The sequence below is a fragment of the Vipera berus genome (genome assembly GCF_964194415.1).
Source record: "Vipera berus genome assembly, chromosome: W".
Lineage (NCBI taxonomy): Eukaryota > Metazoa > Chordata > Lepidosauria > Squamata > Viperidae > Vipera > Vipera berus.
In genome coordinates this window covers 21,878,383-22,022,561 of record NC_138210.1, presented here as the reverse complement: position 1 = coordinate 22,022,561, position 144,179 = coordinate 21,878,383, and the positions used below count along the sequence as shown (strand labels likewise).

Sequence of the window (144,179 nt, the reverse complement as noted above, 5' to 3'; positions counted from 1 at the left end):
AGAATGAAGCATCGGCACTCATGGATTGATGCCAGAATCTGAATTCTCCTCCCCTTTACACATCATATCATACAGAAATTCCCTCCCTTAATCACATGTCATGAATCACATTCACCAATTATTTTAACACACAAAGTTTCACTTCCCTTCTGAAGCGCACTATCACTTATCTTCTCAAAAACATCCGGGTTGAATTCCTCCCACGCTTTAGTGATTCAAAGCCAAACAGTTAAAACAAAAGGCTGCCTCTTATATTGTCAGTGTAAAAACATGTCAATGTTTGCAGCATTGACATCCGGCCCCCCTTACAAAAAGAACAGATCCTGTAATGTCGACAAAACACAACTTAGGAGCTGGCTTTTGGTTTGTTGGGGTGTTTCTCATAAAACTTTTTAATAAGTCTGTCAGCTTTCACATCGCTAGATTTCACCCAAATGGCTTCCGACAATGGGTATCCCTTCCATTGTACTAGGTACTGCAATTTTCCCTTAAAAATTCTAGAGTCAAGAATACGTTTTACTTCATAATGGGTCTGACCCACTACTATGAGGGGTTCAGGTACATTCCTAGGGGGAGGTCTTAAAGTGGAGGCTCGAAAAGGTTTCAGTAAGCTACAATGAAAAACCGGGTGAATTTTCCCCAAAAGTCTGGGGAGTTTCAATTCCACTGTCACCGGGTTGATGATTCTCACAGTGGGGAAAGGGCCCAAGAATTTCAGTCCTAATTTCTTGCTGGGTAATTTGAGGCGTAAATATTTAGTTGAGAGATAAACCTTTTCCCCAACTTGGAATGTTCTTTGGGGAGCCCTCTTTTTATCAGCCTGTTTTTTATAAGTCTCAGAAGTCTTTCTTAATGATGTTTTCATGTTTCTCCAAACCTCTTCCCACCCCCTCACCCATTGATCAAGTGTCTGGGAAGCAGAGGGCACCTCAGGGTAGTCAGGCATTGGGCTGAACTCTTTTCCTGTGGCTATTCTGAAAGGTGTATAGCCAGTGCTGCTGTGAACAGAATTATTGCAGGCCACCTCAGCGAAAGGGATGAGGTCAGTCCAGTTTGTCTGTTGGTAGGAAACATAGCATCTGAGATATTGCTCCACCATTTTGTTAGCGGATTCTGCAGCCCCATTGGTAGCTGGATGAAAAGCAGATGATAAGCCTTGAGATGATCCAATTAATTTAAGGAAATTCCTCCAAAATTTCGCTGTGAACTGCACTCCTATCTGAAATTATTCGCTTAGGGGCGCCATGCAGTCAGTAGATATGTTTCAGGAACAATTTAGTCAGTCGTTGTGCAGATGGGAGTCCTTTACAGGCGATAAAATGAGCCTGCTTCAAAAACAGATCTATCACAGTCCAGATGACAGTATTTCCTCTACTGTTGGGTAGGTCTATAATAAAGTCCATAGCTATTTCTTCCCATGGTTGAGAAGGGTCTGCCACTGACTGCAGTAGCCCAGGGGTTTTCCCTGGAATTCTTTTCATGGTGGCACATACGGTACAACTCCTGACATAGCTTTCTACATCTCGTTTTAGTCTCGGCCACCAAAATTGCCGGTGGATGAGGTGTAGAGTCCAGCCGGTTTTACATCATGGCTGTGTTTGAGAGCATTGAGATGGAGGGCTTCAGGTATATACAATTTCCCCCCCTTGTATGCCAAACCATCCCTGCATGTTCAGGAGGTTTGATTATCTTTGAACCATTGATCGTTGAGGAGCTCTCGTTTTATCTTCTTTGCTCCCAGGTCATCACGATTAGGGGTTCTGCGAGGTGTGAGTTGTGCCGCAGGTTGTGAACTGGGGATAATTGCCTCGTAGACCTCTTCACGTTCACTTTTGTACTGGGGCAATCGGGATAGCGCATCAGCTAGGAAGTTTTTTCTTCCTGGTATGTACTTTAGAGTAAAATTAAAATGGTTAAAGTACTGTGCCCATCACACTTGCTTTGGGGACAATTTGTGGGGAGTTTTTAGTGCCTCTAAATTTTTGTGATCTGTCCATACTTCAAAAGGCACCTTGCTCCCTTCTAAATAGTGTTGCCAGTTTAATAGCCCCCACCTAATTGCGAAGGCCTCCTTCTCCCAGACTGTCCATCTCCTCTCGCTTTCAGTGAATTTCTTAGAGGTGTAGGCACACAACCCCACTTTTATTCTTTTGCAGTAACACAGCTCCGACTGCCATGTCGCTGGCGTCTGCTTGAATGATGAAGGGCTCCCCTGGGCAGGGGTGCTTTAGAACCAGTTTGACCGCAAATATTCTTTTTAAATTCTCAAAAGCTTTCTGACAACTCATAGTCCATTCTAGTGGTTGGCCAGGTCGTGGTTTTCCCCCTCCCTTGCCCGTTTTGAGTAATTCTGTAAGGGGTAGAGCAATCTCGGCAAAAGAGGGAATGAATTGAGAGTAGAATTTGGCAAACCCTAGGAAGCTCTGGAGCTGTTTGTGAGTCTTTGGGGGCTGCCATTCAATTATAGTTTTCACTTTGGCTGGGTCCATTTCGATGCCCTCATCGGAAATTCTATAGCCAAGATAATCTAATTGAGTTTGGTGAAATTCACATTTCGACAATTTGACATAAAGTTTGGCATTCAGTAGTTTCTTTAACATTTCTCTGACCAGTCTTATGTGGTCAGTCATATTCATACTGTATATCAGGATATCATCAAGATACACCAGAAGCCCTTTGTATAAATGATCATGAAGGACCTCGTTAATCAACTGTATAAATACGGCTGGGGCCCCCTGCAGTCCAAATGGCATGACTTTGAATTGGTAGCTTCCCAAGGGGCAGTTGAAGGCCATTTTCCACTCATCCCCCCTCCTTTATTCTCACCCGGTAATATGCTTCTCTCAGGACTTACTTAGTGAAGACACTCCCCTTCGCCAGGTGGGTTAGTAAGTCTTTCAGGAGGGGGAGAGGGTATCTATTTTCCACACTCACAGCTTTAAGGCCCTTATAGTCTACACAGAGATGAAGAGATCCGTCTTTTCTTTCTTTGAACAACACAGGGGCTCCCACAGTAGACTTGGCCCATTCAATGAATCCCCTTGCTAGGTTTGAATCCACATATTGCTGCATCTCCTCCATTTCAAGGGGGGACATAGCATACATTCTTGGTTGTGGAAGTTTGGCCCCCGGCAACAGTTCAATGGAACAATCATTGGGCCGGTGAGGAGGCAAGGTATCACATTCTTACTCACTAAATGCCTCCGCTAGGTCCTGGTACTCGCTGGGGATGAGCGGCTCACCTGGTGGCCGTGAGGCAGCCATGTGTGTTCGCTCACAGTTCTCATTCCTTTCTCCCACCAGATAAACGACTTCCATTTGTCCAACCAGGCTAATCCTAAGATCACAGTCCCAGTCATTTTGGGGGCCACCAGGAAGCGAATAAATTCCCAGTGCTCACCTATTTCTAAGCGTAGGGGCTCCGTTAATTGCATGACTAAAGTCCCTCCCATCAAGGACCCACCGGCTTGCTCAAACCTCACAGGTTTGGAGAGCAATTTTGCTCGTATACCCAGAATCAACTACCACCTTTAAATCTACCTGCGTACCCGACTTAGGGATTATGAGCTTGGCAGATAATAAAAAAGGTGGGACATGTCGGCTCACCATCGGGTCATTCTCTCCTTCGTTGTCACTGTCGAAAGAGGGTTGACCGGGAGTGGATCCAGCCTGAGTTCCGGTGTCCTCCCGTGTGGGGGATGTGACCTGGACAACAGGTTCCTGTGTCATCCGGTTGGATTTCTGTCCCATTAGCCGCTGTGCAGGTTTCTTTCTCACTGCTGGTCCTGGTCTGTTCTGTGGTTGGGGGTAGGGTACTGGGCCTTTTGCTGCTCGATGTCCCTGCTGTCCACACCGGAAACACTTAATTGCCGGGCCTATAGGTGGCCTGGGTCTTTCAGCCATCACAGGAGCTGGAGAATTTCGTGGGGGTGATTGCCATTCGGTTTGTTCTGACCTCGACTCGGCTTCAGGTGGGAGAGGCTTCTTATAGCGGGTGAGCTGAACATCTAATCTTACCACTGCCCGGTACCATTCTTGCAACTGGTCAGGTACAGCTCAGTATATGCAGGCCTGAGAAAGGTGGTCGTCCAACCCTTCCCTGAAATGATGAATTATGGATTGCTCAGGCCATCTCCCTATCCGACCAGCTATTTTGCGAAACTCCCGCACATACTCCAGGGCAGGCTGGCCAGCTTGTTTTACCTTGTGGATTTGTTCTGCTTTGAGGGCAATGGATGGGTCCTCAAATCTCTCTCTCGGCCCTAGGAGGAAGAGGTGGGGGTCCTCCAATTCAGGGGCTTGCTCATTATATAAATTGTTTAACCATTCAGATGCTTCTCCCTCTAGGCTGGACCCAATCACATCGACCATAGCACCTGGGTCCAGGTAGAGATGGGCCCAGCAATTAAAGTGAGAGCGTACTTGTTTGAGGATGAAAATCAGTTTCTTTGGGTCCCCATTGAAGGTTCCTCTGAAGGGTGGGGCCATAATTGATTGCTGGGTCCCCCACTGCTGCTGGCCCCACTGGTCCTGCTGTATGTTCAGGGGTTGCACGTTCTGGCCCTGCTGCTGCCACCCTTGCTGTTGTTGTCCTCCCACTAGCTTCTGATCTCCAGGCTTCTGCACCACCCCCAGCTGTTGCAAGGCCTCTATTAGCTGTGGCAAGCTCAGAGGTTTTTGGCCTTTCACTTGTGTGGGTTCCCCAATCTCCCATTGCTGCAGAGGCCCCAGGCTGGTGTTCTCTGTCTCTGTGGGTCTGGAGGGCCTGGCAGGGGACTCCTGGGGGTGGCAGGCTGTCTGTTCTGCAGACAGGATTTTCCACTCACCCAAATTTTCAGTGGCAGATGGTCTGGTAGCTCTCCACCATTCTGCTTTTAATTTAATTTAATTTAATAATTTGATTTCTATACCGCCCTTCTCCCGAAGGACTCAGGGCGGTGAACAGGGCAATACACAATAAAAATCAGATACAAAAATTAAAAAAACCATTAAAAACCAATTAAACATCATGCCCATAAAATCAATACATATTGAGTTAAGAACTAATTTTAAAAACCCAACCCCATCCCGTCAGACCAGGCCAGCTTGTTCGAAAAAGAATGTTTTAAGATCGCGCCGGAAGGAGCGAAGGTCGGGGGCCGTCCGGAGCTCAACCGGTAAGCTGTTCCAAAGGTCTGGCGCGCCCACAGAGAACACTCTCCCCCTGGGGGTCACCAATCGGCATTCTTTGATCGGCGGCACCCTGAGGAGGCCCTCTCTGTGGGAGCGCACTGGACGGAGGGACGTTGACGCCGGTCGCAGGTGTTGCCGTAGGTAATCCGGACCTGTGAGGTGAAGACTCTGGCAGTGCAGTCTCGAGGCATCTGTAGTCTCCGCTGGAGTGGTTCCAGCCTGACGACCAGATAGGCTCACTTAACTGCTTGGGTTTGCAGATTTGCCCAAACTCATCTTCCCACAGCAAGCCGTCTATTACTCCATCCTCTGAGGTTTCATCAGCAGCCAGGTTATCGTCTCCAAGCAAGCTTCCTCTTCCCATGATGAAGATTCTTCCCTGAATCTTTCCCAGCTTCTCTCCCTTACTAGAGACAGCAGCAGGGGCTCAGGACCCCCTAGGATGTTTGAAATAAAGAAGATTCTGGCATGATGTCATGGTTCCGATTAATGAGACAGATCAAAGAACATTGCATGATTGTTTATTCTAAAAAAAGTCTATAATAATGAGAACGAAGCATCGGCACTCATGAATGGATGCCAGAATCTGAATTCTCCTCCCCTTTACACATCATATCATACAAAAATTCCCTCCCTTAATTACACGTCATGAATCACATTCACCAATTAGTTTAACACACGAAGTTTCACTTCCCTTCTGAAGCGCGCTATCCCTTACCTTCTCAAAACATCCAAGTTGAATTACTCCTGCGCTTTAGTGATTCAAAGCCAAACAGTTAAAGCAAAAGGCTGCCTCTTATATTGTCAGTGTAAAAACATGTCAATGTTTGCAGCATTGACATGGGAATTGAATAGTCCAAAGAGCCAGATTAAAAGAAAAAGAGAGAAAATAAAAACTTGCTTTCAGTTCTTTAAATTTTCTTTTCTTTTCTTCTGTGGCTTTAGTTGTTATCAGATAAACTAGCCAACTGGAGGTTTACAAAGTTTTTCAAAGTTGCCTTCTTGAAGATGATTTTTACTGCTATACAGCAACAAAAAAAAGCACCACCAGACATTGTCTGGCAGGGTTAAACTTAACAACCACTTGAGGTTTCAAAACCTCCCAGTTGTGCAAAACAAATTGTAGAGGAGTAAATTTTGATTTAGTTCTTTAAATTACTCTGACGATTCTCCATATTTTTTTTCAAGATAGTTTCTCGGCTTCCTCCCTTTTCACTTAGTTAATTTGTAATTTAGTAATAAATTTTTCCTTTGGAGGATTAGTCGGGGAGATCAGCCCCCTATCTTATTTCAAAATTACCAAAACCTCTGAAAAAAAATTACACTCCAATTCAATTACTTCCAGGAACTTGGAATAATTTCCCCTTCCATTATTTTATTAAACATTAACCTCATCTTCGGCACCAATAATCCTTTAAAATTTTTATAATATTCTGCGCCTAGTCCATCTAACCCTGGTGCTTTACCTGTTTTCAATTTATTAATAACTTCCAGTATCACCTCCTCTTCTATTTGTGATTCCATTATTTCTTTATCATATTCTCAAATTTTACAGTTTAAATTCTTTTCTATATATGCCTGACTTTCATTCACATTTATTTCCTCCCCCTTATATAACTCTTCAAAAAGCTTCTGAAATATCAACAATTTTTCTGTCATCATGTTACATCTTTCTCCCTTTTCGTTCTTTATTACTCCAGTCAGGCTTTTTGGCTTTTTAACTTGTGTGGCTCTAGCCGACATTCTTGAATTTTTATTACTATTTTCATAAAATTCCCTATTTAAATAAATTAGATTTCTTTGAACCTGTTCGAACTCTATATTTTGCGATTCTTTTCTTTTAACTGATAATTCTAACATAATCCTATTCTCTCTACTTTCTATATATTTACTCTCTAGTTCTTTAATTTCCTCCTCCAACCTTTTTATGTTTCTCTTTTTGGTTTTTTTATATTATAAGAATATTTTATCCCTAAACCTCTTACCACTGCTTTCATTGCATCCTATATTACTACGTCCTTCATTTATAGTTGTGCTGGACCAGTACATGTTTAGTTGCTCTATTTTATGTCTAGTTTAGGAATTAAGAACTGTGTTAGTGTATTCAGCATTTATAGGGTTAATACTAGAAGCATTGTATGTAAGAACATGTAGCATTTACAGGGTTAAACATTATTTGCTCAAGAGATGCATTATGGGAATTGTAGTCTGCAGTGCTTTTTTTCTAAAAAAAGGTGCCAGAACTCTCATCTTGGCAGCCGCAGGAGGCGGGGAGGTGGGGGGAGCGTTGCTGCAATCACGGGTGCGAGGGGTGTTGGTGGCGTGCTGCCCCCCAGGGCAGCAGCTGGCGTGGCTGGTGCTGTGGGAGCAGCGGGGCCCGTGATATATGGCGGGGCAGGCAGCGGAGGCGGTGCGGGCCAGGCGATGCAGGGCGGCCACTTAGGCACGCAGGGCGAGGCGACTGTGGCACAGGTCCAGCACCAGGTAGGCCACCAGCCTGGCTGACACAGAGGAGCACAAGGAAGGAGTGCACATGGACTCTGCAGAACCCACCTCCCACTCCTTGTTCTGTTTTACTTACCTAGTTGAGATAGTGTACTTGGGCAGCAGGGAGGGATGCAAAGTTCCTGCCAAATCGCCTTCGCTGCAGACAACTTGCCAGTGCAACATTTGCCAGCCAGGTCTTTTGGCACACTCAGCAGCAATTCCTATTGGCTTTCAAAAGCCAATAGGCTTTTGAAAGCCAATAGAGGGAGTAGCATAGCTTGTGCAAAAGCTTTTTTCTTTTTGTGCAAAAAAAGGGTGCCGGAATGCCATTCTGAGCGTTCTATGAGGAAAAAAAGCCCTGCTTTTATGTTTTAATCTTATGATTTTAAAAATATTGTAAGTTGCCCCAAACTTCGCCAGGTGCATACAAATTGCATACAAATATTATATAATTGGTAAATAAAGGTAGAACATATGTTAAATATACATCAAATGATAATATGCTTCCCTACAAAGTCAATTCTTGCTCAATGACAGACCAAGGAGTTATCTCAGAAAGGCAAGAGGAAAATCTAGAAGAGGTCTGTGCAACTTGTAGAAGGGAAAGGCCCACACTGATAAATTAAAAATCTTAAATAAATTAAAAGGAATGCTGGTGGGCTAATCAATGATTTGGTGACTAGAAGAGCATCTACAGTGTTGGAGCTCGTGGTCATGGTAAGCCATGGAGGCACTAGGCAACATGACTTTCAGGGCAGTGGTGGTGATTTTATTACTTTTTTTTTAAAAAAAGTCTGTGCTCTGTCCAAGGGTACTTGGTAGGCTGCATGTACAGGCCTGGTCTAGAATTTATTTTGGAGCATTGAACTATCTAGAGCAGGCATGTCAAACTGATTTTGTTTGAAGCAACTTCTTATAAAAGAATTGCCATTAATTTGTTTTAATAAAATAATTTAAATTAATTTTTCACTTGATTTCAAATTAAATGAATTATATTGGTTGACAACAAGATTTTTTTTAGTACAATTGCCAAATGCAATAAACTGGTTTTAGGTATATCTGTGCACTAATTATTTCAACACCAATACATTTTAACAACATATTCCATTTGTAAATGAATGCAAATGCAAATTATACAATTTTTTGTGCAAAAATAAAACAAAATAACAGATTTAAGAGCTGTTATCATTAGTTATCCTTAGATAAAAAATAATTCCATCATCCAAACCTTTGTTACACTGTATTTAACAAACAGATGCTTTGGGATTAAAAAAAAACACTGATTACATTTGATTGTGTATCACCATGGCATTAAAACAAAATTCGAACAGTGTATGAAAAATAAAGGTTCCCTAAATGTCTGCTGGCTATATCTATACATTTTCCTTGATAGCATATCACATATAATTGAAGATTATAATTAGTTGCGTGTGCACGTTCAGCAAGTGTGATGTATTTGTGCTGGCATTTCTAGGCCTCTTTCCAACCACATCCAGAAAATTTTGTAACAAACATTGGAATTCTTAAGGCCATGTTTTGTATTTCCCAGCAATCTGTTACTGGAAGGAAAAAGCAACCCCTGCTGTGTTACTGATCCCAGAGAAGCATTTGCATGTATGCAGGTATCCTTAGGGTGCCATAGTTATGGATGAGAAATATTGGTTGCAAAGTTGGCATTTCTGGATGTAATACAGATTTTTTGGACTTATTTTTCTTTCTTTCCATGTCTGATATTTTTAAAATGGCATATGCTACTGACTACACTTATGCACATATGTAACATCTTTTGCTAGGATACATGACCACTGCTTTTCCAGAATGTGAAAAGTGAAAGATTGTGACTAAACAAAATTTTAATGTACAGATAATACCACCAGAAATTATTTTAGCCTTTTTAATAAATGTTGTTATTGATGATAACCTCACCATGGAAAACATCATATATTGTTATGTATATACTAGATTAATTATTTAAAGACTGAAGTGCAACATAACTAGATTCTAAATAATCTATTTTTCAAAACACACAACAGTCTAAACAGTAAAAGTAAAGTCCAAATTAAGAACATTTGATTCTTTAGAATTGTTTAATTTAAAGTGGTTTAGTTGTAATAGAAGGTTAGATTCAAAATAGTTTTCAAGAGTCTGTACAAAAGATATTATTTTTTTCTAGCATCAGCTAAATTAGACATATTACATTGAGAAAAATGTTTGATTTCATTGCAGAGATGTTAACAGAGGAAATAATTATTTTGTTATCTAATTTTACCTTCCAAAAGACTGAAGCAGATGAAAAATGTGAGGTTCTTTCCTGTTGGCTTTTCTTAATTAGATGTTTTAGATTCTAAAAGTTTAGTTCCTAAAGAAGTAACCCTGTAAATAACTTTAATGTCCTCCTGTAGGGCAGGCTCTTTTATGACTCAAGGACTTCAAGTCCCAGAATTCCTGAGCCAGCATGGCTCAGCTTGAAAACCTCTCTCTTTCCCCTCAGCATGGCTGGCTCAAGATTTCTGGGAGTTGAAGTCCATGAGTCATAAAAAAGGGCCAAAATTGCCTAGCCCTGCAATAGGCTTTCAGATGGAGCTTTTTTTTCTTTTCAAAAAAAGGTGGCGGAATGCCGTTCTGAGCGTTCTTATGAGAAAAAAAGCCCTGGTAGTCTGAGTGTGTCATGGTTCCGATAAATGAGACAGTTCAAACAAAATGCAACCATTGTTTATCTAAAAAGTCTTAATAATGAAACGAAACATTGGCACTCATGGAGGCATGCCAGAATCTGAAATCTCCTCCCCCCAAACCCATCATAACACACACACAATCCCCGCCCTTATCTTATTCGGGAGAAGGGCGGTATACAAATACAATAAAACTAAACTAAACTATACGTCATAAATCACATTATCCAATTAGTTTTACATATTTATTTATTTATTTATTTATTTAATAATATTTATATACTGCCCTTCTCCCGAAGGACTCAGGGCGGTGAACAGGGCAAGAATAAAAAATACAGAATTACAAAAGTTAAAAAAGAATTAAATATATGCCCACTAAAAACAGTAAATACAATATTAAAACAAGAATAAAAACCCCACCAATCCCCCATCAGGCCAGGCCGGCTTGTTCGAATAAGAATGTCTTTAGATCGCGACGAAAGGAGCGAAGATCGGGCGCCATCCGGAGCTCAACCGGTAACTGATATGAGGTCTCACCTCCCATTCTGTACGTGGGCTTTTCTAATCTTCTCAAAATAGTTGTTAGAAAATTCCCTCCCTTCAAGATTCAAAGCGAAGCAGTTTAAACAAAAGGCTGTCTCTTATATTGTCAGTGCAAAAACATGTCAATGTTTGCAGCATTGACATCTGGCCCCCCTTACAAAAAGAACAGATCCTGTAATGTCAACAAACACAAGTTAGGAGCTGACTTTTGGTTTGTTGGGGTGTTTGTCATAAAACCTTTTGATAAGTCTGTCAGCTTTCACATCGCTAGATTTCACCCAAATGGCTTCAGACAATGGGTATCCCTTCCATTGTACTAGGTACTGCAATTTTCCCTTAAAGATTCTAGAGTCAAGGATACGTTTCACTTCATAATGGGTCTGACCTGCTACTATGAGGGGTCCAGGAGCTTTCTTAGGGGGAGGTCTTAAAGTGGAGGCTCGAAAAGGTTTCAGTAAGCTGCAATGGAACACTGGGTAATTTTTTCCCAAAAGTCTGGGGAGTTTCAATTTTACTGTGACCGGATTGATGATTTTCACAATGGGGGGATCAGGCCCTATGGGTAATCTCACAGTTCTCATTCCTTTTTCCCACCAGATCAATGGCTTTCATTTGTCTAGCCAGGCTAGTCCTAGGATCACAGTCTCAGACATCTTTGGAGCTACCAGGAAGCGAATAAACTCCCAGTGCTCGCGTATTACCAGGCGTAAGGGTTCTGTTAATTGCGTGACTAAAGTCCCTCCCATTAGGGAGCCATTGGCTTGCTCAAACCTCACAGGTTTGGAGAGCAGCTTAGCCCGTATGCCCAGTCTCAATGCACATGACAGGCTAATGATGCATCGGGAGCAGCCAGTATTGACTAGCACTTTCAGGTCTACTTGTGCCCCTGACTTAGGGATTATGAGTTTAGCAGGCAATAAAAAGGGTAGGATGCGTCGACTCACCATCGGGTCATTCTCCCCTTCGTCAACACTGTCGAAAGAGGGCAGAACGGGGGTGGATCCAGTCTGTGTTCCGGCGTTGTCCTGTGTGGGGATGTGACCTGGACAAGAGGTTCCTGTGTCATCCAGTTGGAGTTCTCTCCCTTTAGCCACTGTGCAGGTCTCTTTCTCACTGCTGGTCCTGGTCTGTTCTGCTGTTGGAGGAAGGGGACCGGGCATTTTGCTGCTCGATGTCCCTGCTGTCCACATCGGAAACACTTATTTGCCGTGTCTACAGGTGGCTTGGGTCTTTCAGCCATCACAGTAGTTGGAGATGTTCGTGGGGGAGATTGCCATTCAGGTGGTTCTGACCTTGGCTCAGGTTCAGGTAGGAGAGGCTTCTTATAGTGGGAGAGCTGAACATCTAATTTCACTGCTGCCTGGTACCATTCATGCAGTTGGCCAAGTACAGCTCGATAGATACATGCCAGAGAAAGGTAGTCATCTAACCTTTTTCTAAAAAGATGAATTATGGATTGCTCAGGCCATCTCTCTATCCGACCGGCCAGCTTTCGAAACTCCTGCACGTACTCCAGGGCAGGCCAGCCAGCTTGTTTTATCTTATGGATTTGCTCTTCCGCTCTGAGGGCGATGGATGGGTCCTCAAATCTTTCCCTTAGCCCCAGGACGAAAAGAATGAACCTTTATTGTCAAAGTACAACCATATATACATTGAGATTGGTGGGGGTCCTCCAATTCAGGGGCCTGCTCATTATATAAATTGTTCAACCATTCGGATGCTTCTCCCTCTAGGCTGGACGCAATCACATCAACCATCACACCTGGGTCCGGGTACAGATGGGCCCAGCTATTCAAATGAGAGCGTACATGGTTGAGGAACAAAATCAGTTTCTCTGGGTCCCAATCAAAGGATGCTCTGAAGGGTAGGCTCATTATTGGTTGCTGGGGCCACCATTGCTGCTGGCCCCACCCTGGTTGTTGGTTAAATGGTTGCTGGGGCCCCTACTGCTGTTGTTGTGTCTCCAGTTGCTTCTGGCCCCACTCTGGTTGCTGATTTGGACCATTAATTATAAAGCATCTTAATTCGTGTTCCATCATAGTAAAAGACTGAAGGTTAGTAGTGAAGGGATTTTATTATGCTTAAGGTTGATGTTAGTAATATTGATATTAGTAGTGTTACTTTGTAATCATCTTTGTTTATGAGCAAGCAGCTTTGTAGGTGCTTTATATTGGGAAATTAGTTATATAAAAGCAAATGTTTCATGCTTTAGGTACAGGGGATTGCTTACATGAAAAGAGCACAGTAAGGGGAGGGGGCCCCTTCATGGATTACTGCCTTGTTGTGGCAAAGGGGCATGCGTAATTCAATGAAGCTATGAGCTATGCCGTGCAGGGCCACCCAAGACGGAAAGGTTGTCAGGAATTGTGCAGAGATCTCCTTGAGCTAACAAGAAGTTGCACAGACAAAAAAGGGTACTGAGAGCAGCAAAGTTCACACAGTAACCACACAGATACACTGAGGTGTGAAAAACAGAATACTTTACTTTGTGGTGTAATACAAAATAAAGTCAAAAATAAACAGTCCAGGTCATACACGTGTAAAGAACAGATAAACAATAGTAACAGTCCAAGGAGTATTCCAAATACAAAGTCTTCTTACCGGTCCAAAGGTCAGAAACACAGTTGTTCAGGTTTAACACAGTAGCAAACCAACAATAGCAGTAACAGAGTAACTAACAGTGAAAAAACAGTGAGAGCAGAGAGAGAGAAACTACGTCCCTAACTCCCTCTTATGGCCATTGGGAGGCAAACACACCCTTGGCCAATCATCACATTTAAAGTGATATCATACATCATGGCTTATATATTTCCAACCCAACCAGGTAGGCTTAATCATATGCCTAACATTCTCCCCTTTGGGTAGGACAATATATTGCTTCTTACAATCTGAGGCCATAAGTTTCACAACTGGCTTTGTGCTTAACAGCACCCTGAGCTTTGGTGAAATGGTCTGCGATATTAATATCAGTTGCGCAGTATTCCAACTGTATCAGTTTGTCCTTAATACATTGTCTAACATTTAGGTAACGTAAATCGGTATGTTTAGACCTTGTCCTGACGGCAGCATTGGTTGCCATCTTAATCGCAGCCTGGTTATCCTCATACACAAGAAATGGACTATTAACAGTTAGTTCCATGTCCAGTAATATCTGTTTATAAACCAGTAATTCAGTACACAAAACTGATAAACAAGAAAACTCGGCTTCCATCGTAGACAGGCTAATGTGCTTCTGTCTAATGGATTTCCACCCTATGATCGAATCACCTAGCATTATAACGAAACCTGAGGTTGATTTTCGAGTGCTTGCATCAGAAGCAAAACTTGCATCTGCATCTCGGAGTCCTAGTGGACAATCACTTAAATATGAGCCAGCAGTGTGCTACAGCTGCCAAAAAAGCCAACACAGTGCTAGGCTGCATTAACAGAGGGATAGAATCAAGATCGCGTGAAGTACTAATACCACTTTACAATGCCTTGGTAAGGCCACACCTGGAATACTGCATCCAGTTTTGGTCACCACGATGTAAAAAAGATGTCGAGACTCTAGAAAGAGTACAAAGAAGAGCAACAAAGATGATTGGGGGACTGGAGGCTAAAACATATAGGGAACGGTTGCTGGAATTGGGTATGTGTAGTTTAATGAAGAGAAGGGTGAGGGGTGACATGATAGCAGTGTTCCAATATCTCAGGGGCTGCCACAAAGAAGAGGGAGTCAAGCTATTCTCCAAAGCACCTGAAAGCAGGACAAGAAGCAACGGATGGAAACTAGTCAAGGAGAGAAGCAACCTAGAACTAAGGAGAAACTGTGAAGCAGTGAAAATGAATGTCCTGCCTAAATTTTTATTTTTATTTCAAATGATACCGGTTCTTAAAAAAGATTCTAATTTGGAAGAATGGCAACGGGGTATCAATAAATTTGTTTGGGCAGGGAAAAGGCCACGAGTTAAACTTAAGATTATGCAGGATACTCGTGAAAGAGGTGGTCTTAAAATGCCTAATCTTAAATTATATTATGAAGCTGCTGCGTTATCAGGAATAAGTGATTGGGTTAACTTGACACAAGAGAGATTATTAAATCTTGAGGGCCATGACTTGTTATTTGGCTGGCATGCATATTTGTTGTATGATAAGAAGGTAGATAATGTGTTTAAAGTGCATATTTTAAGACAGGCATTGTTGAGAGTTTGGAAGAAGTACAGACATAAGCTAGATTATAAGATGCCGTTGTGGGCAATTCCAAAGCACGCAATAGAAAACATAAATGTTGGCTTCAAACATGATGTGACTACGTATAAGGAGATTTTAAGTTTGGAAAGAAATGTCTGGTGTTTAAAGCCGTACAACCTCTTGCGAGATGAGAAGATTGTTCAAACTTGGTTTCAATATACTCAGTTACGGGCCAGGTGGAAAGAAGATCAGAAAATTGGTTTTGCAATGACTGATGAAAATTTGATAAAGCAAATTAGAAATCAGGGTCCAGCACATATTAAACGGATATATCTTGCATTGATAGAAATTGACTCAGAAGCAGAACTTGTTAAAGATTGTATGATAAAATGGGCCCAGAATATCCAAGAAGTTATTACAATGGACACGTGGGAAAAGATATGGGTGAGGAACGTAAAATTTACACAAGCCCAAAATCTAAGAACTTTTATAAAATGTTTTATAGATGGCATTTAGATCCTAAAAAGCTTGCAAGTATGTATCCGAACTATCAGCCAAAATGTTGGAGGTGTGGTGGCGAAGATGCAACATATTTTCATATATGGTGGACCTGCAAAAAGGTTAAGGCTTTTTGGATAAAAATTTGGTGGAATATGCAGAAGATCTTCAAGCAAAGGATAAAGTTTTGTCCGCAATTGTTTTTGTTGGGCATAATTACAGATGCTACTGTTGCGGACACTAAGTTGATGTTGAATTTAATTACAGCAGCAAGACTTTTAATAGGTCAATATTGGAAGAAGGAGGAACTGCCGACTATAGAAGAATGGACTCTAAAGGTTTCTGACCTGGCGGAAATGGCAAAGATCTCGGCTTACTTGAAAGATCATTCGCAAGAACGTTATATTATGGAGTGGAAAAAATGGATTGATTATATCCAGAACAAATATGGGACTAAAAAGTTTCATTTAGCATTTGAATAAGTCTTCCTTTCTTTTTTCTTTTCTTTTTCTTTTTATATGTAATATTAATATTGCTTGTAGTTATCTTATATGAGCTAGAGAGCGATAGATTTAATAGTTTATTGTTGTTAGCATATGGATGTTTATGATTGTTCTTTGTTTTTATACCTTGTACTTAGCTCTGGGAAGTCGGGGGGGGGAAGGGGGAAATGGGGGGGAGGGACAGGGAGGGTTAGGTAGGGGTGGGGGGAGGGGGGATTGTTAAAGATAAAATGTACTGTAAAACTTTTCAATAAAAAAAAAAGGAGAGAAGCAACCTAGAACTAAGGAGAAACTTCCTGACAGTTAGAACAATTAACCAGTGGAACAACCTGCCTCCAGAAGTGGTGAATGCTCCAACACTGGAAGTTTTTAAGAAGAGACTGGCCAGCCACTTGTCTGAAATGGTATAGGGTTTCCTGCCTGTGCAGGGGGTTGGACTAGATGACCTCCAAGGTCCCTTCCAACTTATTATTATTATTATTATTATTATTATTATTATTATTATTATTATTATTATTATTATTATTATTATTATTATTATTATTATTATTATTAGCTGTGAGAACTAAATCACGATTGGGTTTCAGATACAACGAGTAGTGTATGGTCTGTTTTAAGTATCTCAATATTCGTTTTGCCGCTTGCCAGTGTCTACCAGTCGGTGCAGCATTGTATCTCGCTAATTGGTTTACACTATACGAAATGTCTGGTCTTGACCAGTTGCTCAGATATGATAGACTACCAATTAATGATTGATACACTTTTTTGTCAAAGACAGGACTTTCAATATCAGTGTTTTTAAAGTCCTGAGACATTGGAGTTTTTTCTGGCTTACAGAGCTCCATGTTGTATCTCTTCAATAATTGACTTATCTTGCTAGCCTGTGAAATCTTATAACCTTTATCAGACTTCACAATATCCAGACCCAAATAGTTATTGATCTCTCCTAGGTTCCTGATTCTGAATTTCTTTTGTAAGCTAGCAACAATGTTCAGTGCTTCTTGCTCAGTCTTCGTAATTATTGCTATGTCATCAGTAAAAAGCAATAATAAAGACATTACACCGTCCCTTTCTTTCCTAAACAAACATGGATCAGTGATTCTGGCTACGAAGCCCATCGCAACCAATTCATTAACAATACACTTATTCCACTCAAAACCAGATTGTTTTAAGCCATAAAGACTTTTCTTTAATCTCCAACAATCAGTTTTCTGATCCTTGTTTATTCCTGGTGATTTTGTTAGGTAGATAGTGTGCTGTAAGGGAGCATGCAAATATGCTGTCTCTACGTCTACGTGGTTTATTTTATACCGGTTTCTAGCTGCCCACACTAATGCTGCTCTCAACATAATAGCCCTCAGACTAGGTGCAAACACCTCATCATAGTCATCGGTGGTTTGAGCAAATCCTTGAGCAACTAAACGTGCCCTATGGGTAACAGTCCCATCTATACCCCTCTTCAATTTATAAACCCATTTGCAACCTATTGCACGTTCACCTGGTGGAAGATTTACATCTTCATATACCTCTAGATCCTGCAAGGATCTTAACTCCTTATCCATCGCTGACTTCCATGCCTTTTGCTCTTTCTCAGGATACATTTTTATTTCCTCAAAATTAGACAGTTCTACATTCACCTGACATACAACACTGGCCTGGTATCTATCAGGTGGACGCCTTTCGCATGTCGAACGTCTAGGCACTACAGGACTTGGTATCGGACTCTCCTCTTCTGCTTCATTTACCTCCCCTATCAGTTCCTCCTCTTTCACAGCTATAGAAGGTTTATCATCACATCTTTTAACAGCAACAGGGGTGTCACTAAACACAATAGGATCAACACCAACACTTCCCTGCTCTAGCTTGTTCCAGCCTACATGCTCCAGAAACTTAGCACTAGCACTACAATACACAGTAGTGGTGCCTTGTTCCCAAAACCTAAAAGACCTGTGGTTGGAGTCATAGCCTACGAAAAACAGTTGCCTTGCTCTATGCTGTCCCTTTCGCATCAGTTGTGCTGGAATATGAACCCATGCTGGGGCCCCAAATGTGTGCAAGTAACCTAGATCTGGTTTTCTACCATGCCAACGTGTGTATGGTAGTTCACCAGTTGTGGAATCAACCACAATGTTTAAGATGTGGTTAGCACACATTGCCGCCTCTCCCCACAGTTTCTCGGGTAATCCGGAATCGGACAACATTGTTCTTATCATAGCTTGCAGTGTTTGCCCTCGTCTTTCAACAAACGCATTGTGTTGTGGCCTGTAAGGGGCAGAACGCTTATGTTCAATGCCGGCTGATTGTAATTTGGCAACAAACTGCTTATTAGTGAACTCAGTGCCATTATCTGTTACGACACACTGAACCTTTTATTCTGCTTTCTTCTGGACTTTTCCAGCAATCTCCCAGTTATGTTTGTTAATGTTAGTTCCTCTCTGGTCAGGACTTCTAAAGAAGAGACATACGCATCATAGCTATCATGCAAAGATGAGAGAATGATATACACCTGATGCAGCTCCAAGAAAATCAGCTCCTTTTCATGTAGCTCTTGCAGAGTTTTCTTCATGAATACCAGATGAGCTAACATATCTCCATCCTTCTGAAGACGAGCCCTAAACAGTTTGCGCGTAAGGTGTACATGTGCACCCACACTATCACGAACATAAATTCTTCGCAAAATGTCCCAACACCTAGCAGCAGACTCCTCACAACGGAGATGGACAAGCTGCTGGTCATTCAGTGTTAGTCCAATTATGCAAAGAGCTTTTTCGTTGTCACAGTTAAATTTCTCTATCTTCCTTGCATCGTCCTCATCTTCTGGATCCCAGGCAGTCACATCTGGTGGGTTATGCACTACAGCCCATAGTCCTTCCTTGCACAGAAGCAAGCAGCATTTTGTGGACCAGGAAACATAGTTTGTCCCATCCAACCGGGTTATCCAGGAGATGCCTGTTGACTGTTCTTGTGCCATTGTTTCAAATTGGATTGTTAACACAAGCTCAGCAGGTTCTTGATATGGTACTGTGTATACTAGCTCTCAGTACAGTCCTGGGCCCATAACCAATGTCAGGAATTGTGCAGAGATCTCCTTGAGCTAACAAGAAGTTGCACAGACAAAAAAGGGTACTGAGAGCAGCAAAGTTCACACAGTAACCACACAGATACACTGAGGTGTGAAAAACAGAATACTTTACTTTGTGGTGTAATACAAAGTAAAGTCAAAAATAAACAGTCCAGGTCATACACGTGTAAAGAACAGATAAACAATAGTAACAGTCCAAAGAGTATTCCAAATACAAAGTCTTCTTACCAGTCCAAAGGTCAAAAACACAGTTGTTCAGGTTTAACACAATAGCAAACCAACAATAGCAGTAACAGAGTAACTAACAGTGAAAAAACAGCAAGAGCAGAGAGAGAGAAACTACGTCCCTAGCTCCCTCTCATGGCCATTGGGAGGCAAACACACCCTTGGCCAATCATCACATTTAAAGTGATATCATACATCATGGCTTATATATTTCCAACCCAACCAGGTAGGCTTAATCATATGCCTAACAAAGGTCATAGCAGAGAGTTCTGACAAAACGTGATCCACTGGAGAAGGAAATGGCATCCCACTCCAGTTTCTTTGCCATGAAAACCCTATGGACAGTACCAAAAGGCAAAACGATATGATGCTGGAAGATGAGCCCCTCAGGTCAGAAGGCGTCCAATATGCTACTGGGGAAGAGCAGAGGGCTAGTACTAGTAGCGCCAGAAAGAATGAAGCGACTGGGCCAAAGCCGAAAGGACAAAAGCTGTGGATGTGTCTGGTGGTGAAAGGAAAGTCCGATGCTGTAAAGATTTTTTCTCCATAGGAACCTGGAATGTAAGATCCATGAATCAAAGAAAGCTGGACGTGGTCAAACAAGAGATGACAAGACTGAACATCGACATCTTAGGTATCAGCGAACTAAAATGGACAGGAATGGGTGAATTTAATTCAGATGACCATCAGGTATACTACTGTGGGCAAGAATCCCTCAGAAGTAATGGAGTAGCCTTCATAGTCAATAAAAGAGTAGGAAAAGCAATACTGGGATACAATCCTCAAAATGACAGAATGATCTCAGTTCGAATCCAAGGCAAACCATTCAATATCACAGTAGTCCAAGTCTATGCCCCAACCACCGGTGCTGAAGAGGATGAAATTGACCGGTTCTATGAAGCCCTACAGCACCTTATAGAACTAACACCAAAAAATGATGTCCTTATCATCATGGGGGATTGGAATGCTAAAGTAGGAAGCCAAAAGATAACCGGAATAACAGGCAAGTTTGGCCTTGGAGTACAAAATGAAGCAGGGCACAGGCTGATAGAATTTTGTCAAGAGAATACGATGGTGATAGCAAACACTCTTTTCCAACAACCCAAGAGACGGCTCTACAGATGGACATCACCAGACGGTCAACACAGAAATCAGATTGACTATATGCTCTGCAGCCAAAGATGGAGAAGCTCTATACAGTCAGTAAAAACAAGACCAGGAGCTGACTGTGGCTCAGACCATGAGCTTCTTGTTGCAAAGTTTAGGCTTAAATTAAAGAAAGTAGGGAAAAGCGCTAGGCCAGTCAGGTATGAATTAAATCATATCCCTGTTCAATATACAGTAGAGGTGACAAATAGATTTAAGGAATTAGATCTGATAGACAGAGTGCCTGAAGAACTATGGACAGAGGTTCGCAACATTGTACAACAGGTAGCAACCAAAACCATCCCAAAGAAAAAGAAATGCAAGAAAGCAAAATGGCTGTCTGAGGAAGCTTTGCAAATAGCTGAGGAAAGGAGGGAAGCGAAAGGCAAGGGAGAAAAAGAAAGATATGCCCAATTGAATGCAGAATTCCAGAGAATAGCTAGAAGAGATAAGAATGCCTTCTTAAATGAACAGTGCAAAGAAATTGAAGAAAACAATAGAATAGGGAGGACCAGAGATCTTTTCAAGAAAATTGGAGAGATGAAGGGAACGTTTCATGCAACAATGGGCATGATAAAGGACCAAAATGGCAGGGACCTAACAGAGGCAGAAGAGATTAAGAAGAGGTGGCAAAATTACACAGAAGAACTATACAAGAATGAGCTTAACGTCCCTGATAATCACAATGAGGTGGTCACTGACCTCGAGCCAGACATCCTAGAATGTGAAGTGAAGTGGGCCTTAGAAAAGCTGAGCAACAACAAAGCTAGTGGAGGTGACAGTATTCCAGCTGAGCTATTCAAAATCTTAAAAGACGATGCAGTAAAAGTGCTACACTCAATTTGCCAGCAAATTTGAAAAACTCAACAGTGGCCACAGGATTGGAAAAGATCAGTTTACATTCCAATTCCAAAGAAAGGCAGTGCCAAAGAATGTTCAAACTATCGCACCATTGCACTAATTTCTCATGCTAGTAAAGTTATGCTTAAAATCCTACAAGCTAGACTCCAGCAGTATGTGGATCGAGAACTACCAGAAGTACAGGCAGGATTTCAAAGAGGCAGAGGAACTAGAGATCAAATTGCCAACATACGCTGGATCATGGAGAAAGCTAGAGAGTTCCAGAAAAACATCTACTTCTGCTTCATTGACTATGCTAAAGCCTTTGATTGTGTGGATCATAACAAACTCTGGCAAGTTCTTAAAGAGATGGGCGTACCAGACCATCTTATTTGTGTCTTGAGAAACCTATATGTGGGCCATGAAGCAACAGTGAGAACTGGACACGGAACCACTGATTGGTTCAAAATTGGGAAAGGAGTCCGGCAAGGCTGTATACTGTCGCCCTGCCTATTTAACTTATATGCAGAGCACATCATGAGAAAGGCAGGGCTAGATGAATCAAACGTTGGAATTAAGATTGCCGGAAGAAATATCAACAACCTAAGATATGCAGATGATACCACTCTAATGGCAGAAAGTGAAGAAGAACTAAAGAGTCTCTTGTTGCGGGTGAAGAAGGAGAGTGCAAAATTTGGGTTGAAACTTAACATTAAGAAAACCAAGATCATGGCATCCATCCCTCTCAATTCCTGGCAAATAGATGGGGAAGAAATGGAGGTAGTGACAGATTTTATTTTCCTGGGCTCCAAGATCACTGCAGATGGGGACTGTAGCCAAAAAATTAAAAGACGCTTGCTCCTCGGGAGGAAAGCCGCCCTGAGTCTTCGGGGAAGGGCGGGATATAAATGGAATTAAGAAAAAAAAATCTAGACACCCCATCACCACACCCACACCCCATCACCCACTTGCAACCCTCTTGGAGGCTTTGGGTGAGAGGTGTCTGCTGCCACCCAGTCTGGATGCAATCTGTCCAGCTTTGTGATGAGCCTTCTTCCCCAGCGAAGCTCTGCTGGGCTCTTGCCTGTTGCTGTGCAAGGCGTAGTGTGCTGGCAAAGCAAGAAATCAGCCAGCCTATGGTGCCAATCTCCAGTCACTATACGCTTGAGTGACTCCTTTGTAGTGCGCACCATACATTTGGCCTGCCTGTTAGTTGAGGGGTGAAAGGGGGCTGATGTTGCATGCCTTATGAGGTTAGTCCTCACGAAGGCTTGAAACTCTGCCGCTGTGAACTGGGCCCCATTGTCCGATACTATGACGTCCATTAGCCCGTGTGTGGCAAACAGCTTTCTAAGCACCTGGATGGTCCTAGCAGTAGTCATGGTTGAAATTGGAATTACTTCTAGCCATTTAGAGTGGCTGTTGACCACTATCAAGAATAGTTGTCCCTGAAAGGGCCCAGCGAAGTCGATGTGAATCCTTGACCATGGTGTATGAGTTTCCTCCCATCTGTGGACAGGAGCATGTGGCATTTCTGTTCTGGATTGTTGACACGTGTAACACCCACGTACTTGGGCCTTGATAGCCTTATCTAATCCTGGCCACCATAGGTAGCTTCATGCCAATGCCTTTATCTGGACTATGCCCGGATGTCCCTCATGCAGAGATTGAAGTACACGGTTTCTTAATGAACTGGGGACAATAACCCTGCTCCCCCATAAAATGCAGCCTTTGTGAGTTGAAAGCTCGTGTCTACATGTGAAGTAGCTCTGGAACTTGGGTCCAGGGCTGTTTTCAAGCCACCCAGTGTGAATCCATGACAAGACTCTACTTAAAACCTTGTCTGCAGCAGTTTCTGCAGCCACATCGCCAGCATGGAGGGGAAATTCAGGCAAATCCTGAATTGACAAAATGCGAGCTGCTGGAGCCGGATCTGGCTCTACCTGTGGCAGTGGCAACCTGCTAAGGCCGTCTGAGTGGCCCATGTCTTTGCCGGGTTTGTGAACCAGCCTGTAGCTGTAGGCTGACATGAAAATGGGCCATCTTAACATCCTAGGGGACAGAATTTGAGGCATCTGCCTATCAGTAGTAAATAACCCCAAAAGTGGCTTGTGGTCAGTGAAGACCGTGAATTCCCTGCCATACAAATAATCATGGAATTTCTTCACCCCGGCCACAATGGCCAAGGCCTCCTTGTCAATCTGAGCGTAATTGTGCTCAGCTGAGGACAATGTCCTTGAATAATAGGCAATGGGGACTTGAGTCCCATCACTTGACAAATGGCTTAGGACAGCCCCCACCCCATAAGGGGATGCATTACACGTAATGCATACAGGCAATGACTCTTTAAAGTGAGTAAACACTGAATTGGAGGACAGTAGTGATTTTACTGCCTTAAAGCTGTTTTCGTGAACCTTGGTCCACTTCCATGGGTTGTTTTTGTCTAAGAGCTGGTGTAACGGCTCTGCCACTGCAGCCTTGTTAGGAAGGAATGCATGGTAAAAATTAAGGACACCCAGGAATGCTTGAAGTTCTCCTTTAGACCTGGGACTAGGTGCCAGCTGAATGGCCTTCAGCTTGGACTCAGAAGGGTGGATGCCTTCAGCATTGATATGGAATCTGAGGAACTCAGTAGAAGGAACCCCAATGTTACATTTATTTCTTTTGAGTTTAAGGCCAGCTTCGCGGAACTGTTGAAGGACGGCTTTTAGCCTCCTTGCAAGCACCTCAGTGGACTCACCGGTGATGAGCACATCGTCAAAATAGGGGCAAACCCCTGGAATGCCCTTGAGTGTACACTCCATGACTCCTTGAAAAATCCCAGGGGCTACGCTAACCCTGAATTGGAGGCGTTTGACTTTAAAAGCCCCCCTGTGTGTAACAATGGTTTGTGCAGCCACTGTGGCCTCGTCCACAAGTAACTGCTCATAGGCCTGTGGCAAATCTAATTTTGCAAATACAGCACCCCCTTGCAGTGATGCCAAGATGTGACTAATGACTGGCACCGGGTACACATTCTGCTTAAGTGCCCTATTTATGGTGCACTTGTAATCAGCACAAATTCTGACCTCCCTGTTAGCCTTGAGTGGTGTGACAATTGGGGTTTCCCATTCACCCCCATCTATGGGCTGTAGTAGCCCCTGGTTAACTAGCTTATCCAGCTCTGCATCAATTTTATGTTTAAGCGCAAATGGCACTCTGCAGGGTTTGATCCTAATAGGCATTACGGCAGGATCAAGTTTAAAGGCTATTGGAGGGCCCTTGTACTCTCCCAGGCTAGTGTCAAAAACGTCTGCGAACTCCTCGCATACTGCCGCCAAGTTCGCTGCTTGTGTCCGGTGGATTCCGGTGACCTGGATGCCCAGAGCATCAAACCAATCAAGCCTCATTAAGCTCATTCTCTGGCCCTCCACCACAATCACATCCAGGCCCCCCGAAAACCTCTTGAACTTGACGGCCAAGGTGGCCTCACCTTTGATGGCAACTTGGGAGTTTTGGAAGTCAGTCAGGATGATGTCGGATGGCCTAAGCTTGGCGCACCTCTTGCTGCAGTTGCAGATGAAACGGAAAGTTTTGAGGGAAATGATGGACACAGCTGAACCAGTGTCCAGTTCCATCCTGCAAGGAATACCTTGCAGCTCGACTTGAAGTCGCAGTTTGGGCTTAAGGGGGCGGCGAGCTCCCATGCGGCAAACACTCCGATGGCTGGAGCAAAACCCTACACTAAGCTGTCCTGGGGCCCCAGTACCTCTCCTGATCAGAATGTCCGATTGGCAGTCCTTCTGGCGACCTCTACAGACTGATGCGATGTGGCCGGTCTTCCCGCAGGCCCAACACGTGGCTGTCCAGAACCTGCAGTCCGCTCGTTGGTGGCATCCGCCACAGCCGGGACACCGAGGGAAAGGAACTGCCTTGTAAGTAGTCTTTGGTTCCTTGTTGTGGTGCCATTGCATCTTGTCAACTTCATGGTCAAAGTCAATGTCTTCTGGAAGTTCGGCATCCTCGTGGTGGATGGCTTCCTCGTGCTGAGTGCTTTTGGTGGCCTGCATGGCTTTCACAGGTCTGCCGGCGGCTTCGTCCACCATGATTTCTTTTAAGGCTTCCTGGAGCAAGAGAGTCTCTTTTGCAAAGAGTTTCTGTTGTAGCTCTCTGCTCTGAAGTCCACAGATGAGTTAGTCTCGAAGCCTTCCTTCTAAGTCCAAAAATTGGCACAGGCGCGAAGCTTGTCTCAACGCCACGATGAATTCCATTGCCGTCTCTCTGGGTTGTTGAACTCGTTGTTCAAAGGCATGCCTCCATGCTATCACCGACAATTTGGGCTGGAAATGGTCACTGAGCTGTTTCTTCAGGTCCGCGTAACGGACTCCAGCTGTGCCAGTGCGACCAAGTTCTCCGCAATATCGAAGGTTGCAGGCCTGCAGACACAGAGGAGTGTTGTGGCCTTCAGGCCATCTTCGGCAACTTGGTTGTCACGGAGGTAGTTTTCGACCCTTGAGATGTAGGATGCCCATCTCTCTGGGTGAGTAACATCAAACTCTTCAAGCTTTCCGACTTTCACCATCTTCGAGAAGTCTTCACGGCTTGGGCCTCTCGTTGCCTTGTCCTGCTTCTTCTGTAGGCCCTGGGACTGGTCCGCAGGGCAGGTGGTCACTAGCGTGGCTTGCTAGGCTGACCGAGGGGGGGAATGCGTTCCCTGCCAGGCGCTTGCTGGCCTCACCCCCTAGTGACTTTCAGCTCTTCTGAAGAAATAGGATCCCATCCTCATCGCCAGTGTTGTGTAGTGGGTTTCTTGGAAACAGGAGGCAAGACGAGAGGGTTCAAACAGGAACATTGCTTTATTGTAGCAATAGGAACAGAACTGAGAACAGAGGCTTCTACACAGCTACTTATACGGTTGGCCACTAGGCGGTGGCCAATAGGTTTGAAGGAACCTATTCCCGCCCCTGAGCCAACCAATGATCGTCCTGGAGACTGCATGTCTGGGCAGCCAGCGACTGTTACACAGACACCCTAATTAAGCAATCTGAAGCAGCATTCAAAGACACATGACAACAGTTCAAGTAAAAGCCCCAATACATTACAGTGTGTATTTCTTTTAAGTACATTTAGCCAAATTGGTTTTCCAGCATTGTCCCTGAGCAAAGACCATTCTTTACATAATTTATGTGCATGTGTTTTCTTCATTGCCGCCTGGACAGTAACCTTTTTGATCCCAGGCTTTTAGCAGTCTCCCTAAAGGAGACAACAGCAGGACCTTGGAAACAGAGCTTCCCATATTTTCAGGCAAGACTCTGATCCTTGTTCCTGTTACACGCAGTGAGAGTCCCTCCTTGATTCTTCTGCATCTGCCAAGTGATTCTTAGAGTCCTCTGCCCTTGGTAAGGCAAATCCTATGACCCTTGCCCCTGGTAAGGAGACTCTTTTGAATCGCCCTTGCCCCTTGGTAAGGCAGTCTTTCAGCCTTTGCCCCTGTACCTCAGTTTCAGACCACAAAGCGGTCTGGGAGTTGTCTGACTTCCTTTTCACAGAGTATGAGGGTCCCTCCTAGAAGAGTGGAACTTTGCCCAGAGGTTTCAGCCAGTTGACCAGATTCGACTGTCTCACTCACTTTTCCATTCCATTTTCACACAGCTTCTCCCTTTTCCCTAACAAAAGGCCCGGCATTCTGGCCAAACCCTCTTGATTTCCAGGGTCTGTCGTTTGAACAGATCTTTTTGAGGCTAAGAAAGGCACAGAGGAAGCAGAATCCAGCTGTGATTGGGAGAAGAATCCTCTCACTCACACACACTCACACTTTTCCCTCATTCCCTTGGGCTTTAAAAGTTAAAATTTAGAGGTACTCACCTTGTTTCCAAGCAGCCGTTGAGCTCAAACTCAAAACTCCCTTTACTACCCTTGCTCCAAATGGATAGGGTCTGGGAAACGCACCCACAGATACAAGGGGTCTCCTGCCGGCAAGGTGGAGGCTTACCCAGGCCTAGTCCATTGCTCAGGTTAGCTTGGAGTCCCATCTGGGTTGCCATATTGCCAGAAGAAAAAATGGAGGCTAACTGCTTAGGAAAGGTTCTTGTTTATTGAAGAGCAGAACCAGCAACAGCATGCAGTTCTGGGACAGCTGACCACTTGGTTTGATGAGTACATAGATTTTTATAGTTTTCACAGCATTTTCTAATCTAGAGGCTTGTGTGTTTTATTATTTGATTGGTTTTACTTGTTTCCGCAAAGGCTCGTGATGGGTCTTAATTATCAGCTTCCTTGGTCACAATCCTCTCAAAATCCTCTCTTCCGGGTGAGATTCAAGGTGCTAGTAATGGCGTTCAAAGCCCTCCATGGCATGGGGCCGGAGTACCTCAGGGAACATCTGCTGCCGGCATCAAGCTCCCTGCGCCCTGTGCGTTCCCACAGAGAGGGCCTCCTCAGGGTGCCACCGGTCAGAGAATGCCGTCTGGTGGCCCCCAGGGGGAGATCCTTCTCTGTGGGCGCCCCGGAGCTATGGAACCAGTTACCGGTTGAGCTCCGGACGGCGCCCGATCTGCGCTCCTTTCGCCGCGATCTGAAAACATACTTGTTCGAGCAAGCCGGCCTGGCCTGAGGGGGGATTGGTGGGGTTTTTATCATTTTTATTGGGGTTTTTATTATGTATCAATTGTATTTTAATCGGGCATGCATTTAATTATTTTTTAATTTTTGTAAATTTCTGTGTTTTATTCTTGCCCTGTACACCGCCCTGAGTCCTTCGGGAGAAGGGCGGTATAGAAATGATAATAAATTAAAATTAAATTAAAATTAAATTAAACAAATGTAATTAATTTTATCCCCTTGATGGGATTGGGGGGGTGCGTTCTTACCACAGGCAAGAATGTGAGGTACACAATAAATGTACATGATTGAGGGAAGTCAGCTCCCCAGAAAAGGAAATATTAAAAGGGCAGGAAAATATATTTCCTAAAAAGATATTGTAGAACCAAGAAAGCATGCCCAGTTTTCTTAATAGTCTCAGGTCTCCTTCCCCCAAGCAGAAAACCAGTTCTATAGACATGCAAATGTAAACCATCAAGAAGGTTGGAGCTAGAAGCTTAGGAAGACAAAGCCCTAACATCTACATACTCCAGCCCCAGGAAAGCAGGACATGACCTTTGGACATAATAGGATTGACCCACAACTATCAAGAATACCATAAAGGGGCTTCCGGTTCACGCGCACGGCACTTCTGGACGTGCAGAGACAGTCTGTGTCCTGCCGTCCGTTTCTTTCCTGCTCGGAGGACCCTGAAAAGGGTCAAAAATCGCCCTGGAGGGGCGATCACCGTGAGGAGGACATCCCTGCAATCGCGGAAGTGTAGCAGCCCTCTGCTGGAATCTGGGATCATCTCCTTTTGGCCTGAAGAAGAAGAGACCGGCCATAAAGATGGCCGATCACTAAGCTGCTCCCTACCGAAAGCCAAAAATACCACCTAGCACTACAAAGCAATCTGGAGGACCTGGGTGAGCTTTTACCTTTCCTATTTCCTTAATCATTTTCCTGTGGGACTTTTCTGAAAATCTCCTTCCCCGCTGTTTGAGAAAATGGTGAATATTTACTTTGGGAACTAAGCTTAAAGCCTCAAAGTTACTAAAGAAATCCAATTAATACAGCAAAAAAATCTAAGCAATCGCAGCTGTTTTTACTAAAAAGCTTCTATTTGTTGCTGGGGACTCACTATTCTATTTTCTCTTTAAACTGGGAATTAAAGAAAAAAATTGGACTAATTCTACAAAAGTTCTATAATAATTTGGAAAAAGAAAAAATAAAACAAAACCTTTTACATTGCATCTTATATGTTATTGATGACATCTTGTGGTGAAACCCGGTATAGCAAGTAAATTTCCTCTTTTTGTTGTGAAAGCTGTCTGAATAACAGAGCTGTACTTGAAGATAAATGTGGGAACACCTGGCACTGAATACAACCCTTCAGGAGGTGGAAAATCCTTGACTATTATTAAAACAGCCTCCATGGAAGATTTAACAGTAAATAACAACAAAATGGATGATTACATCCCGCCACTTGATTATAAACTGATTCTGGACACGATTTTGGCAATGAGAGAGCAAATTAAAGCCAAGCTGCATGAAAAATCTGACAATTTAAAGCCACTAAATCAAACTCTAACCTTAAATGAGGAAAAGATAACCCAAAGCCAAATAGAAGAAGTAGAAACTAATACTAAAACAGGAGATTTCAAAGAACAACAAAAGCAACCTACAGAAAACCTTAAAGTCCAAACCTTTATAGCAACTACAAAACTTTCAAGCCAAAAACCAACAGCACCTGAAGAAAGCAACACCAAGAGTGAAGACACTAAAGGCCTTCAAATACAATATATTGAGAATTCAATTAATCAAATGACAAACACAATTCCAGTTACTACTTTCTACCTAACCCAGATAGAACTGGAAGAACCAAAAGATTTGACTGATTTAATGACAATCAACCACCAAAAATTGAACTACTAAAGCAAAAATACAATGATTACAAAGGGGACATGTTTCTCATAAAACTGACATTTGGATATACTTCCTGGATTCAAATAAGGGGTATAGGAAGAAAGGAAGATACATTTGAGAATTTAAAGATACCAAGACCAAAACATGATTGGCACAAAAAGAAGGCAAGAGTTAGACTTAAAAGACTGAAATTGTTTCTTTTTTGAGATTCCTAAAAAAAGACTATAAAAATATCTATGGATTAAAGGGAATCTCTAAAAAATATCACTGATTTTATATTTAGCTTTTAGATTTGTAAAGGAAACATAACTCTGAACTATATTATAGAATTTAGAATGATATATCAAAAGATAATATTTTAATAATTGATGTACGCTTAAGATGGCTTATAGAATATTCAGTGGCTATTTTTGAACTATAGTATAGAATTTAGAATTTTATATATAAAAGATAGCATTTTAATAATTGTTGAATGGTTAAGGCAAAAATGTATTTCTAATAACTGGTGATTTGCTAAGATGAAAATTAGACTTTAATGGTAAAACATATGAATGTTTTGTAATGAACAATGTAAGTTTTGTAGACAAAAGAATTATCCTTTATGGAAATAGGGAATTGTGGGTCACCCAAAATTAAGCTTTTTTCTATACTATAGGCTATGCAAGAATACTCTATTGCAATTAGATAAAACTTTAAAACAGGATATTGATATGTATTAGTGAAAATATATTTTGAATTTTGTTGATTGACTTGGTTATAACTAGAAATATACTAACTTGTTTATTTTGACTATGTAATCACTAAGGGAATTAGAGAGGACTTCTCTGTTGATGTAACCTGAACTATTTACAAATGGCTATTTCTTATTTTAATTACCCAACCACATTGTTTAACAAATATATGCATATGTAAATATTAAAAATCAATAAAACTTGTATACAAAAAAAGAATACCAGAAAGGCACACCCAGACTCAGGTCAGAATATGTGACACAGGAAATACAAAGCCTGAAACAGGAAATAACCAAACAATAGAGTCCAGGGGGTATAAAAACCCACTCCCCACATGTGCTCAGTCCTTTTCTGCTGGATCCATCTTTCTGTCTGGTTTTCCTCTGCAATAAACTGTAACCTTCTTCCTAAAGCAGTCGCCATGTTGTTTATCCCCAGCTTGGATGGAACCATGATGAAGACTTTTCTTCCAACATGTTGTAATTTTCCATTTTTGCTTAAAGGAACAGGCATTTTTGCTTAAAGGAACAGTTAAGGAGAAGTGGGTGGAGGGGCACAGTAGCTAAGTCCTTGCTGATTGGACCCTCTTTGCAAAAATCAAAAATAGTGGTGGTATATTCAGGGCAAGTGCATCTGAGATTCCTTTCATCTCAGCATGTCTGGCTTAGTTCAGTGCAACACTTGTTTTGCAGCTGTCTTTCGCAGCACTCTTTTCAAACTGGGAAACTGTCCTATATGTACACAAATTACTAGTCTACAAGGACAGATTATTCATCTAGGGTCTGTAATCTGCGCTCTTCAGGCAGAAATCAGGTGTTCAGTTCAGCCCTCCTACTCTACTGAGCCTCCACGCTATCAGCCCCCTCTACTGCAAAGATCCTGCAAGAGAAGGGCAGTGTGAACAACTGTGGGATCTGGCAGGATGAGAGCTGTGAACCATAAACCCAAAGCTTTAGCTGTGTCCCTGCATAACAGATACAGTGCCCTTGCTGACCTTAACAGGGACATTAAGGAAACAGGTCAAGGTAATTGTGATAACTCAAATAAGCAGGGGACCATGGTCCGAGATGAACTCGTTTCTGACAGGGAGAAGTGTGAATCAGGTATTACACATCAGTCATGCAAGAAAAGAAAGGTACCCAAAAAGAGAAGCCACCTTCTGGTTGGTGACTCAGTTATAAGGGATGTTAATTTAGGAAAGGATACAGAGGTTTCAAAAGGGGTCAGGTGTCTTCCAGGCGCTACTGCCAGTAGGGACAAGAAGCGTATTTTCAAAATAGTCAACAATGCCATCAAAGACTGTGATGTGGATGCCATTGTACATCTTGGCACTAACGATCTGTCCCAAAACGATGTACTCTCTGTGCAGAATGATTTCCAGAGCTTGGGGTAGGAACTCAGCAGAATAGGCTGTAGGCTCACTTTTTCAGAGGTCTTACCAGTATATAAGGAGCAAAATGGAAAAGGCCAGCATATAGCAGAATTTAATATGTGGCTAAAGGAGTGGTGTAAAGGAGAAGGCTTTGGTTATATTAGTCACGATGTCTGTAGCTGGTCCAATGAAAAAATGTACAAAAGAGATGGTCTGCATCCATCCAGGAAAGGGACTGAGTTACATGGCAATAAATTCACAGCTTTTCTGAAGGAATATTTAAACTAAACAACGGGGACAGTGAGTTAATTGATACAGAACATCACTGTCCCCGGCAATCTAAGAAAATAGGGGAACTTAGGCACCACACAAGTTATGTAGCAAGTAAACACAGGGTCAGTCATAAAGGACTCAAATGTCTGTACACCAATGCGCAGAGTATGAACAGTAAGCAGGGTGAACTAGAAATTCAGGTAAATGAGGGCGGATATGATATTGTTGCCATTACAGAAACATGGTGGGATGAAACCCACAAATGGAACACACAGCTAGAGGGATTTAAATTATTTAAAAGAAATAGACTAAACAAAAGAGGAGGTGGAGTTGCTCTATATATAAGAAATAACTTTATCTCTACAGAAATAGAGCACAACAATGATGAAAACTGTAAACTTGAATGTATTTGGGTCAATATAAAAGGGGGAAAAATGACATTGCCATAGGTGTATACTATAGGCCGCCCAACCAAGCAGAGGAAATAGATGAACTCTTTGCTAGTCAGTTAACTAAGGTATGTAGGAAGCGCATCACAATAGTAATGGGGGACTTTAATTACCCTGATATCAACTGGGAGACAAATTCTGCACCAAGTGGAAGATCTAACAGATTCCTGACAAACCTAGCAGACAACTTTCTCTCCCAAAAAGTAGAGAAGGAAACTAAGGGATTAGCCATATTGGATTTAATTCTCACTAACAGAGATGAAATGATAGAAAGTGTCAAAGCCACAGGAACCTTGGGGGGAAGTGATCATGCAATATTGGAATTCAACATTATGGAAGCACAAGCAATAGAATACAGCCAAACTAGAGTCTTGGACTTTAAAAGAGCTAATTTCAATAAACTTAGAGAGACCTTGGGAAGAATTCCATGGATGAGAATCCTAAAGGGGAAAACAACTCAAGAAGCTTGGGAAATTTTGAAAAGTGAGATAATAAAGGCCAAGTCTAGCACAATACCAACAAAGAAGAAAAAGAACAGCTTTCAAAAGAAACCAGCATGGCTGCATAAAGAACTCTCTGACAAACTGAAAGATAAAAAGGACAAGTATAAGAAGTGGAAAGAGGGGCACATAACTAAGGCAGAATATCAGCAAACAGCCCATGCCTGCAAAGATGAAGTGAGGGAAGCTAAGGCTCAAAATGAACTAAGGCTTGTGACCAAAGTCAAAAATAACAAAAAAAGCTTCTTTCAACATATAAGAAACAAGAAAAAAGTTAAGGAAATGATTGGTCCATTAGTGGGGGAAAGTGGCAAGAAGGTGACAAGCAACAGGGAGAAAGCAGAACTATTTAACTTGTTTTTTGCATCTGTCTTTACAAAAAGCGAAAAAACAGTCCAACCTACCAAAACCAGTGCCATAAAAAACAGAATAGAAACGCAAGTTAAGATAGGCAAGAAAATGGTAAGTGAGCACCTGTCCAGCCTAGACGAGTTCAAATCACCAGGACCAGATGGATTACACCCCAAGGAACTGGCAGACGTGATCTCAGAACCACTGAACTATATTTTTCAAAGATCCTGGAGCACTGGGGATCTACCAGAGGACTGGAAGAGAGCTGATGTAGTTCCCATCTTCAAAAAAGGGAAAAAAATAGATCCAGGAAACTACAGACCTATCAGCCTGACCTCAATACCTGGGAAGATTCTGGAAAAGATAATCAAACAACAAATCAGCGAACACCTTGGTGCGAACAAAGTTATCACTAAAAGCCAACATGGGTTTGTCAAAAACAGATCATGCCAGACAAACCTTATTGCATTCTTTGACCAAGTGACAAAACTAGTGGACCAGAGGAATGCTGTAGATATAATTTACTTGGACTTCAGTAAGGCATTTGATAAAGTAGATCACAACCTACTACTTGATAAGATAGAAAAATGTGGGTTAGATAGCATCACCACCAGATGGATTCGTAGCTGGCTGACAGACCGTACTCAGCGTGTGGTCCTCAATGGAACTGCATCTACATGGAAGGAAGTGTGTAGTGGGGTGCCCCAGGGCTCTGTTCTGGGCCCAGTGCTCTTCAACATCTTCATCAACGATTTGGATGAGGGGATAGATGGGGAACTCATCAAATTTGCAGATGACACCAAGCTGGCAGGAATAGCCAATACTCCAGAAGATAGGCTTAAGATACAGGAGGATCTGGACAGACTCGAACACTGGGCACTATCTAACAAAATGAAATTCAATGGTGAAAAAAGTAAGGTTCTACATTTAGGCAGGAAAAATCAAATGCACAGGTATAGTATAGGTGGTACCTTGCTCGATAGTAGTAACTATGAGAGAGATCTTGGAGTCCTAGTGGACAATCACTTCAATATGAGCCAGCAGTGTGCTGCAGCTGCCAAAAAAAGCCAACACAGTGCTAGGCTGCATTAACAGAGGGATAGAATCAAGATCACGTGAAGTACTAATACCACTTTACAATGCCTTGGTAAGGCCACACCTGGAATACTGCATCCAGTTTTGGTCACCACGATGTAAAAAAGATGTCGAGACTCTAGAAAGAGTACAGAGAAGAGCAACAAAGATGATTGGGGGACTGGAGGCTAAAACATATAGGGAACGGTTGCTGGAATTGGGTATGTGTAGTTTAATGAAGAGAAGGGTGAGGGGTGACATGATAGCAGTGTTCCAATATCTCAGGGGCTGCCACAAAGAAGAGGGAGCCAAGCTATTCTCCAAAGCACCTGAAAGCAGGACAAGAAACAATGGATGGAAACTAGTCAAGGAAAGAAGCAACCTAGAACTAAGGAGAAACTTCCTGACAGTTAGAACAACTAACCAGTGGAACAACCTGCCTCCAGAAGTGGTGAATGCTCCAACACTGGAAGTTTTTAAGAAGAGACTGGACAGCCATTTGTCTGAAATGGTATAGGGTTTCCTGCCTTAGCGGGGGGTTGGACTAGATGACCTCCAAGGTCCCTTCCAACTTATTATTATTATTACATAGAGACACTTAGCTAAGGTACTTTTAGTAAGAGGAGGAATAGAGAAGAACTATACACACTGAGTCAAATCATACTTTTAGAATAGTGCACACTATTGTAGAATAGCATATAGCTTATGAATAACATATTCTTCAATATATATAAAGGTTTATTTTTTATAAAAACTGCCTAGAGTTAGTACTTTAAAGTATAATTATGAACCAAAGTGCAGCCATGTTTAACCAAAGCATAACTCTGTTACACACATAGCTTCTAGATGAAAAGCAGGCACTCTTATAGATAAACAATGGAAGACATAAATCCTTTATAATTGCAATTATCCAGTTTAGGTTGACAGGCTCACCTTGTAGATAAGCTACACCTTGAGTTAGCAGGATGTTACAAGTCATGCCTCAGACAAGGGGAGATAAGACAGGAACAAAAGGGGCCTTTGATCTAATAATTGGAGGGTTTGGTAATTGTAATTGTTGCTAGGTGGTCAGAAATCATGTGACTAGACTATCAACCAGTCTAGCTAACAAGGATTTGGCGTGATGCACAGGATAGGGTGTAAAAGTCAATGCTGAAATTCATTCAATGTGGCCGTTTGTTTGCATATAGAAGGGTACACCAGATTTTGCAAAAGCTTTAACAAAACTTGTTTTGTTTTGCAACACCCTTGAATTTTTATTACTCACAAGAGCTATATATAGTTCTCCGATCAAGAGTGTGAGAGGTCAGCCCCCCAGAGAAGGAAATATTAAAAGGGCAGAAAAATATATTTCCTCAAAGGACCTTAAAGAGGCAGAAAAGCATGCCCAGTTTTTCTTAACAGCCCCAGGTCTCCCTTCCCCAAGCAGAAACCAGATCTGTACAAATGTAGATGTAAATCCAGGAAGGTTGCAGGCCCCCAGCTGGAAGATCAAGAAGACAAAGACCTAAAATCTACATACCCCACCCAAACTTTAAGAATCATCAGCCCCAGCCCCAGGGTAGCAGGATAGGACCTTTGGGACATAATAGGATTAACCCACCACCATCAGAATACCAGAAAGGCGCACTCAGACTCAGGTCAAAGTTCATGCCACAGGAACAACCCCAAACAAAAGGCTCCAGAGGGTATAAAACCCCACTCCCTACATGTGCTCCATCTCTTTCTGCCAGAGCCATCTTCCTGTCTGGCTCTCCTCTTCAATAAACTGCAACCTTCTTCCTAAAGCAATCGCCATGTTTATTCCCAGCTTGGACTGAACCACGATGAAGACTTTTCTTCCAACAAGAGGAGACGGTTAAGATATCTGAGAGATCTCAAGTAATATAGCCATGTCCCTATTTGTCAGTGTAGATTTTGTTTGAGGTTAGTCAGCACCCAGGTTGGGGGCCTGCCTGAAGGGGTGGGTGAGTAGGCCCTGATAAATATGTATCAATATGATGAATCTTCAGAGACAGTTAAACCTACAATACAATGGAAACTAACTGAATAGAAAAACAAGTACAATTGATGGAAATTAGGGAAAGATAAAAGGAGAAAGTAAGATAAACACGTAGGCAAAAATTAGCTGAGTCTTAAGAGTGGGTAAAGGAAGAAGACAAACTAAAAAAACAGCTGTAAGAGGAAATGGCTAGCCAGGAGAGGCATGCTGAATTGAAAAACAGGAAAAACGAGCTGAATAAGATAAGAGAAAAGATATAATGAATTCAAAAACAAGAAATAACCTATTGTTCTGTAAGGTTTCCCACTTAGCCTCACAATTGCCCCAGCATTACTCAGGAATTTAAAAGAGCCAAAAGAAACTCCTGAGCTGAGGTTTCAGCAAGCAAACAACTTTTATTTTGATCAAAATAGAGTTGGGTGGCCACACATCTCTCTTCGTGGCTGTTAGAGAGATGAAGACAACAACCAGAAAAGATGTCTTCCACCTTTTATACCTTTCCAGAACAAAGAGATCTGGTCTTGGTACTAGGAACCAAAAGGTACAGAAAAATAATTCCTAGATGATGACTCATACACAACAACCCAGGTTCCACCATAACTCCTTTTCCCCCTCCCCTCACCATGCTCTTTTCATGTAAGCAATCCGCTGTACCTAAAGCATGAAACATTTGCTTTTATATAACTAATTTCCCAATATAAAGCACCTACAAAGCTGCTTGCACATAAACAAAGATGATTACAAAGTATCACTACTAATATCAATATTACTAACATCAACCTTAAGGATAATAAAATCCCTTCAGTTCTTAAAGGGGGACATAAATATTTTTTTGTTGTTGTTGTTTTTAGTTGCGAAGTCGTGTCCGACACATCGCGACCCTATGGACAATGTTCCTCCAGGCCTTCCTGTCCTCTACCATCTTCTGGAGTCCATCTAGGCTCACGCCTACTGCTTCAGTGACTCCATCCAGCCACCTCATTCTCTGTCGTCCCCTTCTTCTATTGCCCTCAATCTTTCCCAGCATTAGGCTCTTCTCCAGTGAGTCCTTCCTTCTCATTAGGTGGCCAAAGTATTTGAGTTTTAGCTTCAGGATCTGGCCTCACTAAAGAGCAGTCAGGGTTGATCTCCTCTAGGACTGACCGGTTTGATCGCCTTGCAGTCCAAGGAACTCGCAGGAGTCTTCGCCAGCACCATAGTTCAAAGGCTTCAATTCTTTGGCGCTCAGCCTTTCTTATGGTCCAGCTTTCACTGCCATACATTGCAACTGGGAAGACCATAGCCTTGACTATACGCACTTTTGTTGACAGGGTGATGTCTCTGCTTTTTAGTGTGCTGTCTAGATTTGCCATGGCTTTTCTCCCAAGGAGCAAGCGTCTTTTAATTTCTTGGCTACAGTTCCCATCTGCAGTGATCTTGGAGCCCAGGAAAATAAAATCTGTCACTACCTCCATTTCTTCCCCATCTATTTGCCAGGAATTGAGAGGGCCAGATGCCATGATCTTGGTTTTCTTAATGTTTAGTTTCAACCCAACTTTTGCACTCTCCTTCTTCACCCGCAACAACAGGCTCTTTAGTTCTTCTTCACTTTCTGCCATTAGAGTGGTATCATCTGCATATCTTAGGTTGTTGATGTTTCTTCCGGCAATCTTAATTCCAACTTTTGATTCATCTAGCCCTGCCTTTCTCATGATGTGCTCTGCATATAAGTTAAATAGGCAAGGTGACAGTATACAGCCTTGCCGGACTCCTTTCCCAATTTTGAACCAATCAGTGGTTCCGTGTCCAGTTCTCACTGTTGCTTCTTGGCCCGCATATAGATTTCTCAAGAGACAAATAAGATGGTCTGGTATGCCCATCTCTTTAAGGACTTGCCAGAGTTTGTTATGATCCACACAATCAAAGGCTTTAGAATAGTCAATGAAGCAGAAGTAGATGTTTTTCTGGAACTCTCTAGCTTTCTCCATGATCCAGCGTATGTTGGCAATTTGATTATATAATCGCTTTGCTGCGATTATAGGAAACTCAACGCCATCACGGTGCGCAATCGTTACCCGCTCCCCCTCATCCCCGAACTCTTGGACCGACTCCGGGAGGCTAAGATCTTCACGAAACTGGACCTGCGTGGAGCTTACAACCTCGTCAGGGTTCGGCCGAGTGATGAGTGGAAGACGGCGTTTGGTACTCGCTATGGACATTTTGAGTACACGGTGATGCCGTTTGGCCTGACCAACGCCCCCGCCGTGTTTCAGCATTTCATGAACAACATTTTCCGGGATTTGTTGGATCAGTTTGTCGTGATCTGCTTGGATGACATCCTGATCTACTCCCTGTCGCGTGAGGTGCACCATCAGCATCTCCGTCAGGTCCTGCAGCGACTCCGAGAACATCGGCTGTTTGCCAAGTTGGAGAAGTGCCAGTTCTACCGGGTGACCATCGATTTCCTGGGTCACCGCATTTCTCCTGAGGGCATCGCCATGGAGCCGAGTAAGGTTGAGTCTTTGCAGAGTTGGCAACCCCCGCGTCGCGTGAAGGATGTTCAGCGACTTCTTGGGTTCGCCAACTATTACCGAACTTTCATCCCTGGGTTTGCTGCCTTGACAGCCCCCCTCACCCGGCTCCTGCAGAAGAAGACTCGGTTCCAGTGGAACGCTCCACAACAACGGGCTTTCCAGACTTTGAAGGAAGCCTTCATGAAGGAGCCCATCTTGAAGCATCCTGACCCGCAACGGCCATTTGTTGTGGAGGCGGACGCCTCCGACATTGCCATTGGGGCGGTGTTACTCCAGGCAACGACGCCCAGCGGTACCCTCTTCCCTTGCGCGTACCATTCACGAAAACTGAACCCTTCAGAGCGCAATTATACAATCTGGGAGAAGGAGCTGCTGGCCATCAAAGCGGCCTTCGAGGCCTGGAGGCATCATCTGGCCGGAGCGCGGCATCAAATCGAGGTCCGGACGGACCATAAGAATTTGGAAAGCCTGCAGACCACTCGGAATTTGAACCAACGCCAGATCCGGTGGTCTCTTTTCTTTGCGAGGTTTGACTTCCGGGTTCGGTACATACCTAGCGGGCACAATCAAAGAGCGGATGCTCTGTCCAGGAAGCCCGAATATTCCCAAGTGGAAGACAAGCTTCTGCCCAGGACAGTGATCCCCGTCGAGTCTTTTGCTGCGGTGTGGGAGCCAGTTGATATACGGGCTTGGATCCAGGAGGCACAGGAGCAGGAGGTGTGGGTGGCTCAGTGGAAGGAGGAGGTGGGGCCAGATTCTCCTTGGACGGTCACGGATGGACTCTTGTATTATCGTGACCGGCTCTACGTTCCGGGAGGGCCACTCAGGGGACTCATCCTCAGCCAGTGTCACGATAACCCGGCGGCGGGGCATTTTGGCCTGTTCAAGACCCTGAACCTGGTCTCCCGTACCTTCTGGTGGCCCCGGGTCCGACACGACGTCCAGTCCTATGTTACCTCCTGCATCCCATGCAGGCAGGCCAAGTCAGCGACAGGGGCCCCGCCTGGATTACTGCAGCCTTTGCAGACACCCAAAAGACCCTGGGGGGCTGTGTCCATGGACTTTCTGACGGATTTACCCCCATCCTCTGGTTTTACGACAGTGTATGTGGTGGTGGACATGCTGACCAAGATGGCGCACTTCATCCCCTGTCGCGGCTTACCGTCAGCCCGCGCTACTAGTCGTATGTTCATTCAGCAGGTGTTTCGGCTGCACGGCCTCCCTGATAGAGTCGTCTCTGATAGGGGGGCCCACTTTACAGCCCGCTTCTGGCAGGAATTGATGCATGCGTTGGATATCAAGATTTGCCTCTCGTCCGCGCATCATCCTCAAACTGACGGGGGAACCGAGAAGGTCATCGGTATCCTGGAACAATATCTGCGCTGCTACGTCAATCTGCAGCAAAACAATTGGGTGGACTATCTGGCCATAGCTGAGTTTGCATTTAACAATTCGCAGCACAGCTCCACACAGATGACACCGTTCTTGGCCAATGTGGGATATCACCCCCGGTTTTTCCCCCTTTCTCCCGTGGACTCACCGGAGCCGGCAGCGAACGACTTCATGGCAGAGTTACAGGCGATCCATCAATTGGTGCGACGTCAGTTAGAGAAGGCCAAGGCCGATTACAAAAGGTTTGCTGATTGGTCAAGACGGGATACGCCTCCACTATCGGTGGGAGATCGGGTCTGGTTGTCCACCAGGAACCTACCGTCAACACGGCCGGTGAGAAAGTTAGATCACCGATATTTAGGACCGTTCCCAGTCGAGGCTGTCATCAATCCGGTCGCCTATCGCTTAACTCTGCCACGTTCCCTGCGCGTGCACCCAGACTTTCATCGGTCTTTGTTGGTCCCCGAGCAACCGGCCTGTCCACTCCGCCGAGCAGAACCTCCCCCATCAGGACCTCGTGATGGAAGCAGCACCCCCGAGTACGAGGTCGCCAGCATCAGGGATTCCCGTTGGCTGAAAGGCCGTTTCCAGTACCTGATTGAATGGAAAGGTTACGGACCAGAGGACTTCACCTGGGAAGACGCGACAGCCGTTCATGCCCCTGCGTTGGTGACCGCTTTTCATGAACAATTTCCATCCCGACCGCATCCGGATCGGCAGACCCAGGGGAAGGGCCCTGCGGTGCGGGATAGTGTTGTGATTCAGGGTCAGCCTGTGGGTTTGGCAGTTGGGTCGGACGACTCAGAGGAGGAGGGGGGTGTTGAAGACCTTGCTGAGGGGGTTGAAGATCTTGCTGATGATAGCCCTCAGGCAGGCCCCTCCCACTTGGTCACCACGGAGACCCAGCTGTGTGAGCCTGACAGTGTGGATGAAGATGACCCACAGCTGGCCCTGTTCAAGGACGCCCGACGCAGAAGGCAGTCAATTAGGAGTAAACAGAGGAAGGCAATGGGGCTTCTTGGAAGGAGGCAGAGAGAAGCCACGCCCTGAACTCTATATAAGGGGAATGTGTGGGGAGGGCTGGTTTGCTGAAGGCAACCGCTCGGATAGTGTTTCAAAGCTCCTGTTTCTTGGTTCGTGTCTTGTTTGTTTTTGTAGTAATAAATTTGGCAGGCGTAATTCCAGCCTCTTGCCGTTTGTAAAGGGGTTGCCTTTTCTGCAGGGCCGGTAGCAGGCTGGTACAGAACACTTGTAGAATTTTAAGCATAACTTTACTAGCATGAGAAATGAGTGCAATGGTGCGATAGTTTGAACATTCTTTGGCACTGCCTTTCTTTGGAATTGGAATGTAAAATGATCTTTTCCAATCCTGTGGCCACTGTTGAGTTTTCCAAATTTGCTGGCAAATTGAGTGTAGCACTTTTACTGCATCGTCTTTTAAGATTTTGAATAGCTCAGCTGGAATACTGTCACCTCCACTAGCTTTGTTGTTGCTCAGCTTTTCTAAGGCCCACTTCACTTCACATTCTAGGATGTCTGGCTCAAGGTCAGTGACCACCTCATTGTGATTATCAGGGACGTTAAGCTCATTCTTGTATAGTTCTTCTGTGTAATTTTGCCACCACTTCTTAATCTCTTCTGCCTCTGTTAGGTCCCTGCCATTTTGGTCCTTTATCATGCCCATTTTTGCATGAAACGTACCTTTCATCTCTCCAATTTTCTTGAAAAGATCTCTGGTCCTCCCTATTCTATTGTTTTCTTCTATTTCTTTGCATTGTTCATTTAAGAAGGCATTCTTACCTCTTCTAGCTATTCTTTGGAATTCTGCATTTAATTGGGCATATCTTTCTTTTTCTCCCTTGCCTTTCGCTTCCCTCCTTTCCTCAGCTATTTGCAAAGCTTCCTCAGACAGCAATTTTGCTTTCTTGCATTTCTTTTTCTTTGGGATGGTTTTGGTTGCTACCTGTTGTACAATGTTGCGAACCTCTGTCCATAGTTCTTCAGGCACTCTATCAGATCCAATTCCTTAAATCTATTTGTCACCTCAACTGTATATTCAACAGAGATATGATTTAATTCATACCTGACTGGCCTAGCGCTTTTCCCTACTTTCTTTAATTTAAGCCTAAACTTTGCAACAAGAAGCTCATGGTCTGAGCCACAGTCAGCTCCTGGTCTTGTTTTTACTGACTGTATAGAGCTTCTCCATCTTTGGCTGCAGAGCATATAGTCAATCTGATTTCTGTGCTGACCGTCTGGTGATGTCCATGTGTAAAGCCGTCTCTTGGGTTGTTGGAAAAGAGTGTTTGCTATGACCATCATATTCTCTTGACAAAATTCTATCAGCCTGTGCCCTGCTTCATTTTGTACTCCAAGGCCAAACTTGCCTGTTATTCCCGTTATCTTTTGGCTTCCTACTTTAGCATTCCAATCCCCCATGATGATAAGGACATCATTTTTGGGTGTTAGTTCTATAAGGTGCTGTAGGGCTTCATAGAACCGGTCAATTTCATCCTCTTCAGCACCGGTGGTTGGGGCATAGACTTGGACTACTGTGATATTGAATGGTTTGCCTTGGATTTGAACTGAGATCATTCTGTCATTTTGAGGATTGTATCCCAGTATTGCTTTTCCTATTTTTTTATTGACTATGAAGGCTACTCCATTTCTTCTGAGGGATTCTTGCCCGCAGTAGTATACCTGATGGTCATCTGAATTAAATTCACCCATTCCTGTCCATTTTAGTTCGCTGATACCTAAGATGTCAATGTTTAGTCTTGTCATCTCTTGTTTGACCACGTCCAGCTTTCCTTGATTCATGGATCTTACATTCCAGGTTCCTATGGAGAAAAAATCTTTACAGCATCGGACTTTCCTTTCACCACCAGACATATCCACAGCTGAGCGTCCTTTCGGCTTTGGCCCAGTCGCTTCATTCTTTCTGGCGCTACTAGTACTAGCTCTCTGCTCTTCCCCAGTAGCATATTGGACGCCTTCCGACCTGAGGGGCTCATCTTCCAGCGTCATATCGTTTCGCCTTTTGGTACTGTCCATAGGGTTTTCATGGCAAAGATACTGGAGTGGTTTGCCATTTCCTTCTCCAGTGGATCACGTTTTGTCAGAACTCTCTGCTATGACCTTTCCGTCTTGGGTGGCCCTGCACGGCATAGCTCATAGCTTCATTGAATTACGCAAGCCCCTTCGCCACGACAAGGCAGTAATCCATGAAGGGGATAAATATTTACAGAGTTCAAAATAACCATTTAAATGTCTATTTTTTGTCATTATTGTAGATGAATATTATTTAATATGTTAGCTGGAAATGTGTAAGAAGCAGACGGAAAGAGTGTAACCTCATAGTACCTCAGCCAATGGGGAAAGAGGAGGGTTGTGCAGCCGGGCAAGGGTTCTATAAAGAAGCCCATATTTTGGGTTAGAACTTTGAAGAGAACCAAGCTTTGAAAGCTTCTCTTCCACTTATTGCAATAAATGTTAGACACAAAAATAGTCACAAATTGAAATTCACTCTGTGTTACAAATAGAAGTTTATTAGACTTCACAACAAAGTCTAAAAAGTAACTGTTTGCAAAGCGTGGTGGATTCAGGAAGGCAAACAATGTAGCCAAACACTGAACCACACCCCAAATTCCAAAATCACATATTATACATCCTATCGCGATGCCCCATTCCCTCCCCCATGGCCCCATTGGCTTAGGCTTTGGAGGTTACAATCTATCAGAAGCACCTAAACAGAATACATTATCTCTGCCCCTGTTTGCTTACATTATACTAATAAGATCCCTCCCCTACTATCCTGTTTCTAGAGGAGAGATGTCTCCCATGTTCTACACCTGCCAGGGGTACCAGGCACCAGAAGGTACTTAAAAACAATTCCTAGATAGTGACTCACATTTGGGCTCCATAGTAACTCCTGTTCTCCCCCTCCCTCCACTTGAGGCCTGTATTTTTCCCCATATTCTCAAAGCATCTACTCAAGCAATTGATTATAAAATGATTATTATAAAATATAAAATATGATTACATGATAATACTAAAAGCATATATATTTTTATTTTTAAACTTCCTCGCTACTTCCAGTTATCTTCCACATAAACAAAACAAAAAGGCCTTCACTGTGTCTTGGCTGGTTATTGGTCAGGTGAGATTGCTTCTGGTCATGAAGGAAAGTAAAGAGGAAGTGTACAAAGGTAATTGTTTAAGCAAACATAGTCTTGTCCTTAAGGTAGATGTTGATTGGGATAGCCATATCCTGTCTGTGAAACTACTGGTACTTCATATAATTTTCTTCTGTAAACTGTTGTCTGATAAGAATGTGCAGGATGTAACCATATAAGGAACAATGTATAACAATGTATAACTAGTAATTAGAGGTGTATAAATATGTCTGTTCATGACCCTTGGGGTTCAGACCCTTTGCTTTGTTTAAGTCTGTGGGAATGGCCATTTTTTGGCCTCTCAACCTTCAGCTTTCCCAAACGTTTCTTATCGGCCTCTACGTGAATTACAGTGATGAGTACACTCTCCTGGTTTGCACAGGACGGTATGTGGGAGGTTTGGGAAACGCTATGATAGAGCTTTCACATATATCTTTTAGTATCTTGTTTTTGTAATGATCTCATAGGCACCTGAGTAGTTCTCACTATGTATCCAATTATCACTATGTATCCTATTTTTTTGTTATTGATGGGGTTTATGTAATGTTGTATTTGGTATTCAGAAAGAGGAGGTGAATAAAAGTTCAGCGGGCAGTTGCTCAGGGAGTTTTTTTGGAGAGACGAGGCTGCCTGGCTGGTTCAGAACATCTCTATTGACCCAGGTCTGAATTCTTTTCTCTACTAAGCCTTCTGAACCTGAGCAATAAACCTTTCCTTTCCTGAAGAGCTTGTGTCTCTTCTTTCTACAACAAAAGTAGCCAGGAACACATAACAACCTTATCTGGTGAAACGTTGAGGTTTGTGGGAACATGGGTTGAGGGCACACCTAAAGGGCGTAAAGGTAGGCGGGCCCTATCTGATGAGCTGATAGATCGAGGTTCATCAAAAGTGGCTCCTCCTCTCTCCGAAGGCACCAGCAACAGGGATAAGCTTATGGTAATTGTGACGACTGCGGGGTTGACCAGGAGCAGCACGCCCGCCTGCTGCAGCCGATAACGCCCCGTACAAATCTCGCGAGACAAAACAACAACAACTCGAGCGCAGTTTCATAATAACGGCTGCTATATATATATCTCTGGAAATTCTCAGTCACTCTAGTCATGCTTCTCCCAAAGGTGCTTTTCCAAAAGAAGCTGAGAAGCTTCTTGGATGAGAAGCAAAACGTTTTCAAATAAAAAAGCCCAAGAAAGTCCAATTGCCTTTTGGAAAAACACTTTTAAAACAACCGCTGCTCTAGCAACCGTACAGAACACAATCATACGTAAAACCCACTTCCCACTCGATCGCGCCCCGATGCCTGAGTTTTAAAGAACGAGACACAGCAGTCCCCGCCTCTAAAGGTGGGACTTCTGGGTCGGTTTAAGCTTCTCGGTCATGACGACAGAGTGTCAACATGTAAGATGGCGGCTCATCACCGGCAGACTACGGCGGGGCGGCGGAAAGTGCAGGTGAAGGAGGCGAAAGGGGTCTTTGGTCAAGAGGGGAAACTGAAGCGATGGCGGGGGAGGCTCGTGAAGATCGTGATGTTCGAGTTACGCTGCGTGAGGAGACGAATGAGCGAGCGGCGTGATGGTTTGGCGGGAAGAGCAAGGGGCGAAGGGCCGGATGGTCCCGATTGTAGCCAGCCTTCTTCACCTCGTTTCCATCTGTGGAGCCTCGCCTTGTATCATCTCTCGGCTCTGCGTGCCCCACCCTAGGTCCGGAGGGCGTCAGGTTGAAAGCGGGTCGGCGTTTTGTGCTGCTTGGAGGTGTAAGGTTTTCTACCATGTCGTGTTGTCAGGCTATAAGAGTGGCGTTTTTTTCCCTGGCCCCAAACTACTAAACGAACAAACTAAAGCAACTCCGAAGCCCTTTCACCTCCGAACTGGGTGGACCACTGCCTAGAATCCATTGGAGTTGGGCGGCTAAATTTTAAATTAATACATAATTTCACAGGTTTAATATGAGAGATGGGGGGGAGTTTCAAGTAAGGACTTGCTTGAAATCTCCATTCTGCCGTGAAACTCAGTGAGGGACCTGGTGCTCTTACACTTTCTAGCTTAGCCTACCTTACAGAAGATAGTGGAATATTGATAAGGTGTCTCCACCTGCAGTCCTGAGTCTTGTTGCAGTGTACTATGTGTTTTTGCAGTGGAGAACTTTGCTGAAAAATAGCAAAATCTGGCAGGGATATGATTAACTTGGAATAGGTTTCTCTCTCTGGTCACATTTTGTTCAGGCCATTAGTGACAACTTTATTAAATTTATATGCTGCCCATCTCGCTTAGAAGCTCAGTAACTAGCTTTCCACTCCTGCAGGCACTATACTAAACCACTCCCAATGCTGTTTAAGTGATTGTCTTAGAACTTGATAGTATCAGTTATCAGCTTTTCCAATTCCCCATCCTTTTCCTAGTGACTCAAGATCATCTTGTTGCTTTTCTCCCTCCCCATAAAAGGTAAAAAATAGCTTGCCTTCTGCTGCAGCTCAGTGTATTTCTCATGCTAGTTTTGAGTATAACCAGGGCTTTTTTTGTCATAGAACACCCAGAGCGGAGTTCTGGCACCTTTTTTGGATAGAAGGGTAGGCAAGGCAGGGTTGTATGAGTGTGTGAGTTCCAGCACCCTTTTTTTTTTTTACAAAAAAAACACTGAGTATAACTGTTCCTTGAAAAGAAGTACATCTGGATAAGTATTGTTTATCTGGATCCTCTGACAGCTGCAGGTTAAAAACCAGCAGATTGGGGTATATACAGTAATAGCGGTCAAGACTAGATTAGAGCTCCCACAGTGGTGGATACAGTGGATATAAAAAGTCTACACACGCCTGTTAAAGTGCCAGGTTTTTGAGATGTAAAAAATCAGACCAAGATAAATCATTTATTTTTCCCCCACCTTTAATATAACCTATAAGCTGTACAATTCAAATGAAAAATATTTTAGGGGAAAAAACTTACAATAACATGGTTGCATATGTGTGCACGCTCTTTAAGTTTGTTGAAGTACCTTTTGATTTTATGACAACATTCAGGCTTTTGGGATAGGAGCCTATCAGCATGGCACATCTTGCCTTGGGAATCTTTGCCCACTCTGTCAAAGTCCTTACCAGCCCTGGTTCCACAAATGATAAATGATGGTCAACAAGGTAGCTAGCTAGGCAGGAATGTTCTGACCAGTATTTATTGGTGGCAAATAACAGCAAATAAATTCAGCACTGGGAGTGACTTGCTCCCAGTGCCTTATATACAGGCAATCCCCTTAGCTCCACCCCACATCCAACCAGCCAGCATCCGGCGACCGTCCCTAAAACCAGCATTGATGGCCTCCGCCTACCCCCTCCAGCATTGTCTCCAGCAGTCCAGCATGCAGCCAGGAGCCTCAGCTGTTCAGCGGCCGGAGAGAGAGCAGTCAGCATGCAGCCGGGAGCCTCAGCTGTTCGGCGGTCAGGCGGAGGGATTCCCGGGCATAGGGGGATTCCCTGGCGTGTAGGAGACACATGCGATTAATCGCCCGCTGTAGCAGATAGTTTAGCCAACCCCCCCTCCCGGCTTCCTGAGATACTGTCGGTGGAACCTCCTCACCAGTCGACGAGCCTGAACGTCTGCTTCCCCCACCCATGAGGCCTCTTTGACAGGGTATCCCTTCCACTGCACCAGGTACTGCAACCGGCCCTGCCGGAGCCAGGAGTCCGATATCTCCTGCACCTCATAATGGTCCTCCGTAACGGGCCCCAGGGCTTTTGTTACAGGCCTCAAGGGGGTCCCCTCTACCGATTTCAGCAGGCTGGAATGGAAGACCGGATGTATCTTCCCCAGGAACCGGGGTAGCTGTAGCTGTACGGCTACCGGGTTGATGATCTGTGTGATCTGGAATGGCCGTAGGTATTTCGGTCCCAGCTTTTTGCATGGCACCCTCAAGCGGAGGTACTTGGTTGATAAATATACCATGTCCCCCACCCGAGAAGGTTTTTGGGGCATCCTTTTCTTGTCTGCCTGCACCTTTGCGGCCTCCGCTCGTACTAAGGCCCTCTTCACATCCCCCAAAACCCCCCTAATGTGGGCTATCCAGTCCTGGGGTTGACGGGGAGGGGTCCCGCTGCAAACACTTGGGGATCGGCATGAAGTCCAGACCATGTACAACCTGGAAGGGGGTAAAACCAGTACTGCTGTGTACTGCATTATTGTATGCCACTTCTGCAAATGGTAACATGTCAGCCCAGTCGTTCTGCTGATAGACGTAGCACCGTAGATATCGCTCCACCATTGTGTTGGCCCATTCTGCTGCCCCATTGGTACTGGGGTGGTACGCCGAGCTGAATCCCTGAGATGACCCGATGGAACGGATGAACTCACGCCAGAAGCGGGCTGTAAATTGCACCCCCCGATCCGAGATTATCCGCCAGGGCACTCTGTGCAGGCGATATACCTGCGTGATGAACATCTTAGCGAGTTTCCGCGCAGATGGTAACCCCTTACATGGTACAAAATGGGCCTGCTTGGAGAAAAGGTCGACTACCATCCAGATCACTGTGTAACCACGGCTCTCCGGCAGTTCCACGACAAAGTCCATCGCTATCTCCTCCAATGGTTGGGTTGGATCTGTCACCTTCTGCAGCATTCTTGGTGGCCTCCCAGTACGAGGCTTTGCAGTGGCACACACAGGGCAGCCCCATATGTAGGCTTCAATATCCGTCTTCATCTGGGGCCACCAGAATTGGCGTCTCGCTAGGTGCAGGGTCTTGAGGAATCCGAAGTGTCCTGCCTGCTTTACATCATGGCATCTTTGCAATGCCCTTATCCTATCACCCTTCCATGCCAGTCCATCCCTTTTTGTTAGCAGGGCTTGGTGGTCCCACAGCCAGGGATCGTCCTGGGTGGCCTTCTGCAGTTTACCAGGTTGCTGGCCGGGTGGCGTGCAACCACTTGCGCCACCACTTGCCTGAAGGGAGGCATAATGGCTTGTACTACCTCCTTCCGCTTGCTCTTATATTGGGGCATGCGTGACAGTGCATCTGCCAGAAAGTTTTTTCCCCCTGGTACAGTAACCGAAAGCAGAAGCGCTGAAAGTATTGCACCCACCGTGTTTTGGGGACAGGCACCGTGGTGTCTGCAAAGCCTCCAGGTTTTTGTGATCCATCCACACCTGAAACAGTTCCTTTGTGCCCTCCAGGAAATGTCACCACATCGCCAATGCCCGCCGTACGGTGAACGCCTCCTCCCATATTGCCCATGCTCATTCTGTATCTGTTAGCTTACAGGAGGTGTAGGCACAGGGCTGTAACGTCCCTTGGCTGTTCCTCTGGAGTAACACTGCTTCCACCGCAACGTCGCTGGTGTCGGCTTGTACGAAGAACGGCAAGTCGGGATTCGGATGCAGTAGAATCAGCTCCTTAGCAAAGAGGGCCTTCAGGTCCTCAAAGGCCTTTTGGCAAGCCAACGACCACGCCAGAGGTTGACCGGGGTGTGGCTTGGCCGTTGCTTGTCAGGTACGGAGCAGGTCCATTAGGGGTAAGGTGATGACAGCAAAGGAGGGGATGAACTGCTGGTAAAAATTGGCAAACCCCAAGAAGCTTTGCAGCTGACGGCAGGTTCTTGGGGCCTGCCACTCCAGTACAGCCCCGACTACCTGAGTCCATCTTCACCCCTCCCCCGATATTCGGTACCCTAGGTAATCCAACCGGGTTTGGTGGAACTCACACTTAGAGAGCTTCACATATAGTTGGGCCCTCAGCAGTTTTTCCAACACCTGTTGTACTAGTCAGATGTGGTCTGCCTTGTTGGAGGAGTAGATCAGGATGTCCAAATACACAAGCACCCCGTGGTACAAGTGTTCACGCAAAACCTCGTTAATGAGTTGCATGAATACCACAGGGGCTCCCTGCAAACCGAATGGCATGACTCAAAACTGGTAGCTGCCTAATGGACAGTTGAATGCCGTCTTGCACTTGTCTCCTTTTTTGATTCGGACTCTGTAATACGCTTCCCTAAGGTCGAGTTTTGTAAACACCTTCCCCTTGGCCAGATGGGCCAATAGGTCCTTCATCAAAGGTAAGGGGTACATGTTCTCGACACAAACCCCGTTGATGCCGCAAAAGTCTACACACAGGCGTAGGGATCCACCCTTCTTCTCCTTGAAGAGCACTGGAGCTGCAATGTATGATCTTGCCGGTTGGATGAAACCCCTTGCCAAGTTCTTATCAATATATTATCTCAGTTCCTTCATCTCTTTAGGTGTCATGGCATACATCCGGAGCTTCAGCAGTTTGGCCCCCAGCAGGATGTCGATGGCACAATTGGCCGGTGAGGAGGTAGTGCATCACATTCATGCTCGCTGTACCTCAGCAAGGTCGGCGTACACCTCCAGGAAGGGGACCATCCCCCTCGTGCTCTCCTGTTCTACGAGTGCCTCCCTGGCGCTCTCTCCTCCTTTGCTTGTTCCTGGGCAGGCAGTCAGGGGCCAACACCAATCCATAGCTTACGGTAGCCCCCTTCCCACCAAATCGTGGGACCCCACTTGTCTAGCCATGCTAGCCCCAAAATAACAGCCTCAGTCATGGAGGGGACCATGATGAATCAGAGGACTTCCCAATGGGCCCCCATCTCTAGCCTTAGCCGGTGCCCCTCCCAGGAGGGAACCATCCACCTGCTGAAACCGGGTTTGGCCAGCTGCCTTACTCTGATCCCTACCTCCGCCACTACGGATTTGCTGATCAGGTAATGGGTGCAACTGGAATCTATCAGGTCCCTGTACTTCCCATGATGCCCTGTTTGTGGACTCGTCAAGACGATGGGGATGACAATTGGTCGTATGGGTTCACTCACCATCGGATCCTCCGTCACCTCGTCCTCGCTGTCATGGGCCACCAGTTGGTATCGCATGGCAGTAGTCGCCTCCTCCGAGATACCCATTCGAGGGATGGACCCCTCCGCCTGATGCGCTGCCTGCAGCTTCTCTGGGATCCGCTTGGGTGTGCCCCCGGACTTCCCATGGGGCCACTGGTTGATGGGGACCGGGCACTCCGCTACCCGATGTCCCAGCTGGTTGCAACGAAAACATCTAATCGACGGTCGGGGTTTGACCCCAGGGGAACCCAGCCCAGGACCCTGGGCCCTTCGTCCATCATCCCTTGCTTTTTCCATAGCCTTATGCAACACTGGTGGACCCTCCCCCTTTGCCCGGAATTCCCGCAGGCCTGCATCTAGGTCCACCACCACACGAAACCAGTCCTGTAGCCGACTTGGGGTGCCTCGGAAGACACATGCCTGGCGCAGGTCTCGGTCCAAACCAGCCCGGAAGTGGTGGATCAGGAAACGTTCAGGCTACGACTGTAGCCTACCGGCCACCCTCCGGAACTCACGCACATACTTGACTGCGGACCGGCCCTGCTGCTTCAGCGCCAGCAGTTCCCCTTCGGCCCGTTGGGTGCGTCAGACGTCTTCAAAACGGGACCGCAGACTGTCCAGAAATAACCGGCATCAGCCAGCTCTCTCTGTGGTCGCTATATAGATCTGCTGCCCATTCCGCGGCTTCACCTTGTAGCCCTGCTGTTATCGCCACCATCAATGCCCACTGGGATGGGTAAAAGCGGGCATATTGGTGCACATGGCTAATAACCTGGCAGAGAAACATGGCCAACCGATCCGGGTCTCTATCAAAGGTCGCCTTCAACGGTGGAGGGCCCCAGGCCATCCCTTGACCCCATGGCCCCCAAGGGCCAACCCGGACCGTGCAGCGCATCCATTGCAGGTGTAGAACGCCGGGCCAAGGATCCATCAGCTGGGACTGGTTGCCTGGTAGGGGCTCTGCCTGGAGCCATCAATGACCTGCCGTCCCATGGTGGCCGCGATTGTCCTGTCTGTATGCCCTGGTTAGGGGCCCCTGCCACCGGGGTGTGAGGAGTGTGGCTGGCCCCTACCTTCAACCTTGGGCTAGCCAATCGGAACCAGGTTGGCCCCGCCTGGGTTGGCTGTATCGGCATCTGTGGCCACGAAGTTGTCTCGGATCCCGCCTCCACCCTTGGCCATAGGGGGGGATCCTGAACCCCAGCCTCACCAAACCTGTCTCTTGCGCATCCAGTGTGTATCGTCTGGGAGCCATGGAATAACTCCAATCGTCGTTGTCATCCTCAGTCAAACGCCTCTCTCTCCACTCCATCATGGGGCCTACCGCACCCGGTGGTTTTCCCGGGCCAGTAGCCAAGTCGGTAACAGCTGAACTGTGCCACTATTCCCCTGAGGCCCCTGCATCTTGTGCCACCCCTGCAGATGTCTGGGTATTGCTCACCAGACCTGCAGGTCGAGCCTCAAGCACTTTGGGCCGTGCCACTGGTTCATCACCTCCATTTCCCTCAGCAGGACTCGGTGCGGCCACCTCAGCTGTCTCTTCTCCGTCACCCAGAGGTGCCACTTCCTGTGTCCCTTCAGCCATTCCCTAAAGAAGCACAAGGGTAATGGGGAGGAATAAATAAAGCAGTGCTGACTTCTGTCAGAGTCCTTACCAGCCCTGGTTCCACAAATGATAAATGATGGTCAACAAGGTAGCTGGCTAGGCAGGAACATTCTGACCAGTGTTTATTGATGGCAAATAACAGCAAATAAAGTCAGCACTGGGAGTGACGCTCCCAGTGCCTTATATACAGGCAATCCCCTTAGCTCCACCCCCCATCCAACCAGCCAGCATCTGGCGCCCGTCCCTATTTATTCGGACATTCCACCTCTTGCTATGGGGGGTGAACTATTACCCCCCGTAGATAGGGCTCGCAACTTGGGAGTCCTCCTAGATTCACGGCTCACCTTGGAAGACCATATAGGAGCTGTGACTAGGGGGGCTTTCGCCCAGGTTCGCCTGGTGCGCCAGTTGCGGCCCTATCTAAGCCGGGATGATTTATGCACGGTCACTCATGCGCTCGTGGCCTCTCGTCTGGACTACTGCAACGCTCTCTACATGGGGCTGCCCTTGAGGACCACCCGGAAGCTCCAACTGGTACAGAATGCAGCCGCGAGAGTTGTGTTGGGAGTCTCCCGATACTCCCACGTTACACCTTGGCTCCGTGAGCTGCATTGGTTACCAGTTGCCTTCCGGGTGAGATTCAAGGTACTAGTAATGGTGTTCAAAGCCCTCCATGGCAGGGGGCCGGAGTACCTCAGGGAACATCTGCTGCCGGCATCAAGCTCCCTGCGCCCTGTGCGTTCCCACAGAGAGGGCCTCCTCAGGGTGCCACCGATCAGAGAATGTCGATTGGTGGCCCCCAGGGGGAGAGCCTTCTCTGTGGGCGCTCCGGAGCTGTGGAATCAGTTACCGGTAGAGCTCCGGATGGCGCCCGATCTTCGCTCCTTTCGTCGCGATCTCAAGACGTTTTTGTTTGTACAAGCCGGCCTAGCCTGATGGGGATTGGTGGGGTTTTTTATTTTTTGTATTCTTAATTTTATCTTTGGGGTTTTATAATTGTATATCAATTGTTTTAAAATTGGGCAATCATTTAATTTCTTTTTAATATTTGTATTTTGTATTTTACTCTTGCCCTGTGAACCGCCCTGAGTCCTCAGGGAGAAGGGCGGTATAGAAATATTATTAAATTAAATTAAATTAAATTAAAACCAGCATTGCTGGCCTCCGCTTCCCCCCTCCAGCATTGTCTCCAGCAGTCCAGCATGTAGCCAGGAGCCTCAGCTGTTTGGTGGGAGAGAGAGCAGTCAGCATGCAGCCAGGAGCCTCGGGCAAAGGGGGATTCCCTGGTTGTCAGGCAATGACATCAGCAGCTTTCTGTCCAACTGCGGACTCCCTCGGCTGTCTCCTTTTCCCTTCCCTGAAGTGGCAAGCCCATGGGACTTGACACACTCTTCCTTGCAAAAGTGCTTCAAATCTGAGAGATTACAAGGGCATCTCCTGTGCACAGCCCTCTTCAGGTCACCCCACAGATTTTCAATTGGATTCAGGTCCAGGCTCTGGATGGGCCATTCCAAAACTTTGAATCTTCTTCTGGTAAAGCCATTCTTTTGTTGATTTGGAGGTATGCTTTGGGTGGTTGTGTTGAAAGGTGAAATTTCTTTTCATCTTCAGCATTTTAGCATAGGCCTGAAGGTTTTCTGCCAAAACTGACTGATACTTGGAACTGTTCCTAATTCCCTTCACCTTAACTAAAGCCCCAGTTCCAGCTGAAGAAAAGCAGCACCAAAGGATAATGCTGTCACCACCAAGCTTCACTGTGGGTATGGTGTACTTTTGGTGATGTGTAGTGTTTTTTTTATGCCCAAAAAGCTCAACCTTGGTCTCATCAGACCATAACACTTTTTCCCCACATGCTTTTGTCAGACTTGATGTAGGTTTTTGCAAAATGAGCCCAGCTTGTGTGTTTTTCTTTGTAAGAAAAGGCTTCCATCTTGCCACTCTACCCCACATCCCAGACATACGAATACAGGAGATTGTTGTCACATGTACTGTAGTACACAACCAGTACTTGCCAGAAATTCCTGCAGCTCCTTTAAATGTTCCTGTAGGCCTCTTGGCTGCCTTTGAGACCAGTTTTGTTGTTTCATCAATTTTGGAGGGACATCCAGTTTTTGGTAATGTCACTGCTGTGCCATACTTTCTCCACTTGTTGATGACTGTCTTCACTGTGTTCCATGGTATATCCAATGCCTGGAAATTGTTTTGTACCCTTCTCCTGGCTGATACCTTCCAACAATGAGATCCCTTTGATGCTTTGTAACCTCTTTGCAGAACATGGCTTTTGCTGTCAGAGGCAACTGAGTTTTTTTATTCCCCCCCCCCCCCCAAAAGATTTCGGTTGGTTTTTCAGTTGAATTGTACAGCTTATATGTTTATATTAAAGATGGGGGGAAAAATCTGAATTTATTTTGATCTGATTTTTTTACATCTCACAAACCTGGCATTTTAACCAGTGTGTAGACTTTTTATATCCACTGTATAATGGTAATTCTCACATTTTTTCTGGAGCTTTAGGCTTTTCTTTCATTATAGCTTTCCATATTGGGATACCTTTATTATTTATATCACTCTGCCTAGATGACCAGAGGAATGAATGCTAATAGAAATATTGCCAAAAGTAGGGCTATTAATCAGTGTAATTACACAGTTGGATAGGGCAGATTAGGCATTCAAGTCTAACCCTATGATCAGTGTGGAAATTAAAGTATTCATGATGTAGAATCAGTGATCAGCATGCTTGAGGAAATGGCTAGGTTTGCAGAAGTACAGCAAACATTGTTTAAAAAAATGTCTCCCCATGCACTCTAGTGAGGATAGCCTAATAAGTCTAGAATATGTTGAAGAAAGAAACTGGTCTGAGCAGAAAACAAAGTGAAAGGAACTGCTTCTAGTTTCTACAGTTACTATTCCTGCAATACATTGCAGGAATAATAGGTGTAGAAATAATAACTGCACCGTTGTTGTTGTTAGTTGCGAAGTCGTGTCCGACCCATCGCGACCCTATGGACAATGTTCCTCCAGGCCTTCCTGTCCTCTACCATCTTCTGGAGTCCATTTAAGCTCACGCCTACTGCTTCAGTGACTCCATCCAGCCATCTCATTCTCTGTCGTCCCCTTCTTCTATTGTCCTCAACCTTTCCCAGCATTAGGATCTTCTCCAGTGAGTCCTTGCTTCTCATTAGGTGGCCAAAGTATTTGAGTTTTAGCTTCAGGATCTGGCCTTCTAAAGAGCAGTCAGGGTTGATCTCCTCTAGGACTGACCGGTTTGATCGCCTTGCAGTCCAAGGGACTCGCAGGAGTCTTCTCCAGCACCATAGTTCAAAGGCTTCAATTCTTTGGCGCTCAGCCTTTCTTATGGTCCAGCTTTCACTGCCATACATTGCAACTGGGAAGACCATAGCCTTGACTATACGCACTTTTGTTGACAGGGTGATGTCTCTGCTTTTTAGTGTGCTGTCTAGATTTGCCATGGCTTTACTCCCCAGGAGCAAGCGTCTTTTAATTTCTTGGCTACAGTCCCCATCTGCAGTGATCTTGGAGCCCAGGAAAATAAAATCTGTCACTACCTCCATTTCTTCCCCATCTATTTGCCAGGAATTGAGAGGGCCAGATGCCATGATCTTGGTTTTCTTAATGTTTAGTTTCAACCCAAGTTTTGCACTCTCCTTCTTCACTCGCAACAAGAGGCTCTTTAGTTCCTCTTCACTTTCTGCCATTAGAGTGGTATCATCTGCATATCTTAGGTTGTTGATGTTTCTTCCGGCAATCTTAATTCCACCTTTTGATTCATGTAGCCCTGCCTTTCTCATGATGTGCTCTGCATATAGGTTAAATAGGCAAGGCGACAGTATACAGCCTTGCCGGACTCCTTTCCCAATTTTGAACCAATCAGTGGTTTTGTGTCCAGTTCTCACTGTTGCTTCTTGGCCTGCATATAGGTTTCTCAAGAGACAAATAAGATGGTCTGGTATGCCCATCTCTTTAAGGACTTGCCACAGTTTGTTATGATCCACACAATCAAAGGCTTTAGCATAGTCAATGAAGCAGAAGTAGATGTTTTTCTGGAACTCTCTAGCTTTTTCCATGATCCAGCGTATGTTAGCAATTTATTTATTTATTTATTTATTTATTTATTTTATTGCATTTATATACTGCCCTTTCCCTGAGGACTCAGGGCGGTTTACAGGGAGTTAAAATCAACCGTACAAAAGTTAAAAAACAATTTAAAAAATATTAAATCAACCCTGTACTATTAAAAACCCCAATTAAAATAAATTTCTCCTCAGCCTGGGCCCGAGAGCTCAAAGAGCCAGGTCTTCAGGCCCCGGCGGAATGATCGGAGGTCGGGGGCAGTCCTCAGCTCCACCGGCAGCTGGTTCCAGAGGGCAGGCGCTCCCACTGAGAAGGCCCTATCCCTGGGTGTCACCCGCCGGCAATCTCTTACCGGCGGGACCCTGAGCAGACCCTCCCTGTGGGAGCGCACTGGGCGAAGGGCGTTTGATGCCGGCAGCAGGTGTTCCCTCAAATACCCCGGACCCAGGCCATGTAGGGCTTTATAGGTGATAACCAGCACCTTGAATTTCACCCGGAGGGCAACCGGAAGCCAATGCAGCTCGCGGAGTAGAGGTGTTACATGGGAGTATCGGGAGACCCCCATTACAACTCGCGCGGCCGCATTCTGCACCAGTTGAAGCCTCCGAGTGGTCTTCAAGGGCAGCCCCATGTAGAGAGGGGCTGCCCTTGAAGACTGAGGCGCCCAGCAGCTGTTTTTAGATCCCCCAACCCCCGGAGTCGCCTCAGCATACCGTAGGCCTCCCTGAGCTAGTTCCTTTGGCTCGGCGTTGTAGCGGAGCTCGGCAGGTCAGCAGGCCGGCAGTTCTCAAACGCCGCTAGATTCGGAGGGGTGGGCTCAGCGCCGCGAAAAACAGCGCCCAGCAGCTGTTTTTAGCTCCCCCAACCCCCGGAGTCGCCTCAGCATACCGTAGGCCTCCCTGAGCTAGTTCCTTTGGCTCGGCGTTGTAGCGGAGCTCGGCAGGTCGGCAGGCCGGCAGTTCTCAAGCGCCGCTAGATTTGATCTCTAGTTCCTCTGCCTCTTCGAAATCCTGCCTGTACTTCTGGTAGTTCTCGATCCACATACTGCTGGAGTCTGGCTTGTAGAATTTTAAGCATAACTTTACTAGCATGAGAAATGAGTGCAATGGTGCGATAGTTTGAACATTCTTTGGCACTGCCTTTCTTTGGAATTGGAATGTAAACTGATCTTTTCCAATCCTGTCGCCACTGTTGAGTTTTCCAAATTTGCTGGCAAATTGAGTGTAGCACTTTTACTGCGTCATCTTTTAAGATTTTGAATAGCTCAGCTGGAATACTGTCACCTCCACTAGCTTTGTTGTTGCTCAGCTTTTCTAAGGCCCACTTCACTTCACATTCTAGGATGTCTGGCTCGAGGTCAGTGACCACCTCATTGTGATTATCAGGGACGTTAAGCTCATTCTTGTATAGTTCTGTGTAATTTTGCCACCTCTTAATCTCTTCTGCCTCTGTTAGGTCCCTGCCATTTTGGTCCTTTATCATGCCCATTTTTGCATGAAACATTCCTTTCATCTCTCCAATTTTCTTGAAAAGATCTCTGGTCCTCCCTATTCTATTGTTTTCTTCTATTTCTTTGCATTGTTCATTTAAGAAGGCATTCTTACCTCTTCTAGCTATTCTTTGGAATTCTGCATTTAATTGGGCATATCTTTCTTTTTCTCCCTTGCCTTTCGCTTTCCTCCTTTCCTCAGCTATTTGCAAAGCTTCCTCAGACAGCCATTTTGCTTTCTTGCATTTCTTTTTCTTTGGGATGATTTTGGTTGCTACCTGTTGTACAATGTTGCGAACCTCTGTCCATAGTTCTTCAGGCACTCTGTCTATCAGATCTAATTCCTTAAATCTATTTGTCACCTCTACTGTATATTGAACAGGGATATGATTTAATTCATACCTGAGTGGCCTAGCGCTTTTCCCTACTTTCTTTAATTTAAGCCTAAACTTTGCAACAAGAAGCTCATAGTCTGAGCCACAGTCAGCTCCTGGTCTTGTTTTTACTGACTGTATAGAGCTTCTCCATCTTTGGCTGCAGAGCATATAGTCAATCTGATTTCTGTGTTGACCGTCTGGTGATGTCCATGTGTAGAGCCGTCTCTTGGGTTGTTGGAAAAGAGTGTTTGCTATCACCATCGTATTCTCTTGACAAAATTCTATCAGCCTGTGCCCTGCTTCATTTTGTACTCCAAGGCCAAACTTGCCTGTTATTCCAGTTATCTTTTGGCTTCCTACTTTAGCATTCCAATCTCCCATGATGATAAGGACATCATTTTTGGGTGTTAGTTCTATAAGGTGCTGTAGGGCTTCATAGAACCGGTCAATTTCATCCTCTTCAGCACCGGTGGTTGGGGCATAGACTTGGACTACTGTGATATTGAATGGTTTGCCTTGGATTCGAACTGAGATCATTCTGTCATTTTGAGGGTTGTATCCCAGTATTGCTTTTCCTACTTTTTTATTGACTATGAAGGATACTCCATTTCTTCTGAGGGATTCTTGCCCGCAGTAGTATACCTGATGGTCATCTGAATTAAATTCACCCATTCCTGTCCATTTTAGTTCGCTGATACCTAAGATGTCGATGTTTAGTCTTGTCATCTCTTGTTTGACCACGTCCAGCTTTCCTTGATTCATGGATCTTACATTCCAGGTTCCTATGGAGAAAGAATCTTTACAGCATCAGACTTTCCTTTCACCACCAGACATATCCACAGCTGAGCGTCCTTTCGGCTTTGGCCCAGTCGCTTCATTCTTTCTGGCGCTACTAGTACTAGCCCTCTGCTCTTCCCCAGTAGCATATTGGACGCCTTCCGACCTGAGGGGCTCATCTTCCAGCGTCATATCGTTTTGCCTTTTGGTACTGTCCATAGGGTTTTCATGGCAAAGATACTGGAGTGGTTTGCCATTTCCTTCTCCAGTGGATCACGTTTTGTCAGAACTCTCTGCTATGACCTTTCCGTCTTGGGTGGCCCTGCACGGCATAGCTCATAGCTTCATTGAATTACGCAAGCCCCTTCGCCACGACAAGGCAGTAATCCATGAAGGGGCACCATTGTATTATGCCCTATTTGAGAGTGCCCTCAGTTTCTAGTTCATTGGACAAAATGTGTTACTCCAGTTCTTTTTCATATCCATTAGGTTCCTGTCACCAAGACCAAGAGGACACTTTTTGACATGCTGATTTTGTTCTCAGAACACTGAAAGAAATCTAATAGCTTGTTTCCATATTATGTAATATACTATTGTGTTCATAATTATAGCTACAAAACAAAACAGCTACATTTATCAATCAATCAGGTCTTAGATTTAAGAAATCAGGTGAAATTGTGAAATATCTCATATTTCTTGTAGTTATTATAGACGTTAATGAACTCAGTGCTGTCATGTAATAAGACTACACTGTCCCCCCACACAAGGGGCCTGTATATGTAGACGGGATGGGACAAACATCCCAGTAATTGTAGAAGTCTTTATTTTTTTAAAAAATGATAGTTTTCTAAAGCCCAGTGTGAACTAAAATTCCTTTGTGAACAAGGAATGCTAATTATAGTTTGGGAATTAGCATGAAAACATGGATTAAAAGAGGGGTAAGATGGAGTATGTAGGAACAGTTCCTCTTTGTTGCAGAGGGTTGTTTTCCAGAGATTGTACACCTGTTACAATGTGAGAAGTTCAGGTCAGAAAAATGCACATGGGCAATGAAAGCTCTTAGAGCAGGGGTCTGAGGAATTCTGGGAGTTGAAGTCCACAAGTCTTAAAGTTGCCAAGTTTGAAGACCCCTGTCTTAGAGGTTCTATTTCAAGCAGGTGAAGATTCTCCCATCATTAAACCATCTGTGGATCATGTGGGCTTGATAAAACACCATGGGCTTTATTTAGAATAAACTTGGCATGGGCATTTATCATAGATGCACAACTTGGAAGGTGCATCTTAATTATTGTTCCTGCTGGTGTACTGTCTATTATAGGTTTAAAAAAATATAAATCAAGGCCAAGTTATAAAACAAAACTTCAGTTTCTGTGCTTGGAACAATCTGGAATGCTTGAAACAATACAGCTTAAAATGGTCAAATTTCATTTTGTTGTTTTGTTTCCCTGCTGGACCATGCTAAGAAGATTAAGCATGATCAAAGGGGAATGGAACATTTCCAAATTATTGTGATGTCTCTCCAGACTCTTCCCCAGAAATCAACTCAGTGAACAATGAGTGCATTCCTGGCACGTCAGGAGCTGAATTGATTGATGGCTCTGAAGGGCCGGAAGAGATTTGGAGGCTTCAGCTGGGGAAAATTTGCAGTGGCAGCCAGCCAGCAAAGAGTAGGAGGAACTGCCTTCTGCACTTGATCTGAGAATACATAGGGCAGAGAAAAGGCAGGAGCAGCTGAGGTCAGCCAGACTACTTGAGAGGAGAGGGCCCTACCAGTCTTGATGGGCTGCACCAGAAAGCTGGCTGTTTATCATAGCAGACAGATGGAGGCATTGCTGTGTTTGTTTTCTAGCTGTATGTTTTTGGTTGTTGTGTTTCCTGCTTCACTCTGGATTGCCACCATGTTTGGAATTGATTTGTGCCTTGTAGACTCTGGACTTTTCTTGCCTCCTGAGCTTTCTGGTGTGTTGATTTAAGTTTGGTGGAGTTATTTTGTTTGAAGCAACTTTCAGTTGCTTTGTGGCCATTGCTCTGTGGACTAAACCTGGCCTGCTCATGGCTGAACTTAATTAGGAGAGTTCTGAGTTTTGGTGAAGGGAATTGCTGGGGAATATTAATGAACACACTAAACCACAGTTACATGTGTGAGTGAGTGGGGCAGCACAATTATCTGCAATATTCCATTCCTGAATTTGTGAGTTTTGTACATTCATAATATATCAGTTGTTTAGGTATTCATTTTTTTAATGAAAGGGAGGTATTGTTAAGCATGAATAGCTTGAACAGAATGAAGCTTCTGCTTATAGTTCCTTAATGCTTCTGTTCGATTTATGTCAAATATTTTAGGTTTCTTATGTAATTAGAGATGAGGTGGAGAAATACAATCGCAATGGGGTAAATGCACTACAGCTAGATCCAGCGTTGAACAGACTTTTTACTGCAGGTCGAGATTCAATCATCAGAATATGGAGTGTAAACCAGCACAAGGTAAGTTAAGCATGGAATGAACTTTACAAATATGTTTTCACTGTTAGGCATATAGTGAAATCAGCTAGTGAAAATTGTTTACATTATTAAAGAATAGGCTTTGGGTTGTATCTGCAAGTGTTACAAACACCTTTTCTTACATTTCAGTATTTTTTTTTTAGTTTAAGGACTTATCAGATTTTCAGATATCTGGTCTAGTAAAGGAATGGCAAATTTTAGTCTGGGGATGTTAGGTAACCATGATTCAATCATAATGTAGCCTGAGCCCACTGAGTAATGCCAACCGAAGTTACACTGAAACAAAATATTGTCCTCCCTTTTTCGGCCAGATTTGGCTCCCAATTATTAATTCTCTTACATGGATGGTATGTGATCATATCTTCTGTTATTTTGTAGTTAGCAAGCCCATTCACAAAGAGTGGACTAGAAAAAGTGCAGATGGATCATAGGGCTGGCGGACAATAAAGATCTCACTTGGCAGGAAAAGTTCAAATAATCACAAGTCTGCATTTTCCTGGATTAATATGTAGCTGAAATAATTAAATGATCCTGGACTTGTTGGCAAATGACGCACTGACTGCTAACATACCATAGTTCTGAAATATAGATGAACTGCCTCTTGTCATAACAGTCTCAAGAGAATTCTTATGACACAGGATTAGAACTCAAAATGTTGTTTTTAATTCCAGCAAGACCCCTATATAGCATCAATGGAACATCATACAGATTGGGTGAATGATACTGTACTTTGTTGCAATGGCAAAACTTGTAAGTAACCTTTTGAATACTGTATGATGTAACAGAATGACATGGGTCAGGTATCTCAGTGCTTGGTATTTGCATAATCTGCATTCATATGCCCCATTTTAATTTATAGCAGTCATGTAAAATTCCATTTAATATATGATCTTTAATATACTTCTTCACAAACATAATGGAAGCCATTTTCAAGTGATGTTAACATACTAGAAAAATAAAGTTGCAAAAACATTTTAAAATAATGTTGCCAAGTGGCATAAAGCATCAGCAAATAAAATACCCAATGAAAAAGAATTTCTGAAACAACAGAAGTGCTTCCCTGATATTAGCAACACTGAGGTAAAAAAAATCAGATGTTGAATTTCAGAGATAGAGTTCCAAAGGCATGCTTCCATTAATTAGCTGTTGCATATGTTTTTGAGCAGTTATCAGTAGTAGTAATTCTGTGTTGTAGTGGTAAATTTCTCTTGTTACTTGTCATCAAGACAAATGGTCCATTTTATTTTTATAGTGATATCTGCTTCATCTGATACTACTGTTAAAGTATGGAATGCACATAAGGGGTTTTGCATGTCCACCCTACGAACCCATAAGGTAAAGTAGAAAAATGCAGTAAGTAATACTTGTGGTGCCACATCTGTATCCTGGTACTTATTTCTGTATGTCTCTGTTTTGTTTTAGGATTATGTGAAAGCTTTGGCCTATGCAAAAGACAAAGAACTAGTAGCATCTGCTGGGCTGGACAGACAGATATTCCTCTGGGATGTAAATACACTGACTGCACTGACTGCCTCAAATAACACAGTCACAAGTAAGAATCCAGAAATAAACCCATGCTAGTTTGTGTAAGACATGCTATGATCATAAAATAATTCAATCTAAAATGCAGGGGTTTTTTAGGAGTGATCTTATGTCCTTCAGGAAAGGACAGCAGGAAGGCCTCTACTGAATTCCTGAAAATTGATGGAAACTTGCAATACATCTTTACATGTAATAGTCCACTTGCATTTGTTACCCCTTAATGTTTATGGGGAAGAGCTTCTGTTCCTTCAAAAGTCTGATTGATGCCATTCTCTTTGAACAGAATAAAATATAGTACAGGTAGTCCTTGAGTTATGACAGTTCACTTAGCAATGGATCAAAGTTACAACACCCCACCCCAAGTACTTATGACCCAGTCCCAAAGTTACGAATGTTGCAGCACCACAGCAATCATTTGCCCTTACGACCGACTGCAGAGACACTGCAACATGCCCCCTGCCTATTCTGCATTTTCCCCAACCAGGTCCACACAGGCACTGGGTCTGCTTTGCTAGCCCACCAGGTTCCACATGTTCCTCTCCATCTTGTTACCGGTCGCTCATTTACCTTTTGAAGATCTACAGTGCTCAGGGCCACGTGGCAGAAAAGCAACCATCTTCTCAGATGCTGGTGAAGCTGTTTTCTTTAGATCTTGTATTCTTACACATGCTTCCGTCCCCTTTGGAAAAGACTTTTCACACAGAGGACAAAGGCCTGCAGGGACGTGAGATGTATTTCGCCCCTGCAGGGCTTCTGTCCTTTGGAAAACACTTTTCCAAAGAGGACAGAAGCCTGCAGGGGTGCAATAGAGCTTGCATTCCTGCAGGCCTCTGTCCTCTGCATGAAAAGCCTTTTCCAAAGATGACGGAAGCATGTGCAAGAACACAAGATCTAAAGAAAACAGCTTCAGTAGCATCTGAGAAGACAGCCACTTATCTCCTGTGTGACCCTAAGCTCTGCAGAGCTTCGAAAGGTAAGTGAGCAATCAATTATAGGGGGTTGGTGGGGAGAAGGCCCAAACAGCTGTGGGGACCCCAAAGGGTGGGAAGTGGAGCATGAGATATGTCCATCAGTGGGGGGAGGCCTTGGGTGTCTGGAGGCAGGTGGTCTTGTTCCTGCACTAGCCCCTCCCGCCTGGTCTTCCCCACCCCAAGGCACCTCATGCACACTTAATGACCCGTGCATTCGATTAACAAATGCATTGGGGAGAGGAGGAATAGGGGTCATTCATTTAATGTGATTCAATTAACGTTACGACCGTAAAGGGCAGGCACCATTACGGTTGTAACGAAGACTACCTGTATTAGATTGGCATTTTACATGTGTGATGTAACACTGGAATGCTACAGGTTTGAGTAATTATATAAGTGCAGCACTACCACATTCTAACATATATTGGAATTTTTCTACCCAAAGGAAAATCTTGCAATTTAAATACAATGAACATCATTATTAAAGAATCCCCTCTGTAGACAGTTTCTAAATCCTCAATGTTCTAAAATTTGTATACAGGTCCTCAAATTACGAATGCAATGGAGCCTGCCCATTCCATTCGTAACTCAAGGATTCGTAGGAGTGAATGGTGTACCTTGAATGCGATCACTCCCTGCTTTTGCCCACGCATTCGCTAATTGAATGCACAGTTTGTTAAGTGCACATGAAATATCTCAGGGTGGGGAAGGCCATGGGGGGGAGCAGGCTAGTGATGGAACAGGCCACCTGCTTCAGACCACCCAAGGCCTCCCCCTACCCACTGAGATACCTCATGCTCCTCACAATTGCTTTTCCCCCCCTCCTACCATGCCAGGTCATTTACCTTGCGACGATCTAGCCAGCTGTCTCCTCTCCAGCCTCTCTGCTGCACAAGATCACGGTGCCCAGAAACTTTCAGTCTCTGTGCAAAATGTTTGCAAGCTGACGGGAGGCTTTGGGTCGGCGAAATCGCTGTCTCAAAGCATCTGGCCAGCTTACAAACACTTTGGGCACTGAGATTGGAAGCTTCTCAGCGGTGTGATCTCGCAGGACTTCAGGCTTCCAGTCTCCACGCAAAATGTGCTTGAGGAAAGGCCTTTGCCAATGAGAACAGAGGCTGGGAGCGATGCACACGTCAATCCAGGGCTCCGTTCTCAGCAGCAAAGGCTTTTTGCAAAGATGGCAAAAGGCTTTGCAAATGGAGCAAAGGCTTTAATGTTTCAGGCCTTCCCTTCATTTGCAAAGCCTTTTGCTGCCGATCTCATCCAGGCCTCTGTTTGCAGAGAATAGAGGCCTAAAGTACTGTGAGATCACGCAAGATCAGTAGCGTGAGATGTCGCGCTACTGATCTCATGTGATCTTGTGGTACTTTAGGCCTCCATTCTCTGCAAATGCACTGAAGGCCTGAAGCAGTGAAACAGGCCAAGAAATGAAGACTCTAGTTCTTTGCAAGGTGAGTATCCGCAAGCCTATGGAGCCGGGGTAGGGGGAATAGCCAGGGTGAATGTTGCAGTGCCTCTGGGACTTGTTCGTAAACACTAGGGGGTGCTTATCACGTAACTTTTAAAAGTTTGCTAAGGGAACATTTGTAACTCAGGGATTACCTGTATAGGTGCAAGCTGCTGTATTTGTTTTTTTGCTATTTGTTGTTTCAAGTTTGCTTTTTTCCTCCAACATCCTGAAGTGCTTTCTCTCAAATAATGTTGTATTTTGTGTCCAATAGCTTCTTCCCTTAGTGGAAACAAAGACTCAATTTACAGTCTTGCTATGAATCAGATGGGAACAGTAATTGTATCTGGGTCCACTGAAAAGGTAAGCATAATGTGGACAGCCTAGCCCCACAGGATGAAATGAATTGCTGAAATGATTGCTAATGGAGTTTGTATACAGCTATGAAACAAATTCAGGAGCTCTACTCTCCAGTAGAGAGAAAAATCATGAGCCTGTATGGTAGAGGTGGACGGTTGTGGGATCTCCCAATCTAATCCTTTTGAGCTGCTGTTTCCTTTGGACTTCCTTGAATACATTCTCTTTCCATTTTTGGCTAGCAGCTAGTTCACTGAGTTAATGAGATAAACTATAAGGAACTCTCCACAGATATGCGCACTTGTGTTGCCAGGAAAAGAACCCATAAAAGAGCAGATAATTTCAATATAAGGACTTCAACTTTATAGTTTCAGAGTGGTCGGAGCAAGATTTTAAACTATATTCCTTAAATAAACTTAAATTTAGGTAATTTCTGATCAAATAATCCTGCTCCTGCTACATCCATGCTGTGCAAGGATTGCATTTGACTCAAGTCAATTAGATCATTGATCTGGAAGTTTTAATTGGAACCACAATTATAATGAAAGAGGGTATCCTATCCACCAGTGTTACTGCTTTGCTTCTGTGTGTCTTGCAACAATGTAACTGTTATGAGGAGAAATGGTAACAGTAGAACAGTATTTTGTATGCTGAGGGCCTCAGCTCAGTTTCTAGAATTTGCAGATAGAGCTGGGGGGGAAATGATTGTGGTATTCTACAATGTTTCCCAACCTCAGCAACTTTAAGATGTGTGGACTTAAACTCCCAGAATTCCCCAGTTGGTTGGGAAAATTATGGGAGAATTAGAATAGAATAGAGCTGGACGGGATCGTGGAGGTCTTCTAGTCCAGCCCCCTGCTCATGCAGGAGAACCTATACCATTTCAGACAAGTGACTGTCTAGTCTCTTCTTAAAAATCTCCAGGGATGGAGCACCCATGATTTCTGAAGGCAAGCTGTTCCACTGGTTAATTGTCCTCACAGTTAGGAAGTTTCTCCTTAATTCTACGTTGCTTCTCTCTTTGATCAGTTTCCAACCATTGTTTCTTGTCCTGCCTTCTGGTGCTTTGGAGAATATTTGACCCCCTCTTCTTTGTGGCAGCCCCTCAAATGCTGGAATACTACTATCATGTCACCCCTATTTCTTATTTTCCTTAGACTAGCCAAACCCAATTCCTGCAGCCATTCTTCATATGTTTTAGACTCCAGGCCTTTGATTATCTTAGTTGCTCTTCTCTGAATTTTTTCCAAAGTCTCACATCTTTTTTGTAGCATGGTGACCAAAATTTGTTGCAGTATTCCAGGTTTTATAAAGTGTGATCTTGATTTTATGCCTCTGTTTATACAACCCAAGGTTGTATTAGCTTTTTTGGTTGCTGCTGCACACTGCTGGCTCATATTCAAGTGATCATCAACTAGGGCTCCAAAGTCCCTCTCACAGTTACTGTTTTTGAGCCAGGTCTTGCTTAATCTGTACTTCTACCTTTGATTTTTTCCTGCCTAAATGTAAAACTTCACTTTTCTCCACATTAAAGTTCATTTTGTTGGATAGGGCCCATTGTTCAAATTTGTCAAGATGTTTTTGGATCCTGAGCTTGTCTTTTGGGGTGTTGGCTATTCCTGCCAGTTTAGTGTCATCTGCAAATTTGATGAGTTCCCCTTCTGTTCCCTCATCTAAGTCATTTATGAAGATATTGAAGAGTACTGGGTCTAAGACGAAACCTTGTGGTATCCCACTGCTTACTTCTCTCCATGTGGATGTAGTACCATTGAGGACTACTCGTTGAGTATGGCTTGTCAGCCAGCTACAAATCCATCTGGTGGTGATGTCCATTCCGCCTCTTTCTAGCTTACCAAGAAGTAGGTTATGGTCTACTACATGCCGGGATCAGCGCCGAGCTCCAGCTGGAGCCTGGCACTGATCCTGGTGCTTCCGCTGAGCCCTGACAGCCCCGAAGAAGCACTGATCCTGGTGCTTCCGCTGAGCCCTGGCAGCCCTGCAGTTCCAGCCGTCTCTCGCTCAGGCTTATGCGGTGCTGCCACTGGTTCAGCTCATTCCCCTCCCCCGCTACCACTTTTCTAGGATGGTTGCGTACCACCTGCCAGGTGCCAATGTACCACAGGTGGTACCCATACCACTGGTTGAAAAGCCCTGGTCTATCCCACCTTTTTCTAGCTTACTAAGCAGCAGAGTGTGGTCTACTTTGTCTAATGCCTTACTGAAATCTAAATGTACTATGTCCACAGAGTTTTGCTGGTCTACTAATTTGGTCACTTTATCAAAGAATGAAATAAGATTGGTTTGGCATGATCTGTTTTTGACAAACCCATGCTGGCTACCAGTTGTAACTTTGTTTGCTTCTAGTTGTTTGCAGATCTGGTTTTTTTATTATCTTTTCCAAGATCTTCCCAGGTAATGATGTTAGACTGATTGATCTATAGTTTCCTGGGTCTGTTTTTTTTCCCTTTCTTGAAGATGGGAACCATATCAGCCCTTTCCCAATCCTCAGGTACTTCCCCGGTGCTCCAGGATTTTTGAAAGATACGGTGCAATGGTTCTGAGATAACATTTGCCAGCTCCTTCAGAACTCTGGAATGTAATCTGTTGGGTCCCGGTGATTTATATTCGTCAAGGTCAGATAGGTGTTCTCTTATCATTTTCTTGCTTATTTTAATTTTTGTTTTTAGTTTGTCTTTTGCAGTAGTTTTTTTGGTATGTTGGGCTATAATTTCGTTTTGTGTGAAAACTGATGCAAAGAATGAGTTAAGTAGCTCTGCTTTCTCCCTACTGTCTGTTATTTCCTTGCCGTCTTCTCTCTTTAGTGGACCTACAGTTTCCTTGACTTTTTTCTTGTTATTAAAATGTTGAAAATCTAGTTTCTGAAGTCCATACACATTAAGGTTGCTGAGATTGGGAAACACTAGCCTAATAATTTGACTTAGTATGGTACAATTTCATAACTTCTTTTTTTTAAAAAAATATGTTTTTTTTACATAATCACCTTAATATTTGGTAAACATCATGTCTGGGTTTATATTTAAAAAAATAACGATTAGTTTCTATAATTGTATAGTCCACATAATAGCTTTGCTTGATGTTCTCTTCTTCCAAAAATGTTCTCTTTTGCCAACCTTGAATTAATACAATTCTTATTATTTAGATAAATAACAATTATAGAAATTTTTCTAATATTTCTGCAAATAATAACCACATTGATATAACGCTTCTTTCCTAACTGATCGTCTTGATTGCCTCATCATAGATCTTGTTTAAAATTCTTAATAATAATAATAAAGTTGGAAGGGACCTTGGAGGTCATCTAGTCCAACCCCCTACTCAGGCAGAAAACCCTATACCATTTCAGAGAAATGGCTGTCCAGTCTTTTCTTAAAAACTTCCAGTGTTGGAGCATTCACCACTTCTGGAGGCAGAAGTTTATAAAATTATAAAATTTTTGCTTCAATAATGGCAGAAAGAATCAAGAAATTCTTGAATGAATTTATACATACAGATCAAAATGGCTTTATACCTAAAAGACAGATAAAAAATAATTTAAGAACAATCCTGGATGTCTTAGAGTACTATGAAGCTCATCCAGGGAAATAGATGGCTTTGATCTTTCTTGATGCACGAAAAGCATTTGATAAATTGGCAATTTATGTTTCAGCAACTTGCTGAAATGGACTTTGGGGAAAACTTTATGAATGAAATTCATGCAATTTACGACAAACAGACTGCTAGAATAATCGTAAATGGAGACTATACAAAAAAATTTAATATTAAAAAGGGCACAAGACAGGGATGTCCTTTATCCCCACTACTATTTATATTAACCTTGGAAGTACTGAGTATAAATATTAGACAGGACTTGGAAATTAAAGGACTAGAGATAAAGGGTGAAAAATATAAATTGCAAGCATTCGCGGATGACTTGGTTTTTATATTGGAAGAACCTCTGGAAACAAGCACGAAATTGCTGGACACAATAGAACAATATGGTGATGTCGCAGGCTTGATAATAAATAGAGAAAAGAGTAAAGTTTTGACAAAGAACTTAACAGAAAAACAGAAAATGCAACTTGCAAGAAAAACATGTTCAAATAGTTAAAGTTAAGTATCTGGGAATTTACTTAACAGCAAGATGTATAACAGTTAAAGAGGATAACAATATAAAATTATTAAAACAAATGAAATTGGACTTGGAAAAATGGAAAAACCTCCAACAGTCAATGCTGGGGAGAATAGCTACAATTAAAATGAATATTTTACTGAAAATACTCTTTTTATTTCAAACCATCCCGGTAAAATTAGAAAAAGCTTTCTTTGATGAACTGAATACCATAATATTGAAATTTACTTGGCAAGGGAAAAAAGCACGAATCAAAGTGAAAATGTTACAGGATGATAGAGAAAGGGGAGGATTTGGACTCCCAGATTGGAAATTATACTACCAAGCAGCTATTTTAATGTGAATTAAAGAATGGATAACACTTAGAGATAAAAGACTATTATACCCAGAGGGGCATGACCTGCAGATTGGCTGGCATGCCTTTCTGTGGTATGGGAAGAGTAAAGCGCATAGATATTTTCAGAACCACACTATAAGAAATGCACTTCTCTTAGAATGAGAAAAAATAAAAGAAAAAACTTATATCAAGATACCTGAATGGCTCTCAACAATGGAAGCTTTTGCTTACCCAAACTTAATTAACTATGATAAACTTGTAACATGTAAAGACTTATTGGATAATGAAGGAAGATTGAAATCTAGACAAGATCTACAACAACAAGGTATTGACCTAGCCTAGTGGCCATACCTACAAATCCAAACAAGATACGAAAAAGAAGTAAAAACAACAGCTCTACAAGGAACAGACAGAACTTGATCTTATATTGTTAAAAACAGATGAAAAGCTGATTAAAAAACTATAGTTTTCTGCTTAAAGATGGAGGAAGAACAAGTTAAAGAAACAATGATAACTTGGGCAAAAAATGTTGGTCATACTATAGAGCTTGAAGAATGGGAAAAATTATGGGATAGAAACATTAGATTAACTAAAGCTGTATCATATAAAGAAAATTTGTATAAAATGTTTTATAGATGGCACATGACACCAGTGAGACTAGTGAAAATGTTTAAAAATACTTCAAATGTTTGTTGGAAATGCAGCCAAAGACCAAGTACTTATTATCATCTCTGGTGGACATGTTCTAAAGCTAAAAGATTCTGGCTCAAGATACACTCATGGTTGGAGAAGATGATTAAAAAACAAATAGAATTTAAACCAGAATTGTTTTTGTTAGGAATGATAGGTCCCAATTGTGACAAGGAGAGTGGGTATCTAATATTACATGTACTAACAGCAGCAAGATTTATCTATGCCCAATATTGGAAAAATGAGAACTTACCGACTGAAGAAGTATTAATTAAGAAAATATTAGATTGTGCAGAAATGGATAGATTAACTTTAGAGATTAAAGAGAAAGAGCATTTAGTTTACTATAGAACTTGGAACAAATTTTATCAATGGATAGATAACGAATTAGAGGGAAAGGAATGTGATATGTATTTTTTACTTTATTTTAGTAAGAAAAATATGGATTGAAAACTTAATATTACTCATTATAATTTATTATACTTATTGTTATCAATTATTACTTTTACCATTTCTACAGGTGAAACTCAAAAAATTAGAATATTGTGCAAAAGTTCATTTATTTCAGTAATGCAACTTAAAAGGGGAAACTAATATATGAGATAGACTCATTACATGCAAAGCAAGATAGTTCAAGCTGTGATTTGTCATAATTGTGATGATTATGGCGTACAGCTCATGAAAACCCCAAATCCACAATCTCAGAAAATTAGAATATTACATACAATCAATAAATAGAACATAGAACAATATCGGACCTCTGCAAAGTATAAGCATGCATATGTACTCAGTACTTGGTTTGGGCCCCTTTTGCAGCAATTACTGCCTCAATGTGGCGTGGCATGGAAGCTATCAGCCTGTGGCACTGCTGAGGTGTTATGGAAGACCAGGATGCTTCAATAGCGGCCTTCAGCTCTTCTGCATTGTTCGGTCTCATGTCTCTCATCTTTCTCTTGGCAATGCCCCATAGATTCTCTATGGGGTTCAGGTCAGGCGAGTTTGCTGGCCAATCAAGCACAGTAATCCCAAGGTCACTGAACCAGGTTTTGGTGCTTTTGGCAGTGTGGGCAGGTGCCAAGTCCTGCTGGAAAATGAAGTCAGCATCCCCGTAAAGCTCGTCTGCAGAAGGAAGCATGAAGTGCTCCAAAATCTCCTGGTAGACGGCTGCGTTGACCCTGGACTTAATGAAGCACAGTGGACCAACACCAGCAGATGACATGGCTCCCCAAATCAACACAGACTGTGGAAACTTCACACTGGACTTCAAGCATCTGTTCTGAACCAGCCCTCCTCTGGCCTTGTAAAGGCAAACCCCTATTTAGAAAGAAGAGACTGGAGAGCGTCCAAGGCTAAAAGGCATCCGCCAAGATTTATTACGCAGTTAACAAAAACACTAGAGCTTGTCTTCTCAAGCGGAAAAGTTGCTTTCAGCAACCAGCCCCTCCCCAAACGCTCCTTTTATAGAGAGCTCAGGGCGTGGTCTCCCTGTGCCTCCTCCCGAGGAGTCCCACATTCTTTCTTTGTTTGTTCCTGCTCGACTGCCTCCTGCGTCGGGCGTCCTTGAACAGGGCCAGCTGTGGGTCATCATCTTCCGCACTATCGGGCTCACGCAGCTGAGAAGAGGGCCCCGGCTGGGAACTCTGCCAAGCCTCCACGCCATCATCAACCGGTTCGTCTCCCACACGGTCCTCCTCCCCCTCATCTGAGTCATCCGACACATCTGAGCCGGCTGCCGAAACCACAGGCTGGCCCTGAGTCACAACACTATCCCGCACCGCAGGGCCCTTCCCCCGGGTCTGCCGATCCGGATGCGGTCGGGATGGGAACTGTTCGTGAAACGCAGTCACCAACGCAGGGGCATGAACGGCGGTCGCGTCTTCCCATGTGAAGTCCTCCAGCCCGTACCCTTTCCACTCGATCAGGTACTGGAAGCGACCTTTCAGCCAGCGGGAATCCCTGATGCTGGCGACCTCGTACTCGGGGGTGCTGCCTCCATCACGAGTTCCTGATGGGGGAGGTTCCGCTTGGCGAAGTGGACAGGCCGGTTGTTCGGGGACCAACAAGGACCGATGGAAGACGGGGTGCACGCGCAGGGAACGTGGCAGAGTTAAACGATAGGCGACCGGATTGATGACGGCCTCGACTGGGAACGGTCCAAGGTAACGGTGGTCCAGCTTCCTCGCCGGCCGAGTGGATGGTAGGTTCCTGGTGGACAGCCAGACCTGATCCCCCACCGATAGTGGAGGCGTATCCCTTCTCGACCGATCGGCGAACCTCTTGTAGTCGGCCTTGGCCTTCTCCAGCTGCCGTCGCACCAACCGATGGATCGCCTGTAACTCCGCCATAAATTCGTTCGCTGCCGGCTCCGATGAGTCCACGGGAGAAAGGGGGAAAAACCGGGGGTGATAACCCACGTTGGCCAAGAACGGTGTCATCTGCGTGGAGGTGTGCTGCGAGTTGTTAAAGGCAAACTCGGCTATGGCCAAATAGTCCACCCAATTGTCCTGCTGCAGGTTAACGTAGCAGCGCAGATACTGCTCTAAGATGCCGATGACCTTCTCGGTACCCCCGTCGGTCTGAGGATGATGCGCGGACGAGAGGCAAACCTTAATGTCCAACGCCCGCATCAACTCCTGCCAAAAGCGGGCTGTAAACTGGGCCCCCCTATCGGAGACGACTCTATCGGGAAGGCCATGCAGCCGGAACACCTGTTGGATGAACATGCGACTAGTGGCGCGAGCTGACGGTAAGCCGCGACAGGGGATGAAGTGCGCCATCTTGGTCAACATGTCCACCACCACAAACACTGTCGTGAAGCCGGAGGATGGGGGTAGATCCGTCAGAAAGTCCATGGACACAGCCCCCCAGGGTCTCTTGGGTGTTGGCAAGGGCTGCAGTAAACCAGGCGGGGCCCCTGTCGCTGACTTGGCCTGCCTGCAAGGAATGCAGGAGGTGACATAAGACTGGACATCGTGTCGGACTCGGGGCCACCAGAAGGTACGGGAGACCAGGTTCAGAGTCTTGAACAGGCCAAAATGCCCCGCAGCCGGGTTATCATGACACTGGCTGAGGACGAGTCCCCTGAGTGGCCCTCCTGGAACATAGAGCCGGTCACGATAATACAGGAGTCCATCCGCGACCGACCAAGGCGAATCTGGCCCCACCTCTTCCTTCCGCTGAGCCACCCACGCCTCCTGCTGCTGCGCCTCCCGGATCCGAGCCCGTATATCCACCGGCTCCCGCACCGCAGCAAAAGACTCGACGGGGATCACTGTCCTGGGCGGAAGCTTGTCTTCCGCTCGGGTGTATTCGGGCATTCTGGACAGAGCATCCGCTCTCTGGTTGTGCCCGCTTGGTATGTACCGCACCCGGAAGTCAAACCTCGCAAAGAAGAGGGACCACCGGATCTGGCGTTGATTCAAATTCCGAGCGGTCTGCAGGCTTTCCAGATTCTTGTGGTCCGTCCGGACCTCGATCTGATGCCGCGCCCCCTCCAGATGATGCCTCCAAGCCTCGAACGCCGCCTTGATGGCCAGCAGCTCCTTCTCCCAGATGGTATAGTTGCGCTCCGAGGGGTTCAATTTCCGAGAGTGATACGCGCAAGGGAAAAGGGTACCGCTGGGCGTCGTTGCCTGGAGTAACACGGCCCCAATGGCAATGTCGGAGGCGTCCGCCTCCACGACAAACGGCCGTTGCGGGTCGGGATGTTTCAAGATGGGCTCCTTCATGAAGGCGTCCTTCAAAGCCTGGAACGCCTGTTGTTCGGGGGCGTTCCACTGGAACCGAGTCTTCTTCTGCAGGAGCCGGGTGAGGGGGGCTGTCAAGGCAGCAAAGCCAGGGATGAATGTCCGATAGTAGTTGGCAAATCCAAGGAGTCGCTGAACGTCCTTCACGCGACGCGGGGGTTGCCAACTCTGCAACGACTCGACTTTACTCGGCTCCATGGCGATGCCCTCAGGAGAAATGCGGTGACCCAGGAAATCGATGGTCACCTGGTAGAACTGGCACTTCTCCAACTTGGCAAACAGCCGATGTTCCCGGAGGCGCTGCAGGACCTGACGGAGATGCTGATGATGCGCTTCACGCGACGGGGAGTAAATCAGGATGTCGTCCAGGTAAATCACGACAAACTGGTCCAACAGATCCCGAAAGATATCGTTCATAAAATGCTGAAACACAGCGGGGGCGTTGGTCAGGCCAAACGGCATCACCGTGTACTCGAAATGTCCATAGCGAGTACCAAACGCCGTCTTCCACTCATCACCCGGCCGAACCCTGACGAGGTTGTAAGCTCCACGCAGGTCCAGTTTCGTGAAGATCTTAGCCTCCCGGAGTCGGTCCAAGAGCTCGGGGATGAGGGGCAGCGGGTAGCGGTTACGCACCGTGATGGCGTTGAGTTTCCGGTAGTCACAGCAAAGCCGTAACTCGCCCGACTTCTTTTTGACGAAGAGCACGGGCGCAGACACTGGCGAGGACGAGGGCCGGATGAAACCACGAGCCAAATTCTTTGTCAGGAAGTCCCGCAATGCAGCCAACTCGGGCTCCGACATGGAGTACAAACGCCCCACTGGGAGAGGCGCATCAGGGACTAGATCAATGGAACAGTCATAGGGCCTGTGCGGGGGTAATTGGTCCGCCTCTGACTCGCTGAACACATCAGCAAAGTCGGACAGTTCGGGAGGCAAGGAAACCCCTGAGGAACCCTCCACCTGGCCGGCACAGATATGGCGGGTGTGGTCCACGCACTGCAAACTTGGGAAGGTGACCAAGTTCTGAGACCAATAGATCTGTGGATCATGCGCCCGGAGCCACGCCAGTCCCAAGACCACGGGGAAGTGCAGATCCGAAGTGACGTAAAACTGAATGGCCTCCACATGGGTACTGATGGCCATACACACGGGTTGCGTGGCGGCCGTAATAGGCCCGGACAGGAGCACTCGACCATCGATGGTCTCCACAAGCATGGGCGGATCCACTGGACACTGGGGAACAGCCCATTTGGCCACAAAGGCCGAATCCATAAAGTTAGTGGTAGCCCCAGAGTCAATTAAGGCATGGACCGGAATCCCCTCTGGCTTGCCAGGAAGGATCAGTCGTGCCTCCAGAATCAAATGCCGTGGAGGTTCACAGGCACCGTCGGAACGGCGTCGCTCGGCGTGGTCGTTGTGGGTCGCCCAATCTTTCACACCGTCTAGATCGGGCTCGGGCCGTTTCCCGATAGCAAAGCAGGGGACTTTCTCGGGGCAGGCTTGGTCACTGACGCCCGCTGACGCTTCTTCGGGCAAGAAGCAGCCAAATGTCCAGGGTCCCCACAGTAAAAACACAACCCCTCCGATCGTCGTCTGTCCATTTCCGTCACCGATAGACGGGACCTGGCGGCACCCAGCTCCATTGGCTCCTCCCTCTGGACTGGGGGCTCACGCACAACAGGGGCGGCAGGGGTCTGTGGGGTGGCACGGCGACTCTTACGCTGCTGCAGCCGGGCATCGATCCGCAGACAAAGATGGATCAGCCCATTCAGGTCTGAGGGAATGTCCACGCGGGCCAGCTCATCCAACATCTCCTCTGACAAGCCATCCTGAAAGGCATCCACGAGCGCAGCCTCATTCCAGGCGGAATCCTGGCTAAGCAGCCGGAAATCGCTGATATAGGCCTGTAGAGGGCGCTGACCCTGCCTCAAAGCTTTCAGGCGTCGGGTGGCAGTCTGCGCCTTAATCGGGTCCTCGTACATGAGGCGCATATGGTCACAAAACCCCCCAAAGTTATCCAACAAAGGGCTAGGCTGTGCCAACAGAGGCGTGCCCCAACGAGCTGCATCTCCCGACAGAAGGCTCAACATGAATCCCACCTTATCTCGGTCAGTGGGGAAATCAGCTGCTCTCACGCTGATATAAAGCTGGCATTGTCCCAGGAAGGCAGGAAACAGTTCTGGTTTACCAGCAAATTTATCCGGCATAGCTATCTGACATTTCCTCCTGGGTGGGGGTGCAGCATGTACCTGAGCTTGCAGTTGTGCCACCTGAGCTGCCAGCAAAGTGAGTTGCTGGGTGAGCTGGGCATTCTCGGCAAGAAGCTGCTCCATTGTAGTAATAAGGGGTGGGTGGCTGAAAGCAAACTGTTCTGAACCAGCCCTCCTCTGGCCTTGTAAAGGGAAACCCCTATTTAGAAAGAAGAGACTGGAGAGCGTCCAAGGCTAAAAGGCATCCGCCAAGATTTATTACGCAGTTAACAAAAACACTAGAGCTTGTCTTCTCAAGCGGAAAAGTTGCTTTCAGCAACCAGCCCCTCCCCAAACACTCCTTTTATAGAGAGCTCAGGGCGTGGTCTCCCTGTGCCTCCTCCCGAGGAGTCCCACATTCTTTCTTTGTTTGTTCCTGCTCGACTGCCTCCTGCGTCGGGCGTCCTTGAACAGGGCCAGCTGTGGGTCATCATCTTCCGCACTATCGGGCTCACGCAGCTGAGAAGAGGGCCCCGGCTGGGAACTCTGCCAAGCCTCCACGCCATCATCAACCGGTTCGTCTCCCACACGGTCCTCCTCCCCCTCATCTGAGTCATCCGACACATCTGAGCCGGCTGCCGAAACCACAGGCTGGCCCTGAGTCACAACAGCATCTTGCAGTGTGTGCCTCTCCATTCTTCCTCCAGACTCTGGGTCCTTGGTTTCCAAATGAGATGCAAAAGTTGCTCTCATCAGAAAAGAGGACTTTGGACCACTGAGCAACAGACCAGGTCTGTTTTTCTTTAGCCCAGGTAAGACGCTTCTGACGTTGTTTGTTGTTCAGGAGCGGCTTGAGAAGAGGAATACGACATTTGAAGCCCATGTCCAGGATCCGTCTGTGTGTGGTGGCTCTTGATGCACTGACTCCAGCCTCAGTCCACTCCTTGTGAAAGTCCCCAACACTTTTAAATGGCCTTTTCCTGACAATCCTCTCCAGGCTGCGGTCATCCCTGCTGCTTGTGCACCTTTTTCTTCCACACTTTTCCCTTCCACATAACTTTCTATTATTGTGCTTTGATACAGCACTTGGGGAACATCCAACTTCTTTTGCAATTACCTTTTGAGGCTTTCCCTCCTTATGGAGGGTGTCAATGATGGTTTTCTGCACAACTGTCAGGTCAGCAGTCTTCCCCATGATTGTGATTCCTACTGAACCAGACTGAGAGACCATTTAAAGGCTCAGGAAGCCTTTGCAGGTGTTATGGCTTAATTAGCTGATTAGAGTGGGACACTTTGAGCGTAGAATATTGCACCTTTTCACAATATTCTAATTTTCTGAGATTGTGGATTTGGGGTTTTCATGAGCTGTACGCCATAATCATCACAATTATGACAAATCACGGCTTGAACTATCTTGCTTTGCATGTAATGAGTCTATCTCATATATTAGTTTCCCCTTTTAAGTTGCATTCCTGAAATAAATGAACTTTTGCACATATTCTAATTTTTCGAGTTTCACCTGTATTTATATATATTTACCCAGACAATGTGCTGTTTGCCAAATATTGAATGTTATTGGGGGAAACCCCAACCCTCATCCCAACCTTCCCTGTACCCCAAACCTAAACCCTAACCTTTTATCCCCCTCCCCAACCCTATAAAAAGTAATAAAATCTTTTCAAAAAACAGTTCATTGCACTGAAGTATTTAAGTCTTTTTCATCATACAGGCCATCCCAACGCTTCTATATTTCTCATATCTTAAAAAAAGAAAAAGAAAAGAAAATGAAATAAGAAGATAGTGTACTACTTAAAATACATATCCCTCTTAGATTAATGTACATTTGTATCCAGAATTTTTTCTTCTTTTTAACCATATTCAAACATATGTTTAATCTTTAAGTGTTCCATGTAATAAATCCAATTATCTAATCTTTTAGATCTAATCAAAACATTTTTATCTATTCAGTTTTCCCAAAATCAATTTCACTTAAGTATCTAAAACATTTCCTTTATATGAACCATCCCAACATTTTTATATTTCTCATGTCAAAAAACAAAACACGAAGGGAAAAAGAAAGAAGAAATACTATATTACTTGGGCTCATCCCTCTTAAACTAAAATTCATTTATATCCAGAATCTTTCTATTTCTTTAACCATATTCAAACAGATGTTTAATTTTCAAATATTCCCTCTGATAGATCCCATCATCTAATTTCTTCATTCTCACTTAAGACTTTTTTTTTTTGCCAAACATCTTTCCTGATCAATATGTTTCTCTGAATCAAAAAGTCTTCCCATAGTCTTATGGATGTTGTTGTAGGTACAAAGGGCAAATCAGGTGAGATGTTTTTATAGGAAGGTTTCACCCCTTCGTATTCATTGAAAAATTTTCCTTTCTCTCTTAATTTCTCTTATCATTTTTTGTCTCTTAAGTTCTGTAACCCATTTTGTCAAATCTTTTTTCTTGTTCTCAGACTTATTTTGTTATCTTAGAGTATAATTTATCTTTTCCATGTCCATTATTTCGTGTAAGTGTTTTTTCCACCTGGGTTGAGTCATACTTCCTTCTGTTGTTAGGTTCCATCTTTAAATCTCTCTCCTCTGGTTCATCAGTTGTCTGTTTTATCTGCTCACACTCTATTTTTATTTTCTGAGAGGGTTTTTTTGTAAAGTTAAATTGGAGATGTATTCATTTATATTTTCAAGGTTATTTTTAATTTCCTTGTGGTTTGAGATCATTGTTGTTTGAATTAGTTGCAACATAGCATACATCTCCTCCTGGAAAGTATTTGTTTTTTATTGGTATATTCTTTCTGCAGGTCTCTGGTTTTCCATGGTAGCCAAAAATCAGGGTTTTTCTTTCTCTGCAGACAGCTTTAAAGTCACAGTTCAATAAGAGTTTATAATACAGAAAGGTCATTATTTTTTCTTCTTCTAAAGTTTACAATTCTCACTTAGTAGGTAGCCCAAAATGTTTTAATTTTTTTTTTGTCACAGCTGTTCTCTGTTTTTAAGACATTGGTCACCACCAAGAAGTTATCTTTTCCTGGGCTATATTGAAGCAACTGCAATATTTTCATCCACCACTAGATGTCAGCACTAGTTTTTCCAGTTTTCAAAATAGTTGTTTTCTTTTATTTTCATGCTATAAAAGGGAAATCTTAACACATTCCACCAATTTCAAACTTATCCAGATTTAGGTCTTATATTCATTTCATTTTAATGTATTTCTGTCCCCACTTAAAGGTCTAATTCGCTTCTTCCGTCTGTAGAAGGGTGGGGCAAAGATCCCCCTCCTTCTCACTTTCGGAGGCTTTTTGCTTCTTGGGGTTTTTTGCCCCAGGAAATCAATTATCAAGTAGAAAAGAGAAAATCACTGTTCTTACCCAGTTCCAAGCATGTTGTTTACAATCAGCTTAAAATAGTGCTTTTGGGCTTCGGCTACTTGTAGTTTGGGCTAGACTCTGAAGTTAAGCTAGCCTTTCTCCTCAGTGGGACTTCCCTCCTTCCTTACTGCATCTACAGGGCGACTTCAGTCCCATTTAGGGTCCCCTAACACAGGTCCCCAACCTTTTGGGCACCAGGGACCGGTTCTGTGGAAAGAGGTTTTTCCGCAGACGAGAAGTTGTGTGGTTTTGTGTGCTGCCTGCATCTTGCGGATGGGGCTTTGCTTGTTTGTGTGGACCAGTTGCTGGCATGCTGTGGCCCAGTACTGGTCCACAGACTGGGGGTTGGGGACCCCTCGGCTGTAGGATGCGGAGCCCTGCGATCCCTAGGCTGCTATGCTACTGCACAAAACCAGAAGCCCAGTTGCATAACTTCTTATATGTAAGCAACAAAGGTTATTGTAGAATTTTTGTCCTTTGTAAATTCTTGCTTTCTCCCTATCGGTCTCCCCACCAAACAAGGAAGTGTTATGTGGGTGATTTGGTTGGGTGAGGATGATGTGTAGATATATAAAAGGATAGTAAAGAACCATTTACTTAAAAAAAGAAAAATCAGGATTACAGCTCTCAAAAGTCAAGAACATAGTTTTTCTAAAAGTTCTAACATTTAATGGTTTTGAAATAGGTAGCATCTCATAGTGTTAATATTAATGTGAATGTCAATGGAGATTCTCAAGGTCATGGTTGTCCCAAAGGTGCTTTCTTTCAAAAGGCAACTGGCCTTTCTTGTTTTGCTAGAAGATGTTTCACTTCTCATCCAAGAAGCTTCTTCAGTTCTGACTGGTGGCGAATGGAAGGATTTATATTCCTTGCAGTCATGTGGTTATTAGCCCTATTTCTGAAATTTGTTGAAGTCCTGTAGTCTGCATTTTTTTTTCTTTTTCTGGAAATCCTTTCATACTCCTGCACTCCTGCATTAATGTGAATGGCTTTTGAAAAACTAATTTCAAGCAAAGTAAGAATATATGAACTTAATACCTTTACTTCAGAAGTGCTACCAATTTCTAATTTTTTTTCTAATAGGTTTTAAGGGTGTGGGACCCAAGAACCTGTGCAAAACTTATGAAACTCAAGGGACACACGGACAATGTTAAAGCTTTGCTACTGAACAGAGATGGTACACAGGTGTGTTTTTAATATACTTCCATAAGTTTTTTGGCTGCCATGTTGTAATATTTTCTCCATCTAATTAGGGCTACTTCAGTAACATAGTTCCAGTTTCTTAAATAAAAATTACATTTCAATATGCCATATATCAGTGATGGCGAACCTTGTAGAGACCGAGTGCCCAAACTGCAACCCAAAACCCACTTATGTATCGCTGGGCATGGCCCATTGGGTGGGCAAGGCTGTGGTGGTCACGGCAGATTGGGTGGCCATGGGCATGGCCACATCGATGTTGCTCATGGGGAGGAATGCTTGTGGGGGCTGGGCAGGCTTGGGGAAGATCCAGGGGGTTTCTGGTGGGTGGGGCGGTGGGCAGGAGGCTCATCTTCCATGGTGAGGGGCAAGGCAAGGTGAGGGAGAGGCTAGGGCAGCTGCTGCCTAACACTGTCGGCCCCCGCACACAGCTCAGCGAGCGCATGGGGGCTGACAGTGTCCGTCAGCAGCCACAGCCTTCTGGCCTCTTGACCGGCACACTCTGGGTCTCCGTAGCCCACTGCAAATACCGGGCCAGCCCTCCAGCATCAGGTGGAGTAGGGGAGGGGGGAGGCGCGTGATGCAGACCTACTCCATCCCATCTGTTTTTGCTTGCGGTTGGAGAGCAGGTCGCTCCTGGTCATCTCCTTGGCCCCCTCGCAGATCTTGCCCTTGGCCCGCACGTGGAGCCTGTTCCCATCGCACACCCAACGCATCTTAGCCCTGCCTCAGGCCACCGCCAGCAGCTCGTGCAGGTCCATTAGGCTGCCGCCGCCACCCACACCACCTGGCCCACCCAGCACAAAGGAGGCGAAACAGCCGGCTAGCAAGCTCAAGTAGAGATGGTAGAGCATGCCCACGGCCAGCAAGCCAAAGGCCACCCCATGCAGAAAAAGCCTGATCCCCATCAGCGCCATGGCCCCCCAGTCCCAGCTAGGATTGCATGTCTCCCCCATTTCTCTGCTGGGCCTAGGTGGCCATGACGCCAATGGGGATCCAGCTTTTCCCGCTTGGGGTGGCCTTTTGCCTGCTGGCCCTGGGCGTGCTCTGCCACCTGTACGTGGGGCTTCCTAGCCGACCGCTTCGCTTCGTTCGTGCTGGGCGGGCCTGCAGCTCTGGGCGGCAGCCTAGTGGACCTGCACAACATGGCTGATGCTGCTGGCCGTGGCCATTTGCCACCTTGCATGTCACACCCAATGCCGCTGCCATGAGGCCGTGGAACTAGCCGGGCGGAGGTAAGGAACCGGTATACTGGTTTTTTACCACCACCCGGGTTGTCCCACGGCCTCATGGCAGCGACATTGGGCAGGAGGCGGCAAACGGCCTGTTTCGGTGTGACCCGGCTTTTTGCCGCCTCGGGTATTGTGCCCAATGCCACTGCAGTGTGGCTCGGCCAAAAGTGGCCGTGGAACAAGTGGGGCAGATTCCCCCATCACCTGCTCATTCAACTACAGCTTTGGCGGCTCTGTAGGCAGAGCTGCGAAGTTCTCTTCTCTGACAGAGAAGAGAACTTTGCAACTCTGCCTACAGAGCCATGAAAGCAGCAGGTGGAGCGCCGGAGGCTCAGGGAGGGACGATGCTGAAGTGGGCGGTCGGGCCATTGGCAAGAGCAACGCAGTTGCGCGGAAAGCGGCCTCAGAACAAGTGGGGCAGGTAAGGAAAGAAATCCTTGCTCCCCGCAGAAATTGCCTTTCTTTCCTTACCTGACTCCCAGCCCCGTGCTGCTTCTCCTTTGCAATCCGCCGCCGCTGCATGCAAGGAAACAAAGGGTTTTTTGGGGGGGAAAAAGGTCAATCAATTCCAACTTTGCGATCTTTCACGAGAATTTGGAATTGATTGATTGACCTTTTTCCCCCCCAAAAAAACCTTCCTTTTTTTCCTTGCACGCGGCGGTGGCAGAACGCAAAGGAGAAATGGCATGGGGCTGGGAGTCAGGTAAGGAAAGAAAGGCAATTTCTGAGGGGGTTGAAAAGGATTTCGTTCCTTACCTGCCCCACCTATTCTGAGGCCGCTTTCCGCTCAACTGCGTTGCTCTTGCCAATGGCCCGACCGCCCACTTCAGCTCCCTCCCTCCCTGAGTCCTCGGTGCTCCACCTGCTGCTTTGGTCGGCCTGCTGGCCCCCACCTCAACACCCTGCCCACCGCCGCCCAGCACGGCCGCCCCGGGGCTGCAGGGGCTGGCCTGGCACAGGAAGGGCATACGCCCCACCATCCTGCCACCATGCAGGGTAAGGTTGCTGCGCCTGCCTCCGCCTAGAAGCCCTCGCCTCCCCCAAGTGGTTTTTTTTTACTAACCTGCCTTTCAGCTGCATTCCGTTTCTCTGTTTGCTTCTCAGCCTTTGCCGCGTGTTTGTGGGACTATCGGTTAAAAAAAAAGTTCCATCAGACTTTCTAACTTCTTGTGATCTCGTGAGAAGTTAGAAAGTCTGATGAAACTACTTTTTTAACCAATAGTCCCACCAACACGCGGCAAAGGCTGAGAAGCCAACGGAGAAATGAAATGCAGCTGAAAGGCAAGTTGGAAAAAAAACACTTGGGGGAGGCAAGGGCATCTGGGCAGGAGCGAGCTGGGCAACCTTACCCTGCGCGGCTTTGGCAGGTGTCTGGTAGCGGGAGGGAAGCAACTGGTCTACCACCATGCTAGTGCCGCCACGTTGCTTCTCCACCCCATGCACAGGCCCCGCCCCACCCCCCCGCACAGAATACCCTTCTACTGCTGCCCCACCCCCTGCACAGAGCGCCACCATGGCCCTAGGAAGACCACACCTGGAATACTGCAACCAATTTCGTTCACCATGGTACAAAAAAGATGTTGAGACTTTGGAAAAAATTCAGAGAAGAGCAACTAAAATGATCAAAGACCTGGAGACTAAAACATATGAACACCATGCTACCGCCCCCCCCACCCACCCCCGCACAGAGCGCCCTGTTCCTGCCACTCACCCCCACCCCCACGGGGCACCTTCTTTGCAGCTCCGATGTTTCACTTCCTCCACCGCTGTATGGGACTAAAAATTTATTTATTTTATTTTATTTATTTTATTTCCATTTATATCCCGCCCTTCTCCGAAGACTCAGGGCGGCTTACAAGCTTAGCAGTAGCCTTCATTCTATGTATATGCCTGCTTATTAGGGCTTTCACACACACCCCCAAGCGGCATTATTACAAAGTCAGCTTAATTGCCCCCAACAATCTGGGTCCTCATTTTACCTACCTCGGAAGGATGGAAGGCTGAGTCAACCTTGAGCCTGGTGGGATGCGAACCTGCACTAATTGCAGGCAGCTGGTGTTACTTAAGGAGGCATTAGCCCACTGCTCCACCAAGGCTCCACCAAGGCTCAAATAAAAATCAATCTATCAATTCCAACTTTGCAACATCTTTTTTCCCCTGCGAGAAGTTGAAATTGATTGATTGAACTTTTTTTTTGCCACACGGCGGCAGAGAATGAAAGCAAAAAGCTTTTATAAAACCCAGCTTAAAAAGCCACTTGCTCAGGGAGATTTTGATGCAGGTTGCTCATGGGTTGAAACTAAACATTAAGAAAACCAAGATCATGGCATCCGACCGTCTCAATTCCTGGCAAATAGATGGGGAAGAAGTGGAGGTAGTGACAGATTTTATTTTCCTGGGCTCCAAGATCACCGCAGACAAGAACTGCAGCCAAGAAATTAAAAGACACTTGCTCCCGGGGAGGAAAGCTATGGCAAATCTAGACAGCACACTAAAAAGCAGAGACATCACCATGCCAACAAAAGTGCGTATAGTCAAGGCTATGGTCTTCCCAGTTGCAATGTATGGCTGTGAAAGTTGGACCGTAAGAAAGGCTGAGTGCCAAAGAATTGAAGCCTTTGAACTATGGTGCTGGAGAAGACTCCTGCGAGTCCCTTGGACTGCAAGGCGATCAAACTGGTCAGTCCTAGAGGAGATCAACCCTGACTGCTCTTTAGAAGGCCAGATCCTGAAGTTGAAACTCAAATACTTTGGCCACCTAATGAGAATGAAGGACACACTGGAGAAGAGCCTAATGGTGGGAAAGGTTGAGGACAAGAGAAGAAGGGGATGACAGAGAATGAGATGGCTGGATGGAGTCACTGAAGCATTAGGCGTGAGCCTAAATGGACTCCAGAAGATGGTAGAGGACAGGAAGGCCTGGAGGAATGTTGTCCATGGGGTCGTGATGGGTCGGACACGACTTCACAACTAACAACAAGCTCATGGACGGGACTGAAGGCCTAGGAGTGGGGCGGTGGCGCATGTGCCCACAGAGAGGGCTTTGTGTGCCGCCTGTGGCATGTGTGCCATAGGTTCGCCACCATGGCCATATATCTTAAATCTTACTTTGAATTTCCTGAATTGAATTTAGTATTTAACACTTGCAGCATGCATGTAAGTATTTTTTTTACAGAAGCAATAAACAGAAGTGGCACATCAAGTGTCAAGCATGTGTGCGTCAAGCATGAATGAGTATTTTCATTTGAATGACAAACGTGATATACTAAATGTAGCTTTTAACCATTTAGTTCAGTGTTTCTCAACCTTGGCAGCTTTAAGATGTGTGAACATCAACTTGCAGAATTCTCCTATGCTGACTGGAGAATTCTGGGAGTTGAAATCCACACATCTTAAAGTTGCCAAGATTGAGAAACAGTTGAAATACCAGCAAACACTGCTGTTGCATTCTTTTAGTCAAAAGATTGTTTTTGTCAGTGGCTTTGTGTTTATAATTGGGTCCTGTAACATTTTTAAACTCTCATTATAGTGTCTTTCTGGCAGTTCTGATGGAACTATCCGACTCTGGTCACTTGGTCAGCAGAGATGTATAGCTACATACAGAGTCCATGATGAAGGTGTATGGGCACTTCAGGTCAATGAAGCCTTCACTCATGTTTATTCAGGTGGAAGAGACAAAAAGATATATTGTACAGATTTACGAAACCCTGATATCCGTGTGCTTATTTGTGAAGAAAAGGCACCAGTTCTTAAGGTAGTATTTTTAAAAATCTTGTTGAAGCTTAGGGAATTGGCTATTGTTTCATTCATTGGCATGCTTTTGCCTGTCCTGATGATTGCTGGAGAAATGCATAATATAATTTTACCCTCCTCACTGTTGTATCTAGGTTGTATACGTATTCACTTATATGTGGCCTTTCTATTAATGAAGCAAATCCCCCAAATTTTAAAGGATTACCAGTACAGACAAGTGACTGTTCTCCCTTTGATGCTGGAAATATGTGACATCTGTTGATTTTTCCTTCTTGCCACATAAGTCCCTTCTTCAGGATCTTCCATGTTTTTAATATAATACATCTTGGATCTCTCGCAGCAGAGAGAATAAAACGTTTTGTAGCATTTGACTGAGTTTAGAAGATAACGGTTAGGACAGATTCATAGAGTAATCAGATGAAAGAAATCTAGGGAATAACTCGGGCTTTAGGCTGTGAAGAAAGGTCCTGCAAGAAGGTAATGACAAATTATGTCCATATTCTTGCTGCAAATACTACATTGATATGCCCAAGTAGGCAGAATAAGTCAGGTTCAGCTTGGATAATCTTTACGTTTTAGCATATTCTTTTCCTGTGGTACATAAGGAGGAAAAATTTCCTGTGAAAAGAACATAAAGCTAAGTCCCAGGCTTCTCTGTCTTCTGAAGAAGGAGGTCTAAATCTGCATTGGATTTTTTGTGCATCCTATCTGAAGGAAATGCTCTTGATAAGTGTTCCATTCTAAGATTTTGATTTTTCTTTCTCATTTAGATGGAACTTGATCGATCGGCTGATCCTCCTCCAGCACTGTGGGTTGCAACGACAAAGTCTTCTGTGAATAAATGGGTATGAAGTGCATTTTGCATTAATGTTTTATATCTTTTTAAAATTTACTTCTTGATTTGTCACACAGTCCTATGGCAGAATGCTTTTTGAATAGTCATAGGTGCTCAGGAAAAAATATTAGTGAGTTAGGATTGATAATAATTGGTTTCCTTTTCATAGGATTTATTTCATAGGGTTTATTTAAGAGTCTGATTGGCCTGTAAGTCCCGGGTAAATTAAATTCCTTGTAGAAATGGAAAAATATAGAGATATATCCTCATACTGGATAATTTACTTAAAGGAGATTCCCCTGGTCTATTTCACCCCATTTTCTTTTTTAGACTTTGAAAGGAATTCAGAACTTTAGAGTATCAGGTGATTATGACAATGACTGTTCCAACCCTATCACACCCCTGTGTACACAACCAGATCAAGTTATCAAAGGTGAGACAATTAACTGGAACTTTTTTCAAACTGTTCATTTAGAGCTGGCAGTGATATAAATAAATCATATATGATCTAAAATTAGTTTGTGTATCATTTGGGGCATTGTGATGTCCTGTGTCCTTAGTTATGTAAAATCATGATTGGGTGTAGAGGAGTATGGAGATGGCCTTGAGGAAGGAATTCAACAGCTGTTAAGTAAACATTCTAAGCCCCAGAAGGGAAGGAGTAAGAAAGTACCTCAAGATTGCCCCAACTTGACTCTTTGGTATAAGGGAGGGAGAGAGAATCTCAGGCTTTCAAGAGTCTTTTATTATACTCAACAGCAATAAAGAGGAGTTCCAGTAGTCTGTGTGGAATCTGTTTTCTAACCTGGCCTGTCTTAACGGGTTCACAATGAGACTAAATAAAGAAAAAATAGATACCGTAGTTGGCAAAATAAAGATTCTCCATTCCAGAGCTCTTTGAGATAATGACTAGCAAGCTTTTGGCCACATTTTTTATAATGACTAAATAAAAATATATTTTATTTTCCTTTTTAAATGGAAAGACTTGGGAATCTTAACTCTATTGTTGTTGTTAGTTGCGAAGTCGTGTCCGACCCATCGCGACCCCATGGACAATGTTCCTCCAGGCCTTCCTGTCCTCTACCATCTTCTGGAGTCCATTTAAGCTCACGCCTACTGCTTCAGTGTTTCCATCCAGCCACCTCATTCTCTGTCGTCCCCTTCTTCTATTGCCCTCAACCTTTCCCAGCATTAGGCTGTTCTCCAGTGAGTCCTTCCTTCTCATTAAGTGGCCAAAGTACAGGTGAAACTCGAAAAATTAGAATATCGTGCAAAAGTTCATTTATTTCAGTAATGCAACTTAAAAGGGGAAACTAATATATGAGATAGACTCATTACATGCAAAGCAAGATAGTTCAAGCCGTGATTTGTCATAATTGTGATGATTATGGCGTGCAGCTCATGAAAACCCCAAATCCACAATCTCAGAAAATTAGAATATTACATGCAATCAATAAAACAAGGAGTGTACATTTTTTTTTTTTTTGGCCCAAGATGGCGACGGCCGCAACCTAAGCTTCGGGCGCTCTTCGAGGGCTCCAAGGAATTAGCTTAGGGAGGCCCACGGTATGTTCAGGCGACTCTGGGGGTGGGGGATTTAATAAACAGCTGCTGGGCGCTATTCTTTGTGGCGCTGAGCCCCCCCCCTCCAAACTAGCGGCGCTGGAGAACTACCGCCTGCCGACCTGTCGAGCTCCATTATGGCGCCGAACGCTGTTGCAGCGCCGTGAAGCCCGGGACGCCTTGCCTGATTTCTTTCTTCTGCCGGCTTGCCGAGGCGACTTTGGGGATTGGGAGGATTCTGGAACAGCTGCTGGGCGCTTCTCTTTGTGGCGCTGAGCCCCCCTCCCCTCCGAACTGTCAGCTTGCTGATCTGAACTGGCGGCGCTCGAGAACTGCCTGCCTGCCGATCTGCCGAGCTTCGCTATGGCGCTGAGCACTGCGACAGCGATGTGAAGTCCGGGATGCCTTGCCTTGCTTCCTTCTTTTGCCGGCTTGCCGAGGCGACTTTGGGGATTGGGGGGATTTTAAAACAGCTGCTGGGCGCTGCTTTTTGTGGCACTGAGCCCCCCCCCCTCCGAACTAGCGGCTTGCTGATTTGAACTAGCGGCGTTTGAGAATCTGCCCGCCTGCCGACCTGCTGCTCTCCGCTATGGCGCCGAGAAGTCCGGGACGCCTTGCCCTGCCTTCCCTCTTCTGCCTGCTCGCCGTGAATACCCTCTGCTTGTCGGAGGGGCAGCGGCGACGATCCCACCGGTCAGAGATCTTTTTACGATCATCAGCTGGCTGGCGCCGTTTTTGGCGGCGCGGAGCCTTTTTCTCCTCCCGGATGGTGGCTGCAGACGGTGGGCCTGGACATCGGCCTCGGCGGACATGTTGGCGAATTCCCGGACTTAATACATCTGCTGGGATTGCCTCTCTCCGCCGTTGGAAGATTGCCTGGACTGGCGGACGGGCGTTTGGGAAAGAATGCTTCTGTTCTTCCCCCCCCCCCCCGGACTGGTGGCGCTGGCCGGAGATGCGAGGATCGACAGAGGCCTGGCCTGCCTGCTCTTACTTTCCCTGTTGACAGGCAGGCATTTGGCTAGCTCCATGCCTGATGGGAATTAAGATCCCTCCTATTGATAGTCCAGTGTGGCCGGGACCGGACCGTGGTGGGAGGACGGTTTTGGACTGGTCAGCGACCACCTCACTGGTGTGAGAGACCAGTTGGGGTGGCCCTGGCTCAGGATTCCCTTTTCTCTCTCTGCTCCTGATTGGACTCCTCAGCCGGAGTGAGAGGACGACTGAGGTTGTCCCTTGGATTTCCATCTCAGGTGAGAGCTGAGATGGCTTTGCAGACTAGGAGATATGCCTACTGGACTTTTTTACCATCTATACACCATCATTGAGCGTTCCTTTGGACATATTCATAACATCTGCCCTAAAAGACTATCCCAGCGCAGTATGATTTATCATTACTCCGGAGCGGACTTGTATGCCCTTAGGGCAGTTCCTGCCTCATGGGCGCGACCTGTCGCCTGTTTCCATACTCCCCTTAATGACGATCCCAAGCTTTGGGATTCCGAGAGGTGGCTGGGCTTAGATAGGGGCCTCGAGTCAAGACATGCTAAGAGGCCCCTGATAAAATTTTTAGCCGGTTATTTTAAGAGGTTAGGGAGGGGGAGGGAGGGGGGGGGTAGGGAGGGAATCTTTAACCGGCACTCAGTCTGGTCCTGTTAGAGGTCCTGACGGGACGGGGTCGGGGGAGGTGGCTGCTGGTTCTGGGAATGTGGGGGTGGGGCTTCAAATCCCCACGGCGATAGGGAATGGCAGCAGGTGTTTGCGCGGACGGCCATATCAACATCTGGGATCGCGCCCCCGCTATCTCCGAGCGGTGGCGCGCTCCGACCCTCCGGTTAGCACCCTCTTACCCGGGGATGAGGGTGATCAGGCCCCTGAGCTCAGGTTGGTCTATTTTAACGCTAGATCCGTAGTTAACAAAGCTCCCCTCATCCATGATCTGATCGAGGAGGAATGTGCGGATCTAGCGTGCATCACGGAAACTTGGTTGGGTTCGGAGGGAGGGGTGCCTCTCACCGAGTTATGCCCGCCAGGTTTCCGGGTGCTGCACCAGCCACGGGCTCAGGGCAGGGGTGGTGGGGTGGCAGTGGTTATTCGGGAGACTTTGTGTCCCCGGGAGGCCACCATTGTCCAGATGGCCGGGAGTGAATCCCTCCTCTTGAGATGTGGTCCTCGGGTTCAGTTGGGCTTGTTGCTCACATACCTGGCGCCCAGCTGTGTGGCAACAGCCCTGCCTGAGCTGCTCGACACCCTCTCAGGGTTGGCGGTGGAGTTCCCCAGGCTTATAGTCCTGGGTGACTTCAACCTGCCATCACTGGGGGGGTCGTCGGAGTTAGCTCGGGAGTTCATGGCTTCCATGACAGCCATGGGCCTGACCCAGGTTATTGAGGGCCCTACTCACGAGGGGGATCATACTCTCGACCTGGTGTTCCTGTCTGGACAGTGGTTGGATGATCTGGGAGGGGGTTCTCCGTCCATTACCCCTCTGTCATGGTCAGATCATCATCTCCTGAGGCTGGTTTTCCGTCATGCCATCCCCCGCCGCTGGGCGGCGGAACCGACCAGGTGGTTCCGCCCCAGGCGCCTAATGGACCCGGACCGGTTCCAGAGGGCGCTTGGGCCGATACCTATCACCCTTACCCACAGCCCAGTCGATGCTCTGGTGGAGGCCTGGGAAACGGCTGCCACCAGGGCACTCGACTGCGTTGTACCCATGCGACCTCTGACTCGGCGCAGATCCCGCTGGGCCCCATGGTTCTCTGTGGAGCTCCGGGAGATGAAGCGTCGGAGACGAGGTCTAGAGAGCGGTTGGAGGTCCAGCCGATCCGAATCCGACCGATTGCAGTTAAGAACCTTTATAAGGTCTTATCTTGCGGCGATAAGGACGGCGAAGTCTAACTACTTTGCCGCCCTTATCGCGTCCGCAGATAATCGCCCGGCCGCCCTGTTTAGGGTGACTCGCTCCCTCCTTAACCAGGAGGTGAGAGAGGATCCCTTGCAGGGACGAGCCGAGGAGTTTAGTCATCATCTGGCGGACAAAATCGCTCGGATCCGGACCGGCCTGGACTCTGACTGGGCAGAGTCTGATGTGGAGGAATCAGGCGGTCTTGAGCATGTTATCTGGACTGAGTTCGACCCTGTTTCCCCTGATGATGTGGACAGGATCATGGGGAGACTGAGCTCCACCACCTGTTTGTTGGATCCGTGCCCCTCCTGGCTAGCTTATGCGGCTCGGGAGGGAACACGAGGCTGGTTCCATGCAGTAATAACTGCTTCTCTGAAGGAGGGTGTCTTCCCTGCCGCCTTGAAGGAGGCGGTGGTGAGACCCCTTCTCAAGAAGCCTGCTTTGGACCCGGCTGCTTTAGACAACTACCGTCCAGTCTCCAACCTTCGCTTTCTGGCGAAGGTTGTTGAGAGTGTGGTGGCGCATCAGCTCCCTCTGTTCCTGGAGGAAACTGATTATCTGGACCCGTACCAATCGGGCTTCAGGCCCGGACACAGCACGGAGACGGCATTGGTCGCGCTGGTGAATGATCTCTGGAGGGCTAGGGACAGGGGTTGCTCCTCTGTCCTGGTCCTATTAGATCTCTCAGCGGCTTTCGATACCATCGACCATGGTATCCTGTTGCGGCGTCTCAGGGGGTTGGGAGTGGGAGGCACCGTTCTACGGTGGTTCTCCTCCTACCTCCAGGGCCGCTCGCAGTCGGTGTTGACAGGAGGGCAGAGATCCGCCCCGAGGTCTCTCATTTGTGGAGTTCCTCAGGGGTCGGTTCTCTCGCCTCTCCTGTTCAACATCTTCATGAAGCCGCTGGGCGAGATCATTCGTGGTTTTGGGGTGGGGTATCACCAGTACGCTGATGATACCCAACTTTTTCTTTCCACCCCGAACCAACCCAGTGATGCCCTCTCCGTGATGTCCCGTTGCCTGGAGGCGGTTCAGGTCTGGATGGGGAGAAACAGGCTTCGTCTCAATCCCGCCAAGACTGAGTGGCTGTGCATATCGGCGTCTCGGGTTAACCAAGTTATTCCACCTCTAACGATGGGGGGTGAGGTGTTACCCCCCGTTGATAGGGCTCGCAACTTGGGCGTCCTCCTGGATTCACGGCTCAATTTTGAAGATCACATAGGAGCCGTGACCAGGGGGGCTTTTGCACAGGTTCGCCTGGTGCGCCAGTTGCGTCCCTATCTGGACCAAGACGCCCTACGCACAGTCACTCATGCGCTTGTGACCTCCCGTTTGGACTACTGTAACGCTCTCTACATGGGGCTGCCCTTGAAGACCACTCGGAGGCTTCAACTGGTGCAGAATGCGGCCGCGCGAGTTGTAATGGGGGTTTCCCGATACTCCCATGTAACACCTCTACTCCGCGAGCTGCATTGGCTTCCGGTTGCCCTCCGGGTGAAATTCAAGGTGCTGGTTATCACCTATAAAGCCCTACATGGCCTGGGTCCGGGTTATTTGAGGGAACACCTGCTGCCAGCATCAAACGCCCTTCGCCCAGTGCGCTCCCACAGGGAGGGTCTGCTCAGGGTTCCGCCGGTGAGAGATTGCCGGCGGGTGACACCCAGGGATAGGGCCTTCTCAGTGGGAGCGCCTGCCCTCTGGAACCAGCTGCCGGTGGAGCTGAGGACTGCCCCCAACCTCCGATCATTCCGCCGGGGCCTGAAGACCTGGCTCTTTGAGCTCCCGGGCCCAGGCTGAGGAGAAAATTTTAACTGGGGTTTTTAAGTGTACAGGGTGAATTTAATATTTTTTAACTGGTTTTTAACTTTTGTATGTTTTGATTTTTAATTCCCTGTAAACCGCCCTGAGTCCTCAGGGAAAGGGCGGTATACAAATGTGATAAAATAAATAAATAAAAATAAATAGAACAATATCGGACCTCTGAAAAGTAACACCAGCTGCCTGCAATTAGTGCAGGTTCGCATCCCACCAGGCTCAAGGTTGACTCAGCCTTCCATCCTTCCGAGGTAGGTAAAATGAGGACCCAGATTGTTGGGGGCAATTAAGCTGACTTTGTAATAATGCCGCTTGGGGGTGTGTGTGAAAGCCCTAATAAGCAGGCATATACATAGAATGAAGGCTACTGCTAAGCTTGTAAGCCGCCCTGAGTCTTCGGAGAAGGGCGGGATATAAATGGAATTAAAATAAATAAATAAATAAATAAATAAGCATGCATATGAACTTGGTACTCCTGGTAGACGGCTGCGTTGACCTTGGACTTAATGAAGCACAGTGGACCAACACCAGCAGATGACATGGCTCCCCAAATCAACACAGACTGTGGAAACTTCACACTGGACTTCAAGCATCTTGCAGTGTGTGCCTCTCCATTCTTCCTCCAGACTCTGGGTCCTTGGTTTCCAAATGAGATGCAAAAGTTGCTCTCATCAGAAAAGAGGACTTTGGACCACTGAGCAACAGACCAGGTCTGTTTTTCTTTAGCCCAGGTAAGACGCTTCTGACGTTGTTTGTTGTTCAGGAGCGGCTTGAGAAGAGGAATACGACATTTGAAGCCCATGTCCAGGATCCGTCTGTGTGTGGTGGCTCTTGATGCACTGACTCCAGCCTCAGTCCACTCCTTGTGAAAGTCCCCAACACTTTTAAATGGCCTTTTCCTGACAATCCTCTCCAGGCTGCGGTCATCCCTGCTGCTTGTGCACCTTTTTCTTCCACACTTTTCCCTTCCACATAACTTTCTATTATTGTGCTTTGATACAGCACTTGGGGAACATCCAACTTCTTTTGCAATTACCTTTTGAGGCTTTCCCTCCTTATGGAGGGTGTCAATGATGGTTTTCTGCACAACTGTCAGGTCAGCAGTCTTCCCCATGATTGTGATTCCTACTGAACCAGACTGAGAGACCATTTAAAGGCTCAGGAAGCCTTTGCAGGTGTTATGGCTTAATTAGCTGATTAAAGTGGGACCAGTGGCGTAGCGTGGGTTGTCAGCACCCGGGGCAAGGCAAGTAATTTGCGCCCCCTCGCTCTCGCACCGCACGCCTGGCACTCCCCTGGCGTAAGAAGAATCGAGCCTCCCGCGATCTCCCGTCCCCCCCCACCCCCCTGAAATTCTCGCCCGCTTTCACAGACTTGTTCTTTTACACCGGCTGCAAGTACCAGGAGCCAAAGGCAGCCTCTCCGAAAGCCTCACACCCAAAGACGCAGGCACGCCCACACCGAGGAACGCCGCCGCTGGCGAGGCTCACAGACGCCGCCGCTGCCGTTCTTTCTTTCTCGTTCGCGGGAGCGTGCGGCGGCGTGCGCATACAGAGGCTTATATAGACCCAGGGAGCCGCCGAGCCTTCCCCCACCCGGAGAGAGAAGCGTTTCTGTGTCGGCGCAGGCACAGATACCCCTCGCTCGCTCGCAGCCTTGCCCTAGCCCGCCGGTTGCGCCCCCCCAGATGTTGCGCCCGGTGCGGCCGGCCCCCCCTGCACCCCCCACGCTACGCCACTGAGTGGGACACTGAGCCTAGAATATTGCACCTTTTCACAATATTCTAATTTTCTGAGATTGTGGATTTGGGGTTTTCATGAGCTGTACGCCATAATCATCACAATTATGACAAATCACGGCTTGAACTATCTTGCTTTGCATGTAATGAGTCTATCTCATATATTAGTTTCCCCTTTTAAGTTGCATTCCTGAAATAAATGAACTTTTGCACGATATTCTAATTTTTCAAGTTTCACCTGTATTTGAGTTTCAACTTCAGGATCTGGCCTTCTAAAGAGCAGTCAGGGTTGATCTCCTCTAGGACTGACCGGTTTGATTGCCTTGCAGTCCAAGGGACTCGCAGGAGTCTTCTCCAGCACCATAGTTCAAAGGCTTCAATTCTTTGGCGCTCAGCCTTTCTTATGGTCCAACTTTCACAGCCATACATTGCAACTGGGAAGACCATAGCCTTGACTATACGCACTTTTGTTGGCAGGGTGATGTCTCTGCTTTTTAGTGTGCTGTCTAGATTTGCCATGGCTTTCCTCCCCAGGAGCAAGCGTCTTTTAATTTCTTGGCTGCAGTTCCTGTCTGCGGTGATCTTGGAGCCCAGGAAAATAAAATCTGTCACTACCTCCATTTCTTCCCCATCTACTTGCCAGGAATTGAGAGGGCCAGGTGCCATGATCTTAGTTTTCTTAATGTTAAGTTTCAAGCCAACTTTTGCACTCTCCTCCTTCACCCGCAACAAGAGGCTCTTTAGTTCCTCTTCACTTTCTGCCATTAGAGTGGTATCATCTGCATATCTTAGGTTGTTGATATTTCTCCTGGCAATCTTAATTCCAACTTTTGATTCATCTAGCCCTGCCTTTCTCATGATGTGCTCTGCATATACAGCAAGTTAAACAGGCAGGGTGACAGTATGCAGCCTTGCCGGACTCCTTTCCCAATTTTGAACCAATCAGTGGTTCCGTGTCCAGTTCTCACTGTTGCTTCTTGACCCACATACAGGTTTCTCAAGAGACAAATAAGATGGTCTGGTACGCCCATCTCTTTAAGAACTTACCACAGTTTGTTGTGATCTACACAATCAAAGGCTTTAGCATAGTCAATGAAGCAGACGTAGATGTTTTTCTGGAACTCCCTAGCTTTCTCCATGATCCAGCGTATGTTGGTAATTTGATCTCTAGTTCCTCGGCCTCTTCAAAATCCTGCCTGTACTTCTTAACTCTATATAACATACCAAATGGTGCAAAAAAACAAACCTTGAAACAACCCCATCATGTCTTCTTCCTGTGATATCAGAAGGAATGTAAGATGAAAATGTAACTTACATTCTGAGTTTTTCTCACTGGGAAATGGCATATTTTATGTATGTTTTCTGTATGTTAAATTTGCATGGATTATATAACTTATTTTTGTGGCATCCTTCCTAGGGGGTGCGAGTATCATTCAGTGCCACATTCTCAATGACAAGCGACATATACTAACCAAAGATACAAACAACAATGTGGCATATTGGGATGTATTGAAGGTCAGTGGAACTAGTAATTTAAATATATGTGAGTTGGGTATTTAAAAATCTTCTCTTTTCCTTGTTCTTTTCCCTTGTAATCCTTTAGAACATAAACCAGTTGGCAGTTTCTATCTAATTGAGGATGGAGAGCCTATGGCTCTCATGATATTTTAAACTACAAATCTTGCCACTTCTCACATGTAGGCATGTAAAGTAGAAGACTTCGGAAAAATGGACTTTGAAGAAGAAATTAAGAAAAGATTTAAAATGCTGTATGTACCAAACTGGTTTTCAGTAGACTTAAAAACTGGGGTAAGGCACATTTTTTGATTATAACAATTTGACGTGATATGTATGCTGCCTTGTTTACTATCTAGTTCTTCTAGAGCTCGGGGTAATAGTCATGGATCCCCTTTTCTTATTTTATTCAGACAATGTTCCATGAGGTTTAAAATAAAGCTTAGGTCACGGTAACACAATGAATGTACTGAATAGGGATGAGCATAGGTAATATCTATAAGAAACATGTGGCGCATGAAGCAGAATAGATAAAAAGAAGAAACTTCATTTGCCTTATTTCCTAGCTCTTTGGGGGTCTTTTACAATATCACATGTATCAACAAGAAAAATCACTTATATATATTTTGATACTTTCAGCTAAACAACAATTTTAATTCCATTTCTTTTCTCTTCGAAATGATTTATATTGAGGCACACTTTTCTTTGAATGCTAGTGAACACTAATAAGGAAATCTAGCAGCAAGCACACAAATCTTATCCTGTATCCTATTCAAATTAACATGGATTTAGTGTAATGAAATTACTGACATTGTTATTTACTTAGAATTGCTATCTAATCAGATGTGCTTATCAAGGTTTTCTGTGGTTTGAATGCCAATAAAACAGTTTTGTTCTAATGCATTTCAAGTCTCACCTAATTTCCTTTTTTTGGCAGATGTTAACTATTACTTTAGATGAGAGTGACTGCTTCACAGCTTGGGTCTCAGCCAAAGATGCCGGGTTTAGCAGTGCAGATGGATCTGACCCAAAATGTGAGTGTGTTCTCTTAATGTCACAAAAGGGCTAGTTTTCTTAAAGACATGGTCATATTTCTTGGATGTAAAAATACTATGAGCATACTTGATCTTCTCTTTTCAAGTGGTTGAGAGAGAATTTTCTGAATTCAAGTTTGCTGTTTGTGTTGGCTCATTAGACTGGAATTGGTCGATTGGTTTACAACTCATCACAGTTTTTAAGAGTCAGTCTCTGAACTGGAAACAAACTTGAAGGGGATTGTGTTTTGTTTTTTTTGCATAGTTTGGAAACAATAGTCTACACTTTTAAACAGCCCAGTTTGTAGACTTAGGATTTCAACTGTTGTTGAAGACTTTTTAAACTAACTTTAAATCTTTATAGTAAGGATAAATTAAGGCTTAGATGGCAAACCTACTTCAGATGCTGGGAAAGGCTTGCAAATGCCAAGTAACTGAATGTTTCAATAGCTATTCTATGGGATAGCAGACCTGCTTTTGAAAAATCCCAGAAGCTGATACCACTGAGGTGGAGTGTGCCACATTCATGGATTTTTGTTTAAACATCTGTGACTAACAGCAGTAACAACCTAAATATAAATAATTAGTCATGCTTTTTTGTTTTCCTTGTATCACAATATACAGTGAACCTTGGGGGGCTTCTGCTGCAAGCTCTGTTAGAATACTGGCCTAGGACCCACATCAATCCCATGGATGAAGAAGAAAATGAGATGAATCATGGTGAGCACTTCTTTCTGCCCCAAGGAACTATCTTGAGTTGGCATTTGGCAAACCCTACATTTACAGAAAGCATTGATGTATTATTAAAAAAAATGTGGATCATCCCTGTTCTTCCTAATTTCATGAGATAGTTAGAAGGTTAAACTTACCACTTGGACTGGCTTTTGGTTTTTTATTTAAATCCCTGTAGAAGAGCAGCATCTAGGGCAGTTTTTTTAATTTTTTTACTCTCAGGACTCCTTCCCACTTTTAAAAATTATGGAGGACCCCAAAAGAGCGTTTGTTTGTATAGAATTGATACATTCATGTAATATTTACTTATTAAATGTGGTGAATGTAGTCTGTGGAGTCCCAAGAGGGAGGGGCTGCTTCCCAGAGAGTAAAGAGGCAGAGGAGTTTGAAATGTCCTGTAGGCAGGAAGAGGGCTAAGATGGCCCCTCCCTAGTAGTTCACAGGGTGTATTTATAGTTATGCAAATAGTTGCTTAAGTCTGACAAGATTTCTGTCTTTAGGCAAACAATAAGCTACTCAGAAATAATTCCACATGTCATTCTTGGTTTGTAGAGCTTGATATCAATCTTGCCAGACTCCAGCAACTATCTGCATAACTATAGATATACGGTGTGAGCTGCTAGGGAGGGATGTCTTAGCCATCTTCCTGCCTATCAGACTTTCTAAGATCTGCTGCCTCTTTTCTCTCTGGGAAGCAGCCCCTACATTCCCCCAGATTAAATCATGTAAAAATAACAATATTAAATCTATTATATATTAACATAAATAAAATATTTTTCATGAAAAACCCTACACTTTTTTAACAAAAAAATGAGAAGATTGACATTGTTTTACATTTTTGCAAATACCTTCAGTATCTGGCAAATTGTTTTCGAACTGTACTGTTGGAGAAGACTCTTGAGAGTCCCTTGGACTGCAAGGAGATCAAATCAGTCAATCCTAAAGGAAATCAAACCTGACCGTTCTTTGGAAGGACAGATACTGAAGCTGACGCTCAAATATTTTGGCCACCAAATGAGAAGAGAGGATGCATTGGAAAAAACCCTGATTTTGGGAAAGATGGAAGGCAAAAGGAGAAGGAAACAGCAGAGGATGAGATGGTTAGATAGTGTCATCAGCGCAGTGGGCATGAGTTTGGGCGGACGCCAGCAGACAGTGGAGGACAGGGAGGCCTAGTGTGCTGTGGTCCATGGGGTCATGAAGAGTTGGACACGTCTTAGCGACTGAACAACAACATTCTGGCAGATGATTTTGATTTTGCACACCCCGAGAAAGTCTTGGGGGACCCCTAGGGATTCTAGGACCACACTTTAGAAAACACTGATCTAGGGCTAGGCAGTTTAATCTTTCCTACCCTGTCATGTCCCTGAAGAAAAGTTTGTTTTTCTTGCACTGCAAATAGTAGAAAAAAATCATTGGTACCCATTGGAGTTAACTGTTCTCAGCATAGGCTGTCCTGACCACTATGATCCCCATCCAGATGTGAGGAAGGGGGTGATTTAGATTAGCTTAAAAATTCACTGAAATTAGAGTCAGGTTGGGATTGTTAAAATTAGATTTCATTGTAATAATTCACACTTTTGTCTTGAATTCAATTATTGTATGGTCTTAATAACACGTCTTTTTATTTACCCATCTGGTAACAGTGAATGGTGAACAGGAGAACAGACTACAAAAAGGAAATGGGTATTTCCAAGTGCCACCACACACACCAGTTATTTTGGGGGAAGCTGGAGGACGCACTTTGTTTAGGTACTGAAATTCTGGCAAAGAAGCATGAAAGTGGGTGGTTGTGTTGGAGCAGCTTTTTCAACAAGCCACTGAAGAAAGCTACTGAAGAAAGTCAATCTTTTGTAGACAATATAGTCATGTGGCAAGGTGACCTATGCACTGGCCAGTGTTTGATTCAACCCTCACCTCTGTCAAGTGGCCCTATGCAAGCCTTAGAAATTTTCTATCTATCTATCTATCTATCTATCTTATATGTGTGTACACACACACACACACACACACACACACACACACACACACACATGGACTTATATCCCACCTTTCCTCCAGGAGCTCAAGGCAGCATATATAATACTCTTTCTTCCATCCACCTCTCACCTCTACCCACAATAATTGTGTGAGGTTGGTTGGGATGAGAGAGAACAACCTAGTGACCTATACAGGCAGTCCTTGCAACAGATCACCCAAAAATTATAACCGATCACCCCAAAGGGCTTATGACCCACTTTTAAAGTTTTCATGGCTGGGTACACACACACACACACACACACACGTCATGTGATCGTATTTTGGGCGCTTTGCTTGCTTTCCCATATTTTTATTAGTTTATTCAAATATAAAATACAAAGGAAAATAAAAATAATGTGAAACTAGGGGAAGGAAAAAGGGATGAAGAGAAAATGTGGGGTAGAAGGGGGGGAAAAAGGCATTGACTTCCGACTCTTTTTAGCACAGTAGAAGATAATATTACAGCCTCAACTTTTTACTTTTACACAGTAGTATATACTAGCCATTTCTGTAAGAACAAACCTATCTAATCAGCAAAACCAAAATCAAAGTTTCATTTTTTTTCAATCACAAGCACAAAATCCAGAAGTGATTTTCAAATAGAAACAAAATTAGATATATTCTCTTCTTTGGATAAAGCAATCAATTTAACCATCTATGTTTTTTTTACTTGCTGTGGGAAATAATGTATATTTCTGTTTGCACTTATTAATCTTTATATATTATCATTTATATTAACAAAATTCTCTATATTTTTTCAGATTCTTTAACCTTTAATGGAAAAACACTTTTACATCCATTTTAAAAGACTAAACTTTTCTTTAAAAACGTTTATAAAACCAATAAGATCTAGTACAGCATTTTTTAACTTCCTTTTCACATACTTTAAAATTCACTTTCAATAATATTTTATGAGCTTTAAAAATTACTCAAGCATTATATATAAAGGGAAAAAAAACATTTTCAAACCCACTTTATAAACAAAACTACTTTAAAACTTTCAATTACATAGATCAATAAAAAAATCTAACTCCAATTATCTCATTGAATTTAAGTCATTCCCTCCAATTTATCCTCATAGAATAAAATCTATTTCTTTTCTGGAATATCTATCAAATAAATATCAAGTTGTTTTTCTCAAAAAAGTCTCAAGAAAAAGTCCCAAACCTGTCCTCTTTAAGACTTGCAAATTTACTTGGAACTTTTCTTTCAATTTCTCTGGGAGGCTTGTATTTAAACCAGGGACCTTCAAACTTGGCCCTTTTATGACTTGTGGACTTCAACTCCCAGAATTCCTCAGCCAGGCATGCTGTCATAAAAGGGCTAAGTTTGAAGAGCCCTGATTTAAACAGTCACAATAATAAAGATCCGAGTCAGATTTATATTCCAAAATTGCATTTAATTCCTTTGCATTGTCAGATACTTATGGAATTGCCTCAATGGTTTGGCAACTTTCTACACATAATTTTCATCTCTGATTACTCATCTTCCAATTACTTGAGTAGTTTTCATAACTTTAGAACATAATTGATCTATAAAGTGAAGAGTTTTAAATATTTCTCAAGCAGCTCTTGCAAAAAGACAAAATCCATTGGACTCCATCTTCGTAGCTCTCTTGTGGTCAAAGTAGATTTTTTATAAATGAGAATTCATAAAAATCAGAAAGTTTCAGCCACTCACAACTAAACAATCTAAAGCTACAGATTACTTAAAAGTAATAAAATAGAGCTACAACTTTCTGTCCTTATATTTCACCATCAAAGATACTCCACACTTCCTTATTTTACCTAGCCTCCAGCAGCTCTCTTCCTTGTCATTTAACAATAAAGGAGTTTCAAAAATGGCACAGCCTGTTACTTCAAGAAGTAACAGGTTGTGGCTAAAAAACCTCTTTTAACTAATAAAGATAATCCATAAAGTGATTAAGAAATGAAAGGTATGACTTATTCACCATTTGAAAAATAAATTCCCAAATGGCTGCTTTTTCAACAACAAAGTGATTGCAGCCCAGCCCCCCAGCTAAATGGCTCACCAGTTACTCTGAAGCACAGCTCCTACAGCTACTTGCAGACTGCATTTTGGGTTCTTTGCAACCAGCTCATGTTTATGGCCATTTGCAGCTTCTTGTGGTCACATAACCACAATCTTTGGCTTTTTTGCCAGTTTCTGGCATTTACTTCCAGTTTCCATTAAAAATGCCCATTGGATAAAATGGATTGGCTAACAACCACCACAAAAAAGGTCCTAAAATCAGGCACAGTCACATGGTGACCTGTTTAGCAACTGCAACGACTTATTATAATTTACAGTTGTAAGGTGAGGACTGCCTGTATTGTATTTTAACCACCATGTATATTAAGTACTCTGAATGCATTGACCTAAATACATTGAAATGTCATCCTTCTCCAACAGCATGTCTTCCATATATATTGGCACTGTAGACCCAGGTTGCACAGCCTACCACAGCACATAAGTCTTTATACCTTTGGAGGTACCGTAACAGATAAGAACAGATGATGTTTTCTGTCATTAAAATTTTATTGACATTTTCTGTTGTATTTCCTCATATATACATTTTTGAGAGGTTTTCCCCCCTTGGTCCTTCAGTGTACCTAACAGCACATTTCCAATCTCTTCCATACAGGTTGCTGTGCCGGGATTCTGGTGGTGAAACTGAAACCATGCTCCTTAACGAAACTGTGCCACAATGGGTAATTGACATCACTGTGGATGTAAGTGTGCTGAGAAAGCGAGTCTAGAATAACTTTATTTTCTTCATGAAAATGTTGATTGCTGAGGACATTAATTGCCAGATGCCATTATAATGAAACAGGGATAAATATTCTGATCTCCAGCCTCTTTGGGACTATATTTCCCACAATTCCTTGCTATTAGCGATTCTCCCTGGGACTAAAATAACTGAAGAGTATTAAATTGCTTCCCTCTGTTATAAATGGATCTTGAGATAATCACATCAAAGATTAAGTTTCAAAAATTTCTGAAACTTAAAATATCTCACACCTGATTATTTTAATGGGATTTAATTTCCTTTGATTCTGTGACGAGACCTCAAAATGAACCATGGTTTCTAATGATCACACTATGGATACAATTTTAAATATATGTCTCAGAGTTACTTAATATCTAGTAGGGAGTTGCAAATTTGATCAGTCTTGGAGCAGAACATTCTGGAGAATTTCTTTCTGGACTATCTTAACCTCCTGCAGGACAATTCAGTAGTTTCTGGAAATTAATACTCCAAGCCATCTTTGAAGGATTTGCTTCTGGAAACCGTCCTGGAACAGCATGGACGGTTCTGGAATTCTTCAGAATGTTGTTTTGCTTAATCAATGACTTTGGACATCCCAAAAAGCTTGTTTGGTAATACACTATATAACATATTCAAGAATTTTCCTAATAACGTTTTCTCATGCCCACCTGAGAGAGATGCTTGAAAATCTTGGGAGAATATTTGATGTGCCTGGAATTTGAGAAAGATATTGAGACCAGAAGAGGAAATTGGAGATCAAGATAGTCCAGTCTCAGTTCTTGTGCCTAAACTGGTTATAATTTAGTTGCAAGCTAAATACAGGTTATAAACTGTATCAGATATGTTCTGATACAGGTAATCCTCGACTTATGACTATAATAGAGCCTGCCCATAATGGTTATAAGTTGTGACTGTCATAAAATGGGTCAGTCACATGACCAACCCGATTTTACAACCTTTATTGCGGTGGTTGTTAAGCTAATCTCTGTGGTCATTAAGCAAAACCATGGTTGTTAAGTGAACTAATGGTTAGTTACAGGTGCAGTTTTGCTGAAAACCAGAAGTTCCAGTTTGGAAGTGCCATAACTGGGAGGAGGCAACCATTGGAACTTCAAATCTGGGTTATAAGTAGCCCCAAAGTAAGTCTGTTGTAACTTTAAATGAGTGCTAAGCAACTAGTTGCAAGTCGAGGACTACCTATATGTTCTGGATGTATCAGGTATGTTCTGAATCCCATTATGTATGAACTACAAGAGTGTACTTCATATAAGATTAAAAGAACATGGAATGATTTCTACTTCTTTTTTAATTTTACAGAAAAATATGCCAAAATTTAACAAAATTCCTTTCTACCTCCAACCTCATTCCTCTTCAGGAGCAAAAACATTAAAGAAGTAAGCATTGAGCAGAGAATCAAAGTGATTACAAGAGCATGGAAAAGTAAGTTTGATTCTGTTCAGCTCAGTCCCAAACCTCAATACCGAATCTGCTTTGTCTCTAGGGATCGGCTCTCAGCCAGTGATATGTTGCAAGTTAGGAAGGTGATGGAGCATGTCTACGAAAAAATAATAAACCTGGACAATGAGTCTCAGATGACATGCTCTTCCAATAATGAAAAAGCTGGGGAACATGAAAAAGAGGAAGATATCACAGTTCTAGCAGAGGAGAAGATTGAACTCTTGTGTCAAGACCAGGTATGCAATTTTGAGCTCCTTACAGAAAGAGAAAGGGTGGGGTGGCACTAGGGAAAGTATAAATCGGTGTTTCCCAACCTTGGCCACTTGAAGATATATGTACTTTAACTCTTAGAATTCGCCAGCCAGCATTCTAAGCATTCTGAGAGTTAAAGTCTATACAACGTCAAGTGGACATTGGTCTAAATGTTCCAAACATTGTACAAAAAAAAAGACAAGCTGGGTGGTCTTGAGTTTTGTAAATTATCTTGTAACACTTCTGAGGGCCAAAATATGGCTTCAAGGCTCATGCCTCAGGATGCATATTTTCCAATAAAACTGAGTCAGGAAGATAATTTTATTACGATTTATTCAGAACATTCTGAATAAAAAGGATTCCTCTCATTCAAAGAGGGAACCTCGAGATGCATCTAACATTACTTTTTATAGTTAAGACATCAAAGAAAATTACAAGAGAAAGGTTGATTGGACAGGACAAAAGTAACCTCACCTTTGCATAAGAAATCAGTTACATGTAGTCAGACATGTTACATGTGTGTCCATTTAAATGAGGTCTGACAAGAGCAGGGGTGTAAAATATAAGTTGTTAATGAGGAAAAAAAAGTCATAAGGTTGTTTGGAGTTCATGGAGAGACAAACCAGGTATCAATTAGTGCTAACAAGCTTTCTTGTACCAGAAGACAAACTCCAGACATCCTATTAAAGCAAACACAGTCCTATCCTATCCTGACCTGGGGAACAAAAAGTTTTTATCCTTTCAGTTTAGGAATATTAGAAGCTATCAAACAATCCATTCTGCATTCCAGTCTGCAGTGGTTTGATAAACCATTAACATCATTTAAAAAGAGAGAAAAATAAGTCAAATTAAAATACAAAATAAGTTAGCAAGTACAACAATACTACAAAATCCATCCTGTGTGGCCCTCACTTCAGAAAGTTTGAACACTAACTCAACAGGTGATCCCAAAGGGTTCTCCCCTGCCCCAAAGGATGAAAACATATTGCATTAAATCAATATTTCTAAACCTTAGCCATTTTAAAATGCTGGCTGGGGAATTGTGTAAGTTGAAATCCATACATCTTTAAATGGCCAAGGTTGAGAAGCTCTACATTTGATGGCCTGACTTCTCATCTCCTGTTGCACAGTGGACTACCTCAACCTTTTAAGTGGGTGGATATAACTTGGAATGCATTGTCTGGTATCTTTTCTGGAAACTTTATTTTTTCTAGAATCCATGGAAAAGGAGAAATTCTTCTGTATAGGGCAAAATTTCCTTGAGCAACAAGCAGGCAATGAAAACCAGTTTTCTTCACAAAGAGATCTCACTGTGAAGGGAACAAGTCCAGCTATCTGCTATAACTGATCTGGAGACAAGTTTCAGATTTATGCTTTTAGTGCACAAGCTAAAACTGTGTTACTTATTTTGAGTGTGTTTCTCAAGCTTGCATTAGCTCTTGGAAGGCTTCCAACAAAGTTAAGAACAAGGCATGCACTTCATCAGCTGGAGTATATTAGTCCCTAAATCTAAATTATTTTATATGACAGGTTTTGGATCCAAATATGGACCTTCGAACTGTCAAGCATTTCATATGGAAAAGTGGGGGTGATTTGACACTTCACTACCGACAGAAGTCAACGTGAGCCAAGTGGTGGACCCAACTGGTTATTAACTAATTTGAGCTTCCCGTGCTGGTTCCACCTTAGTACTCTAGGAACCCACTTAAATACTAAGTTCTGACATTTTAAATGCCTCAGCACAGACAGAAACTACTTGAAGTGACTAATAAATCTGTAACATAGATGAAATCGGTATGACATAAACTCAAGGTTGTCCATAGCAAGGTCAAGCAAGAGTGATATAAGAACCCCTTGACTGGTTCCTGTTAAGGTGTGTACAGAGACAAGGTGACCCAGTGCAGATATCTGTGCAGTTCTCCATTTATTTCCAAGATTATCATCCATCATTCACTCAAGCTTGATATGAAAACTCAGTTTTGCTGCTCATTCTCAAGTGTTTTTTTTTAAAAACCCTGCATGTATTGTACTTTGCTAATACATTCCATACAGTAAATGTTGACCACTTTGCCAGATAAATCTACTTACTGTGGAACAGATTACTTTTCTTGAAGTAGAACAGTCTCTGTAGTCTAGACTGGAGAGGCTAATGTCCTTGCTGATAATTATCTTTCAACTTTGATTTTTCTAAGAACATTTTAATAGTAAGAATCAGTATGCTGTGTTATTACAGGGTCAGTTCAATATGCGAGCATCATGATGAATTCATTCATCTTTAACTAGACTTCAAAAAACATAGCTTCTGTTGTCCTAGAACAGGGGTGTAAAACTGCCAGCCCGTGGGCCGGATGCGTCACGTGCAGGTCACGCTCACCCCAGCTCTGCAAAGGCAAAAAAGTCACATCAAGTTTGTCCTAGAAGGTTACATCCTGGTTCAGTTCCATAGGATCATATTCTACACTTGATAGCAAACTTGCTCAGTGTGATAGCAAAAAAGGTTTTCCTCAAATTGTTTTATATGCATTTTGGGATGTTTTTATTGATGGTGTAAGCTGTACACACCTTGGCTTTTTTTTGCACTGTTTCTAAAAATATTTGACAGTTCTTTCCTATTTGCATTGTAGTCTTCTAGAATCTAATTTATTACAAAAGGTGGGAAGAAATGCCCCAGTGGCTAAGCAAGAAAAACTGAATTTAAGTGAAACAGAAGCATCCTGATAATAGTGTAAGAGTTCTGATTTGAAACAGAAGCACAAATACCTTTTTAAAACACACTTCAATAAACTTGGATTCTTTCTTCCTTCCTGTTCCTCCTGAAATTAACACTTTCCTTCCTGATGAGTGCTGGATATAGACTACACCTGATAAGACACTGGTGGTTTGTTTTAACTGTAGGGACATAAGAAAAAATATTGTTCCAACATTGCTTTTGCAGCATGGTAGCTGCTTGTACAATCACCATCATAAATAGAGAGGAGGAGGAGGAGGAAGTAGACATTTGATCTAGCAATCCTGTTGGGGCTGGACACAAGTTATACCAACCAGTAAAGAAAATATAGTGTGTTGTTTTATTGACTAATAATATGCCTTTTGAGTTATTCAGCTGTCTTTTTCTGCATATTTTTCTTTCAGGGGAGAATAGTTTTCCTACTGACTGATGGGCAAATAACAGCTGGTTTCAATGGTTTTCTTCTTGTTTGTATTGTGTGGTGCATAACCACACAGTACTTATAGACATTGCAAGATTGTCAGTGACTGTGGTGCTGCAAATAGACATGTTTGGGTTGGCCACTTGTGCAACGCAAGTCATTGTTTAATGAAGGTCTGATTTGGAATTACGCTTGCACAGGTCTTTCATGATTGGGGCATGTTCCTTTGTATAAATTTCATCTTTATATGCAGGAGTATAGTTTGCCACATCTGTGCAATGTTGCAGTTTAGTGGAGTAAGTGAATTCATTGGTTAAACCTAACTGTAACTTATCCTGAATTAGTAATCTTTAAAAGCCTGTAATTCAAATTTTATACTCTCCATATTGCCACCAAAAGTAAATATTAACTCCATTCTCCTTTTATTTTAAAAATTAGCCAATATTTCAGTTTTATTTTCTACAAGTTTCAGAAAGATTAGCAGATGGCCTGCCAATGCCAAAAGAACAATTATGTATTTCAAAATTGTATAGAAATAAGATTTACTGTATGACTGTTTTGCACTTGCTGTGTAACTTACAAGTGTTCATCTGGTATAGGAGATGTTTATTATCTGGTGAGTTTTTAAGAGCATCCTGTATTTTCATGAAAGTATCTCCCCAGGGCATGTTACAAAATTGAGGTCTGCTGCTTTCTTCAATTAAAATGTAGTGCAAAGTACAATATGAGCCTAGGACAATGGCTGTTAATCCTTGGCATTTTAGGATATGCCTGGCAAAACCCTGTGTGAAATGTTGGAGGACTCCTGAGAGCAGCATGTTTGTAAAACAGCCTTTTGAGAGAAAAGAAGCCAAATGCTAGCCATGCCTATCTTTGAAGAGTGTTTTGAAACTCTGATTAATAGGTTTGGCCAGATGGCTTGCTGGCAAGGACTTTATTGATCACACTGTTCTGGCTGCCATTTGGTGTCTGAGCATAGTTGCTCCTTTATTTAAAAAGCCACAGAGGCCAGGATAGCTGAAGAACCAGCTCTTGTAAAAGCCTCTGCATAGACTGTCAGTGTTTTTTAACTCCCAGAAATCCCCAGCCAGCATGGTGGGAGTTGAAGTCTGCACATCCCAAAGCTGCTGAGGTTGAGAAATGTGAGATATGTATTTGAGTCTTAATTCTGCTCACACATGACAGGAAGCCTTGGGTGTGATCAGGAGATCAGCTGGATCCAGGAACATTATTCATGTTGATTTTTGTTAAGGGTCAGATGGTATTTAGAGTAAAAGATCATGCTATTCTTCCTAAATTAAACTTTCAGACAAAATAAGGTAAAGGTTCCCCCGCACATGCATGCTAGTCGTTTCCGACTCTAGGGGCCGGTGCTCATCTCCGTTTCAAAGCCGAAGAGCCAGTGCTTGTCCGAGGATGTCTCCGTGGTCATGTGGCCGGCATGACTAGACGCCAAAGGCGCACGGAACGCTGTTACCTTCCCACCGTAGTGGTCCCTATTTTTCTACTTGCATTTTTACGTGCTTTCGAACTGCTAGGTTGGCAGAAGCTGGGACGAGTAACAGACGCTCACTCTGTTACGTGGCACTCGGGATTCGACCTGCCAAACTGCCGACCTTCTGATCAACAAGCTCAGCATCCTAACCCACTGAGCCACCACGTCCCCTTCAGACAAAATAGTCTTAAGTAAAATTAATGGGGAAATGAACAGAGATAACATTTAAAACTGCAACCCCCAAAAAACATCTAAAAAGCCTTACCATAAGGAATTTTCCTGCATTCCTTATCAGCTGCACTTGGCAACAAACACTTCCAGGAAGTCTCACTTGCTACCTCTCAGCCCTTAACAGCAACTGGGAGAGGGGGTAGCAACTTGGGAAGGAAATATAAAGCAAAATAGGTTCACTAAGCCAAAGATAACCTTAAGGTACCCATTTTAAGATACAAAAACTCAGTCTTAAAAGCAAATTCTGCCCCTTCTGGAAATACCATGATGCAGTTGATATGGCTCACGGAACCCTTTATAAAAGTATAAAATGTATGACGTAGCTAGAGACAAGGAGCTATTTTAAAAATACAGTCATGTGAAAAAGAAAGTACACCCTCTTTGAGTTCTATGTTTTTACATATTAAAAGGTAAAGGTTCCCCCGCACATGCGTGCTAGTCGTTTCCAACTCTAGGGGCCAGTGCTTATCTGCGTTTCAAAGCCGAAGAGCCAGCGCTTGTCCGAGGATGTCTCCGTGGTCATGTGGCCGGCATAACTAGATGCCAAAGGCGCACGGAACACTGTTACCTTCCCACCGTAGTGGTCCCTATTTTTCTACTTGCATTTTTACGTGCTTTCAAACTGCTAGGTTGGCAGAAGCTGGGACAAGTAACAGGCGCTCACTCTGTTACGCGGCACTCGGGATTCGACCCGCCAAACTGCTGACCTTCTGATCGACAAGCTCAGCGTCCTAACCCACTGAGCCACCGCGTCCCTTTTTACATATTAGGACATAGTAAAAATCATCTGGTCTTTAGCAGTTCTTAAATGTAGGTAAATATAACCTCAGATGAACAACACATGACATATTACACCATGCCATCATTTATTTTACAAAAAGAAAGCCAAAATGGAGAAGCCTTGTGTGAAAAAATAAGTACGCCCTTACTGCTTCCATAGGTATGAAGAGGCTAAGTATCAGCCAGGTGCTGCTAATCAAGAGACCATGATCAAACTGATCATCAGCAAGTGTGACTACCTCTTTAAAAGCCGAAGTTTTAGACGTTTGCTGGCCTCCAGCATTGAGGTGTGTGCTAATACTATGCCAAAGAGGAAAGGCATCAGCAGTGATGTTAGAGAAGTAATTGTTGCTGCCCATCAATCTGGGAAGGGTTATAAGGCTATTTCCAAACAATTTAAAGTCCATCATTCTACACCAGGGGTGTCAAATTGCCGGCCTGTGGGCTGGTTTCATCATACCAAAGCTGCACCCACCCCATTATGGGCAATGCAAAAAGATTCATGATATGTCATGACATGTCATGTGATGTGAGTCTGACACCTGTGTTCTACAGTGAGGAAGATTATTCACAAGAGGAAAACAAGACAGTTGCCAATCTTCCCAGGACTGGATGTCCCAGCAAGTTCACCCCGAGGTCAGACCATGCAATGCTCAGAGAAATTGCAAAAAGTCCAAGAGACTTTTTGCAATCTCAGACTCTACAGACCTCAGTTATGTTAAATGTTGGAAGTCCATGAAAGTACAAGTATGGTTTGTTTGGAAGGGTTACCAGGAAAGACTCTTTTCTCTAAAAAGAACATGCCAGTGCGGCTTAGGTTTGCAAAGTTGCATCTGAACAAATCACAAGACTTCTGGAACACTGTCCTTTGGACAGACAAGACCAAAGTGAAGATGTTTGGCCATAATGCACAGTGCCATGCTTGGCAAAAACCAAACACATTATATCGGCACAAACATACCAACTGTCAAGCACGGTGGAGGGGTGGTGATTTGGGTTTGTTTTGCAGCCACAGGACCTGGGCATCTTGCAGTCATTGAGTCGACCACGAACTCTTCTGTATAGCAAAGTATTCTAGAGTCAAATGTGAGGCCATCTGTCCAACAGCTAAAGCTTGGCTGACATTGGGTCATGCAACAGGACAATGATCCCAAGCACACCAACAAATCTTCAACAGAATGACTGAAAAAAAGGTGTTGCAATGGCCCAGTTGAAGCCCAGACCTCAACCTGATTGAAATGCTGCGGTGGGACCTCAAGAGAGCTGTGCATAGGGCTTCCGGGTGGCAAGGCTCCGTCGATGGTGGTCATTTCTGACCGTCAGCCCCGCTGTTCCGTTTAAACTGTGAAAACAGCGACGATCAGCTGTTTCGCGGTTTGGGAATCCCCCCTTCGGGAGTAGAGGGGGGGGTGAGTATTCAGGCAAGAGGTAGAGCTCCCCTAGACCCCCAGAACTCAATCTGGGGGTTGAAGGGTGAGAGCTCCCTCGGAGCCTGAATTAACTCCGGACTCCGGACTCTTCTGTTTCAAGGCTTTGAAACAGAACAGGACGCTGCAACCATCCCTGCTTTCAACATTGTATTTTGGATTACTTGGACGCAGGCAGAGCTGAGCAGGAGAATACAGAAACAGCAAGTATATGATCTTTAACTCCAGTTTAACTTAAAAGAAGGGGAGGAAGATGGCGCCGGAATAACTTCTGAGAGAAAGCGTGAAGTACAAAAGAACAAGGAAAATAAAATAAAAGCAAGGGGGAAGAAAGAAAGTGGATTTTTAAAAGTTGTAAAAGACTTTGTTTAAAACATTTGAAGTTGGTTCAAAGATGATTTAAGAGACTTGGCTATTTGACAGTGAAGTAACAAAGTTGCAATTAGTGTGGAAAAGTGAAAGTGAGAAACGAAAGTTAATTGGGTGTTAAAATAGCTTCCAAACCATCTAAAAGTGCGGGGGCTTCACCAGTTCAACAATCTGGTCTTCAATTACTGATGCCACCCCCTGCAGCATCTGCACCCACATTAACACTGAAAGATTTACAAGATGCTTTAAAACTCCAATCTGAGCAAATATCTGAGCAAGTGGCAGAGCTTATTAATGAGAAAAATAAAGAAATACGAGAGGATATTTTGCTGGCACTTCAAGGACTGACAGTCTGTATTGAGAATCTGGATGATCATGTGGAAGAGGTTAATCAAAATAATTTGATATTGGAAGCCAAAGTCAGTGAAGCTGAGAATAAAATGGAAAAAATCGATGATGAGATGGTGATGATACAATATACGGACATGGAGTTTGCTTTGAGGATCAGAGGTCTGAAAGAAAATCCACAAGAAAATTTGGAGGAAATAGTGGCAAAAGCTGTGGCGCCTATTTTGGGTTGGCGAGTTGAAGATGTTATATTGGAAATAGATAAAATATTTCGCGTCAACTCTTGGATTGCTAGGCAAAGAAAATTGCCAAGGGATGTGGTTGTTTATTTTACAAAGAGAACAATCAGAAATGCGATTATTCAAGCTTTTTATAACAACAGATTTAAAGTGGCTGATCAAGAGGTTTTAATTCTGAAAGAAATTCCACCAAAAATTTTAAGAAGAAGGAAAGAATTTGTTTTTCTGGCAGATGAATTAAAAAAACGACAGATTCAGTTTAGATGGGAGATACCAACCGGGATATTGGTGAATTATGTTGGCACAAGGTATCGTCTTAATACAGTTCTTAAGGCCCGAGACTTTTATTGCAATATACTGAAGGCAGGCTCACCGCCATCCCCAGAAATTAAAAGGAGAGAGGAAAAAGAAGTGCGACAGACACAATTGGAAGGTACACAGCGAGATGAAGAAATCACCTCACTGATTTCAAAAGAAGTACAGCAAACTGGAAATTGCGCAGCCCTTGGTCCCATTAGAAGGTCCAAGGGCTCAAAGAGTGACAAGAGCTGCGACTAGATGCAAGGAGCAACAACAATAACAACAGAAACAATATTCTACAATTACAACTCAAGAATCTACTAATACAGAAGCAGTGGGAGGAGCGAGACCAAAGAAGCAGATGTTTGTGAATCTGCAAGATATGCTCCGAAAGCTTCAAGTCGCAAAAGATGGCGACAAAGTTCCTGACATGGAATGTTAATGGTTTAAATTCATCGCAAAAGAGAAAGAAAATATTTCAGTACCTGAAACAATTTAAAAATGATATTATATGCTTGCAGGAAACGCATATTCGTGTAGCTGATCAAAAATATTTGATAAACTCTAGATTGGGTATACAGTTTATTGCATCTGCTCCAGAAAAGAAAAATGGTGTAATTATCTATGTGAAGAAGAATCTGACAGCCAATCTAATTGAAGCAGATAAACGAGGAAGATATGTTATAATTGAACTCTTAATAGAAGGAAAGAAAATACTTTTAATTGGACTATATGTACCTAACCAACAGCAAGGAGAATTTTATAAACTTTTACATAACAAAATAATTCAATGGGATTATAAATCATGTATTTTAATGGGAGACTGGAATGGAGTGCTGGATACACAAAAAGATAAAAAAGGACCTTTTAAAAGTACACCAAATCACACTAAATTGCCTAAATCCTTTTTTGACATGACAGACGATTTGGAACTGAGAGATGTTTGGAGAGAACGAAACATGGATGAAAGAGATTTTACTTTTTTTCTGATAGACATCAATCCTTTTGTAGGATTGATTTTGTATTAACTACTAATGATTTATTTTCTAGGGTTAAGAAGATCAAGATATGTCCAAGAACCTTATCAGACCACAGTCCAGTATGGATGGAATTGGACAAGGAGAAGGAAGATAGGAGATCTTGGAGGTTAAATGAAAACTTGTTTAGATATGAAGAAAATTTGGAAGAATGTAAAAAACAAATGAAAGATTTTTTTGTTATAAATATGCATAAGGGTACACCCATTGAAATGGTCTGGGATGCAAGTAAAGCTTATATGAGAGGAGTGTTAATATATTTGAATAATAAATATAGACATAGATTGGAATATAAGCGTAAAGAATTAGAGGAGGAAATAAAGATGAAAGAGAAGGCTTTTATTTTGGATTCATCTAATAAAAGGTTGAAAGAAGCAATTAATTTGCCAAGAGGGCAGTTTGATATGCTGATGGCAGATCAGGTGGCAACCAATTTACGATATGTCAAACATAATACTTTTTATAATGCTAATAAGCCAGGTAGATGGTTAGCTTATTTGTTAAGGAAAAAACAAAAATCACGTAACATAGATAAGATAGAATATAAGGGTAAAGAGGTGTTTCAGCAAAATCTTATTAAAAAGGCTTTTAGTGAATTTTATACTAAATTATATGCAAGGGATATAACTCAAGGTTTAGATATAGACAGGTGGCTCACAACAATAAAAATTAAGAGACATAAAATACAAAAATTAAAAAAGAATTAAACAATGAATATAAGAAATACGGGACAATTTAACACAATAAAAACCAAATTAAAAACCATGGTCAGTCCAGGCCCGCTTGTTGGAACAACCATGTCTTCAGGTCACGGCGGAAGGATCAAAGATCAGGGGCCATCCACAGCTCCGGAGGCAGTTCATTCCAGAGGGTCGGTGCGTCCACAGAGAAGGCTCTCCCCCTGGGGGTTGCCGGCCGGCATTGCCTGGCCGACGGAACCCTGAGGAGGCCAACTCTGTGGGAGCGAACTGGGCGATGGGAGGTTGACATTGGCAACAGGTGGTCTCGCAAGTACCCCGGGCCTAAGCCATGTAGGGCTTTAAAGGTAATTACCAGCACCTTGAATCGCACCCGGAGGGCAACCAGAAGCCAATGCAGCTCGCGCAGAAGAGGTGTAACATGGGAGTATCGAGATACTCCCATAAGCACCCGCGCGGCCACATATCGCACCAGCTGAAGCCTCCGGGTGCACTTCAAGGGCAGCCCCATGTAGAGAGCATTGCAGTAATCCAGGCGAGAAGTGACAAGGGTGTGGGTGACCGTGCATAGGGCATCTCGGTCCAAAAAGGAGCGCAACTGGCGCACCAGGTGAACCTGTGCAAAGGCCCCCCTGGTCACGGCGGTTAGATGATCTTCCAGGTTAAGCCGTGAATCCAGGAGGACACCCAAGTTGCGGGCCCTTTATGAGGGGGGCAATAGCTCTCCCCCCATCAAAAGAGATGGAACATGTTGGACAATACGAGATGCCGGTATCCACAGCCATTCGGTCTTGGAGGGGTTCAGCCTGAGCCTGTTCCTTCCCATCCAGACCCGCACCGCCTCCAGGCACCGGGACATCACATCAAGGGCATCACTGGGTTGGCTCGGGGTGGAGATAAACAACTGGGTATCTGTTCTGATTCAGGGTCAGCCTGTGGGTTCGGCAGTTGGGTCGGATGATTCAGAGGAGGAGGAGGGGGGTGTTGGAGAGGTTGCTGAGGGTGTTGGAGAGCTTGCTGATGAGAGCCCTCAGCCAGGCCCCTCCCATCTGGTTACGACGCAGACCCAGTTGTGTGAGCCTGACAGCGTGGATGAAGACCCACAGCTGGCCCTGTTCAAGGACGCCCGACGCAGGAGGCAGTCAATCAGGAGTAAACAGGAAGGCAATGGGGTACCTCGGAAGGAGGCAGAGAGAAGCCACGCCCTGAACTGTTTAAAAGGGGAATGCGTGGGAGGGCTGGTTTGCTGAAGGCAACCGTTTGAATAGCTCCTGTTTCATGGTCCGTGTCTTGTTTTGCTCTGTTTTATGTTAATAAATTTGGCAGGCTTAGTTCCAGCCTCTTGCCGTTTGTAAAGGGGTTGTCCCTGCCTTTTCTGCAGGGCCGGTAGTAGGCTGGTACAGAACAGTTTGCCTTCAGCCTCCCACCCCTTATTATTATTATGGAGCAGCTACGTGCTGAGAATGCCCAGCTCACCCAGCAACTCGCTTTGTTGGCAGCTCAGGTGGCTCAAGTGCAAGCTCAGGTCCATGCTGCACCCCCACCATCACCCCCACCCAGGAGAAAATGCCAAGTTGCGATGCCGGATAAATTTACTGGCAATAGAGAACTGTTTCCTGTTGTTTTTTTTTAATTCCATTTATATCCCGCCCTTCTCCGAAGACTCAGGGCGGCTTACAAGCTTAGCAGTAGCCTTCATTCTATGTATATGCCTGCTTATTAGGGCTTTCACACACCCCCAAGCGGCATTATTACAAAGTCAGCTTAATTGCCCCCAACAATCTGGGTCCTCATTTTACCTACCTCGGAAGGATGGAAGGCTGAGTCAACCTTGAGCCTGGTGGGATGCGAACCTGCACTAATTGCAGGCAGCTGGTGTTACTTAAGGAGGCATTAGCCCACTGCTCCACCAAGGCTTTCCTGGGACAATGCCAGCTCTTTATCAGCGTGAGAGCAGCTGATTTCCCCACTGACCGGGATAAAGTGGGGTTTGTGTTAAGCCTTGTTTCGGGTGATGCAGCTCGTTGTGGCACGCCTCTGCTGGCTCAACATAGTCCATTGTTGGACAACTTTGTGGGGTTTTGTGATCATACGCGTCTGATGTATGAGGACCCTATAAAGATGCAGACTGCTACTCGACGCCTGAAAGCTCTGAGGCAGGATTCCGCCTGGAATGAGGCTGCACTTGTGGTTGCCTTCCAGGATGGATTGTTTGGAGGAGATGTTGGATGAGCTGGCCCGTTTGGATATTCCCTCAGACCTCAATGGGCTGATCCATCTCTGCCTGCGGATCGATGCTCGGTTGCAGCAGCATAAGAGTCACCGTGCCACCCCACAGACCCCTGCAGCCCCTGTTGTGCATGAGACCCCACTTCAAAGGGAGGAGCCAATGGAGCTGGGTGCAGCCAGGTCTCGTCTATCGGTGACTGAAATGAACAGACGACGATCGGGGGGGTTGTGTTTTTACTGCAGGGACCCTGGTCATTTGGCTGCTTTTTGCCCAAAGAAGCAACAGCGGGCATCAGTGACCGAGTCTGCCCCGAGAAAGTCCCCTACTTTTCTGTCGGGAAACGCCCCGAGCCCGATCTAGACGGTGTGATAGATCGGGCGTCCCACAACAACACTGAGCGACATCTTTCCGATGCTGCCTGTGGGCCTCCACGGCATCTGATATTGGAGGCACGTCTGATCCTTCCTGGCAAGCCAGAGGGGATTCCAGTCCATGCCTTAATTGACTCTGGGGCCACCACAAATTTTATGGACTCAGCATTTGTGGCCAAATGGGCTGTTCCCCAGTGCCCGGTGGATCCGCCCATGTTAGTGGAGACTATCGATGGTTGAGTGCTCCTGTCTGGGCCAATTACGGCCGCCACGCAACCATTATGTATGGCCATCAGTTCCCATGTGGAGGACATCCAGTTCTATATCACCTCAGATCTGCATTTCCCCGTGGTCTTGGGACTGGCGTGGCTCCGGGCGCATGACCCACAGATCTATTGGTCACAGAACTTGGTCAACTTCCCAAGCTTGCAGTGCGTGGACCACTCCTGCCATATCTGTGCCAGCCAGGTGGTGGGTTCCCCAGGGGTTTCCTTGCCTCCCGAACTGTCCGACTTTGCTGATGTGTTCAGCGACACAGAGGCGGATCAATTACCCCTGCACAGGCCCTATGACTGCCCCATTGTTTTAGTCCCTGATGCGCCTCTCCCAGTGGGGCGTTTGTACTCCATGTCGGACCCCGAGTTGGCTGCATTGCGGGACTTTCTGGAGAAGAATTTGGCTCGCGGTTTCATCTGGCCCTCGTCCTCGCCAGTGTCTGCACCCGTGCTCTTCGTCAAAAAGAAGTCGGGCGAATTGCGGCTTTGCTGCGATTATAGCAAACTCAACGCCATCACGGTGCGCAATCGTTACCCGCTGCCCCTCATCCCCGAACTCTTGGACCGACTCCGGGAGGCTAAGATCTTCACGAAACTGGACCTGCGTGGAGCTTACAACCTCGTCAGGGTTCGGCCGAGTGATGAGTGGAAGACGGCGTTTGGTACTCGCTATGGACATTTTGAGTACACGGTGATGCCGTTTGGCCTGACCAACGCCCCCGCCGTGTTTCAGCATTTCATGAACAACATTTTCCGGGATTTGTTGGATCAGTTTGTCGTGATCTACTTGGACGACATCCTGATCTACTCCCCGTCGCATGAGGTGCACCATCAGCATCTCCATCAGGTCCTGCAGCGACTCCGAGAACATCGGCTGTTTGCCAAGTTGGAGAAGTGCCAGTTCTACCGGGTGACCATCGATTTCCTGGGTCACCGCATTTCTCCTGAGGGCATCGCCATGGAGCCGAGTAAGGTTGAGTCTTTGCAGAGTTGGCAACCCCCGCGTCGCATGAAGGATCTTCAGCGACTTCTTGGGTTCGCCAACTATTACCGAACTTTCATCCCTGGGTTTGCTGCCTTGACAGCCCCCCTCACCCGGCTCCTGCAGAAGAAGACTCGGTTCCAGTGGAACGCTCCACAACAACGGGCTTTCCAGACTTTGAAGGAAGCCTTCATGAAGGAGCCCATCTTGAAGCATCCTGACCCGCAACGGCCGTTTGTCGTGGAGGCGGACGCCTCCGACATTGCCATTGGGGCGGTGTTACTCCAGGCAACGACGCCCAGCGGTACCCTCTTCCCTTGTGCGTACCATTCACGAAAACTGAACCCTTCGGAGCGCAATTATACAATCTGGGAGAAGGAGCTGCTGGCCATCAAAGTGGCGTTCGAGGCCTGGAGGCATCATCTGGAGGGAGCGCGGCATCAAATCGAGGTCCGGACGGACCATAAGAATTTGGAAAGCCTGCAGACCGCTCGGAATTTGAACCAACGCCAGATCCGGTGGTCTCTTTTCTTTGCGAGGTTCGACTTCCGAGTTCGGTACATACCTAGCGGGCACAATCAAAGAGCGGATGCTCTGTCCAGGAAGCCTGAATATTCCCAAGTGGAAGACAAGCTTCTGCCCAGGACAGTGATCCCCATCGAGTCTTTTGCTGCGGTGTGGGAGCCGGTTGATATACGGGCTTGGATCCAGGAGGCACAGGAGCAGGAGGTGTGGGTGGCTCAGCGGAAGGAGGAGGTGGGGCCAGATTCTCCTTGGACGGTCATGGATGGACTCTTGTATTATCGTGACCGGCTCTACGTTCCGGGAGGGCCACTCAGGGGACTCATCCTCAGCCAGTGTCACGATAACCCGGCGGCGGGGCATTTTGGCCTGTTCAAGACCCTGAACCTGGTCTCCCGTACCTTCTGGTGGCCCTGAGTCCAAAACGACGTCCAGTCCTATGTCACCTCCTGCATCCCATGCAGGCAGGCCAAGTCAGCGACAGGGGCCCCGCCTGGATTACTGCAGCCCTTGCCGACACCCAAAAGACCCTGGGGGGCTGTGTCCATGGACTTCTTGACGGATTTACCCCCATCCTCTGGTTTTACGACAGTGTATGTGGTGGTGGACATGCTGACCAAGATGGCGCACTTCATCCCCTGTTGCGGCTTACCGTCAGCCCACGCCACTAGTCGTATGTTCATTCAGCAGGTGTTTCGGCTGCACAGCCTCCCTGATAAGAGTCGTCTCTGATAGGGGGGCCCAGTTTACAGCCCGCTTCTGGCAGGAGTTGATGCATCCATTGGATATCAAGATTTGCCTCTCGTCCGCGCATCATCCTCAAACTGACGGGGGAACCAAGAAGGTTATTAGTATTCTGGAACAATATCTGCGCTGCTATGTCAATCTGCAGCAAAACAATTGGGTGGACTATCTGGCCATAGCCGAGTTTCCATTTAACAATTCGCAGCACACCTCCACACAGATGACACCGTTCTTGGCCAATGTGGGATATCACCCCCCGATTTTTCCCCCTTTCTCCCGTGGACTCACCAGAGCCGGCAGCGAACGTCTTCATGGCAGAGTTACAGGCGATCCATCGATTGGTGCGACGTCAGTTAGAGAAGGCCAAGGCCGATTACAAAAGGTTTGCTGATCGGTCAAGGCGGGATACGCCTCCACTATCGGTGGGAGATCAGGTCTGGTTGTCCACCAGGAACCTACCGTCAACACGGCTGGTGAGAAAGGTAGATCACCGATATTTAGGACCGTTCCCAGTCGAGGCTGTCATCAATCCGGTTGCCTATCGCTTAACTCTACCACGTTCCCTGCGCGTGCACCCAGTTTTTCATCGGTCTCTGTTGGTCCCCGAGCAACCGGCCTGTCCACTCCGCCGAGCGGAACCTCCCCCATCAGGACCTCGTGATGGAGACAGCACCCCCGAGTACGAGGTCGCCAGCATCAGGGACTCCTGTTGGCTGAAAGGTCGTTTCCAGTACCTGATTGAATGGAAAGGTTACAGACCAGAGGAGTTCACCTGGGAGGACGCGACCGCCGTTCATGCCCCTGCTTTGGTGAGCGCTTTTCATGAACAATTTCCATCCCGACCGCATCCGGATCGGCAGACCCGGGGGAAGGGCCCTGTGGTGCGGGATAGTGTTGTGATTCAGGGTCAGCCTGTGGGTTTGGCAGTTGGGTCGGAGAATTCAGAGGAGGAGGAGGGGGGTGTTGGAGAGGTTGCTGAGGGTGTTGGAGAGCTTGCTGATGAGAGCCCTCAGCCAGGCCCCTCCCATCTGTTTACGACGCAGACCCAGCTGTGTGAGCCTGACAGCGTGGATGAAGATGACGCCCGACGCAGGAGGCAAGATGACGCCCGACGCAGGAGGCAGTCAATCAGGAGTAAACAGAGGAAGGCAATGGGGCACCTCAGAAGGAGGCAGAGAGAAGCCACGCACTGAACTGTTTAAAAGGGGAATGCGTGGGAGGGCTGGTTTGCTGAAGGTAACCGTTTGAATAGCTCCTGTTTCATGGTTCGTGTCTTGTTTTGCTCTGTTTTATGTTAATAAATTTGGCAGGCTTAGTTCCAGCCTCTTGCCGTTTGTAAAGGGGTTGTCCCTGCCTTTTCTGCAGGGCCAGTAGTAGGCTGGTACAGAACAGTATCATCCGCATATTGGTGATACCTCTCCCCAAAGCCACGAATGATCTCACCCAGCGGCTTCATATAGATGTTAAAGAGGAGGGGGGAGAGAACCAACCCCTGAGGTACCCCACAAGAAAGGGGCCTCGGGGTAGATCTCTGCCCCCTTGCCAGTACAAACTGAATGGCCCGAGTGGTAGGAGAACCACCGTAAAACAGTGCCTCCCACTCCCAACCCGTCGAGCCGTCACAGCAGGATACCATGGTCAATGGTATCAAAAGCCGCTGAGAGGTCAAGTAGGTCCAGGACAGAGGAGCAACCCCTGTCCCGGGCCCACCAGAGATCATCTACCAGTGCAACAATGGAGGGTGCCAGTAGATGGAATCGCTGAAAAGTTGAAAAGTTCAGAAAAGTTCAGTCGGCCGGTGGCAGGTCCCAAAGCCACAATCATGATGATAATGGAATAATTAACGGCGGCGACAGCAAAAGCCATAATGAGGTAGAGATGACAAGTCCAGAAGAGGGGGGAGGAGGCAGCCCGATGACAATGCCGATGGACCCAAAGCAACGGGTTCAGGCATGATGACAGCTGCGTCCCAGCTGCGACCTTCACGGCAGCAAGGAGAAGGAACAGCAGCAGCGGCAGACCCCACAGCCGCAATCACAGGACCACCAGGTCCACTGCGCTCACGGAGCCAACTCGCCGAGCGGCAGAGGGGGGGGGAACACGACATCGAAGCCCCCTTCCCCCCTGCCATAACCCAGGTCTCACAATAAAGCAAACAAGCACGAGCAGAGCCCAAATTCCGACTCAAGTTCACTTGGGGTCCAGCTCCGCTCGGCACAACAAAGGCTCGGCACAACAAAGAAACAGTCAGGTCGGCCCCGCCCAGCCGCCAGCGTCCTCTCACCAAAGTGTTAGATGGTCGGCTTCTCCTCCTCCATCCTCCATTACGAACTGCATCCAGATGGGGGAGGGCGCTAACGCTCCACCGGAAATTCAACCAACCGAACAGGGGCCAAACGATAGCAAAAAAGCCCCATGGCCACCCAGCAAAGCCGAAAACCGTTCTGTGCTAAAAGCTCAAAACCAGCGGACAGCCATCTTGGACATGCGCAAAGAGAAAACCAAAGGTCATAAAGGTCCAGGAAACACAGCAATAATGCAAGGACATCATTAGACAGGCAGGGCCAGAATATTTAGTCCTGTTAACCCGGGAAAAGTATCAGAAATTTAATACATCCAATTTATGCCACAGTTCTTTCGCAGTCAGCATCCATATTACAGCAGTGAGAACCTGGGGATCTCATAGGTTGCTAAAAACTGATGGGGTGGGAGGCTTTGACACCCCCTCTCCCCATAAAGAACATTGATTAGCTCATGATATGTACAGGAGGTAACTCAGCCATGTCCAGAATCTCTATGGAGATTATCAGTCATCCAGGTCATGTCCAGAATGAAACGCTCTACCTCCATACAGGTAGTCCTCGACTTACAACAGTTCATTTAGTGACCATTCAAAGTTACAATGGCACTGAAAAAAGTGACCTATGACCATTTTTCACACAACCTTTGTAGCAGCCCCATGATCATGTGATCAAAATTCAGATGCTTGGCAATTGGTTCATACTTATGACCATTGCTGTGTCTCAAAGTCATGTGATCACCTTTTGCAACCTTTTGACAAGCAAAATCAATGGGGAAGCCAGATTCACTTAACAACTGTGTTACTAACTTATCAACTACAGTGATTCACTTAACAACTGTAGCAAGGAAGGTCGTAAAATGGGGCAAAACTCACTTAACAAATGTCTCACTTAACAACAGAAATTTTGAGCTCACTTGTGATCGTAAGTCAAGCACTACCTGTATAGCCATTATCTGGGGATTTGGGAGGTGAGTCTCCAGAGGGCAAAGGAGAAGGCGATCTGGACTCCACTGCTTTCTTTCAGACAGCAGCCTGTGTGGGAATTCTGTGCAGATAGCCATGTCCAATGCCACATCCTAAGCTACACAAGAAAGCAAATAAAGGAAAGGCATCAGATAGGATATGCACTCTTGTTTTTAAAACATAACGAGGGAACCACAAACAAAGTCCATTATTATAGAAACCTTACAAAAAACTACTTTTGAATCCTCACAGAGCACTACTAAATCTTTGGCAATAAATGAGATAGAATACAATAGACCTGTCGGGCCCCGTGGGCCCGACACTACGAGGGGCACTCGGAAACTGGCACAGGGCCCAATGTATCCACCCACCCACACGGCCCTGCGCCCGAACCAACGCAGGAGAAGGTCGCGGGTGAGCGGCGGTCCCGCCAATCAGCTGGGCGTCAGCCCCTGACTACACAGGCCAGACAGACAGCTGCTCTGCGGGTCCCAGCCACGCAAGCCCGGTTATCTCCTGCTTCACAGGTTCTGGCAACATCCTCTCAGCCGACAGTCTTCTCACGAGCCCGGCAACCGGCTGCTCAGCGTCTTCCGGGTCTATCGCTCTGCCAGCCAGCTGGTCCCCGACTCTCAGTCACGCCTGCAGTAACGGAATGTACGGAAGGACCCACTGATGCTCGACAGGACAGCTTGGTCTGCCCAGCTGCGCAAGGACCCCTGCGGTTCCTGACAGAGGCAGGCGGCCCTTGCACCGGAGTCCCGACCGCGGATAGGCCTCTGCCGGGACAATGCATAGTCAAGGGGGGTCCTGGCGCGACGGGCCTGCCTATGGTGTTGCCTGCGCGTTGGGGAGAGTTTCTGACCATCAACCCGGCAACTCAGGGTGGTCCGGAGCCGGGACCCGACATGGACCCACCTTGAGACATATGGAAGGGCTTATTGGAGTAGGTGGGGGTGAGGGGGACGTAAAGGGTTACAAAGGGTTGGTTGCACGCTGGGAGATTAGGTTTGGGACTGGGGGAGGATGGAGGGCTGCACGGGATACTGACCTTGAGGTAGTCGGCTTGCAGAGGAGCGCAGGCGCAGGTACGCACGAGGGGCGGGAAGGGGGTAGAGTTTAAATAGGCGCCAGCCGGATGCTGGTTTGTGTTGGGGAGAGTGGGGCCAGGATGTAGATGGGCTATAAAGCATGCGTTGGAGGCATGTGGCTTCCAACGCTGACTTTGCATTTACTTTGGAGTCTACGAATAAACGATCCTTTGTTGTTAACTGTACCACGGCTCGTCAACTGTGTTTTTGTCGGGGACGGCTTGATAGTAAGTCAGCGTTGCTTTCTCTTTGTTTCCTGCTGTCGTGATCTGATCCTGCTTGTTGGTTGTCTGACATGGCAGAGGGAATGCAGGGGGCTGTTCCGGCGGCTGAAGGAGGGGAGCCGGCCGGGGCCATAGCACTTCTTGATGTGGGGGAGCTAGTGGAAGCCCCACCTGTTGTACGGGCCAAGGTCCGGGACCAACTCCCCATGGCTGCTGGGAGCGGAGCCCAGGAAACGGGTGGTCAAACAGGTGGTGGGGAGTGGTGGCTAAGCCCTGTTCTGGGCCAGACGGACGCCAGCCAGGAACAACTGACTAGGCCGAGGGAGGGAGCGTCGCATAACGGACAAGGAGGGTGAGGAATGGAGTTATTCCACAGCCCCCGGCGGCTATACTCTGGACGTATTGAGGGATAGGTTTGGAGAACCCCGGCCATGGTCCTCTGCTGAGCCTGAACCTGATGATGGACGCTGGTCACATGACAGAGCCGTTCCTGTGTGTCAGGACCCAACCTGTTTTTGTCTGGCAAGTCCCAAGTTCCGGGGACCACACAGCCACGGCACACCCCAAAGGAATGCTCCCCTTGCACAAGCCCCAGTTGCTGCTCCAGTTCGGGGAGGCCCAGAGCTGATCACAACAGCTTCACGGCGAACAACACCACCAGTGGAGGCCTTGGGTTGGCAGGCGGCTAACCCGCAGTACCCGGGGCCCATGGCGAGAGGACCGGGAGTCCAGATGGGACCTTGGGAAACAGGCGTGGCATGGGGCCCACCTCCAATGCCAATGACTTTTGATGGACACCCCGACCGCCTGGCTGTCTTTCTAAGCCATGTGGACAAATTTGGACAAATTCACCATGGCTTATTCCTCTCAATGGGCGATGGTGATGGCGGTCAAAATGGTGCTGCAAGGAGAGGCCGCGGTGTGGGCTGCCGATCTATATAGTGACCATGCCAGGGAGCTGGGGGATGTTGGGTTTTTCCTGGAGGCGTTACGGGTACGCTGCGAGGATGTTACCCATATACAACGTGCCGAGGCCGAGGTGGTTGGGCTCCGACAAAATGGTCAATCGGTGGTGGAATATGTCTGTGAGTTTCGGAAAGGGACCTTGGAGGTCTTCTAGTCCAGCCCCCTGCTCGAGCAGAAGAACCTATACCATTTCAGACAAGTGACTGTCTAGTCTCTTAAAAATCTCCAAGGATGGAGCACCCATGATTTCTGAAGGCAAGCTGTTCCACTGGTTAATTGTCCTCACTGTTAGGAAGTTTCTCCTTAATTCCAGGTTGCTTCTCTCTTTGATCAATTTCCAACCATTGTTTCTTGTCCTGCATTCTGGTGCTTTGGAGAATAATTTGACCCCCTCTTCTTTGTGGCAGCCCCTCAAATGCTGGAATACTACTATCATGTCACCCCTATTTCTTCTTTTCCTTAAACTAGCCAAACCCAATTCCTGCAGCCATTCTTCATATGTTTTAGTCTCCAGGCCTTTGATCATCTTAGTTGCTCTTCTCTGAATTTTTTCCAAAGTATCAACATCTTTTTTGTATTATGGTGACCAAAGTTGGTTGCAGTATTCCAGGTGTGGTCTTACTAAGGTTTTATAAAGTGTGATCTTGATTCTATGCCTCTAATTATACAACCCAGAATTGTATTAGCTTTTTTGGTTGCTGCTGCACACTGCTGGCTCATATTCAAGTGATCATCCACTAGGACTCCAAGGTCCCTCTCCGTTACTCTTTTTGAGCTAGGTCTTGCCTAATCTGTATTTCTACCTTTGATTTTTTCCTGCCTAAATGTAAAACTTCACTTTTCTCCACATTAAAGTTCATTTTGTTGGATAGGGCCCATTGTTCAAATTTGTCAAGATGTTTTTGGATCCTGAGCTTGTCTTTTGGGGTGTTGGCTATTCCTGCCAGTTTAGTGTCATCTGCAAATTTGATGAGTTCCCCTTCTGTTCCCTCATCTAAGTCATTTATTTTTTATTTTATTTATTTTAATTCCATTTATATCCCGCCCTTCTCCGAAGACTCAGGGCAGCTTACAAGCTTAGCAGTAGCCTTCATTCTATGTATATGCCTGCTTATTAGGGCTTTCACACACACCCCAAGCGGCATTATTACAAAGTCAGCTTAATTGCCCCCAACAATCTGGGTCCTCATTTTACCTACCTCGGAAGGATGGAAGGCTGAGTCAACCTTGAGCCTGGTGGGATGCGAACCTGAGTACTGGGCCTAAGACAAAACCTTGTGGTATCCCACTGCTTCTCTCCATGTGGATGTAGTACCATTGAGGACTACTCGTTGAGTATGGCTTGTCAGCAAGCTACAAATCCATCTGGTGGTGATGTCTATTCCACCTCTTTCTACCTTACCAAGAAGTAGGTTGTGGTCTACTTTGTCAAATGCCTAACTGAAATCTACAGGTGAAACTCGAAAAATTAGAATATTGTGCAAAAGTTCATTTATTTCAGTAATGCAACTTAAAAGGGGAAAGTAATATATGAGATAGACTCATTACATGCAAAGCAAGATAGTTCAAGCCGTGATTTGTCATAATTGTGATGATTATGGCGTACAGCTCATGAAAACCCCAAATCCACAATCTCAGAAAATTAAAATATTACATGCAATCAATAAAACAAGGAGTGTACATAGAACAATATCGGACCTCTGAAAAGTATAAGCATGCATATGTACTCAGTACTTGGTTTGGGCCCCTTTTGCAGCAATTACTGCCTCAATGCGGCGTGGCATGGAAGCTATCAGCCTGTGGCACTGCTGAGGTGTTATGGAAGACCAGGATGCTTCAATAGCGGCCTTCAGCTCTTCTGCATTGTTCGGTCTCATGTCTCTCATCTTTCTCTTGGCAATGCCCCATAGATTCTCTATGGGGTTCAGGTCAGGCGGGTTTGCTGGCCAATCAAGCACAGTAATCCCACGGTCATTGAACCAGGTTTTGGTGCTTTTGGCAGTGTGGGCAGGTGCCAGGTCCTACTGGAAAATGAAGTCAGCATCAAGCTCGTCTGCGGAAGGAAGCATGAAGTGCTCCAAAATCTCCTGGTAGACGGCTGCGTTGACCCTGGACTTAATGAAGCACAGTGGACCAACACCAGCAGATGACATGGCTCCCCAAATCAACACAGACTGTGGAAACTTCACACTGGACTTCAAGCATCTTGCAGTGTGTGCCTCTCCATTCTTCCTCCAGACTCTGGGTCCTTGGTTTCCAAATGAGATGCAAAAGTTGCTCTCATCAGAAAAGAGGACTTTGGACCACTGAGCAACAGACCAGGTCTGTTTTTCTTTAGCCCAGGTAAGATGCTTCTGACGTTGTTTGTTGTTCAGGAGCGGCTTGACAAGAGGAATACGACATTTGAAGCCCATGTCCAGGATCTGTCTGTGTGTGGTGGCTCTTGATGCACTGACTCCAGCCTCAGTCCACTCCTTGTGAAAGTCCCCAACACTTTTGAATGGCCTTTTCCTGACAATCCTCTCCAGGCTGCGGTCATCCCTGCTGCTTGTGCACCTTTTTCTTCCACACTTTTCCCTTCCACATAACTTTCTATTAATGTGCTTTGATACAGCACTTGGGGAACATCCAAATTCTTTTGCAATTACCTTTTGAGGCTTTCCCTCCTTATGGAGGGTGTCGATGGTTTTCTGCACAACTGTCAGGTCAGCAGTCTTCCCCATGATTGTGATTCCTACTGAACCAGACTGACAGACCATTTAAAGGCTCAGGAACCCTTTGCAGGTGTTATGGCTTAATTAGCTGATTAGAGTGGGACAGGTTGAGCCTAGAATATTGCACCTTTTCACAATATTCTAATTTTCTGAGATTGTGGATTTGGGGTTTTCATGAGCTGTAAGCCATAATCATCACAATTATGACAAACCACGGCTTGAACTATCTTGCTTTGCATGTAATGAGTCTATCTCATATATTAGTTTCCCCTTTTAAGTTGCATTCCTGAAATAAATGAACTTTTGCACAATATTCTAATTTTTCGAGTTTCACCTGTAAGTATACTACATCAACGGCATTTTGCTACAGCAGCAGTAGCAGGTTGTTCTGTGCGGGGTGGGGCGGGGCGGGCCTTGTGCATGGGGTGGAGAAGCAACATGGCGGCACTAGCATGGTGGTAGACCAGTTGCTTCCCTCCCCCTTCCAGACACCTGTGTTGGTGGAACTATCATTAAAAAAAAGTCTCATCAGACTTTCTAACTTCTCATGAGATCTCATGTAGTTAGAAAGTCTGATGGAACTTTTTTTTTTTACCGATAGTCCCACAAATACACGGTGAAGGCTGAGAAGCAAACAGAGCAACGGAATGCAGCTGAAAGGCAGGTTAGTAAAAAAAAATGCTTGGGGGAGGCAACGGCATCTGGGCAGGGGCGGGTGTGGCAACCTTATCCTGTATGGTGGCGGGAGGGTGGGGCGCGTGCCCTTCCTGTGCCAGGCCAGCCCCTGCAGCCCTGGGGAGGCCGTGCTGGGCAGCGGTGGGCAGGGCATTGAGGTGGGGGCCGGCAGGCCGACCAAAGCAGGTGGAATGCCAGAGGCTCGGGGAGGGAGGGTGCTGAAGTGGATGGTCGGGCCATTGGCAAGAGCAACATGGTTGAGTGGAAAGCAGCCTCAGAACAAGTGGGGCAGGTAAGGAAAGAAATCCTTTTTCCCCCCCCCAGAAATTGCCTTTCTTTCCTTACCCGACTCCCAGCCCTGTGCCACTGCTCCTTTGCCATCCGCCGTGTGCAAGGATAAGAAGGTTTTTTTGGGGGGGGGGGAAAGGTCAGTCAATTCCAGCTTCTCGTGAAAGATCACGAAGTTGGAATTGATTGACCATTTGCCGCCTCCTGCCCAATGCCGCTGCCATGAGGGCATGGAACAAACGAGGCGGCGGTAAGAAACCGGTATACCAATGGGGATCCGGCTTTCCTCGCTTGGGGTGGCTTTTGGCTTGCTGGCCGTGGGCGTGCTCTACCATGTCTACTTGAGCTTGCTAGCCGGCCATTTCACCTCCTTTGTGCTTGGTGGGCCAGGTGCCCTGAGTGGCGGCGGCAGCCTAATGGACCTGCACGAGCTGCTGGCGGTGGCCTGAGACGGGGCTAAGATGCGTTGGGTGTGTGAGGGGAACAGACTCCACGTGTGGGCCAAGGGCAAGATCTGCAAGGGAGCCAAGGAGATGACCAGTAGTGACCTGCTCTCCAACCACAAGCAAAAACACATGGGAAGGAGTAGGTCTGCATCACGCACCTCCTCCCTCCCCTACTCCGTCTGCTGCTGGAGGGCTGGCCCAGTATTTGCAATGGGCTACAGAGCCCCAGAGTGTGCCGTTCAAGAGGCCGGCAGGCTGTGGCTGCTGACAGACACTGTTGGCCCCCATGTGCTCACTGAGCTCTGTGTGCGGGGGCTGACAGTGTTAGGCAGCAGCTGCCCCAGCCCCTGCCTCACCTTGCCTTGCCCTTCACCCCACAGGACGAGCCTCCTGCCCACCGCCCCACCCGCCAGAAACCCCTTGGATCTTCCCCAACCCTGCCCAGCCCCCACAACCATTCCTCCCCACGAGCAACATTGAGGTGGCCACGCCCACCCCGGCCACGGCCACCCAGTCTGCCATGACCACTGCAGCCTTGCCCACCCAGCGATACATAAGTGGGTTTTGGGTTGCAGTTTGGGCACTCGGTCTCTAAAAAATTCGCCATCACTATCCTAGGATTTTATAAAGCGGTACTAATACTTCCTCTGTTTATACAACCCAGGATTGTATTAGCTTTTTTGGCTGCTGCTGCACAGTGCTGGCTCATAGTCAAGTGATCGTCCACTAGGACTCCAAGGTCCCTCTCACAGTTACTCTTTTTGAGCTAGGTCTTGCCTAATCTGTATTTCTACCTTTGATTTTTTCCTGCCTAAATGTAAAACTTCGCTTTTCTCCACATTAAAGTTCATTTTGTTGGATAGGGCCCATTGTTCCAGTTTGTCAATATCTTTTTGGATCCTGAGCTTGTCTTTTGGGGTGTTAGCTATTCCTCCCAGTTTGGTGTCATCTGCAAATTTGATGAGTTCCCCTTCTATTCCCTCATCTAAGTCATTTATGAAGATATTGAAGAGTACTGGGCCTAAGACGGAGCCTTTTGGTACCCCACTACTTACTTCTCTCCATGTGGATGTAGGACCATTGAGGACTACTCACTGAGTACGGGTTTGTCAGCCAGCTACAGATCCTTCTGGTGGTGGTGTTGTCTATCCCAGGACTTTTCAACTTTTTAGGATATGGCAACATCTGAGTACCACCAGTTGCCTAGCAAGGTGTCAAAAACTTGATGACCCAAAAAAGGGGAAAAAAGTGATGAAGTACAGGTAGTCCTCAACTTACAACAGTTCGCTTAGTGACTGTTCGAAGTTACAATGGCACTGAAAAAAGTGCCCCCCAAGCCACAGCCGAGCAAGACACCTGCCTGCCCGCCCGGTGGCGCTTTTCCTCCTGTCTGAGTTTTTCATAGTTGTGAGCATTTCTGTTGACGATTGGCAGCAGGGGTGGGGTGGGGGGGAGTTTTTATCCCCCCCCATCTTCTGGGTGGTTGCAGCAGGTTTTGGTTACTTCACATGTTTGCAGATCTGTTTTTTTATTATCTTTTCCAAGATCTTCCCAGGTAATGATGTTAGACTGATTGATCTATAGTTTCCTGGGTCTGTTTTTTTTTTCCCTTTCTTGAAGATGGGAACCACATCAGCCCTTTCCCAATCCTCAGGTACTTCCCCAGTGCTCCAGGATTTTTGAAAGATACAGTGCAATGGTTCTGAGATAACATTTGCCAGCTCCTTCAGAACTCTGGGATGTAATCTGTCGGGTCCCAGTGATTTATATGCCCTTCTAGCCTAAAAGGAAAAAGTAAATCCCCTCCTTACCCTTACACCAAAAAAAAGAGGATGAGGAGCTGAAGTGAAGTCCTACCACCCTTCCAATAACAACCTCACCCAAGTTGGAAAACCCTCTTTCCTCTTCCAAAAGACACGGGGGGAGGGCAGGGCTCAGCCATTTCCCCTTCAGGAGACCGAGGTGACATTTCTATCTTCCAATATCCATCTATTTAGCAGGTGCTCTTCTTATTTACTGTATGGTTATGTCTATGTACCTATATGGTTTCATAGCTAAAATCAGTCTATGTGAATTACTTACAGGTAGTTCTTGACATACAACCATAATGAAGCTACATGACCAACCCAATTTTACGATTTTTGCAGCAGTCGTTAAGCAAACAGGGCAGTTGTTAAACAAATGCCACAGTTGTCAAGCAAACCCATTATTCACTATGGCATGGTTTTGCTAAAAACTGGAAATAACTTCCACTTTTCAGCAAAACTCATAAAACAAAGTCACGTGAGCATGGGACACTGCAAACAGCCATAAATGCAACTGTGTTGCCAAGCACCCAAAGTGCGGTCACATGACTGAAGGGGGGGCAACCCTCAGAACTTCAGAACCAGGTCATAACTCCCTTTTCCAGGTAAGTTGTAACTTTGAACAGTTGCTAAGCAACTGGTTGTAAGTCAGCCACTACCTGTAATTCCTGATTCTCTATTATGGTATATTTCTATGTAAGCGTAAAAGGTGACTTTCTAGTGTGCCATAAAGAAACCCAGCAACCAGAAGGAAAGATTTCACTCTTCTATTATATGAACCTCCTCTCACTGTTCTGTATTCCAGAAACCAACCACCTATCTATCCTGTCTTAACTTTTCCCCAAAAGATTTGCAGGGAGGGGGGGTATTTTCCATTTTTTTCCAGGCTGTTAACTCTTCCTCCTCTGCTTCACCCTTGACACACCTGCTAAGCCCCAGGAATCTGTATTTTATTTTGAATGTAAATACCATTGTTTTTGCATTACATACCTATTATGCTATTGTGCTGATGCCAAGAAAGGTGGGACACAGGAAATAGACTGAAAACAGGAATTGGAAGGGTGTTATGGTGATTTTCCAGTGCATTTAAAGTAGATTACATGGGGAAACTCTCAACTCAGCCATTCCACCCCAAAGGAAAGTGCTATTCATGAGTTATTCCCAAAATGTATTATCAAGATATCGGACCCAGGCCTACATTAAGAAAAAAAGGACAAGATCCAGAACATATTAGGAAGCCAAGGATTAACATTATCTTGCCTACATATCATACCTCACAATTTCTAAAGTCATACCTTCCTTGTCCACCCCAGGCTCCATTGGGAGTTACAAAAACCCCTCAGCAGAAATCTGTTTCTGTGTTATAGAGTAGATCAGTGATGGTGAACCTTTTAGAGACTGAGTGCCCAAACTGCAACCCAAACCCCACTTATTTATCATCGGGTGCCGGATGGGCATAGCCCACTGGGTGGGCATAGCCCACTGGGTGGGCATAGCCCACTGGGTGGGTGTGGCTCACTGGGTGGGCATGGCCCACTGGGTGGGCGTGGCCAGCTTGACATCACTTGCGTCAGGGGCACTTGTCCGGGCCTGGGCAGGACTGGGGCGGATCTGAGGGTTTCCGGCAGAGGAGAGGTGGGACTGGGGCGAGCGCCAGGGGATGGTCCACTGGAGGAGCCTCACTGAGCCTCAGGCCATGCAAGGGGCCCCTGGATGGTGGCACGGACTGCCTGGAACCCTGGGCAGTGGAGGTCAAGCAGCCAGCTGGCCCTTGAGCTCCCACAGCACCAGGACCCCACAGCACTGCCTACCCTAGCCACACTTCCCTGAGGGGGTGCCCAGCTGTGTTTACCTCCTCCTCAAGGCTACTGCTTCTGTGCTTGCTCTCCTTGGCCAGGTTGCTCATGGTGGGTGCGGGAGGGCAAAGTGCATGGGTCAGAGGGAGGCCCACTCCCTCTCCATGCGAGGAGACCTGGCTTTGTAACCAAAGCATCCTCAGCAATAGGATGGGAGACCACCAGGGGATGGCAAAAGGGCAACAGGGCTACTGGTGGCCAAATGCTAAGGCAGGACTTCCCTCAGACCCTCCCTTCCTCTTATTCCAATTTCCTTCCTTCCTTCCTTCCTGTCTTCCTTCCTTCCTCCCTCCCTCCCTGCCTCCCTCCTTTTCATTCCCATCTCCTTCCTTCTTTCCTTTCCTTTCTTCCTGTTTTCCTCCCCTCCTTCCTTCCTTCCTTCCTTCCTTCCCTCCCTCTCTCTGTGCCCAGGAAGAGATGAGGGGAGGGGGAGAGGTTGGCAGCGCTTCTCTCAGAGAGTAAGAGACTTGGAAGACACTGTAAGGTTTTACACTTAGCCTCACAATTGCCCCAGCATTACTCAGGAATTTAAAAGAGCCAAAAGAAACTCCTGAGCCGAGGTTTCAGCAAGCAAACAACTTTTATTTTGATCAAAATAGAGTTGGGTGGCCACATCTCTCTTTGTGGCTGGTAGAGAGATGAAGGCAACAACCAGGAAAGATGTCTTCCACCTTTTATACCACTTCAGAACAAAGAGATTTGGTCTTGGTAAAGGTAAAGGTAAAGGTAAAGGTTCCCCCGCACATGCGTGCTAGTCGTTTCCAACTCTAGGAGCCGGTGCTCATCTCCGTTTCAAAGCCGAAGAGCCAGCGCTTGTCTGAGGATGTCTCCGTGGTCATGTGGTCATGACTAGACGCCAAAGGCGCACGGAACGCTGTTACCTTCCCACCGCAGTGGTCCCTATTTTTCTACTTGCATTTTTACGTGCTTTCGAACTGCTAGGTTGGCAGAAGCTGGGACGAGTAACAGGCACTCACTCTTACGCGGCACTCGGGATTTGACCCGCCAAACTGCTGACCTTCTGATCAACAAGCTCAGCGTCCTAACCCACTGAGCCACCACGTCCCTCTGGTCTTGGTACTAGGAACCAAAAGGTACAGAAAAATAATTCCTAGATGATGACTCATACACAACAACCCAGGTTCCACCATAACTCCTTTTCCCCCTCCCCTCACCATGCTCTTTTCATGTAAGCAATCCCCTGTACCTAAAGCATGAAACATTTGCTTTTATATAACTAATTTCTCAATATAAAGCACCTACAAAGCTGTTTACACATAAACAAAGATGATTACAAAGTATCACTACTAATATCAATATTAATAACAACCTTAAGCATAATAAAATCCCTTCAAGACCTTTAAGGTCTTTTGTCCAAGTCCCTGCTCAAGCAAGGGACCTATACCATTCCAGACAATGGAATATCCAATCTCTACTTAAAAGCCTCCAGTAATGGAGCATCCACAACTTCTGAAGGCAAGCCTTTTCACTGGTTAGTCGTTTTGACAAGTCCTTAGTTCTAGGCTGGTTTTCTTCTTGATTAGTTTCCATCTATTATTGCCTTCTGATGTTCTGGAAAATAGGTTGACCCCGTCTTCTCTGTGGCAGCCATCAAATATTAGAACATTGCTATCATGTCACCACCCCTAGTCCTTTTCACTAAGCTAGGCACACCCAATTCCCACAAACATTTGTCATATGTTTTAGCCTCCAGCCCCCTAATCATCTATGTTTACCATCCATTTAGACCAGATGGTTCCCCTGGTTTGGTTTATAGAACAGTGGCCATGAGCAGAGCCTTCTCAGAGACAGCACCCAAATTATAGAACTTTCTTCCAAGGAAAATATGAACAGTGCATCCCTCACCCGTTTAGAGGCAACTCCAAACACTGTTCAGCCAGGCATATGTAGAACAACACCACATTTTATGGTCAAACAGCACTAAGTAAATTACTACTAAAATTTTTCTTTCTTAAAATACACACTTTTAATATTGTTTTAAGCAGTGCTGGTGATGCTTTACAATAGCTGTCTTTGAGAGTTTTTTTGTAAACCACCCTGGATTTCTCAGAAACATTTAATTTCAAATTAGATGTTGATTTAATAAATTAGGCAGAAGAAACAAATGTTTAAATACATCTAAATCCCACAGACCTACTGCCTCCTAGGTGCATACTGCAGAGAAATTAAGGCATTGCATTTCTAGCCAGCATAGCCACAGGATTATGGGAACTGTGGTCCATGACACTCAAAAGACATTAGTTTGGGTAAGGCTGGATTAAACTATAAAAGAGCAGATGAGAGGAAGTAGAAGCAAGAAACACTTTCCATGCCTGTGACAAAATAATTGGCGGGGGGGGGAGTTGACTCTTAACTTCCTATTCAGTCCAAAGAGTTCTATGATTTTAGGGAGGGGAGGTGGCAAGAATAGATCACAAAGCCAATCTGCGAGTTTGCTCTCTCACCTGCCTGCACACCACCTGCCCGACGCAGCACATGGCTCCAAGCCATCTCCCCAGAAGTCCTTTGCAGATAATTCCATATATCTTTCGGGCCTCTCACTTTTCTGAGAATCACAACGCGACTAACCCAACCCCACTTCTTGCTGGCCTTCTCCAAACTGCCTGGCATCTAGTCTTGTCATCTTGCTTCTCTTTGCTGCCAGTGGCCATGGCTTTCCCATGCAGGGGTGGGGAAAGAGAAGTGCTCACAGGCTGTGATGCCAGGCAGTGGGCCATGGAGGTGCTGGTGGCAGGGGCGGTGCTGATCTAAACTTCGTGTCAGCCATCCAGAATGTTAGATGTTTTTGTGCCAGCCATGGCAGTTCCCCAAAAAGGTCATCAGATGGGAGCAAAGAGGCATCTTTGCTCCCACTGGTGGGTCAGGGGTCCCCGGCCCCTGCAGCCCCATTGGAGAGAGTTAATTGGTAAGGGAGGGGCTGAGGACCCCCTATAAAAACCTCTGCTCTCTTTGTTCTCTTCTTCTGCTTGCTTGCTTGCTGATCCATGAGCTCAATCCAGGCATGGATGCCTCCATGCCAGGGAACTCTTTCTATTTACTTTATCGTTAAATAAAGCTTTGACTGATTGCATCCCTGCGTGCTGCCTTTTACTTGGAAGCACCTTAACGAACCATCGGTCTCGTGAGGCCATCTCACACAGAATGTGGTCAGTTTTAGATCCTCAGGGCTGCCCTGGAGGGGGATCGAAAAAGGGGCCCAGCCCACCTGCTGCCTGGCCTCTGGGATGAAAGGCAGGGAGATGGGAGAGCACAGAGGCACAAGCCGAGCGTTGCCCTCTCCACCACATGGTAGGGCTGGAGAGGGGAACACAGCATTCACACCAGATAAAGAGATGGAGCCTGGAACTGCCAGCAGATCCCCCTTTTGTCTCTGAGAAGGCTTTCCTTTCCCCACACTTTCGCTTCCCTGCTGGCTCAATCTCTCCCTCACACAAAAACTCCCCCTGCTTTCTCCCCCTTCTCGCCCTTTTCCTCCAGCTGCACCTGAATGGAGTGGGAGGAGGTTAAAAAAAAGAGAAGGTGGGAAGAAAGGGGGAGACTCCCCTTTTTTGTAACACCTCAGCTTCCTCCTCCTCCTCTTCCCCTCCTGGCTCTCTCTCTTTCTCTCTCTCTCTTTCACACACACACACACACAGAGAGAGAGACAAAGCCTTCCTGCTTCTCCTCCTTCTCACCCTTTCTCTCCAGCCACCACACGTTGCTGGCCACCAGCAGTTCCAGGCTGCAGCTCTGCATAACTGCTGCATTTCCCTCTCCGGCCCTACAACGTGGCGGAGAGGGCGAATGGGAACCGGCCGATGGTTGGCTTGTGCCACTGCATGCTGCCATCTCCGCGCCTTTCATCCCACAGGTCGGGTGTGCCCTCGAACGCTAGACTTACAGAACGCCAAGGCTCAAGCAAGGAAAGGCATGGTGCAGCAGAACCAGACGAGGAGAGGCCTGGCAAAGCGGGGAATGGCCGGGTGTGACTTGTGAGGCTGGGAGGGGTGGGGTGGGGTGAGGCAAATGAGCTGCAGCTGCTGCTGCAAACAAACAGCCCCCGAGCACTCGCCATTTCCTGTGCATGCACTGGGAAGGCGCCCAGCCTGGTTGGGGTGTGCCAGGGCTGGGCAGTGGGGGCCGGTCCTTTGCCATTTCTGGGACAGCCCTGGGGGCCAAATTTGGGGCTTCCCCAGCCTGGCCCCGGACCCTGCTGCTTTGGTGGCTCTGTAGGCAGAGCTGCGAAGTTCTCTTCTCTGTCAGAGAACTTCACAGCTCTGCCTACAGAGCCACCAAAGCAGCAGGTGAAGTGCCGGAGGCTCAGGGAGGGAGGGTGCTGAAGTGGGCAGTCGGGCCATTGGCAAGAGGAACGCGTCTGAGTGGAAAGCAGCCTCGGAACAAGTGGGGCAGGTAAGGAAAGAAATCCTTGCTCCCCCCCAGAAACTGCCTTTCTTTCCTTACTTGACTCTCAGCCCCATGCCACTTCTCCTTCGTGATCCGCCCCCGCCGTGTACAAGGAAACAAAGTTTCATTGGGGAAAAAAAGATCAATCAATTCCAACTTCGCGATCTTTCAGGAGAAGTTGGAATTGATTGATTGACCTTTTTTCCCCCAAAAAACTTCCTTTGTTTCCTTGCACGCAGTGGTGGTGAGGGATTGCGAAGAAGCAACGGAACAGGACTAGAAGTCAGATAAGGAAAGAAAGGCACTTTCTGGGGGGAACGAGGATTTCTTTCCTTACCTGCCCCACTTGTTCCGAGGCCGCTTTCCGCTCAGATGTGTTGCTCTTGCCAATGGCCTGACTGCCCATTTCAGCACCCTCCCTCCCCGAGCCTCCAAGCTCCACCTGCTGCTTTGGTCGACCTGCTGGCCCCCACCAAAATGCCCTGCCCACTGCATATTAGCCAGTTGTTTAACCTCTAGGCCACAGGATCTTTCTCGCTTTGTTATCTGAGAGGCAAGGGAGATATGTGTTAAGTATTTGTTACGTATTTTAGAATACCTTGCAAGGCCCAAATACGGGCCAAATCTTTTTTTTTTAATTCCATTTATATCCCGCCCTTCTCTGAAGACTCAGGGCGGCTTAAAAGCTTAGCAGTAGCCTTCATTCTATGTATATGCCTGCTTATTAGGGCTTTCAGACACACCCAAAGCGGCATTATTACAAAGTCAGCTTAATTGCCCCCAACAATCTGGGTCTTCATTTTACCTACCTCGGAAGGATGGAAAGCTGAGTCAACCTTGAGCCTGGTGGAATGCGAACCTGCACTAATTGCAGGCAGCTGTAGTCACAACTGTGACAACTCTAACTGCTAAGCTTGTAAGCCGCCCTGAGTCTTCGGAGAAGGGCGAGATATAAATGGAATAAAAATAAAAATAAAATAAAAAATAAATAAAACTCATTATTTTTGTAAATTTTTTGGATTGCTAACAAAGAATTAAAGGGAGACTGATATGGCTATTTCAAACTCATTTCTTCTCAAGGGAGATATGTGTTAAGTATTTGATAAGTATTTTAGAATACGTTGCAAGGCCCAAATACGGGCCACATCTTATTGGCTTTATCAGCCTAACCTAAGGCCATCCACAAGCTGGATGGCCTTGTATTAATGTTTTGGATTGGTAACATAGATTTGAAGGGAGACTGATATGGCCATTCCAAACTCATTTCTTCTCATCAGTCAGCCATACCGTTCCGAAATTCGAACCTGGGCCTATTGCACATTAGGCAGTTGTTTAACCTCTAGGCCACAGGCTCTTTCTCGCTTTGTTAGCTGAGAGGCAAGGGAGATATGTGTTAAGTATTTGTTACGTATTTTAGAATACCTTGCAAGGCCCAAATACGGGCCAAATTTATTGCCTGTATCAGCCTAAGCTAAGGCCATCCACAAGCTGTAGTCACAACTGTGACAACTCATTATTTGTGTAAATTTTTTGGATTGCTAACAAAGAATTAAAGGGAGACTGATATGGCCATTTCAAACTCATTTCTTCTCATCAGTCAGCCATACCCTTCTGAGATTCGAACCCGGGCCGATTGCACATTAGGCAGTTGTTTAACCTCTAGGCCACAGGCTCTTTCTCGCTTTGTTAGCTGAGAGGCAAGGGAGATATGTGTTAAGTATTTGTTACGTACTTTAGAATACCTTGCAAGGCCCAAATACAGGCCAAATCTTATTGTCTGTATCAGCCAAACCTAAGGCCATCCACAAGCTGTAGTCACAACTGTGACAACTCATTATTTCTGTAAATGTTTTGGATTACTAACAAAGAATTAAAGGGAGATTGATATGGCCATTTCAAACTCATTTCTTTTCATCAGTCAGCCATACCCTTCTGAGATTCGAACCTGGGCCGATTGAACATTAGGCAGTTGTTTAACCTCTAGGCCACAGGCTCTTTCTCGCTTTGTTAGCTGAGAGGCAAGGGAGATATGTGTTAAGTATTTGTTATGTATTTTAGAATACCTTGCAAGGCCCAAATACGGGCCAAATCTTATTGCCTGTATCAGCCTAAGCTAAGGCCATCCACAAGCTGTAGTCACAACTGTGACAACTCATTATTTGTGTAAATTTTTTGGATTGCTAACAAAGAATTAAAGGGAGATTGATATGGCCATTTCAAACTCATTTCTTCTCATCAGTCAGCCATACCCTTCCGAAATTTCAACCTTGGCCGATTGCACTTTAGGAAGTTGTTTAACCTCTAGGCCAAAGGCTCTTTCTCGCTTTCTAAGCTGAGAGGCCAGGGAGATATGTGTTAAATATTTGTTAAGTATTATAGAATACCTTGCAAGGCCCAAATACAGGCCAAATCTTATTGTCTGTATCAGCCTAACCTAAGGCCATCCACAAGCTGTAGGCACAACTGTGACAACTCATTATTTCTGTAAATTTTTTGGATTGGGAAAAAAGAATTAAAGGGAGACTGATATGGCCATTTCAAACTCATTTATTCTCATCAGTCAGCCATACCCTTCTGAGATTCGAACCTGGGCCGATTGAACATTAGGCAGTTGTTTAACCTCTAAGCCACAAGCTCTTTCTCGCTTTGTTAGCTGAGAGGCAAGGGAGATATGTGTTAAGTATTTGTTTTGTATTTTAGAATACCTTGCAAGGCCCAAATACGGACAAAACCTTATTGCCTGTATATGCCTAACCTAAGGCCATCCACAAGCTGTAGTCACAACTGTGACAACTCATTATTTGTATTAATGTTTTGGATTGCTAACATAGATTTGAAGGGAGACTGATATGGCCATTCCAAACTCATTTCTTCTCATCAGTCAGCCATACCGTTCCGAAATTCGAACCTGGGCCTATTGCACATTAGGCAGTTGTTTAACCTCTAGGCCACAGGCTCTTTCTCGCTTTGTTAGCTGAGAGGCAAGGGAGATATGTGTTAAGTATTTGTTACGTATTTTAGAATACCTTGCAAGGCCCAAATACGGGCCAAATCTTATTGCCTGTATCAGCCTAAGCTAAGGCCATCCACAAGCTGTAGTCACAACTGTGACAACTCATTATTTGTGTAAATTTTTTGGATTGCTAACAAAGAATTAAAGGGAGACTGATATGGCCATTTCAAACTCATTTCTTCTCATCAGTCAGCCATACCCTTCTGAGATTCGAACCCGGGCCGATTGCACATTAGGCAGTTGTTTAACCTCTAGGCCACAGGCTCTTTCTCGCTTTGTTAGCTGAGAGGCAAGGGAGATATGTGTTAAGTATTTGTTACGTACTTTAGAATACCTTGCAAGGCCCAAATACAGGCCAAATCTTATTGTCTGTATCAGCCAAACCTAAGGCCATCCACAAGCTGTAGTCACAACTGTGACAACTCATTATTTCTGTAAATTTTTTGGATTACTAACAAAGAATTAAAGGGAGATTGATATGGCCATTTCAAACTCATTTCTTTTCATCAGTCAGCCATACCCTTCTGAGATTCGAACCTGGGCCGATTGACCATTAGGCAGTTGTTTAACCTCTAGGCCACAGGCTCTTTCTCGCTTTGTTAGCTGAGAGGCAAGGGAGATATGTGTTAAGTATTTGTTATGTATTTTAGAATACCTTGCAAGGCCCAAATACGGGCCAAATCTTATTGCCTGTATCAGCCTAACCTAAGGCCATCCACAAGCTGTAGGCACAACTGTGACAACTCATTATTTCTGTAAATTTTTTGGATTGGTAAAAAAGAATTAAAGTGAGACTGATTTGGCCATTTTAAACTCATTTATTCTCATCAGTCAGCCATACCCTTCTGAGATTCGAACCTGGGCCGATTGCACATTCGGCAGTTGTTTAACCTCTAGGCCACAGGCTCCTTCTCGCTTTGTTAGATGAGAGACAAGGGAGATATGTGTTATGTATTTGTTTCCTATTTTAGAATACCTTGCGAGGCCCAAATACGGGCCAAATCTTATTGTCTGTATCAGCCTAACCTAAGGCCATCCACAAGCTGTAGTCACAACTGTGACAACTCATTATTTGTGTAATTTGTTTGGATTGCTAACAAATAATTAAATGGAGACTGATATGGCCATTTCAAACTCATTTCTTCTCATCAGTCAGCCATACCCTTCCGAAATTTGAACCTTGGCCGATTGAACTTTAGGAAGTTGTTTAACCTCTAGGCCACAGGCTCTTTCTCGCTTTGTTAGCTGAGAGGCCAGGGAGATATTTGTTAAATATTTGTTACGTATTTTAGAATACCTTGCAGGGGTCAAATACAGGCCAAATCTTATTGCCTGTATCAGCCTAACCTAAGGCCATCCACAAGCTGTAGGCACAGCTGTGACAACTCCTTATTTCTGTAAATTTTTTGGATTGGGAAAAAAGAATTAAAGGGAGACTGATATGGCCATTTCAAACTCATTTATTCTCATCAGTCAGCCATACCCTTCTGAGATTCGAACCCGGGCCGATTGCACATTCGGCAGTTGTTTAACCTCTAGGCCACAGGCTCTTTCTCGCTTTGTTAGCTGAGAGGCAAGGGAGATATGTGTTAAGTATTTGATAAGTATTTTAGAATACGTTGCAAGGCCCAAATACGGGCCGCATCTTATTGGCTTTATCAGCCTAACCTAAGGCCATCCACAAGCTGTAGGCACAACTGTGACAACTCATTATTTGTGTAATTTTTTTGGATTACTAACAAAGAATCAAAGGGAGACTGATATGGCCATTTCAAACTCATTTCTTCTCATCAGTCAGCCATACCCTTCCGAAATTCGAACCTGGGCCGATTGCACATTAGGCAGTTGTTTAACCTCTAGGCCACAGGCTCTTTCTCGCTTTGTTAGCTGAGAGGCAAGGGAGATATGTGTTAAGTATTTGTTACGTATTTTAGAATACCTTGCATGGCCCAAATACGGGCCAAATCTTATTGCCTGTGTCAGCCTAAGCTAAGGCCATCCACAAGCTGTAGTCACAACTGTGACAACTCATTATTTGTGTAAATTTTTTGGATTGCTAACAAAGAATTAAAGGGAGACTGATATGGCCATTTTAAACTCATTTCTTCTCATCAGTCAGCCATACCCTTCTGAGATTCGAACCCGGGCCGATTGCACATTCGGCAGTTGTTTAGCCTCTAGGCCATAGGCTCTTTCTCGCTTTGTTAGCTGAGAGGCAAGGGAGATATGTGTTAAGTATTTGTTTCCTATTTTAGAATACCTTCCAAGGCCCAAATACGAGCCAAATCTTAT

At 45.3% G+C, this 144,179-nt stretch overlaps 1 protein-coding gene across 1 annotated transcript; it reads left to right on the top strand.

Moving 5' to 3' along the window:
- The first annotated feature begins 46,030 nt into the window (after positions 1 to 46,030).
- Positions 46,031 to 108,743, top strand: LOC308676658 (WD repeat-containing protein 48-like). Its single transcript, XM_081342644.1, has 19 exons — positions 46,031 to 46,102; positions 62,160 to 62,300; positions 62,990 to 63,068; positions 63,571 to 63,653; positions 63,741 to 63,870; positions 66,556 to 66,644; positions 82,206 to 82,307; positions 87,084 to 87,308; positions 88,078 to 88,152; positions 88,473 to 88,575; positions 97,581 to 97,678; positions 97,865 to 97,972; positions 98,616 to 98,712; positions 99,337 to 99,432; positions 101,091 to 101,196; positions 104,108 to 104,195; positions 105,551 to 105,627; positions 105,735 to 105,927; positions 107,474 to 108,743. The coding sequence occupies exons 1-19, from the start codon at positions 46,055 to 46,057 to the stop codon at positions 107,567 to 107,569; spliced, it is 2,034 nt and encodes a 677-aa protein (XP_081198770.1). The 5' UTR covers positions 46,031 to 46,054; the 3' UTR covers positions 107,570 to 108,743.
- The last annotated feature ends 35,436 nt before the right edge of the window (positions 108,744 to 144,179 follow it).

Coding starts and splice junctions, on each gene's coding strand:
- LOC308676658 (XM_081342644.1), top strand. CDS start 46,055: ATGGCGGCTCATCACCGGCAGACTACGGCGGGGCGGCGGAAAGTGCAG. Junction 66,645..82,205: donor TATCTGGGTCCACTGAAAAG/GTAAGCATAATG, acceptor TTTTTCTAATAG/GTTTTAAGGGTGTGGGACCC. Junction 99,433..101,090: donor AGAAAATGAGATGAATCATG/GTGAGCACTTCT, acceptor ATCTGGTAACAG/TGAATGGTGAACAGGAGAAC.